The sequence below is a fragment of the Lepisosteus platostomus genome, chromosome 5 (genome assembly GCF_059453375.1).
Source record: "Lepisosteus platostomus isolate fLepPlt1 chromosome 5, fLepPlt1.hap1, whole genome shotgun sequence".
Taxonomy (NCBI): domain Eukaryota; kingdom Metazoa; phylum Chordata; class Actinopteri; order Semionotiformes; family Lepisosteidae; genus Lepisosteus; species Lepisosteus platostomus.
The window spans coordinates 63,548,277-63,670,172 of record NC_142615.1 but is presented as its reverse complement, the minus strand read 5'-3'; the positions used below and the strand labels follow the sequence as shown (position 1 = coordinate 63,670,172).

The 121,896-nt window shown below is 43.2% G+C and overlaps 16 non-coding genes and 12 pseudogenes across 16 annotated transcripts; 17 read left to right on the top strand and 11 right to left on the bottom strand.

Annotated features, from left to right (window-relative positions):
* Positions 1 to 9,136: 9,136 nt before the first annotated feature.
* On the bottom strand, positions 9,137 to 9,208 carry trnat-cgu (transfer RNA threonine (anticodon CGU)). Its single transcript has one exon. It is a non-coding gene; the product is annotated as a tRNA-Thr (tRNA).
* A 2,855-nt stretch (positions 9,209 to 12,063) lies between these two features.
* On the bottom strand, positions 12,064 to 12,135 carry trnaa-ugc (transfer RNA alanine (anticodon UGC)). Its single transcript has one exon. It is a non-coding gene; the product is annotated as a tRNA-Ala (tRNA).
* A 7,976-nt stretch (positions 12,136 to 20,111) lies between these two features.
* On the top strand, positions 20,112 to 20,276 carry LOC148671020 (U1 spliceosomal RNA). The gene has a single exon (XR_015937601.1). It is a non-coding gene; the product is annotated as a U1 spliceosomal RNA (small nuclear RNA).
* A 699-nt stretch (positions 20,277 to 20,975) lies between these two features.
* LOC148671019 (5S ribosomal RNA) lies at positions 20,976 to 21,094 on the top strand (annotated as a pseudogene).
* Positions 21,095 to 21,631: 537 nt separating this feature from the next.
* Positions 21,632 to 21,750, top strand: LOC148671018 (5S ribosomal RNA; annotated as a pseudogene).
* A 537-nt stretch (positions 21,751 to 22,287) lies between these two features.
* On the top strand, positions 22,288 to 22,406 carry LOC148671017 (5S ribosomal RNA; annotated as a pseudogene).
* A 537-nt stretch (positions 22,407 to 22,943) lies between these two features.
* On the top strand, positions 22,944 to 23,062 carry LOC148671016 (5S ribosomal RNA). Its single transcript, XR_015938885.1, has one exon. It is a non-coding gene; the product is annotated as a 5S ribosomal RNA (ribosomal RNA).
* Positions 23,063 to 23,599: 537 nt separating this feature from the next.
* LOC148671015 (5S ribosomal RNA) lies at positions 23,600 to 23,718 on the top strand (annotated as a pseudogene).
* A 537-nt stretch (positions 23,719 to 24,255) lies between these two features.
* LOC148671014 (5S ribosomal RNA) lies at positions 24,256 to 24,374 on the top strand. The gene has a single exon (XR_015937891.1). It is a non-coding gene; the product is annotated as a 5S ribosomal RNA (ribosomal RNA).
* Positions 24,375 to 24,911: 537 nt separating this feature from the next.
* On the top strand, positions 24,912 to 25,030 carry LOC148671013 (5S ribosomal RNA). Its single transcript, XR_015938468.1, has one exon. It is a non-coding gene; the product is annotated as a 5S ribosomal RNA (ribosomal RNA).
* Positions 25,031 to 25,567: 537 nt separating this feature from the next.
* On the top strand, positions 25,568 to 25,686 carry LOC148671012 (5S ribosomal RNA; annotated as a pseudogene).
* Positions 25,687 to 26,223: 537 nt separating this feature from the next.
* LOC148671011 (5S ribosomal RNA) lies at positions 26,224 to 26,342 on the top strand (annotated as a pseudogene).
* A 537-nt stretch (positions 26,343 to 26,879) lies between these two features.
* Positions 26,880 to 26,998, top strand: LOC148671010 (5S ribosomal RNA; annotated as a pseudogene).
* A 519-nt stretch (positions 26,999 to 27,517) lies between these two features.
* Positions 27,518 to 27,636, top strand: LOC148671009 (5S ribosomal RNA). The gene has a single exon (XR_015939137.1). It is a non-coding gene; the product is annotated as a 5S ribosomal RNA (ribosomal RNA).
* A 537-nt stretch (positions 27,637 to 28,173) lies between these two features.
* On the top strand, positions 28,174 to 28,292 carry LOC148671008 (5S ribosomal RNA). Its single transcript, XR_015938823.1, has one exon. It is a non-coding gene; the product is annotated as a 5S ribosomal RNA (ribosomal RNA).
* A 537-nt stretch (positions 28,293 to 28,829) lies between these two features.
* Positions 28,830 to 28,948, top strand: LOC148671007 (5S ribosomal RNA; annotated as a pseudogene).
* A 9,470-nt stretch (positions 28,949 to 38,418) lies between these two features.
* LOC148671006 (5S ribosomal RNA) lies at positions 38,419 to 38,537 on the bottom strand (annotated as a pseudogene).
* A 537-nt stretch (positions 38,538 to 39,074) lies between these two features.
* Positions 39,075 to 39,193, bottom strand: LOC148671005 (5S ribosomal RNA; annotated as a pseudogene).
* A 536-nt stretch (positions 39,194 to 39,729) lies between these two features.
* Positions 39,730 to 39,848, bottom strand: LOC148671004 (5S ribosomal RNA). Its single transcript, XR_015938500.1, has one exon. It is a non-coding gene; the product is annotated as a 5S ribosomal RNA (ribosomal RNA).
* Positions 39,849 to 40,384: 536 nt separating this feature from the next.
* On the bottom strand, positions 40,385 to 40,503 carry LOC148671003 (5S ribosomal RNA). Its single transcript, XR_015937889.1, has one exon. It is a non-coding gene; the product is annotated as a 5S ribosomal RNA (ribosomal RNA).
* A 537-nt stretch (positions 40,504 to 41,040) lies between these two features.
* On the bottom strand, positions 41,041 to 41,159 carry LOC148671002 (5S ribosomal RNA). The gene has a single exon (XR_015937888.1). It is a non-coding gene; the product is annotated as a 5S ribosomal RNA (ribosomal RNA).
* Positions 41,160 to 41,696: 537 nt separating this feature from the next.
* On the bottom strand, positions 41,697 to 41,815 carry LOC148671001 (5S ribosomal RNA; annotated as a pseudogene).
* A 1,507-nt stretch (positions 41,816 to 43,322) lies between these two features.
* On the top strand, positions 43,323 to 43,485 carry LOC148671000 (U1 spliceosomal RNA). Its single transcript, XR_015937556.1, has one exon. It is a non-coding gene; the product is annotated as a U1 spliceosomal RNA (small nuclear RNA).
* Positions 43,486 to 95,014: 51,529 nt separating this feature from the next.
* On the bottom strand, positions 95,015 to 95,086 carry trnaw-cca (transfer RNA tryptophan (anticodon CCA)). Its single transcript has one exon. It is a non-coding gene; the product is annotated as a tRNA-Trp (tRNA).
* A 1,181-nt stretch (positions 95,087 to 96,267) lies between these two features.
* trnay-gua (transfer RNA tyrosine (anticodon GUA)) lies at positions 96,268 to 96,355 on the bottom strand. The gene is given in 2 exon segments: positions 96,268 to 96,303; positions 96,319 to 96,355. It is a non-coding gene; the product is annotated as a tRNA-Tyr (tRNA).
* Positions 96,356 to 108,460: 12,105 nt separating this feature from the next.
* LOC148670997 (5S ribosomal RNA) lies at positions 108,461 to 108,579 on the top strand (annotated as a pseudogene).
* Positions 108,580 to 109,203: 624 nt separating this feature from the next.
* Positions 109,204 to 109,366, bottom strand: LOC148670996 (U1 spliceosomal RNA). The gene has a single exon (XR_015938717.1). It is a non-coding gene; the product is annotated as a U1 spliceosomal RNA (small nuclear RNA).
* Positions 109,367 to 119,391: 10,025 nt separating this feature from the next.
* On the top strand, positions 119,392 to 119,463 carry trnat-cgu (transfer RNA threonine (anticodon CGU)). Its single transcript has one exon. It is a non-coding gene; the product is annotated as a tRNA-Thr (tRNA).
* Positions 119,464 to 121,896: the final 2,433 nt, after the last annotated feature.

Below are 121,896 nucleotides of genomic sequence, written 5' to 3'. Positions count from 1 at the left end.
AGGTTGTGAGTTTAAGCCTCACCTGGAGCAGCCTGGTTTTCTGTCTTGACAGGTAAACAGTGTTTTGTGTTATTTGCTAAATGGAGAGAGGATTCTGTGTTAATTGTGCTCCTCCTGGAAGAGGTCAAGATGAGATGTTCACGAGGCTGGTGGTAAATATCCTATCCAGGAATATTTTTTGTTCTTTATCGGGGAATATCGAATATCGGGGCTGTATAAAGGGGCTGTAGGGGGTCAGATCTATAGATGTAGTAAACACATCAGTGGAGACGGTGTGTCTGCTCTCTGTGAGAGAGACGGGCGGAAAGAATAATCTGTGGTCTGGGAAGAAGAGACCCTCTTTTGAAGAGCGGCGCTCCTCACGGAAGAGAATGAAAAAAATATTTTTCAGGGACGCTGATTTTTCTCTTTGGGGGAATTAATGTGTGACCTCGTGGCGCAATGGTAGCATGTCTAACTTCAGATCAGAAAGTTGTGAGTTCAAGTCATGTTGAGGTCAGCTGATGTGTTTGCAGGTGCTGCTGGTGCCGAACCCGGAAATTACACCACGCGGTTGGGTTTTATCTGTACACCACTTAGGTAATCTGAACAAAATAACAGAGCAGTACAGAACACGCAATAAGGAGCTTATGCAGCGAATAATCTTGAACACGACGAGAGAAAACTGCCCATCTGCGTAACATCATGTCCGACTTTAGAGACAGTAACATCAGAGAATGGAAGTTTCAGACCATGTTTTTGTTACAGGTTCAAGCAAACCTGAAAGTTAGGGAGTGTTTGGTCACTTTTGTATGAAAACGTGTCTGAAGCCTGTAATTATAATTCGCCCTTTTTTAATTGTGGTTGAAATCCACTCCTATGTACCAAGACCTTACAGTATATTCATGTTTACTTAAATGACTAACGCTATTGGACATTAGTTGGTGTCTTTTTTTGTAATGATTTGCTATTTCATGCAGGAAAGAAAGGAACCCAGACCCAACGTTTGCTTTCAGGTGCAGTTCATTTACATACCAGACATCTATTTCTGAGGAGCCTGATTTAAATCACACAACCCCGGAAGAAGTCGAATCGATAATCTTGTAAACCGAAATAAGACGCGTTATCCATTAAACCACTAGCCCGTCACGTAAATGAATTGCACCATGGTGAGTTCAGTGCCGCTACTAGTAATACCCCACCCCCATCTTAAATTTCTAAGTGAGAAACGTGTTTTTTACATTTTTGTCAGTTTTAAAACTAGGAGTATACGGCACTCTGCACAGTGTACGAAGTAAATTATTTTCGCAGTAATTAATTTATTTACACGTGTATACTAAATATAGTAATAAATATAATAAATTAATTAATTACTGCGAAAATAATTTACTTCGTACACTGTGCAGAGTGCCGTATACTCCTAGTTTCGGCACACACGATATATACAGTAAAAAGCCTCAGGCACTGTGTTAATTGTGTTTTCAACATTATATATGCGTTTATTAATGTCGTCGATTTTACAGTTGCAATTCGACATTGATTATACGTCGCGGCGACGTATATGTACGTATAGCCGTATTTCGCCATTAATATACGTATATTCGACGATATATATATGTACGTATATTCGACGAATCACTGCCCACTGGGAATAGGTTTATTCCATGCTGAAAAGAGAAGAGAGAAAACATAGCTGTGAAACCTTCTTCAGGTTTGTTTTCTCTCTTCTCTTTTCAGCGTGGAATAAACCTACAGTATTACTTGTTCCTTTGCAGATACGAATGCTGACGTAGCTACCCACTTGAATATATTAAACGCTTCATCTATATGATTAACATAATCGTTATATTATTAAGTTTGTGCTTTCTGTGTTTTCCATCGTATTGTGAACTACTTTTTTAAAAAAATGCTTACAAAGGCAAACACAGCACACATCTGTTTATACCAGCGGTGAATTGTACATTTTTATTAAGTACAATCTACTGTATTTTTAGAAAAAAATGGCGTACTGTGCACGATATGTTGCAGAAACACAACCTGATATTTTCATAATTATTATTTTAATCATTTGACAAGTATGAGGTCCAGGATCCAAATCTTCAGTTCTGATTTTTTTTAAAGTGATATCTTCTCTTCCTCTCTTGGAAATCACAAGATGTGAGCAAATGTTTTTTGTTCTTTTTTTTTCACGTTGCGATCCAAAGAGCCTCAGACACACAGTCTGACAGAAACCAAACCAGAATGGATTCTGCTGGAGGCCGGACTGAGCTCATTCTCACTCCCTGTGATGAAAACAGAATTATCTCTTCTCCGAACATCGTCTACAGCTGCTAGATATTGCTCTGCGTCCTACTGCTCCAGCAATTCCTTTGACCAAAGACAGATCACTTGTGTGCTTTTAACCTTCTTGTAGCTACAGGCTCTTTGATGGCTCATGCTGATCGTCCTCTGGATCCAAAAGAAAATTTTAAAGCTGATGCATTTTCGATTGTAATTTGCATCTAGCTACAACGTCCCTGGAAAAAATATTTTATTAGTTGTGTGCAATCGGTATCTTTTACTTTACAGATGGTAGTGGAAATAGTTTTTAAAATGTTTTCTAAAGAAGATTGTATTGCCAGGACCTGCCTTTAGCGCTCAGTAGCGATTACACTTTTGATATAGATGGAGAAGAAATGTAAGATGAATTGATGATCTAAGTTAAAATAGCCATATCACGCCTCCTGTAACAGTGTTTGTATTCATAGCAAGTAATATTCTTTTTCAAACCCGAACGTTGCTTTTGCATTAAGTGTTACATAACAATTACCGGTTTCGGTAGCTTCTGAAGAGCGCACTTTTCCAAACTGAAGCCTATAAGAACATTATTCAAGATGCACCATGGCCCAGAATCGTGCATCGGGACAAGGATTAACATCAATTGAAAGAACTCGCAAATAAAAGATTTGACCGAAAAATTAAATGAGTAGGCAAGTATTAAAACAACACCATAACTTCTTGACTTCCAAACTCTTTCCTGGTTCAGGCCATGTAAAATGACATCATCAGTGGAGTCATGCCGAGGTTGTGAGTTTAAGCCTCACCTGGAGCAGCCTGGTTTTCTGTCTTGACAGGTAAACAGTGTTTTGTGTTATTTGCTAAATGGAGAGAGGATTCTGTGTTAATTGTGCTCCTCCTGGAAGAGGTCAAGATGAGATGTTCACGAGGCTGGTGGTAAATATCCTATCCAGGAATATTTTTTGTTCTTTATCGGGGAATATCGAATATCGGGGCTGTATAAAGGGGCTGTAGGGGGTCAGATCTATAGATGTAGTAAACACATCAGTGGAGACGGTGTGTCTGCTCTCTGTGAGAGAGACGGGCGGAAAGAATAATCTGTGGTCTGGGAAGAAGAGACCCTCTTTTGAAGAGCGGCGCTCCTCACGGAAGAGAATGAAAAAAATATTTTTCAGGGACGCTGATTTTTCTCTTTGGGGGAATTAATGTGTGACCTCGTGGCGCAATGGTAGCATGTCTAACTTCAGATCAGAAAGTTGTGAGTTCAAGTCATGTTGAGGTCAGCTGATGTGTTTGCAGGTGCTGCTGGTGCCGAACCCGGAAATTACACCACGCGGTTGGGTTTTATCTGTACACCACTTAGGTAATCTGAACAAAATAACAGAGCAGTACAGAACACGCAATAAGGAGCTTATGCAGCGAATAATCTTGAACACGACGAGAGAAAACTGCCCATCTGCGTAACATCATGTCCGACTTTAGAGACAGTAACATCAGAGAATGGAAGTTTCAGACCATGTTTTTGTTACAGGTTCAAGCAAACCTGAAAGTTAGGGAGTGTTTGGTCACTTTTGTATGAAAACGTGTCTGAAGCCTGTAATTATAATTCGCCCTTTTTTAATTGTGGTTGAAATCCACTCCTATGTACCAAGACCTTACAGTATATTCATGTTTACTTAAATGACTAACGCTATTGGACATTAGTTGGTGTCTTTTTTTGTAATGATTTGCTATTTCATGCAGGAAAGAAAGGAACCCAGACCCAACGTTTGCTTTCAGGTGCAGTTCATTTACATACCAGACATCTATTTCTGAGGAGCCTGATTTAAATCACACAACCCCGGAAGAAGTCGAATCGATAATCTTGTAAACCGAAATAAGACGCGTTATCCATTAAACCACTAGCCCGTCACGTAAATGAATTGCACCATGGTGAGTTCAGTGCCGCTACTAGTAATACCCCACCCCCATCTTAAATTTCTAAGTGAGAAACGTGTTTTTTACATTTTTGTCAGTTTTAAAACTAGGAGTATACGGCACTCTGCACAGTGTACGAAGTAAATTATTTTCGCAGTAATTAATTTATTTACACGTGTATACTAAATATAGTAATAAATATAATAAATTAATTAATTACTGCGAAAATAATTTACTTCGTACACTGTGCAGAGTGCCGTATACTCCTAGTTTCGGCACACACGATATATACAGTAAAAAGCCTCAGGCACTGTGTTAATTGTGTTTTCAACATTATATATGCGTTTATTAATGTCGTCGATTTTACAGTTGCAATTCGACATTGATTATACGTCGCGGCGACGTATATGTACGTATAGCCGTATTTCGCCATTAATATACGTATATTCGACGATATATATATGTACGTATATTCGACGAATCACTGCCCACTGGGAATAGGTTTATTCCATGCTGAAAAGAGAAGAGAGAAAACATAGCTGTGAAACCTTCTTCAGGTTTGTTTTCTCTCTTCTCTTTTCAGCGTGGAATAAACCTACAGTATTACTTGTTCCTTTGCAGATACGAATGCTGACGTAGCTACCCACCTGAATATATTAAACGCTTCATCTATATGATTAACATAATGTTCTCCTGAATAACTACTTGAAAGAAGCCGTAGCTCAGGTGTTAGAGAGATTTGAAATCGGATCGGTGGATTTAGAGTCCAGACTGCGAACCGACAGCTGACACAGGTCTTTTATAGAACCGTTTTGATTTTCTCTACTTTGTCCCCGTGACATCATTGTCCTGCTCGCAGCCGAGCCCGACACACGATACTGTCTGGTTTCTGTCACTGGGCGGGTCTGTGTTGGTTCTAATGCCCCGGTATTATGACGGGGACACTAAACTGTAAACAGGTGCCGTCCTTCGGCTGAGACGTAAAACCGAGGTCCTGACTCTGTGGTCATTAAAAATCCCAGGTCGTCTCTTGAAAGAGTAGGGGTGTAACCCCGGCATCCTGGCCAAATTTCCCATTGACCCTTACCAGTCATGGCCTCCTAATAATCCCCATCTCTGAACTGACTTCATCCCTCTGCTCTCCTCCCCACTAATAGCTGATGTGTGGTGAGCGTTCTGGCGCACTATGGCTGCCGTCGCATCTTCCAGGTGGGGCTACACATTGGTGGTGGTGGAGGGGAGTCCCCATTACCTGTAAAGGGCTTTGAGTGGAGTGTCCAGAAAAGCGCTATATAAGTTTAAACAATAATAATTATAATTATTATTATTATGTAAAATGCAATAAAAATATCATGTTTGAATAATGTAAAAACTGATAAAGCTAATGCTTTTTTCAGGGCTATATCTACTTTTTAAAAAAAAGAGAAGTCTGTCGCGATTGTGAAATTTGGAGAACATGCACCAGCGGGTGCCTTCACATCTCCAGCTTCAGTCTCGCCTGTAGCTGCAAGAAGGTTAAAAGCGCACAAGTGATCTGTCTTTGGTCAAAGGAATTGCTGGAGCAGTAGGACACAGAACAGTATCTAGCAGCTGTAGACGATGTTCGGAGAAGAGATAATTCTGTTTTCAGCACAGGGAGTGAGAATGAGCTCAGTCCGGCTCCCAGCAGAATCCATCCTGGTTTGGTTACTGTTAGACTGTGCATCTGAGGCTCTTTGGATCGCAACGTGAAAAAAAAAACAATTGTTCACATCGTGTGACTTCCACGAGAGGAAGGGAAGATATCATTTTTAAAAATATCAGGACTGAAGATTTGGATCCGGGACCTCATACTTATCAAATTATTAAAATAATAGTTATTAAAATATCAGATTGTGTTTCTGCAACATTTTGTGCACAGTACGCCATCTTTATCTAAAAATAAAACAACAGTCACAACGAAGCCTTTACACGCAGTCTGGGGTATTTTTCCCTTTTATATTTTTGCCACTTTATATCGAACCTGTTATACTCCCAAAAGTGCACAGTAGATTGTACTTAATAAAAATGTACAATTCACCGCTGGTATAAACAGATGTGTGCCGTGTCTGCCTTTGTAAGCATTTGTTTAAAAAAGTAGTTCACAATACGATAAAAACACAGAAAGCACAAACTTAATAATACAACAATACAAAATCAATACCAAATCATAAAGCCAATTAAGTAGCTATCCTTTGAAAACAGAGAACACCTTTATATCTACAAAAAACTTGACATTTGTATGTATTTTTTAATTAAAAAGCAGACAGTGTAGTCCCTTAATTCAAAGATCAGATCTTGACCAAAACAAGACAATCAGACGTGAGGTGAATTCAGAACAGGAGCCTCTGCTTCGTCGTTTATTGAGCTTTTGTTCAACGCATGAATGAAACAGATTCACTATTTTAACTCTTTGATTAAACAAAGTACACAAAAGGTGCCATCCTTTGAGCCGGAATTGAACAAGCAACCTAAGGATTCCCTGCTATTACCCACTACAGTCCTCCACTTTACTAACTGATCTATCAAAGGGATGTCAGGAGCTGCTCTCTGTCACATACTGCCCAATGTAGTGAAATGTTCTGGGTGATTTAAATCCCAGATTGACATAGTTTCCAACTCGTTTCCTTTTTTTTAATTTGAATTTAAGCCGCGAACCAGCATTCTCTGTATAAACTTGCAGGGATATTAAAAAATGTTTGATGGCGTATCAATTATTCGGAAATGGACTCCTTTTTTTTCTTGGGGGATCATATTAAACATTTCATTTGGATCTACAAGAGGATCACCATGAGGAACAAAACTAAGTTTCATTCTGTGTTTATTAGAATCTGTATCACAGCTAATGCATGTAAAGCCTTTAGTATGCGACAGTGAGAGTTCAGTTATGCCGGAGAACTGAAATTTAGTAAATCCATATTTAAATAGATTGCAAATCTTCAAAGTGTTTTGTCACTGCAAATATTATTACAGGGGTTTACCAGCTGCCGCACATGCTTGTTTTGGGATTATTTCCAATAAGTATCCCATTAGTAGTTGTGTGTCCTTACTGGTATCTTTTAAACATTCGATTATATACAAACGGGACAGAGACAAAGTAATAATCCCATTTTAAGGTGTCTTGCATTTTAATTTACTGAACAGATAAATTGAAAGGCTCTGATTCAGAGCCCCTGCAGTTCGTGCTAATTAGAACCACAACAATGCTCCTGAGTCCTGGGCACTACACTGAGCACACGTTCAGCTGGGCTCTGACTTTGTTAAGCACGACTTCTTGTTGCAGTTGAGCTCAGAGCTAGATATGATCTCCATATTCTACCGCAATAAGTAGTCTGAAACTTAGTAAATAGTACACAGTTTTTAACTGAAGTCAGGTTGTTAAAAAATTAAACCAGCACCCTGTCACCAAAACTTACCCCGGTCTTCCGCGCGACAAGCGGGGGTACTCAACACTGTACTAACAAGGAGCGGTTGTCCGCAGTTGAGCGTGAGCTCTGATTACTGTCAGCAGACATTTCTTCATTTCCAATGACGTTTTCTTCTGCTCTCAGCTTTTTACCGGTCATAAATGCTCAAGAAGTAATTCATTTGAGTTTGAAGTCTGTCTCTGTTACCTTCGGTCCTGATAAAGAAAAGCCGTGCGTTGGAGACTCCCTCTCTGAAGAAGTTTGCCGTCACCCTGCAAGAAAAGAGAGCCATCATTCACCGAAACAGCCACTAAGACAAATAACATTAAACACGTGAAATGCGAGATGTTGTGGAAATGTTTTCTACTTAGAGATTCTGTCGTTTCTACTCTAACGAGAGAGGCTCTTTGTCGGAAGTACGATTTGAACAAACGTCTCCAGGGGAAACTGCGACCTCAATGCAACGCCTTAGACCACCAGGCATCCTGTCTGTGGCTCTTATATTGCATTATATGTTTTATTTATTTCTACTTGTTGATAGGAAAAAAAGTGAAATCGTGTAATTTGGGAAATGTATTTTTTTCATGGGGAAAACTAGCCTGAGCAAATGTAAAGTTAAGAGCAGCGCTCAATAAAAACCATCAAAGCCGAAAGCGCTTCTTATGCGGATCAGTATATTCCGATGCCAGTGGTTCTGCAGAAGAAATAAGAAAAGCCGAACTCAAAGCACTGTGTTGCCATTACGGGTACTTTGGCTGCAGCTGCTTTAAGATCTACTCAGCGGGCACAGAAAGTTGTATGAGGTCAGACAGGTTTGCGCTGTCTAAATAACAGTGTGTGAATTTAAACTTATTTAAATAAGATTATTTACAATGTAATACATGCTCCAAAAGCGTTAATACTGCACTGGCTGCTATTTGAAACGCCTTTAGAAATGACGCGTAATAGAGATTGATGCAGCTGGCTTTTATGCTTCACAATACATTGCAATCAGGAAAATAAACCAATTAGAAATATGCAATACAACGTCTTTGAGTTCGGCTATTTTTATTTCTTCTGCAGAACAACTGGTATGGGAATGTACTGATCTGCATAATTCGCGCTTTCGGTTTCTGATCGTTTTTATTGAGCGCTGCTCTGAACTTTACATTTGCTTGTGCTAGTTTTCCACATGAAAAAAAAAGAGATTTCCCTAATTACACGATTTCACTTTTTTTCTTATCAACGAGTAGAAATAAATAAATTACATATAATTCAATATAAAAGCCACAGGCGAGTTGGCTGGGGGTCTAAGGCGTTGCGTTCAGGTCACAGTTTCCCCTCGGGTTTTTTGTTCGAATCCCACTTCTGAAAAAAAGGTTTTCTCGTTTTTCTCTGTGAAAAGACAATCAAGTTCTTAACAAATTTCATATATTAGACTTCCGCAATACGTTCTGGCTTTAACAGGAAACTGTGCGCTTCCACAGAAAGAGTAACAAGAGGAGACGTTTCCATGTTACTTGTAGACTTAGATAAAGGAACGTGGCGGTGAATGAAAGAGGCACAGACGGGATTCGGACCCGCGATCTTCGGTTTACGAGACCGACGCCTTACCACTTGGCCACCGTGCCGTCGCTGGGAGCGGGGTCAGCTTACTATATGTTGAATCAACCCTAGTAATTTTACTGTTGTAATAGAGGAACAAGAGGCGCAGTCGGTAGAGCTTGCGACCCTTAAGTTCAAAATCGTTGATTCATGGGTTGTTTGTGTCCTTTCTGATCCCTCTAATCTTTTAGTAGGACAGTGCAAGCAGGACGTGATAGGGTACAGTGACTCCCAATGTCATATGAGCTTTGTGTAATTTAGCTTTCTTAACGCTATGGGGCTCGATTCAAATATCGCTGTGAAAGGTTTTTTCTAGATTGAGGGTGATCTGCTCCCGAGTAATTATAAACACCTGAGCGTTTACTGTTTACTGTTGTGTTACTGTGATAAAGGAACACCGCACTTTATCAAAATACTGCTGCTTCCTAATTTTACATAATGGTATTTAGACCGGGGAGAGTGACTGCATTCCAAGAGGCTAAAAGTTGATTTCACAAAGCCCCCATTTAATAAAATACATTAGAAACCGCAAGGAAAACAGTATGTTTTAATAAGTCTTCTCCTGGTTTTATATTATTATAGTCTTTCACATTTGAATGCATACCTTACCGAAAATCTTACCTAGATTACGGGCAACACAAACAGTTCTTAATGCACAAAGTCTATTTATAGTTGACTTTCTGCTAATCACATCTAATAGTTCATGAATCTTCCTGCCCATCATGTGTCTGCTAAGCAGTTTCTCCATTTTCCTCCTCCTGTCATTGTCAGCAAGCACATCAAGATGGGAAAATGTAACAGGGAAAAAGAGTAGCTGGTAGGAGTGGGATTTGAACCAAAACCTCGATCTGGAGACAAGAATACCCGTGAGAGCTAGAAAAACACAAGTCTTTGATCATGGTGCTTTGGTGGTGGTGGAGGGGAGTCCCCATTACCTGTAAAGCGCTTTGAATGGTGCTTTAGAACACTCAACCATCCTGACAAGTGATGGATGAATGGAGGTGTATTGAATACACCAGTAGTTCACCAACCTGAGTTGCTTTGCTGGAGAAGTGCCATGTTACATGTTGTAAACGTCAAACGTACAAACGTGTTGTACTTTCCAACCTTTGAGTAATATTTTCCAGAGCTAGGTCGCAGTTGTCTTCACAATCTGGATTATCTCAAAAGCAATGATGTCTGTGTAAAACAGATTTTATTTTCGGGAACCGACGTTGTATTGCATATTTCTAATTGATTTTTTTTCATTATTGTAATGTATAGTGGAGCATAAAAAAACATCTGCAAAAATCTCTATTACGCGTCTTTGGCATTTCAAATAGTAGCGAGAGCGAGGATCAAACCCCCCTCTTGGCGATAGTTGCCTCACGCTCTGAACAACCAAGTCCTGCTTATTCCCGCTGTGGGTCGTGGATGGTGTGTTTTGGTATTTACTCGAAATTACGGAGGATACATGGGACTGCATTTACCTGATAACATACCATGATCTCTAGTACCTAATGAGCTTTGATAATTCAGCTTGCTTATCGCTTTGGGCTCAATTCAAAAGTTGCAGTGAAAGCAGGAGCTGAGCAGGATTCTGTTTAAATGGAGCCAGATCTGTTCACAAGCGGGGAAACACTTCAGCGTTTACTAATTGAAGACCACAATCCGCTAAAACACCCCTGTTTCTTAGACTAAAAGAAGCTAAAAGCATTTTTGAACATGGGTTATATTGTAAATACTGTTATTAAAAAGCTTATTCGCATACTGTCGGTTATTTAGACGGTGCAAAACAGGCTGCCCTTATAAAATTTCTGTGCCCGTTTTGACCAAGGAGAAAGTATTTTCTGATGGAGCGCTATGCGAAAAGATTTAATTAGCTTTACCCCTGCCAATGATTCAGCATGAAGAAGTAAAAGTTTCAAAGGGAAAAGCAGCTCGCTAACACAGCCAATATTAAATGTACTTGCCGGCACACTATCACGTGCATTGGCTCAGAAGTGATCTCGGCAATGTTCCCAAAGTAAAGCTGAAATTGCCAAAGAGCATTTCTGTTGAGAAAACTGCCTTGATGTTAAGCTTAGAAAGCCTGTCTTTTAGATGTTCTATCTCTAAACACCTTGTGCAGCCTCCCAACAGACTAACAAATATTTTTTTTGAGAAATGGGCACACACCCGGAAGACAATAACGTTTATCTACATTCGAGTATGTGAATAACAATTTAACAGAAAAAAGTTTGTAAATGAGATTTTGCAAAAATTCAATAAATCGTCTATAAACAGTAAGAAATTATTAAGAAAGTAAGATATTGTTTTATTTTATAAACTTTAAGACAATGAAGAGAGTTTACAGGTCATCCTTCGCTTTTGCTCTTTCAACTTAAGCGTTCAGGATCCAAGCCCATGTGCGGATGGTTGTATTTCTTAAAGTAACTTGTAATCATCAAAAGTTGTTGTGTAGTCCTTCAGTTCTTTCTCGAGTTGTACCATGGATATTTTATACGATCAATACTTTTCATGATCATTTGCATTTTCCGTTTCAAACGGAAAAAGTTCAAAGTGTCCTTATAACTGTGCTCCACATCTACACGAGAGCGCTTGTAAGAGTACAGGACATGCAATGAGGAGTTTGTGCAGCTTTCAGCTTAGTGCGGAGTCCAGAGGAAGGACTCACTCGCTGAATGATCTCTCAAGAAATTCAAAGGGTGTTTTCTGCAAAAGCCATGACAAGTGTGAAGAACAGAATGAAATGTTTTGGAGTTACATTTAAAACAGGAGAGAACACTGTAGCACTTCGAGTGTGTCTAAATTTAATTGTGTAAACCTAGCTCTCTATAAACACAGACAAGGAGTTCTCACACAACAGAAGATTGATGTGAGCACAGTAATATGAAACACTTGGAGATGCCAGGGATTGAACACAGGACCTCATACATGCAAAGCATGCACTCTACCATTGAGCTACATCCCCAACAGAACAGCTTGTGGAACTGACTTAGAGATGTGCAGATGCTCACTGACCACAATCCACCACTCACGAAGAATGTCTGCAGTTTCCCACTTTCGCGTTTCCTCTAATACAGAGTAAATTCATGGGAATGAAGAAATAAGGAAGGAAAAATAGTCACATCTAAGCTTCCAGAGACCGGTTAAAAATGAATCAGTTATTTTTATATCCAGTCACATGGACGACGGCCCAGTGGGCAAAAGACGTATAATATACGTCTATTAAACGCATACCTTAGACGTCTAAATGTGGTCCGCAATTCGTCTAGAATGAAATTCTAATATATGTCTATTGTTATACGTCTATGATAAGGTGTTCATTATACATAAATGGTTGGAGTTCTATTATACGGATAAATTTAGAGCACTATTATACATATATGATTGGAGTTCAGGATAACTTTAGAGGACTATTATACGTATATGGTTAGAGGTCTATTATACGGATAACTTTAGAGGGCTATTATACGTATATGGTTAGAAGTCTATTATACGGATAATTTTAGAGGACTATTATACGTATATGGGTAGAGGCCTATTATACATTACAATACAGATTTTAAAATGTACAACTTCTATATTTCCAAGAAAAAAAATATTACAATGAAAGTTAAGACGATTTTTGTCCACCATTTGCAAACCCTGTCTAATTGTCCTAACAGTTAGAACCAGAAACCTATTATTTTCAGTGTCCAGATCTCCTGGCCCCCTGCCTTGCATATGCATTCTTCAAGTAACACATTGTGTGTTCCTTTATTTCTTTAAAGGTAGGGTGGGACTTCAGCACCGCAGCTAGAAGAAAATTATATAATATTACTACCCAAATAAATGATGATTAATATCTTCTTTAGTATAATCTCAAAAATGAACCATTAAGGTTAACTAAGCTCAAAGCTATAATAAACGTATAAAATTTGGCTTGCATCATAGCAGTTGAGCAATAAAGTCTGTCCTAATTAAAGAGTACCCAAATTTTGAAAGTACAACATAGAATAAGAATAATTAGAGAAACGGCAAAACGATTTTGTGTCATCTTCCCCTTCACACTATTTTTATGTGCCATTTTTTGCTTATTAACGTACTATTTTAATCAAAATAATATTAAGTAAGATCTGTATGTATTCAGATAGTATTATTATTATTATTTATACTTACTCGTCAAAAGAGGATTGCTGAGATATTTGCGGATTTCTTCTACGATTGAAAAACGTGTCCAAAATGGTGACCAACGAATACTAGCAATGCATTGTGGTATATAACCGGAAAATATACCACAACGTATGCGTTTATTAATGTTGTCGATATTATGGTTGAAATTTAACATTGATAATACATCGCAGTTATGTGCCCCCTACTATGAGCTGATGTGCAATTTTAACGCATGCAGTTAGTAAGGAAACGGTCACTGTTGTAAGGTATTATATATAATGACATTATGGAATAGGATGGGGACAGGCCTGGTGTCACGGGGGGAGGGAGGAGTGTCGCCCCTTCAGTTTTGGGCAAAAGGATTTACTTAACTTGTAATAAAAAAATAGTTGTACTTTGTCAATGGCCAAACATTAATTTATTTACACGTGTAAAATAAATATAGTACATATAGTAATAAATATAGAAAATACAGTAATAAATATAGTAAATTAATTAATTACTACGTAAATAATTTACTTCGTACACTGTGCAGATGGCTGTATACTCCTAGTTGCAGCACCCACGATATATACAGTAAAAAGCCTCAGGCACTGTGTTAGATGTGTTTTCGACGTTATATATGCGTTTATTAATGTATAATGTATAAGATGCAGCCATTCAAAATGGGTGGGGTATTTCGTGGTATACCCCGGTGGGCGTGTCACATTAAAACGCAGTATCATGCAGTATCACGCAGTGTATCGCGTCATTTGAGGTCATGCTGGAACCTCTCATGTACAGCATTTGAGCTTGGACAAAAGTTGGACAAAAGTACACAACCTACCTTTATCAGAAATATTTATGCATCAAAGCCTTTACCGAAGATATTACTAATAGTATTAATAATGAATGACTTTGGACAAGCTGTAAACTCAAAGTATTATGCTGGTCCACATTCTTTCTAACCGTCATTTTAAACGAAAATACTTTTAGTTTTTTCTTTGACAAACACCACAGCATTTCGTGGATAATTTCTTAAGCATATTTGTACAAGCACTTGGAATCTGTCCAAGCCCTACTTTGTCAGGCATTTTCTTTTACTGCAACGGACATAAAAACTCCCTTGCTTTTAACAGAGCGTTTCATAATTTCTAACTACGAAAATTATTTAAACTGCAACACTTATCATTCAACCAGGGCTCAAAATATCACAAGGATCCTCAAGAGCACATCAAAGACTGTATTAAAAGATACTTGTATCAGATACATGAGAATCCAGGCTTTTTTTCTCAACACTTTCTTTTCCGTATACCAGATATTATGGAACTACTTCAGAAGGCTGTCAGCCAGTCAGATTCCAGGAATCAGTACTTTAAAGAAAATTCGATTTCTCCCTAAACATTTTAAGCATCGAAGTCTTTAACTAACATGTGAAATAGTGGCAGTTTTAAGCTTTTCTGCTAATATAATATGGAATTGCGTATCTAAAGAAATTAATAACGATATGATTATATTTGTGTACTGCGACAGGGCTGTGTAGGGCTGTTTCGCCTCACAATCAGACAAATGCAACATAAATTGGGCTGTGTAGTCTTCTAAGTATCTTAATAAACTTTCAGCATAGCTTTCTCCCCGTTTAGATTTATTTTTCTTGGGATCTTGGGATCAAACGTGGAAAGATTAGATTGTTTTTATTTTTTAAATACATTTTAGAAAAGTGTAATCTATACTAAAAAGCTGTACACCACCTGCTATAAAGATACATATTGTAATACTTTCGGTCTCAGATAGGACGGACACAAGAACTCAGACTTGCAGAGTTAAAGCAAGTTAAAGCCTTGATTTTATATATCACCTTTAAAAGTGGCATCACCAAGCAATACAGATTACAAAGTAAATACCCAACACTGATTGCACCCATCTGTCATGTTAATAAAGACCTTTAAATTGAATTTAGTTTTATTACTTGTTTTTCAGGAAGTAAAAAAAAAACACTTGAATTACTTATCCAGTCTCTCGAACTAAAATTATTTTTCAATCAATGCAACTAACATCGGGCAACGTGTTTTTTTTTAATCCAACATTGACAACCACATCTTAAATCTTGTCAGTCAGCTCTTTTTTCTCTATCTGAATTGTGGCGATTCAAACAACCTGGGATAACAAGTGGTCTCAAAGTCACCGAGCTCACAGAGCTTCAACAACAGATGACAATTTCCTTAGTCCTTCCTTAGTCTTCCTGAAATTGTCAGATTATGAGTGAACAAAAGCATTTTATTAAAAACACGTTTGTGTTTGTTTGGGAGCTATATTATGTATTTTTCATATGTAAGAAATAATGATGTGTTCCTGCTTACACATTGCACGACTTTAAAAGCTAGAAAAACAGGTTTCGATTCACATTATCTGGCGAGCCTTGTTTTGTCAAAGGAAAATTCTATTCTACTCTGAGAATGTAGGGGGAGGAAGAATGTCCCTTGTCTTTTTACTTACTCCAATACACCAATGCATTAGCATGTTAAAGCGATTTCATTGAGGAGCCTAGCTTTCTTAACTAGTAAGTACTGTACTTACTGGGTTTTGAAGGGGGGGAGGTGTCTTTTGCTGGAAATCTCGCCCCCTTCTACTTTGAAAATACCTGTGAAACAGGTTTAATTCATCACAGCCAGCACTCCCGCAGAGAGGGGGGTTGTACTTGCAGTGCATCGGTATAGATGGGAAAGCCAGAGCCGAGTCAAGTCTAGCCATGTGTGAGTCTAGTCTCACAGAGCTTCAACAGCAGATGACAACTTGTGAGTTTGATTAAGAATGAATAAAAACATTTCATTAATAACGCGTTTGCGTTTGTCTGGGTGCTGAAAAAGTAAAAAACAATTACTTTTTGACAATGAAGAACTGTGTATGTGTCTCTCTCTCTGCTGGCGTTTGTAATCGTTTTTATTTTTAAATACATTTTAGCAAAGTAATGTACCATAAAAGTATTGTGAGACATATTTGGGTTAACATGTTCAGTGTTCAGTGTGTGGTAATTTGTTTGGTGCAAGTGAAGTTTTATTTAAAATCTGACCCAGGGAAAAGTGTGGTGTGGACGGCTGAGGAGAGAATGCAGGCTCGCGCTGTGTCCGTTATTCTTTTTGTCTTTTTGAGCCAGTGAAAGCTCTGTTGTCCTTCACATGAATGCCTGAATCATTGTACCGAACCCAGGATTTTACAGTATTTTTTTCTTTAAAATACCAATAACAGCAACATACAGTTTACATAATATGTTGATGTTCCAAAATTAATATAGTTTATGACCTTTATGACCTTTGTTATGCTCTTCGTTAATGTCTAAGCCGGAACACATCATTATATCTCATTTTGTATTTCTTTAAAAAAAAAATCGTTTGCCCAGCCTAACAGTAATGTTGTTATTGTTTTTATCCTGTAAAGCGCTTTGAGGAGCCACCTTTAAAGGCGCCATATACAATAAAGTTCATTATTATTACTATTGTTAATTTGCTGGACAGAGAGGTGAACATTATTACGCAGAAGACAAAGATAGCGATTTACGTTGCATTGTGCATTGTGCTGCTATAATACAGTTTTAAATAATTAAAAGTCTAAACACTATCAGCTTTATTTATGGGTTTTAAATAAAGGCGATTTAAACGCGATTTAAATCAATATAAATGTTTATATTGCAATGCATAGGTGACTATTCATTGTTATTAAAATGACTTAAATTCGATCATGTTGTGATATTTAGAAATATAAATTTGTTTGGTGCGAGTGAAGTTTTATTTAATCTCTGACCCAGGGAAATGTTTTATTTTTTCAAAGAAATGTGATATATAGTATATTCGACGAATCACTGCCCACTGGGTGTGCGGACCTTTTCTTATTTACCTTGTGCAATCGTGTTTCATAAAATGTAATTGTATTATAGCATGAACCCCTGGCGATTTTCTTGATACGTTATATGTGCTCTTGTTTGTATTGTATGTATTTTTGTTGTACAAATAAAAAGTAAAAAGCACAATTTTCCGGATGCAGCTGCTGTAAAAAAAATGAGATCAAGGGTGCTGTACGCAGAGGTCTGAAGCCTGCTCCACAGAAAAACTTTATGTTAAAGAAGTCGAGATCTCGCCATGAGAGGGGAAGCATCTCAGAAAAAGCAGGTGCAGTCGGTTCCACAGTCATAACGCCACGAAGTTGGACGAAAAGAGCAAGAGCCACCCGGCTTCCTCCAGGCAAGTAATGAGACAAAGAGACAAGGCACAGCGGGTAGTGTGGCTGAGCAGTCTAAGGTGCTGGCTTAAGGCTCCAGGTTCTTTGGGGGACATTTGTCTTTCATCTTTCGCAAGCTGTATAGATTTCTTTAAAAACAAGTTGTTGCAGAAAGGAAACGAACACTTGCATTCACGTAAATTAAAAGGCATGGGATTTGCCTATAACGATAAACTCTGTACAGTAAGACATGAAGAAAGGCACCGCTGGGAATCGGACCCAGGATCTCCTGTTTACTAGACAGGTGCTTTAGCCAGCTAAGCCAATTAAGCTAAATCTGTTCCACAGATGTGCAGTGTGCCTTTCCTCTTGTCGTATTCAAGAGTACTGACTGCGTGAGCTCCTCACTGTGTGTCCTGTACTCTACTGTGAATTCATTTAGATCATCTACGTGGAGTACAGTGACAAGATCGCCTGGAATATTTTCACTGAGTAAGTCATTGAAGAAAACAGAAGATGTCAGAGTGGCCTCATCAACAATCCACTCAGGCAGCGCTCCTCTGTAAAGTGCCGTTCGTTCACATCGATTGGCTTTTTTTTTGCCTTCATTCGTGCAAGTAGTACAGGCAGACGCCCCTATTCTGCCATGACCCAGATTCGAACCGAGGTTGTTGTGACCACAACGCAAAGTACTGACCACTATACGATCATGGCAAGTTACCAAAACACACGCTGGGGGTGGAAAAGGCTGTGCTTTCTCGTGTGACAGGAGTCACCTGCTCCTGCTTTCCAAAAGATCAGCACCATGTACGAAAGAGCCGCATTAAAACCACTCAAACATGTGCAAAATGTGCGAGAAGAGGGGGCTCTTGTTTCCACCTGAAGACTTCTCGCATGTGAGACGAACTGATCATTGCTGCAGCTCAGAAACCTGCAGGAGGTGGGAGGGGTACTCTCGTAGACAGTGCTGACCTTCGGCAAGAGGATTTATACTCTCCAAGATGATATTTGCACTTTCTGGAGAGGAGATTTTCTCCACTTCAGTAGCCCGATTTTGTCGATTGCGTGGAGAGGGCTGTAGAATGTGGCACCGCCTTTCCTGCTCTGTCCATGAAAAGCGTGCTGGTCTCTGGAGAATGAGCAAGGTCCATCAGCGCACTCCAATAAAGGCACTGGAAGCTGCTGAATCGCATTGGCGAAGCTCAACACTGGGCCACTGGGCACAGCTTCCCACCGTTTCCGTAGTGTTGTGGTTATCACGTTTGCCTCACACGCGACAGGTCCCTGGTTCAAAACCAAGCAGAAACAAACTGGCTCCTTTTGTCGCCATGCATACTGTTTGGGGATTCGCCTAGCGCTGTGATTGAACAGACCCACTCACCTCTTAGTGTGCACAGTGCATGTCGCAGCGCTTCCTGCTTTCACTTCAATGCGCGTCCTGATGTACCCCGGTCTCCCGTGTGACAGGTGGGGATAATCACCACTATACTAACGAGGAAGACATCGCTCTCTCCGACCCCCGGCATCATATCCCGACCCACCATGCTGGAAGCCGACGCGTGCTGTGATTCCTTTATGGAGCAGAAATGAAAACCGAGGAGCCGAGAGATCATTTCAGCATTTCGCATGTGAATGGAAAACACAAACGACCAACTTGGAATGACTTGCTTTTGACGCTTTTCAAAGCATTCTTTGTGCATCAAACAGACCCACTCACCTCTTAATGTGGAGGGATCTGCACAGTGCATGTTTCCTGCTTTCACTTCAATGCGCGTCCTGATATTGATTTTTTTTCGTGTGCCATGCGGAGGCTCTGAAAGCGAGAGCAATGAAAAGGTGCACGGCGCTTTGAAAGAAACGGAGGTAAAGACGTCTCTATACATGGATGACGTCACCCTCCTCCTCTCTGACAATGCCTCAATTAGCAGAGCACTGCAGTGTTGTGATCAGTTCTCTTTGGCTTCCTCTGCAAAAATTAACAAATCTAAGAGTGAGATTTTTTATCAGAACTGGAGGGAGCCAAAAGAAGGACATGATCTCAGGCTGCAAGAGAAGAGAATTAAGGTCCTGGGGGTGTATTTTGGAGAAGAGATAGGAACAGTAAATTGGCAGAACAAATTGCCAATCTTAAACAAAAAACTGATGCAATGGAAGGACCGAGACCTCACCATGACAGGGAAGGTGCTGGTCATCAAAGCCGAGCTCTTGCCTGTCTTGAATTTTCTGGCTTCTACCTTCCCAATCCAACACCGTGTTGCGGCGGCGCTGAGGAGATTGATGTTTCAATTTCTATGGGGTGGGAAGCAGGAAAGACTCAGAAGGGAAATAATGTACAGGCCGCTACCCTCAGGGGGGAAGTCTGTCCCAGATACTGCTACGAAGCTACGAAGCAGAAAATCTGTGGGAAATTGAGAGCATAGGTCAATATCTCAAGAAACTGTGAAAAACATTATCATGTTTAAGTAAAGAATGTGATTTACACCAGAAAAAAAGAAATTGTTGCTATGTAACTGGTACCGTGTCAAAATGTAATGAGATGTGATCATATATACTGTTTTAAGTATGTATATTAATGTAAAGCTTTCTAATTTGTGATGTCCTGTATTTTTTTGTGAAAAGAAAATAAAGTTCTTAAAAAATAGATTCACCCAGGGCGAGGCTCGGCCATTGCACTCCGGCTGTGCTGACCCCTGCGAATTCCCCAAATGTGGGAATCTCGACTGAATTATTTCTGGTAGTGGGGGACTGCGTTCGCGCTCTCCCCTGATGTGCTTGGTCCAATATCGGATACGGAAGAGTTACGACACCACGTGCTGCGATAGGATCCCAGTTCGAAAGGAGTCGATGCCACTGCTGGTTCCCGGTTTCTTTTAGTTAGAGGTCCGGAGAAGCATTTCAAGCTGGTTACACTACTCCTTCCGGACATTCATTCCCTTTTCAAAGTCAGTCGTTTTGCTGTTGTCTGCATTATTTAGGCTGATTATCGAGGTTAGCCTTTATTTGGTCATGGGGACCTCGGTACTGTATGCTAATTCTCAAGACAGTTTCACCCGTTTTCTGATTGCTAGGTTCTGTACCAGTGCAGACATGTCAAACAGTGAATGGCTGTACCTCTATTGTATCCCTGCTCGAAGGCTTGGCTTCGGCTGTGGAGACTTGTTCGGCTGGCGTTCGGAGAGTCGCGTTTTTCAGAATTGTATTGAGATCGTTTTCCACAGAGCTCAGATGTCAAAGCACAGCAGCAGCTCTCCACAGCGATCCTCTATAGCGCCCTTTCTCCCGCTGCTCCGTCCTCACTGGAAGGAAGCAAGAGTGAAAGGCTGAAGTGAAATAGAGCGGGGACGAAGGCAGTGAAGAGAGAGAACGTGGGAAGAAGAGAAAAACGCAAGGGAAAAAAAGCAGCGTCGTAAAAGAGGTGACGGAGCTGTCCTCTCAATAAGAAGGGTGCCAGCGAGCCTTGCTCTCGCTTACGGCCACACCCCTTTGAGCACGCCTGATCTCGTCTGATCTCGGAAGCTAAACTGGGATGGGCCTGGTTAGTACTTGGATGGGAGACCGCCTGGGAATACCAGGTGCTGTAAGCTTTTAAGCGCAGGAGGCGCCCTATCCCCGCTCGCTCGCTCATTCCCCTGTTCACACGTGCAGTGCGGCTAGTCCGTCTGTTTATTTGTCAGCTTTGGCGAGACACGGGTGCTTGTGTATTAGCGCGAGCGTTTTTTATTCTGATCAGGAACAGTTTTAAAAGTCCGCAAAGGATCGAGGAAAGGTTTATCGCCAGCTGAAAAGAGACACAGCGCTTCGGCTGTGGAGACTTGTTCGGCTGGCGTTCGGAGAGTCGCGTTTTTCAGAATTGTATTGAGATCGTTTTCCACAGAGCTCAGATGTCAAAGCACAGCAGCAGCTCTCCACAGCGATCCTCTATAGCGCCCTTTCTCCCGCTGCTCCGTCCTCATTGGAAGGAAGCAAGAGTGAAAGGCTGAAGTGAAATAGAGCGGGGACGAAGGCAGTGAAGAGAGAGAACGTGGGAAGAAGAGAAAAACGCAAGGGAAAAAAAGCAGCGTCGTAAAAGAGGTGACGGAGCTGTCCTCTCAATAAGAAGGGTGCCAGCGAGCCTTGCTCTCGCTTACGGCCACACCCCCTTGAGCACGCCTGATCTCGTCTGATTTCGGAAGCTAAACAGGGATGGGCCTGGTTAGTACTTGGATGGGAGACCGCCTGGGAATACCAGGTGCTGTAAGCTTTTAAGCGCAGGAGGCGCCCTATCCCCGCTCGCTCGCTCATTCCCCTGTTCACACGTGCAGTGCGGCTTGTCCGTCTGTTTATTTGTCAGCTTTGGCGAGACACGGGTGCTTGTGTATTAGCGTGAGCGTTTTTTATTCTGATCAGGAACAGTTTTACAAGTCCGCAAAGGATCGAGGAAAGGTTTATCGCCAGCTGAAAAGAGACACAGCGCTTCGGCTGTGGAGACTTGTTCGGCTGGCGTTCGGAGAGTCGCGTTTTTCAGAATTGTATTGAGATCGTTTTCCACAGAGCTCAGATGTCAAAGCACAGCAGCAGCTCTCCACAGCGATCCTCTATAGCGCCCTTTCTCCCGCTGCTCCGTCCTCACTGGAAGGAAGCAAGAGTGAAAGGCTGAAGTGAAATAGAGCGGGGACGAAGGCAGTGAAGAGAGAGAACGTGGGAAGAAGAGAAAAACGCAAGGGAAAAAAAGCAGCGTCGTAAAAGAGGTGACGGAGCTGTCCTCTCAATAAGAAGGGTGCCAGCGAGCCTTGCTCTCGCTTACGGCCACACCCCTTTGAGCACGCCTGATCTCGTCTGATCTCGGAAGCTAAACTGGGATGGGCCTGGTTAGTACTTGGATGGGAGACCGCCTGGGAATACCAGGTGCTGTAAGCTTTTAAGCGCAGGAGGCGCCCTATCCCCGCTCGCTCGCTCATTCCCCTGTTCACACGTGCAGTGCGGCTAGTCCGTCTGTTTATTTGTCAGCTTTGGCGAGACACGGGTGCTTGTGTATTAGCGCGAGCGTTTTTTATTCTGATCAGGAACAGTTTTAAAAGTCCGCAAAGGATCGAGGAAAGGTTTATCGCCAGCTGAAAAGAGACACAGCGCTTCGGCTGTGGAGACTTGTTCGGCTGGCGTTCGGAGAGTCGCGTTTTTCAGAATTGTATTGAGATCGTTTTCCACAGAGCTCAGATGTCAAAGCACAGCAGCAGCTCTCCACAGCGATCCTCTATAGCGCCCTTTCTCCCGCAGCTCCGTCCTCATTGGAAGGAAGCAAGAGTGAAAGGCTGAAGTGAAATAGAGCGGGGATGAAGGCAGTGAAGAGAGAGAACGTGGGAAGAAGAGAAAAACGCAAGGGAAAAAAAGCAGCGTCGTAAAAGAGGTGACGGAGCTGTCCTCTCAATAAGAAGGGTGCCAGCGAGCCTTGCTCTCGCTTACGGCCACACCCCCTTGAACACGCCTGATCTCGTTTGATCTCGGAAGCTAAACAGGGATGGGCCTGGTTAGTACTTGGATGGGAGACCGCCTGGGAATACCAGGTGCTGTAAGCTTTTAAGCGCAGGAGGCGCCCTATCCCCGCTCGCTCGCTCATTCCCCTGTTCACACGTGCAGTGCGGCTTGTCCGTCTGTTTATTTGTCAGCTTTGGCGAGACACGGGTGCTTGTGTATTAGCGTGAGCGTTTTTTATTCTGATCAGGAACAGTTTTACAAGTCCGAAAAGGATCGAGGAAACGTTTATCGCCAGCTGAAAAGAGACACAGCGCTTCGGCTGTGGAGACTTGTTCGGCTGGCGTTCGGAGAGTCGCGTTTTTCAGAATTGTATTGAGATCGTTTTCCACAGAGCTCAGATGTCAAAGCACAGCAGCAGCTCTCCACAGCGATCCTCTATAGCGCCCTTTCTCCCGCAGCTCCGTCCTCATTGGAAGGAAGCAAGAGTGAAAGGCTGAAGTGAAATAGAGCGGGGACGAAGGCAGTGAAGAGAAAGAACGTGGGAAGAAGAGAAAAACGCAAGGGAAAAAAAGCAGCGTCGTAAAAGAGGTGACGGAGCTGTCCTCTCAATAAGAAGGGTGCCAGCGAACCTTGCTCTCGCTTACGGCCACACCCCCTTGAGCACGCCTGATTTCGTCTGATCTCGGAAGCTAAACAGGGATGGGCCTGGTTAGTACTTGGATGGGAGACCGCCTGGGAATACCAGGTGCTGTAAGCTTTTAAGCGCAGGAGGCGCCCTATCCCCGCTCGCTCGCTCATTCCCCTGTTCACACGTGCAGTGCGGCTTGTCCGTCTGTTTATTTGTCAGCTTTGGCGAGACACGGGTGCTTGTGTATTAGCGTGAGCGTTTTTTATTCTGATCAGGAACAGTTTTACAAGTCCGCAAAGGATCGAGGAAAGGTTTATCGCCAGCTGAAAAGAGACACAGCGCTTCGGCTGTGGAGACTTGTTCGGCTGGCGTTCGGAGAGTCGCGTTTTTCAGAATTGTATTGAGATCGTTTTCCACAGAGCTCAGATGTCAAAGCACAGCAGCAGCTCTCCACAGCGATCCTCTATAGCGCCCTTTCTCCCGCAGCTCCGTCCTCATTGGAAGGAAGCAAGAGTGAAAGGCTGAAGTGAAATAGAGCGGGGACGAAGGCAGTGAAGAGAGAGAACGTGGGAAGAAGAGAAAAACGCAAGGGAAAAAAAGCAGCGTCGTAAAAGAGGTGACGGAGCTGTCCTCTCAATAAGAAGGGTCCCAGCGAGCCTTGCTCTCGCTTACGGCCACACCCCCTTGAGCACGCCTGATCTCGTCTGATCTCGGAAGCTAAACAGGGATGGGCCTGGTTAGTACTTGGATGGGAGACCGCCTGGGAATACCAGGTGCTGTAAGCTTTTAAGCGCAGGAGGCGCCCTATCCCCGCTCGCTCGCTCATTCCCCTGTTCACACGTGCAGTGCGGCTTGTCCGTCTGTTTATTTCTCAGCTTTGGCGAGACATGGGTGCTTGTGTATTAGCGTGAGCGTTTTTTATTCTGATCAGGAACAGTTTAACAAGTCCGCAAAGGATCGAGGAAAGGTTTATCGCCAGCTGAAAAGAGACACAGCGCTTCGGCTGTGGAGACTTGTTCGGCTGGCGTTCGGAGAGTCGCGTTTTTCAGAATTGTATTGAGATCGTTTTCCACAGAGCTCAGATGTCAAAGCACAGCAGCAGCTCTCCACAGCGATCCTCTATAGCGCCCTTTCTCCCGCAGCTCCGTCCTCATTGGAAGGAAGCAAGAGTGAAAGGCTGAAGTGAAATAGAGCGGGGACGAAGGCAGTGAAGAGAGAGAACGTGGGAAGAAGAGAAAAACGCAAGAGAAAAAAAGCAGCGTCGTAAAAGAGGTGACGGAGCTGTCCTCTCAATAAGAAGGGTGCCAGCGAGCTTTGCTCTCGCTTACGGCCACACCCCCTTGAGCACGCCTGATCTCGTCTGATCTCGGAAGCTAAACAGGGATGGGCCTGGTTAGTACTTGGATGGGAGACCGCCTGGGAATGCCAGGTGCTGTAAGCTTTTAAGCGCAGGAGGCGCCCTATCCCCGCTCGCTCGCTCATTCCCCTGTTCATACGTGCAGTGCGGCTTGTCCGTCTGTTTATTTGTCAGCTTTGGCGAGACACGGGTGCTTGTGTATTAGCGTGAGCGTTTTTTATTCTGATCAGGAACAGTTTAACAAGTCTGCAAAGGATCGAGGAAAGGTTTATCGCCAGCTGAAAAGAGACACAGCGCTTCGGCTGTGGAGAATTGTTCGGCTGGCGTTCGGAGAGTCGTGTTTTTCAGAATTGTATTGAGATCGTTTTCCACAGAGCTCAGATGTCAAAGCACAGCAGCAGCTCTCCACAGCGATCCTCTATAGCGCCCTTTCTCCCGCAGCTCCGTCCTCATTGGAAGGAAGCAAGAGTGAAAGGCTGAAGTGAAATAGAGCGGGGACGAAGGCAGTGAAGAGAGAGAACGTGGGAAGAAGAGAAAAACGCAAGGGAAAAAAAGCAGCGTCGTAAAAGAGGTGACGGAGCTGTCCTCTCAATAAGAAGGGTGCCAGCGAGCCTTGCTCTCGCTTACGGCCACACCCCCTTGAGCACGCCTGATCTCGTCTGATCTCGGAAGCTAAACAGGGATGGGCCTGGTTAGTACTTGGATGGGAGACCGCCTGGGAATACCAGGTGCTGTAAACTTTTAAGCGCATGAGGCGCCCTACCCCCGCTCGCTCACTCATTCCCCTGTTCACACGTGCAGTGCGGCTTGTCCGTCTGTTTATTTGTCAGCTTTGGCGAGACACGGGTGCTTGTGTATTAGCGTGAGCGTTTTTTATTCTGATCATGAACAGTTTAACAAGTCCGCAAAGGATCGAGAAAAGGTTTATCGCCAGCTGAAAAGAGACACAGCGCTTCGGCTGTGGAGACTTGTTCGGCTGGCGTTCGGAGAGTCGCGTTTTTCAGAATTGTATTGAGATCGTTTTCCACAGAGCTCAGATGTCAAAGCACAGCAGCAGCTCTCCACAGCGATCCTCTATAGCGCCCTTTCTCCCGCAGCTCCGTCCTCATTGGAAGGAAGCAAGAGTGAAAGGCTGAAGTGAAATAGAGCGGGGACGAAGGCAGTGAAGAGAGAGAACGTGGGAAGAAGAGAAAAACGCAAGGGAAAAAAAGCAGCGTCGTAAAAGAGGTGACGGAGCTGTCCTCTCAATAAGAAGGGTGCCAGCGAGCCTTGCTCTCGCTTACGGCCACACCCCCTTGAGCACGCCTGATCTCGTCTGATCTCGGAAGCTAAACAGGGATGGGCCTGGTTAGTACTTGGATGGGAGACCGCCTGGGAGTACCAGGTGCTGTGAGCTTTTAAGCGCAGGAGGCGCCCTATCCCCGCTCGCTCGCTCATTCCCCTGTTCACACGTGCAGTGCGGCTTGTCCGTCTCTTTATTTGTCAGCTTTGGCGAGACACGGGTGCTTGTGTATTAGCGTGAGCGTTTTTTATTCTGATCATGAACAGTTTAACAAGTCCGCAAAGGATCGAGGAAAGGTTTATCGCCAGCTGAAAAGAGACACAGCGCTTCGGCTGAGGAGACTTGTTCGGCTGGCGTTCGGAGAGTCGCGTTTTTCAGAATTGTATTGAGATCGTTTTCCACAGAGCTCAGATGTCAAAGCACAGCAGCAGCTCTCCACAGCGATCCTCTATAGCGCCCTTTCTCCCGCAGCTCCGTCCTCATTGGAAGGAAGCAAGAGTGAAAGGCTGAAGTGAAATAGAGCGGGGACGAAGGCAGTGAAGAGAGAGAACGTGGGAAGAAGAGAAAAACGCAAGGTAAAAAAAGCAGCGTCGTAAAAGAGGTGACGGAGCTGTCCTCTCAATAAGAAGGGTGCCAGCGAGCCTTGCTCTCGCTTACGGCCACACCCCCTTGAGCACGCCTGATCTCGTCTGATCTAGGAAGCTAAACAGGGATGGGCCTGGTTAGTACTTGGATGGGAGACCGCCTGGGAATACCAGGTGCTGTAAGCTTTTAAGCAAAGGAGGCGCCCTATCCCCGCTAGCTCGCTCATTCCCCTGTTCACACGTGCAGTGCGGCTTGTCCGTCTATTTGTCAGCTTTGGCGAGACACGGGTGCTTGTGTATTAGCGTGAGCGTTTTCTATTCTGATCAAGTCCGCAAAGGATCGAGGAAAGGTTTATCGCCAGCTGAAAAGAGACACAGCGCTTCGGCTGAGGAGACTTGTTCGGCTGGCGTTCGGAGAGTCGCGTTTTTCAGAATTGTATTGAGATCGTTTTCCACAGAGCTCAGATGTCAAAGCACAGCAGCAGCTCTCCACAGCGATCCTCTATAGCGCCCTTTCTCCCGCAGCTCCGTCCTCATTGGAAGGAAGCAAGAGTGAAAGGCTGAAGTGAAATAGAGCGGGGACGAAGGCAGTGAAGAGAGAGAACGTGGGAAGAAGAGAAAAACGCAAGGTAAAAAAAGCAGCGTCGTAAAAGAGGTGACGGAGCTGTCCTCTCAATAAGAAGGGTGCCAGCGAGCCTTGCTCTCGCTTACGGCCACACCCCCTTGAGCACGCCTGATCTCATCTGATCTCGGAAGCTAAACAGGGATGGGCCTGGTTAGTACTTGGATGGGAGACCGCCTGGGAATACCAGGTGCTGTAAGCTTTTAAGCGCAGGAGGCGCCCTATCCCCGCTCGCTGGCTCATTCCCCTGTTCACAAGTGCAGTGCGGCTTGTCCGTCTGTTTATTTGTCAGCTTTGGCGAGACACGGGTGCTTGTGTATTAGCGTGAGCGTTTTTCATTCTGATCATGAACAGTTTAACAAGTCCGCAAAGGATCGAGGAAAGGTTTATCGCCAGCTGAAAAGAGACACAGCGCTTTGGCTGTGGAGACTTGTTCGGCTGGCGTTTGGAGAGTCGCGTTTTTCAGAATTGTATTGAGATCGTTTTCCACAGAGCTCAGATGTCAAAGCACAGCAGCAGCTCTCCACAGCGATCCTCTATAGCCCCCTTTCTCCCGCAGCTCCGTCCTCATTGGAAGGAAGCAAGAGTGAAAGGCTGATGTGAAATAGAGCGGGGACGAAGGCAGTGAAGAGAGAGAACGTGGGAAGAAGAGAAAAACGCAAGGGAAAAAAAGCAGCGTCGTAAAAGAGGTGACGGAGCTGTCCTCTCAATAAGAAGGGTGCCAGCGAGCCTTGCTCTTGCTTACGGCCACACCCCCTTGAGCACGCCTGATCCCGTCTGATCTCGGAAGCTAAACAGGGATGGGCCTGGTTAGTACTTGGATGGGAGACCGCCTGGGAATACCAGGTGCTGTAAGCTTTTAAGCGCAGGAGGCGCCCTATCCCCGCTCGCTCGCTCATTCCCCTGTTCACACGTGCAGTGCGGCTTGTCCGTCTGTTTATTTCTCAGCTTTGGCGAGACACGGGTGCTTGTGTATTAGCGTGAGCGTTTTTTATTCTGATCAGGAACAGTTTTACAAGTACGCAAAGGATCGAGGAAAGGCTTATCGCCAGCTGAAAAGAGACACAGCGCTTCGGCTGTGGAGACTTGTTCGGCTGGCGTTCGGAGAGTCGCATTTTTCAGAATTGTATTGAGATCGTTTTCCACAGAGCTCAGATGTCAAAGCACAGCAGCAGCTCTCCACAGCGATCCTCTATAGCGCCCTTTCTCCCGCAGCTCCGTCCTCATTGGAAGGAAGCAAGAGTGAAAGGCTGAAGTGAAATAGAGCGGGGACGAAGGCAGTGAAGAGAGAGAACGTGGGAAGAAGAGAAAAACGCAAGAGAAAAAAAGCAGCGTCGTAAAAGAGGTGACGGAGCTGTCCTCTCAATAAGAAGGGTGCCAGCGAGCCTTGCTCTCGCTTACGGCCACACCCCCTTGAGCACGCCTGATCTCGTCTCATCTCGGAAGCTAAACAGGGATGGGCCTGGTTAGTACTTGGATGGGAGACCGCCTGGGAATACCAGGTGCTGTAAGCTTTTAAGCGCAGGAGGCGCCCTATCCCCGCGCGCTCGCTCATTCCCCTGTTCACACGTGCAGTGCGGCTTGTCCGTCTGTTTATTTGTCAGCTTTGGCGAGACACGGGTGCTTGTGTATTAGCGTGAGCGTTTTTTATTCTGATCATGAACAGTTTAACAAGTCCGCAAAGGATCGAGGAAAGGTTTATCGCCAGCTGAAAAGAGACACAGCGCTTCGGCTGTGGAGACTTTATTAATAAGGCCCCTCAGTAGTTGAGATCTCTGTTATTCCCATCTAGAAACATGCAATCAGCATGTTATTGCTGAAGCAATAGTCACAACATTATTCCACACCTGGGTGAGATGCGGGTTATGATGACAGTCATGCTTTCTACACCTTATACTGAGCTCAGAAATGGACCAAGCGGACATCTCACGAGCAGATCCCTCCGCGTATAAGAAAGGCAACTTGTCTCAGCAAAAATACAAAAAGGCAAAAACCCCACACTTGGAATGCAAACGTACCCTAAAAAGGAAACACGGTTTTAAAACGAACTTGATTTTCCCCTGGAGAAACCTTTTTATGGACACACATCGCATCTATTACACATGTAGAACTAAATATAAAGATAAAACTTAATATAAGAAGTCATGACATATCACACATGACGAAGTCTAGTCCAGAATAAACAGTTTACACTGACCCACCTTTATTTACCCTGGTCACTCACTTCTATTAACTGTTTAACTGGGTAACAAATTAATATTTGTTTCAATTTGGGATCTACACCTGGGAGCCCTGAAATGTTGGCCAGAGGGGAGAAGCTGATATTCAGACGTGAGAATATATTAAAATAAAGGATCTGATGTTGTTTTTCACCTGTCTAATCAAAGCTTGTTCAAAAATTATCTGATTATAGGACACACGAGTTTATAATCATACTCATTCCACTTTTTAACCCCGTATATATGCACAATATGAAACGTATATACACTAAATCTCACGTGTGACTCCCATAATATACATTTCTTTACGAAAATTAGGAACACTTACTACAATTATCAACCCCCCATGACGAGGCAATATTTCATACCTTTGTTTCTTTGTGGGTTCAAAGTTCTGTCCTGTCGTTTCACACGTAATGTTTTGGTAGTTATCTCAATTTTCCTTTGCAATTATCTCCAAGATCATCATCAACTTTTTGTAAAACGCTATGCACAACTGATATTTAAAGAAAGTCCTGTACCAAAACGTCTTCGTAGGGAAAGACAACTTTTTTTCCTTACGTTAGTCGCTACACGGTTACTCAAAAAATCCATTCACCGCCTTTAAAAAAAAAGTTTCGTTTTTTATTGTGGTTCACTGACATTTCTGTCACAATTCTGAGGGACCCCAAATAAAATTCACTTGCCGGTATAAAGACGCCGGCGAGGATAAGACAGGTATCGAGCCACCTGCGTATCTAGCGGACGTTTAAAATAAAAAAATGGCGTGTAATGTTGCGAAGGGCTACTGTTTTTTTTATAGTTTGTCGATTGTAAGGGACGTGGGCCGCGACAGAAATACTGGACGGGGTGGGAAAAGGTTTATTGATGGTTTATTGTACCGCAACGGTCACAATTGACTCACCAGCAAAGATGGCGCCGAGGCCACATCGGCTCCCTCCCGCCCTGCCTCGCACCGAAGCTCGAGATGCGGAGCGCGACGCCAAACCGCCAGTCCACGGGCGCGGGCGCCGGACATAGACGTCATAAACCCTTCCGAGGCGCAGGAATTATAGATCACTGTAGTTTCTTCTGGACCCGGGTTAGGGACAGTGTGCCCTCCGTGAGAGTCTTCTGAGGAAGCCAGTGTCTCATGGGTGTCCAGGCTTGGTACCATCTGTCCATCACAGGACACACAGACACACACACTCACACACCCTGGACAGGACACCAGTCCATCACAGGACACACACACACTCACTCACACACCCTGGACAGGACACCAGTCCATCACAGGACATACACACACCCTAGATAGGACACCAGTCCATCACAGGACACACACACTCACACACCCTGGACAGGACACCAGTCACTCACAGGATACACACACACACTCACACACCCTGAACAGGACACCAGTCCCTCACAGGACACACACACACAACCTGGATAGGACACCAGTCCCTCACAGGACACTCAGACACACACACTCACACACCCTGGACAGGAACCAGTCCATCACATGACAAACACACATTCACTCACACACCCTGGACAGGACAGCACTCCATCATAGGACACACACACACCAGGGCCAGTTTTCCCAGAAGCCAATTAGCCCAAAAGCCTGTCTTTGGACCCGAAGAACACAGGGAGAACATGCAGACTCCACACAGACAGCCCCCCCCCCCCCCCCGGGTCCAGACCCGAGCCCGGAGCCCCCCCGCGCTGAACCCCTCCGTACAGACGGCCGCACACAGCTCCGTTGTTCCCGATTCCCGAGGTGATCTGTTAAAAGAAGCCGGTGTGTTGCCTCCAGGTGACATTTCCTACTGGAGTCAGGACAGGAGGCTCTTCTGTACACAGAAGGGGATGGGGGTGGGGAACAAGCCGCCCAGCCCTGTGGTTGAAGCCGATACCCCGGCTTCTCTCCAGACACAGCTGGGTGAGCTCCTCCAGTCAGTACAGGGGGCTCTACTGTACACAGAGGGTGGCGGGGGTGTGGAACAACTCCTTTGTTCGGGGCCTTGGGGCATTCTTGTTGTGAAAGGCGCTATATAAAAAAAACTGAATTGAAATTGAATCTTATAGGTTTGGGTTTTTCAGAGATCTTGTCAGAGATCTTGTCTGACGTGCCCGTTTCAAAAACGTAACGACACTCCTCACGTCCGAGCGCCGCCGGTCTGTGACGTAACGTATCCTTACACAACCATGACGGTTTCATCATGGACAGCACGAAAGCCCGAAAAGTGGTTGACGTTTTAATTTGGCAACGCCACGATGGATCCCAGTTTTTTTTTTTTATTTTGGAGGCCAAAAAGGACAAAAAAGGAAACGTCCGGAGTGGATCGATGGTCATCTCTGCGGTTGTTCTGATGTTCTGAAAAAACAAAACAAAAAAAAAAACGGCTCGCTTGCCCGGTCGTGTAGTGTTTCCACACCCCACGCAAATCAACTTCTCTTCGCCCCCGGGGGCTCGTCGCCCGCAGCACCCCTCTCACGTGATAGGGGCTTCCCCCGGCTGTGACGTACTTACCCCACCCCCTTTTCCACCAACGTCATACCGAAGGTTGCGCTTCGGGCCGCGGCGATGTTGACGGACTGTCTTGTAGCGTGAGAAGGGTTTAAATTTCGACTTAAGGAGTTGGCCATCGTTATATTTCGCGAGGTATCATACGGGGGGAAAAAGAACATTTATATTTATCAACCTACTAGTAATACTGGGTGGATGTCACGTTCCCCAAAGTTCAGTGCCTCTCTCTAATAAAGTAGAAACGTGACATTGAACTCCGTTCGAAACAGGAGAAATCACCAGGACACGATACAACTGACGTCCGGAAAAGAAAAAAAGAACTCCTATTCCCATTTGTAATGACCCCGTAGTGTTTTTCCCGGTGTGCGCTCATCTTTCGGAGACCCGTTTCTCTCTGGTGTTTTGCTGTTGGAATAAATGCCGAGGTGACCCTTCTGTGTGGAGTCTGCGTGTTCTCTCCAGCGGGTCGTTTCCTACACCGCAGGGGCTGATCGAACCGGGGTCTCCCAATCGTCACAGAAGTGTGTGTCATTTTGGGTGGTGGTGGGGGGGTGCATCGGGGATACTGCGCCCCGAGGGGATAACCTCTCACCTTACTCCGGACGAAGGGAGAAGACCTGTACCTTCACGAGTCCGGGTTGTGAAAACTTCTTCTGGCAGTTCAAAACGTTTCGAAGAGACTACAGCGCTACCCTGTTTTCCATTTCTATCGTGTATTATTATACAGTCATAAGTATCTGTACTGATCACAGATCCCCCTCTCACTACCAGGACTGAAGCCCAGTGCAGCACGAATAATAATAATAATAATTAATCCGTCTGGACTCTCCACTCAGAGCTCTTCCCAGGTCAGGGGGATCCCCTCCAGCCCCCCCAGTGTGCAGCCCCCACGTGGATGATGCTCCAGTCCGCTCAGCACACAGCAGCTCTCAGTGGGGAGGAGAGCAGAGGGATGGAGCCAGTTCAGAGAGGGGGGGTGATAAGGAGGCCATGATGGGTCAAGACCAGGGGGGGAATCAGGCCAGGACACTGGGGTAACACCCCTACTCCTCTCCAGAAACACCCCGGGATTGTTAATGAGCACAGAGAGTCAGGACCTCGGTTTGACGTCTTATCCGAAGGACGGCGCCTGTTTACAGTCCAGTGTCCCCCGTCACTATACTGGGGCATCAGGACCCACACAGACCGCAGGGTGAAAGCGCCCCCTGCTGGCCCCACTCACACCTCTCCCAGCAGCAACCTCAGTTTTTCCCAGGAGTCTCCCCTCCAGGTACTGACCAGGCTTCTACCTGCTGGGCTCCAGTGGGGAGGGGGCTGCTAGCTGGGAGCTGCAGGGTGAGATGGCTGCTGGGCAAACGATGGCTAAAGAGCTTCCTAGGACACCCTGGAGTTCGTGGTCAACTTCCTTCTCTTCAGACGGAGGTGGCTTGAAATCTGTCTCGTTTCAAGGAGTATTGGACACGATGCCCCCCCTGCTTTAGCCCCGCTAACTGGTGGCACGCCGACAACGAGGGCTCTCGGCCTCAATCCATCAACCACAAACTCTCCGGGATGAAAGAGAAAGACAGACTCTGTTTGTTCGTTTCGGGGGGGGAGGGAAAAAACCAAAAGCTTTTTTTAAAAAACATTTTAATGATGCTTAACAAAAGAACAAAAATTACAATACAGATTAATGTCAAGGGACACACCCCCCCCCCCATCTTACGATCATCACAGGACCTTAAAATAATACTTAATAATACAAGGTCATGCAGACGATCTGAGGACTCAGGTGGAGATAATGTGAAAGTTTTCCACAGTCCAGTCTGGGGTCCCTCAGCTTCAGTCCAGACTGGGGTCTGGGGTCCCTCAGCTTCAGTCCAGACTGGGGTCCCTCAGCTTCAGTCCAGACTGGGATCTGGGGTCCCTCAGCTCCGGTCCAGTCCAGTCTGGGGCCCCTCAGCTCTGGTCCAGTCCAGTATGGGGCCCCTCAGCTCCAGTGCAGTCCAGTCCAGTCTGGTGTCCCTCAGCTCCAGTGCAGCCCAGTCTGGGGTCCCTCAGCTTCGGTCCAGCACAGTCTGGGGTCCCTCAGCTTCGGTCCAGCACAGACTGGGGTCCCTCAGCTTCGGCCCAGCACAGTCTGGGGTCCCTCAGCTTCAGTCCAGACTGGTGTCCCTCAGCTTCGGCCCAGCACAGACTGGGGTCCCTCAGCTTCGGTCCAGACTGGGGTCCCTCAGCTCCAGTGCAGTCCAGACTGGGGTCCCTCAGCTTCGGTCCAGCACAGACTGGGGTCTCTCAGCTTCGGTCCAGACTGGGGTCCCTCAGCTTCAGTCCAGCACAGTCTGGGGTCCCTTAGCTTTGGTCCAGTCCAGTCTGGGGTCCCTCAGCTTCGGTCCAGCACAGCCTGGGGCCCCTCAGCTCCAGTCCAGTCCAGTCTGGGGCCCCTCAGCTTTGGTCCAGCACAGTCTGGAGTCCCTCAGCTTCGGTCCAGCACAGACTGGGGTCCCTCAGCTTTGGCCCAGCACAGACTGGGGTCCCTCAGCTTCGGTCCAGCACAGACTGGGGTCCCTCAGCTCCAGTCCAGTCCAGTCTGGTGTCTCTCAGCTCCGGTCCAGTGCAGTCTGGGGTCCCTCAGCTTCGGTCCAGCACAGTCTGGGGTCCCTTGGCTCCAGTCCAGTCCAGTCTGGTGTCCCTCAGCTCCAGTCCAGTCCAGTCCAGTCCAGTCCTTGGTGGGGAAGGCGACTCCGATCTTAGCTGGCACAGAACCAGGAAAGGAACCTGGAAAGAATATTGTTATTGCAGGTGTGAGGGACACAGACACGGACATCACCATGACATCAAACAGCAAGAGGAGACTCCTTCTTGAATCACAGACACGACCGGGCGGCGTCCCCCTGTCTGCTCACCTGCACCTCCTCTTCTTCTTCTTGTCCTTCCCGGCAGCCTGCTCCTCCTCTCCCTCGCTCTTCCTCTCCTGACACACGGTCTCCGCCGCCTCCATCGGCTCGTCCTTATCATCTGTCTCCACCGACATGCAGCTCAGGGACTTTAAAAAGACGCACCAGCACTTCTGAAGCAGAGACAGGAGAGTCACGTTAAGAGTCGGACTGGACACTCCAGGACATGAACACTGCACTGAGAGAGAGAGGGGTTCATACACACACACTGACTGGACACTCCAGTACATGAACACTGCACTGAGAGAGAGAGGGGTTCATACACACACACTGACTGGACACTGGACAGGAGTAAAGAGAGAATCAGAGCATTACCCACTTTCTTTTTCTTCTGTCTCACAGGAGGTGGTGATTGGACCTCCTCCAGCTGGAGTCCGAGTAGGGAGAGAGGGGGCAGGAGAGGGACAGCACAGGGAGAGAAAGAGAGAGACAGGTGAGTCAAGTGTCCCAAGAGTACAGAGACTCTGCTGAGATCACACTCGCAGTGAGTGAGCCTGGGTGTAGCCCACTAATACTGACCCACTGTACACCATAGGACAGAGAAGAGGAGGAGAGAGACACACTGACTGGACACCACAGCACAGAGAGGAGGAGGAGAGAGACAGTGACAGACAGGGCTGACAAGACAGACAAGATGGCGAAACTCCACCACAGACAGGACAGGAGGTAGGGTGGGACCAGCACTGACCTTCTTCCTCTCTCCTGCCGGAGGAGCTGTCTCCACCTCCTCTTCCTCCTGCAAGTCAAGAGACAGGCTGAGAGAGAGACGGGCTGGTGGGACATCGGCGAACAGAGCTGAAGGCAGAGAGCCCCCTGTACTGACTGGAGGAGCTCACCCAGGCTTTTGGGCTAATTGGCTTCTGGGAAAACTGGCCCTGGTGTGTGTGTGTCCTGTGATGGAGTGCTGTCCTGTCCAGGGTGTGTGAGTGAGTGTGTGTTTGTCATGTGATGGACTGGTTCCTGTCCAGGGTGTGTGAGTGTGTGTCTGAGTGTCCTGTGAGGGACTGGTGTCCTATCCAGGTTGTGTGTGGGTGTCCTGTGAGGGACTGGTGTCCTGTTCAGGGTGTGTGAGTGTGTGTGTGTGAGTGTGTGTGTGTGTGTGTGTGTGTGTGAGTGTGTGTGTGTGTGTGAGTGTGAGTGTGAGTGTGAGTGTGTGTGTGTGTATGTGCGTGTGTGTGTCCTGTGAGTGACTGGTTCCTGTCCAGGGTGTGTGAGTGTGTGTCTGAGTGTCCTGTGAGGGACTGGTGTCCTATCCAGGTTGTGTGTGTGTGTCCTGTGAGGGACTGGTGTCCTGTTCAGGGTGTGTGTGTGTGTGTGTGTGAGTGTGTGTGAGTGTGAGTGTGAGTGTGTGTGTGTGTCCTGTGAGTGACTGGTGTCCTGTCCAGGGTGTGTGAGTGAGTGTGTGTGTGTCCTGTGATGGACAGATGGTACCAAGCCTGGACACCCATGAGACACTGGCTTCCTCAGAAGACTCTCACGGAGGGCACACTGTCCCTAACCCGGGTCCAGAAGAAACTACAGTGATCTATAATTCCTGCGCCTCGGAAGGGTTTATGACGTCTGTGTCCGGCGCCCGCGCCCGTGGACTGGCGGTTTGGCGTCGCGCTCCGCAGCTCGAGCTTCGGTGCGAGGCAGGGCGGGAGGGAGCCGATGTGGCCTCGGTGCCATCTTTGCTGGTGAGTCAATTGTGACCGTTGCGGTACAATAAACCATCAATAAACCTTTTCCCACCCCGTCCAGTATTTCTGTCGCGGCCCACGTCCCTTACAATCGACAAACTATTAAAAAAAAACAGTAGCCCTTCGCAACATTACACGCCATTTTTTTTATTTTAAACGTCCGCTAGATACGCAGGTGGCTCGATACCTGTCTTATCCTCGCCGGCGTCTTTATACCGGCAAGTGAATTTTATATGGGGTCCCTCAGAATTGTGACAGAAATGTCAGTGAACCACAATAAAAAACGAAACTTTTTTTTTAAAGGCGGTGAATGGATTTTCTGAGTAACCGTGTAGCGACTAACGTAAGGAAAAAAAAAGTTGTCTTTCCCTACGAAGACGTTTTGGTACAGGACTTTCTTTAAATATCAGTTGTGCATAGCGTTTTACAAAAAGTTGATGATGATCTTGGAGATAATTGCAAAGGAAAATTGAGATAACTACCAAAACATTACGTGTGAAACGACAGGACAGAACTTTGAACCCACAAAGAAACAAAGGTATGAAATATTGCCTCGTCATGGGGGGTTGATAATTGTAGTAAGTGTTCCTAATTTTCGTAAAGAAATGTATATTATGGGAGTCACACGTGAGATTTAGTGTATATACGTTTCACATTGTGCATATATACGGGGTTAAAAAGTGGAATGAGTATGATTATAAACTCGTGTGTCCTATAATCAGATAATTTTTGAACAAGCTTTGATTAGACAGGTGAAAAACAACATCAGATCCTTTTTTTAATATATTCTCACGTCTGAATATCAGCTTCTCCCCTCTGGCCAACATTTCAGGGCTCCCAGGTGTAGATCCCAAATTGAAACAAATATTAATTTGTTACCCAGTTAAACAGTTAATAGAAGTGAGTGACCAGGGTAAATAAAGGTGGGTCAGTGTAAACTGTTTATTCTGGACCAGACTTCGTCATGTGTGATATGTCATGACTTCTTATATGAAGTTTTATCTTTATATTTAGTTCTACATGTGTAATAGATGCGATGTGTGTCCATAAAAAGGTTTCTCCAGGGGAAAATCAAGTTCGTTTTAAAACCGTGTTTCCTTTTTAGGGTACGTTTGCATTCCAAGTGTGGGGTTTTTGCCTTTTTATCATATTTTGGATGTGAATCCGTGGTATTTTTGCTGAGACAAATTGCCTTTCTTATACGCGGAGGGATCTGCTCGTGAGATGTCCGCTTGGTCCATTTCTGAGCTCAGTATAAGGTGTAGAAAGCATGACTGTCATCATAACCCGCATCTCACCCAGGTGTGGAATAATGTTGTGACTATTGCTTCAGCAATAACATGCTGATTGCATGTTTCTAGATGGGTATAACAGAGATCTCAACTACTGAGGGGCCTTATTAATAAAGTCTCCACAGCCGAAGCGCTGTGTCTCTTTTCAGCTGGCGATAAACCTTTCCTCGATCCTTTGCGGACTTGTAAAACTGTTCCTGATCAGAATAAAAAACGCTCACGCTAATACACAAGCACCCGTGTCTCGCCAAAGCTGACAAATAAACAGACGGACAAGCCGCACTGCACGTGTGAACAGGGGAATGAGCGAGCGAGCGGGGATAGGGGGCCTCCTGCGCTTAAAAGCTTACAGCACCTGGTATTCCCAGGCGGTCTCCCATCCAAGTACTAACCAGGCCCATCCCTGTTTAGCTTCGGAGATCAGACGAGATCAGGCGTGCTCAAGGGGGTGTGGCCGTAACCGAGAGCAAGGCTCGCTGGCACCCTTCTTATTGAGAGGACAGCTCCGTCACCTCTTTTACGACGCTGCTTTTTTTCCCTTGCGTTTTTCTCTTCTTTCCACGTTCTCTCTCTTCACTGCCTTCGTCCCCGCTCTATTTCACTTCAGCCTTTCACTCTTGCTTCCTTCCAATGAGGATGGAGCAGCGGGAGAAAGGGCGCTATAGAGGATCGCTGTGGAGAGCTGCTGCTGTGCTTTGACATCTGAGCTCTGTGGAAAACGATCTCAATACAATTCTGAAAAACGCGACTCTCCGAACGCCAGCCGAACAAGTCTCCGCAGCCGAAGCGCTGTGTCTCTTTTCAGCTGGCGATAAACCTTTCCTCGATCCTTTGCGGACTTGTAAAACTGTTCCTGATCAGAATAAAAAACGCTCACGCTAATACACAAGCACCCGTGTCTCACCAAAGCTGACAAATAAACAGACGGACAAGCCGCACTGCACGTGTGAACAGGGGAATGAGCGAGCGAGCGGGGATAGGGGGCCTCCTGCGCTTAAAAGCTTACAGCACCTGGTATTCCCAGGCGGTCTCCCATCCAAGTACTAACCAGGCCCATCCCTGTTTAGCTTCCAAGATCAGACGAGATAAGGCGTGCTCAAGGGGGTGTGGCCGTAACCGAGACCAAGGCTCGCTGGCACCCTTCTTATTGAGAGGACAGCTCCGTCACCTCTTTTACGACGCTGCTTTTTTTCCCTTGCGTTTTTCTCTTCTTCCCACGTTCTCTCTCTTCACTGCCTTCGTCCCCGCTCTATTTCACTTCAGCCTTTCACTCTTGCTTCCTTCCAATGAGGATGGAGCAGCGGGAGAAAGGGTGCTATAGAGGATCGCTGTGGAGAGCTGCTGCTGTGCTTTGACATCTGAGCTCTGTGGAAAACGATCTCAATACAATTCTGAAAAACGCGACTCTCCGAACGCCAGCCGAACAAGTCTCCGCAGCCGAAGCGCTGTGTCTCTTTTCAGCTGGCGATAACCTTTCCTAGATCCTTTGCGGACTTGTAAAACTGTTCCTGATCAGAATAAAAAACGCTCACGCTAATACACAAGCACCCGTGTCTCGCCAAAGCTGACAAATAAACAGACGGACTAGCCGCACTGCACGTGTGAACAGGGGAATGAGCGAGCGAGCGGGGATAGGGGGCCTCCTGCGCTTAAAAGCTTACAGCACCTGGTATTCCCAGGCGGTCTCCCATCCAAGTACTAACCAGGCCCATCCCTGTTTAGCTTCGGAGATCAGACGAGATCAGGCGTGCTCAAGGGGGTGTGGCCGTAAGCGAGAGCAAGGCTCGCTGGCACCCTTCTTATTGAGAGGACAGCTCCGTCACCTCTTTTACGACGCTGCTTTTTTTCCCTTGCGTTTTTCTCTTCTTTCCACGTTCTCTCTCTTCACTGCCTTCGTCCCGCTCTATTTCACTTCAGCCTTTCACTCTTGCTTCCTTCCAATGAGGACGGAGCTGCGGGAGAAAGGGCGCTATAGAGGATCGCTGTGGAGAGCTGCTGCTGTGCTTTGACATCTGAGCTCTGTGGAAAACGATCTCAATACAATTCTGAAAAACGCGACTCTCCGAACGCCAGCCGAACAAGTCTCCACAGCCGAAGCGCTGTGTCTCTTTTCAGCTGGCGATAAACCTTTCCTCGATCCTTTGCGGACTTGTAAAACTGTTCCTGATCAGAATAAAAAACGCTCACGCTAATACACAAGCACCCGTGTCTCACCAAAGCTGACAAATAAACAGACGGACAAGCCGCACTGCACGTGTGAACAGGGGAATGAGCGAGCGAGCGGGGATAGGGCGCCTCCTGCGCTTAAAAGCTTACAGCACCTGGTATTCCCAGGCGGTCTCCCATCCAAGTACTAACCAGGCCCATCCCTGTTTAGCTTCCGAGATCAGACGAGATCAGGCGTGCTCAAGGGGGTGTGGCCGTAAGCGAGAGCAAGGCTCGCTGGCACACTTCTTATTGAGAGGACAGCTCCGTCACCTCTTTTACGACGCTGCTTTTTTTCCCTTGCGTTTTTCTCTTCTTCCCACGTTCTCTCTCTTCACTGCCTTCGTCCCCGCTCTATTTCACTTCAGCCTTTCACTCTTGCTTCCTTCCAATGAGGACGGAGCTGCGGGAGAAAGGGCGCTATAGAGGATCGCTGTGGAGAGCTGCTGCTGTGCTTTGACATCTGAGCTCTGTGGAAAACGATCTCAATACAATTCTGAAAAACACGACTCTCCGAACGCCAACCGAACAAGTCTCCACAGCCGAAGCGCTGTGTCTCTTTTCAGCTGGCGATAAACCTTTCCTCGATCCTTTGCGGACTTGTAAAACTGTTCCTGATCAGAATAAAAAACGCTCACGCTAATACACAAGCACCCGTGTCTCGCCAAAGCTGACAAATAAACAGACGGACAAGCCGCACTGCACGTGTGAACAGGGTAATGAGCGAGCGAGCGGGGATAGAGCGCCTCCTGCGCTTAAAAGCTTACAGCACCTGGTATTCCCAGGCGGTCTCCCATCCAAGTACTAACCAGGCCCATCCCTGTTTAGCTTCCGAGATCAGACGAGATCAGGCGTGCTCAAGGGGGTGTGGCCGTAAGCGAGAGCAAGGCTCGCTGGCACCCTTCTTATTGAGAGGACAGCTCCGTCACCTCTTTTACGACGCTGCTTTTTTTACCTTGCGTTTTTCTCTTCTTCCCACGTTCTCTCTCTTCACTGCCTTCGTCCCCGCTCTATTTCACTTCAGCCTTTCACTCTTGCTTCCTTCCAATGAGGACGGAGCTGCGGGAGAAAGGGCGCTATAGAGGATCGCTGTGGAGAGCTGCTGCTGTGCTTTGACATCTGAGCTCTGTGGAAAACGATCTCAATACAATTCTGAAAAACGCGACTCTCCGAACGCCAGCCTAACAAGTCTCCGCAGCCGAAGCGCTATGTCTCTTTTCAGCTGGCGATAAACCTTTCCTCGATCCTTTGCGGACTTGTAAAACTGTTCCTGATCAGAATAAAAAACGCTCACGCTAATACACAAGCACCCGTGTCTCGCCAAAGCTGACAAATAAACAGACGGACAAACAGCACTGCACGTGTGAACAGGGGAATGAGCGAGCGAGCGGGGATAGGGCGCCTCCTGCGCTTAAAAGCTTACAGCACCTGGTATTCCCAGGCGGTCTCCCATCCAAGTACTAACCAGGCCCATCTCTGTTTAGCTTCCGAGATCAGACGAGATCAGGCGTGCTCAAGGGGGTGTGGCCATAAGCGAGAGCAAGGCTCCCTGGCACCCTTCTTATTGAGAGGACAGCTCCGTCACCTCTTTTACGACGCTGCTTTTTTTCCCTTGCGTTTTTCTCTTCTTCCCACGTTCTCTCTCTTCACTGCCTTCGTCCCCGCTCTATTTCACTTCAGCCTTTCACTCTTGCTTCCTTCCAATGAGGACGGAGCAGCGGGAGAAAGGGCGCTATAGAGGATCGCTGTGGAGAGCTGCTGCTGTGCTTTGACATCTGAGCTCTGTGGAAAACGATCTCAATACAATTCTGAAAAACGCGACTCTCCGAACGCCAGCCGAACAAGTCTCCACAGCCGAAGCGCTGTGTCTCTTTTCAGCTGGCGATAAACCTTTCCTCGATCCTTTGCGGACTTGTAAAACTGTTCCTGATCAGAATAAAAAACGCTCACGCTAATACACAAGCACCCGTGTCTCGCCAAAGCTGACAAATAAACAGACGGACAAGCCGCACTGCACGTGTGAACAGGGGAATGAGCGAGCGAGCGGGGATAGGGCGCCTCCTGCGCTTAAAAGCTTTCTGAATTCTGAGTACGTACGGGATCCTCGGCCTTGCGCTTATAACAAAGTCCAAGTCCCTTTGCAGACAACAGCAGTTGTCACATGATTGTCTCTGAGGATGTGCGACAATGGCCAAGGAGAGCCCCGATCTGAGCTTGCGCTCACTTTTTGACCAAGACACAGATGTGTGCTGATTGGTTGAGAGTTTGGCAGGCATTGGAGACCCACGTGGTATTACCACGCCCTGCCAGTCCCTGATTGGTTGATCAAGGTGAGATATGAGTCACTTACTCTTGACACTTAGGAATGCAGTCCAGATGTCCATTTGGCACTCCCTAGACAGATAGGCGCCAATGGATGACCATTGATCATGATAGCCAGGCTTAGCTAAGTGCATCCCCATCTGGGAGCTGTCCCTTATCAAAAGAAAACATCTTAAATCAGCCTGCATGAATACTTTCTCTGTGGCTGCACCACAGAGATGGAAGGTGAGATGGGGCCTCATTTAGGACAGCATACCACCACTTAATTCTGTCTTATTAACAAGCATTGCCGCTACAACGGCATCTCTCCTGTCAAACTTCCTCCTGACGTGTTTGACAGGATCTGGGCCGTGGTGAACAGTGGGAAAGACGCTCTGTGGAGAGTGAGGAACATGGGGCTGTTCAAAGGCATCGAGGTCCCAGTCAAGGCAGCAGGTATCCTGGCCCTGTTCATCACCCAAGAGAAATATTACCTCAGAGATCTGTGGAGAGAAGGGAGGGAGGAAGCAGAAAATCTGTGGGAAATAGAGAGCATAGGTCAATATCTCAAGAAACTGTGAAAAACATTATCATGTTTAAGTAAAGAATGTGATTTACACCAGAAAAAAAGAAATTGTTGCTATGTAACTGGTACCGTGTCAAAATGTAATGAGATGTGATCATATATACTGTTTTAAGTATGTATATTAATGTAAAGCTTTCTAATTTGTGATGTCCTGTATTCTTTTGTGAAAAGAAAATAAAGTTCTTAAAAAATCGATTCACCCAGGGCGAGGCTCGGCCATTGCACTCCGGCTGTGCTGACCCCTGCGAATTCCCCAAATGTGGGAATCTCGACTGCATAATTTCTGGTAGTGGGGGACTGCGTTCGCGCTCTCTCCTGATGTGCTTGGTCCAATATCAGATACGGGAGAGTTACGACACCACGAGCTGCGATAGGATCCCAGTTCGAAAGGAGTCGATGCCACTGCTGGTTCCCGGTTTCTTTTAGTTAGAGGTCCGGAGAAGCATTTCAAGCTGGTTAGACTACTCCTTCCGGACATTCATTCCCTTTTCAAAGTCAGTCGTTTTGCTGTAGTCTGCATTATTAAGGCCAATTTATTTGGTCATGGGGGCCTCGGTACTGTATGCTAATTCTGAAGACAGTTTCACCCGTTTTCTGATTGCTAGGTTCTGTACAAGTGCAGACATGTCAAACAGTGAATGGCTGTACCTCTATTGTATCCGTGCTCAATGAATGAAATCAGTAATAAATGAATATATGTATAGTTATACGAAAAACAAGTGGTTTATCGACTCATCTTCATTTGCAGATTAAGAGGCAGCTTCGATATTCGGGGGAGGCATAAAACATGATGCTGATCTTTGGAAAGCAGGAGGCAAAACTGACACGTTCTCATACAAGGAGATGAAACCAGGCCACCTGGGTGAAGATCAGGTATCGTAACCGCTAGACCATATGGGAGCATACAGCCATGTTGTGCGTGCGTCATGTAAGCAAACTGTAATTGCTGCCTTCATGACCTGCTTGATGGAGAAAACACACAAGAGAGTTGGCACTCAGAGTGTCGAAGGGTTGATGTATACTAGGGCTCAGTTGAAATGCAGCGTCAGGACTTTTCCGACTAGTGTCACACAAAGAGAGTACATCCTTTCCTACTGGCTGTGTATGTCTCGGTAACTCGCTGTGATCGTATAGTGCTCAGAATTTTTGTTGTGGCCGCAACAACCCCGGTTCGAATCCGCATACTGGCAGAATAGGAGGAGTACTGCCTGACTGGATCGTTGATGAATGACAGAGGCCACTCCGACCTCTTCTTGGTTTTCTTCAATGACTTACTAAGGATCTTCTTCACATTCGCCCATGCAGGGCAAGCCAGTTACAACAAAGCAAACGCAGGAAAGTGCATTTCAAGCAGAGACCAGGAGGGACTTGTTTACACCGAGAGTGGTCGGAGAATGGAACAATGCGCCCAGCCCTGTTGCTGGAGCTGATTCTTGATGAGATCTTGGGCTCACTAAGAGGCCCCCGCTGGATGCTAATCTTTCTGTTGTTCTTGCAGGTCCTGCGCTGCTTTTGAGCCGACAGAGCTCGTCCTGGTCTGTGGGCACAGCCCAATTGCAAATGATCGGCTCCACGTACAGAAGGAACGTGCGTTTGGTACAAGAGTGTATGAAGGCACCGGAAATACATTGGGAACAAATGACCGGTCGTTCAAGACCTCTGTGAAGTACAGGAGCGTGCAAAACGAGGCTGCTTCCACCCAGTCTCGAACCGGGGACCTTTCGCGTGTTAGGCGAACGTGATAGCCGCTACACTACGGAAACCTGCAGGGACCGCTGCTGGTGTCTCGCTTGCGTTTCGGGCTGAGAAAGGGACGCGTCACTTTAGGCAGGGTGCGCTGGAGAGAGGAACAAAGGGTGCGATGAAACAAAATACCAAAACCCGGGATCAAACCAGGGACCTTTAGATCTTCAGTCTAACGCTCTCCCAACTGAGCTATTTTGGCGGTGCGCAGAGCCCACAGCCACCTGCTCCAGCCTTCCTGTGTTGCGGCATGAGCGCACCAAGAGTAGCGGGAGAGTGTTGCAGGAACGTCACTCTGAAGGAAAGCCACCCAGGTGCGCCCTCTGAGCTCTGTCCAGCGCATCTTCCTCGCATGGACTCCTGCCTGCGACGGGCAGGAAACAATTAGCAAGAACAGAACGACACCCCATGGGTGTCTCATGACCACACCTTAGGTTGTGACACGTGCAGGTGTGAGGGGTTGCCGGGCTACTTTGGAGCAGAGCTTGGGCGGAGGGGGGGCGGGAAAGCAGACAAAGAGGTGACACCTCAAGGTCTGCACGATCACAGCTCTCCGCCGCCCCAGGCTTCCACTCGATAAGCTACTTGACACACCCGCCCCTCCTCACACAGACCGTGGAAAAGCCCCCGAGTGGGAGGGCTCTCTCTTCCTCCCAGGAGCTCTTGGACACGACGCACCGACAGGGCGCGGGGAGCCGCCGCCTGCAAACACGGCTCCAGGCAGGACTCCACTCCGCAGGAGCCGCAGAGCAGAGGAGATGGGGGCAGCTTAGCTCCTGTGCAGAGACCTGAGCTGTTGTTGCTGCGGACGCTGTCTTTTCTGCACTCGGGGTAGGAGTGAATGTTGAGTTGCCCTTAGAAATGAAGCAGAGCACTTCAACGGCACGGGTGTGTGTGTGTGCGTGCGCCCTGGTGATTCTGGGAGACAGATCGAACCTGGGCTAAAAGAGAGGGGGCTTAGCCCTCTTCCATTTGCTAGTTCAAAGTTGTACAACCCATTTGTATCTGCTAGGCGGTGCAGTCGTCGTCCACAAAGAAGGCTTTGAAAAGCGTCAAAGGCAAGTAATTCCGAGTTGGTCGTCTGTGTTTTCCGTTCAGACGCGAAATGCTGAAATTTTCTCTCGGTTCCTCGGTTGTCATTTCTGCTCCGTAAAGGAATCAGAGGACGCATCGGCTTCCAGCACGGTGGGTCGGGACACGATGCCGGGGGTCGGAGAGAGCGATGTCTTCCTCGTTAGTATAGTGGCAAGTATCCCCGCCTGTCACGCGGGAGACCGGGGTTTTCTTTCACCTCCTTAGAGAAAGGACTGCCTTTCACTTCTCTGTTTTCTTTCACAGCGTCGTGCACCTTTTCATTGCTCTCACTTTCAGAGCCTCCGCACGGCACACGACTCGACATCAGGAAGCACATTGAAGTGAAACCAGGAAGCGCTGCGACATGCATTGTGCAGATCCCGCCACACTAAGAGGTGAGTGGGTCTGTTCGATGCACAAAGAACGCTTTGATAAGCGTCAAAGGCAAGTCATTCCGAGTTGGTCGTCTGTGTTTTCCGATCAGACGCGAAATGCTGAAATGATCTCTCGGCTCCTCGGTTGTCATTTCTGCTCCGTAAAGGAATCACAGCACGCGTTGGCTTCCAGCACGGTGGGTCGGGACATGATACCGGGGGTCAGAGAGCGATGTCTTCCTCATTAGTATAGGACCTGTCACCTGTCCCCACCTGTCACGCGGGAGACCGGGGTACATCATGACGCGCATTGAAGTGAAAGCAGGATGCGCTGCGACATGCACTGTGCAGATCCCGCCACACTAAGAGGTGAGTGGGTCTGTTCGATCACAGCGCTAGGCGAATCCCCAATCCCCTTTTGTGCGTGGCGACAAAAGAAGGCTGTTTCCGCCCGGTTTCGAACCGGGAACCTTTCGCGTGTGAGGCAAACGTATACTACGGTAACGGTGATAAGACGTGCCCAGCGGCCCAGCGCTGAGCTTCGCCAATGCGATTCAGCTGCTTCCAGTGCCTTTATTGGAGTGCGCTGATGGACCGTGCTCTCTCTCCAGAGACCAGCACGCCTGTCATGGACGGAGCAGGAAAGGCGGCGCCACATTCTACAGCCCTCTCCACGCAATCGACGAAATCGGGCTACTGAAGTGGAGAAAATCGCCTCTCCAGAAAGTGCAAATATCATCTTGGAGAGTATAAATCCTATTGCCGAAGGTCAGACCTGTCTACCAGAGTAACCCTCCCTCCTCCTGCAGCGATGATCAGCTCGTCTCACATGCGAGAAGTCTTCGGTTGGAAACAAGCTCCCCCTCTTCTCGCGCGTTTTGCACATTCAAGTGGTTTTAATGCGGCTCCTTCGTATGGTGCTGATCTTTTGGAAAGCAGGAGGCAAAACTGACACATTCCCATACCGGTAGTATGGAGTTTTCAACCCGGTCCGCCTGGGTGAAAACCAGGAATCCTAACCGCTAGACCATATGGGAGCACACAACCCTGCTGTTCTGGGCATCATGCAAGCAAACTACATAAATATGAGAAAACACGCAAGAGAGTTGTCACTCAGAGTGTCCAAGGGTCGATGTATACTGGGGCTCAGTTGAAATGCAACATCAGGACTTTTCCGAATTATGTCACACGAAGAGAGCACAGCCTTTTCCGCCCTGTCACGTGTGTATCGGTAACTCGCCGTGATCGTATAGGGGTCAGTACTTTGCGTTGTGGCCGTCCTGATGTACCCCGGTCTCCCACGTGACAGGTGGGGATACTCGCCACTATACTAACGAGGAAGACATCGCTCTCTGCTTAGTGTGCAAAACACTTACTTGCAGCATTGTGGGTGCTGTGGTTTAAATGCTATTGGTTTGTGAACAGAATACCCTTATCCCAGTGCATTGTGCCACATTAAATAAACGCACGAGAAAAAGAGATTCAGAACGCAAAGCTGTGTCAGTGTTCTGTGTAAAAAATTGTTTTGAACATCACGGGAGCTGTTTTTAATAAGCTGCTGAGTAAAGAATATTGTAACATTTACAGGTTCTTTTCAGAACAAAGGACGAGTGGAGACGCGATTAACAAACAAGCGCTTTGTTATTAATACTCACACTTTGTTATGAACACTACCATTAAAACTACCAGTTGTTCTCTCACTAATGTTAAAATGAATACACTAGTAGTAGTATTAGTTGCTGCCCGTGACGTCACATACACTCTCTGTGACGAATGCGAGACACCTAGACACATACAGTGACGTGCCGGCTGTTGCCGTGGTTACCATACTTATGATTTATAAACACTGAAAAAAATGCATTTAAACTGTTACTTACATACATTTATCAACTTGGAATATAATTTTCTAGCTCTAGGATAGAGTTACCTAAATAATAATATGAATAATCATTGTTTAATTTCGGATTGAACATTATTAACACTAAACGCACTATGGTAATTGATCGATACAGTCTTTATTGACTGTTTTCTAGATATTTAAACAGGGTCAAGAAAGGATCAGTACTCAAGAATCAGTGAAGTTAATCGATTATTCTATGGTCCTTCAGTTGAATAAATTGGTTGTCGATACATAAGTGATCAATAATTCTCCTCCGTTCCCTCCGCGCGTCTCCCGCGGTCTCGCTCTCTGATCCCGGCGCTCTGGCTGGTGTCTGTGACGTCACAGCGCTCTTTCTGACAAAGCAGAGCTGGAGGAGACTCCTGTCCGGAGCCCGGGGGGCTTTTCTTACAGATATAAAATCTCCCCCCCCCAAAAAAAACACACCGGACTGTGAAGAGAAGCGAATCATCACAGTTGGAGAAGGAGAGCGACAAACCTTGGAATAAAATTCATTAAACAGAAAAAAAAGTTTACATCGCAGATTATTGTGTTACAAAGCGAACCCGTGTGGAGCAGTAGAGGACAAGCACGAGTCCCTGAAATAAGCGCTTTTAAGAGTTTTACACGAATCTTCAGAGTAAAGAAGCCAGGAGGATCAGACTCCTGATCCTGGAGGTTAAAATGTGTATCCTGGTTTTATTTCCACCCAGCTCTCAGTTCCATTAGTGGTCTGATGATTTAAATTAACTGTAAAACTGTTACCAGACTTAATCTAAATTGTAAATTTATAAGACTGGCTACTAATAATAAATATACTGATCAAAGTGTCAATACTGGTGTTTATAAAGTAATTGCTGTAGCATTTGCAAGTTCTTTTCAGAACAAAGGACGAGTGAAGACGCGATTAACAAACAAGCATTAACACAAAACCAAACACAGGATATACACACACATGAGGAGACTGACGGAACACGTACACATAGTTAGGGTGGTAATTACCTAACAACACACTATACTTTTACAAGACTACACAGGGCTCTAGAACTACTAGGACATTATTTACACAGGTAGGGTCAGCCGCTGGTCATCGTGCTGACCCTCAGACTCTCCCCGGCTACCACTCCCAGCATGCCCAGCGGTACTACGAGCGCCTAGGGGTGCTTTCTCCTCACCACCAGGCGAGGGCGTTACACTGCTCCCACCTGAAGCGTCTGGCGTCTGGCGTCTGGCGTCTGGCGTCTGGCGTCTGGCGTCTCGCCGACGTCGAACACCCCCCTCAGGCTGTACTCGTACTGGGCTAACTGCTGTGGAACCCTGCGCCGCGGTGACGGCTGGCGACCCACGGACGCCCCACTATCGGCCGGCTACAGCCCCGGCTGCTCCTCTAGAGCCTCCCCACACGGCTCCTCCTCCCGGGCCCGGTAGGGGGCCAGGCGGTCTCGGTGCAGGACCACCACTCTCCCCCGTGTTCGCAACCGGACACGGTAGCAGACCTCGCCCACCACCCCGAGTACCTCAGCGGGACCCTCCCACGACGGCGCCAGCTTAGGGCTGAGGCCTTTGCAGCGGCGTGGGTTGTACACCCAAACCCGGGCTGGAAGGCAGGCCCCCTGCAGCGCAGGTCGTAGTACCGCTTCTGCTGGACCCCCGCCTGTGTCAGGTGGGTCCGTGCAAAGCTGTGCACCCGCTGCATCCGCTGCCGCAGGTCCCACTCGTAGTCCGGTCCAGCCGGCGGTGCCGACCCGTCTCCGGGCGGTGGGCCGAAGACCAGGTCCACCGGGGTTCGCGAGGCCCGGGTGCACCCGGTGGATTCCTGGACCGCGGTCCTGTACGCCTAGAGCGCAAGGGGGAGGTGGCGGTCCCAGTCCCGTTGGTGCCGGGACACCAGGGTGGCCAGCTGGGTGGCGAGCGTCCGATTAAACCGCTCCACCAACCCGTCACTCTGGGGATGCAGTGGTGTGGTCCGCGTCTTAGTGATCCCCAGGCGCTGGCACACTCTGGCGAAGACCTCGAAGTTACGCCCCTGGTCACTGTGTAACTCCTCCGGCACCCCCAGCCTGGCAAACATCCCCTCCAGCAGTGCATCAGCCACCGTGGGGCACTCTGGTCCGGGAGGGCGTAGGCCTCTGGCCACTTCGTAAAATAATCCATGGCCACCAAGACGTAGCGGTTCCCGGCCTCAGTGCGCGGAAACGGGCCCAAAACGTCCACCCCCACCCGCTCCATAGGAGCCCCCACCTGGTGTTGTTGGAGGGGGGCCCGGGAGCGCTCGGGGGGACCCTTCTGCGCCACGCACAACGCACACGTTCGGCAGTAACGCTCCACGTCCTGGTGGCAAAGACCCCAATAAAAATGGCCTCGGAGACGCTGCAGGGTTTTTTTACCGCTGAAGTGCCCCACGCCCGGCTGGCCGTGCACCGCTCGGAGCACCGCCCTGCGGAGTGACCGAGGCACCACCAGCTGCCACCGTATCTCGCCACTGGAGGGTACCCGCCACCCCTGGCGCAGCACCCCGTCCTTTACCTTCAAGGCCTCCCACAGGGCGCAGAGGGCCTTGACGGACTTTGGGTGCGGGGCACTAGAACTACTAGGACATTATTTACACAGGTAGGGTCAGCCGCTTTCATCGTGCTGACCCTCAGACTCTCCCCGGCTACCACTCCCAGCATGCCCAGCGGTTTCTACGAGCGCCTAGGGGCGCTTCCTCCTCACCACCAGGTGAGGGCGTTACAATATCATACAAATTGTGCTTTTCTTTTTAAAGCAAATTTTATGCTTTAAATTAAATAAATTTTATTTATTATGAATGTGCCTGAAATTTATCAGTACTTTAGAGGGTTCTACCATTTTAGACGTTATGCTGTTCCTGTCTGATTTATCAAATGTGTCACTTAAATCTCCAGTCATTTCTATATCAGTCTGATGGCCTTGCAGTAAGGATTGCAATTCATCCAAAAATGCCAAGTTTTCCACTGGTGATACATACAAGGAAATGTATGTACATTATCCCCCAAAATCAAAAAAATTAAAATCAAATACCTCCCTCATCTGCAGGTGGAGAGAATAATGTCAGAATAAATACAGGTTTAAAAATCAGGAGCATTGATAGTCCTATTTTAAAATGACACTAAAATGCTCACAATATATTGGAAAAAAGCTCTGTAAAATGCAAAAATAATAAAAAATCCACTTAAAGTATGCTAAAAATGACAAGAATACTTAAAACAGGTGTGTAAAATTAAAATAAATAAAACAAATTAAAAATACATTCTAAATGGGTTTAAAATTCAGGAATGTGATTGGTCAGATGCTTACGATGAGTGCTGTTGGTGTTTCGTGTGATTTACCGAATTGAAAAAAAAATTCAATTTATAAACGGCAAGATCTCGTATGAAAAAAAAGTTCTTAAGTATCTTTGTTGTAACAGCTGCGCCAGAACTATTCAGATACATCAGAAAAGTACCTGAACTTGACTGGTTTATATTCAGTTATGTGCATTGGGAACGAAAGGGAGACTTAGATGGATTTTATTAGGTTTTAGGAATCAGAAAATTTATTTTTACACGTTTATGCCTACGAGCAGAAATAACTTCCTTCCTGTAACCTCGAACAGAGAAACCCAGTACTGACTCACAGAAACACCCCAGAGTTTCTGTGTTTCTGGGATTTAAGAGGGATGTATGCACCGGTGTTAGGAGTCTGGAAGGAGGAGACGCGCATTCCGCAGCTCGCCGAGTCCTGTCCTATATAACCGCAGAGCCCGGACACACACAGCCTCTCCAGCCAGTGTTGGAGATTTACAGGGTTAAAGCTCAGAGGTTGAGAGTAGAGTTTGTGTGCGAGTATAAGATTAAGGTAATAGGGTTTGGTGCACAGAGGAGGTTTAGGTTTGGTTTTTGTTTGCTTTTGACACATTTGTAACGGCCATGGCGGCCTGTAGGGTCGGCATGCGCCGTTATATTTGCGCGCGTTTGGTGTATAAGAGAGGTGAGGGCTCGGCTCACTCGGGTGATATTTCACGGACTTTTCAAGGAAGGTGTTACAGAAAGAGTTAAAGGTTAAGGCATTAGATGTCAATTGTTTAATTACTTTGCCGAAGGGAATTGGTTTTGACATTAGTTTCAAATCGGGAAAGTTATTGGAAGAATTTTGGAGAAAAATAGAAGAGAAAAAAGATGTGGGTCTGATTAGAATGTTTGAATGGCAGAAGCTGACGGATCTTTCTAACAGGACTGTGATTGTTCGTATGTTTAATGAGATGGTGATGATGGAAGATATTGTGACATGGTTGTCTAAGTATTGTTTAGTGAAAGGTGAGCCTCAGAAAGTCTTGGATGATGATGGCATCTGGAATTGTGCATGGAGAGTACCTGTTTCGTTGCATGAAGACAAAAATGGTTATGGTGGATTTAAACACATTCCTTCTTTGATTGGATTAGGTGAAAATAGAGGCCTTGTGTTCTACCAAGGGCAGCCAAAACTGTGCAGGAGGTGTGGGGAGCTGGGTCACTTTGTGGATGCCTGTACAAAGGTGGTGTGTAGTAAGTGCAAGGAAATTGGACATGCATATACTGAATGTACAAGCGTGAGGAAATGTAATCTCTGTGAGTGTGAAGGTCATGTGTTTAAAGACTGTCCAAATTCCTTTGCAAATAGAACAAAACTGGGAAGACCAATGCAAAAACAGGAAGAGTTTGAAGAGGTATTTAGGGCTGGAGCAGTGGTTCTGGATCAGGAACTGGATGTGGTTGACGTTGAAGAAAGTAGTGGAAAAGAGAACGAGGGTTCAGAATGGAGTGAAGGAGATGAGGCTGAGGTAGAAGAGAATGATAATGATGTGGAAAGTGAGGTGGACTCTGAATTGATTGGTAGCATCTCTCCTGAACGTCTGCCACCCGTGGAGACTGAAAGCGCTCAAATGTAATGTACAGAACAGAGGGTGCAGTCTAAAAGGTCCGCTGAGACATCTGATTTAGAAAGTGATCTAACTCCGAGTGGAAAAGTGAGGGAAGATCATTTTCAGAGTCCTCAGATGACAGGTTCTCCCATGGGATTAGTTCTCTCCAATCCTACTGATCCAGCTTTAGAACTAGAGACTCAAGGAGGGCAGGTGGAGAACCATCCTATTGATGGTGGAGGAGGAGGCAAGGAGAGCAAATGGAAAAAGAAAAAGGCCTGTATAGTAGGTGTCACAGACTGAATGATTCTAGCCAGAGCTTTTAGTCTCCCCTGGTCTAACTTTAAGTATGGCTCTGAACATTGTGTCCATAAATGTGAGAAGCATTCGATCCAAGTTAAGGGCAAGGACTATATTATCATTTGTGAGTAAGGTAAATGCTGATATTATGTTGTTACAGGAGTGTGGATTACCTTTTAAAAACAGCTATAAGGATATGGAAGAACTGTGGACATTGGGCCCATCAATTTGGAGTGGGTCCAATGAGAATAAATCTGATGGTATAGCTGTTTTAATTAAAAATAAGATGGTAGAGGTACGTCAGTACCTTGTAGTGAAACCAGGGAGAGCACTGGTGGTGTATCTGGGTTTCATGAATATCAAATTTAAACTTTTAAATGTGTATTGTCCGAGTTGCCCACATGACCGATAATTCCTAATTCAGGAATTGAGAGAATATTTATTGGGATGGGAACCACTGGTTTTAGCTGGGGATTTTAATTGCCTTTTAGAAAGAGAAGGCAGAATGAGGGGTGAGAGACAGGTCCAATTTGATAAGTCATCAATATTATTACAAACGGTATGTAAAGATTTTAAACTGAAAGATGCCCTCAAACTTCATAGTCAGGGGAGGGCAGGCTTCACATGGCACAAGTCTAATGGGACCCAAGTCTCACGTATAGATTTTGTTTTGATACGTGATTTTACTTGCACAACTGCAGGCTTAACCCCTGTTTTTTTCTCTGACCATTGTTTACTATCATGTACACTTGCTATTCCAAAGGCTGTTACTGTGGGGAAGGGTGTGTGGAAGCTGAATATTTCACTTCTGGAGGATGAGGAAGTGAGGAGCAGGTTCAGGGAAAGATATAAGGAATGGCAGTCTTTGTATGACCTGTTTGGCTCAAGAGCACAGTGGTGGGAGGAGGTGAAGGAGCGTACAAAAGCATTCTTCATAGAGATGGGGAGGAGAAAACAGGCTAGGATACGAAGGGTTGAAAACGGATTACAAAAGAGATTGCAGAGGTATGTTAAGTTATTAGAAGAGGGGTGGGACTTCAGTGAGGAAATCAAAGAATTAAAGAATGAGCTTTTAAATCTCTCTAGAGAAAAGATTAAAAAAATCATGTTTCAAAGCAAAGTGAAAGAGCTTGAAGAAGGTGAAAAATGTACAAGATTCTTTTTCAAGAAAAGGGTTGCAGGGAGGGGACTAATGTCAGCATTGAAGGGAAGAGAGGGGGTTTTGCAAACTTGTATGGAAGACATGTTGACTGTAGCTGAGGAGTTCTATGGGGAGTTGTTTGGAAAGAAACAAGTGTCTAAGGATTTGTTAGAAACATTTGTGCAAGTCATTCCAAAGAGTGTAAAAGACGATACCGTTTTATCAAAAGGCCTTTCTGTACAAGAGTTAATAGAAAGTTTGAAGACCTTCAAAATGGGCAAGACTCCAGGGTTGGATGGTCTACCCATTGAGTTTTATAGAGCCTTTTGGGATATTTTAGCATTGGATCTTTTAACCATTTTTAAAGAATTTGAGTTTTTAGAAGAACTGCCGGACAGCTTTAAGACGGGAGTTGTGATCTTACTATTCAAAAAGAATGATCGCACAGACCTGGCAAATTGGCGACCGATAACTTTATTGAATTGTGATCTTAAACTGTTTTCCAAGTGTTTAACGCTTCGATTAAAATCTGTCCTGAGTGAAGTCATTCATCCAGATCAAGCTTGTGGTGTGGCAGGGAGGAGGATCACGGACAGCCTGATACTGATTAGAGATACCATAGGTTATGCGAGAGAGAGGAATATTGGATTATCGGTCTTAAACTTGGATTTTGAGAAAGCTTACGATCGTATCTCTCATGAGTATATGTTTTGAGTACTACAACAGATGGGGCTTTCAACCAGGTTCCTCACTTGGGTAAGGTTATTATATAAGGGTATAGGAAGTAGAATAATGATTAATGGAAGCATGTCAAATGTGGTTAATGTGAATTGCGGTGTTCGCCAAGGCTGTCCGTTATCCCCACTCCTTTTTGTTTGCTGCATAGAACCACTGGCACTAGCCTTAAGAATGGAGAATGGGATTGAAGGCATTAAAATCCCTGGGAGTGGGGCCCAAGAGGTGAGAACTGTACTATACATGGACGATGTAAATGTTTTTTGTACAGATTATAAGGGAGTCAGAAATAGCTTGGAGGTGACAACCCAGTTTTGCGGAGCATCAGGGGCCAAGCTGAATAAAAACAAATGTGTGCTGATGCAATATGGAAACTGGAGTGAAGAGGAAAATGTGGGAATCACAATTCGTAGAGATGAAATAAAGATCTTGGGAATAAACTTTGACAGAAATGGGATGGGGAGTAGGAATTGGGAGAGGGTGGTAGGGAAAGTCAAAAGCAAGATCGGTCTGTGGAGTTTAATGGAATTAACAATGGAAGGCAAGGTTTTAGTTGTCAAGACTGTAATTTTACCATTACTGTTGTTTGTCAGTGCTGTTTTTATGCCATCAAGGTCTGTTTTATTGGTTTTAAAGAGGGCTATTTTTTTTTTCTGGAGGTCGAAATGGGAGAGAGTAAAGAGGGTGGTTGTAGAAAAAAAGGTGGAAATGGGTGGAAAAGGCATGCCTGAATTGTTCACTTTCCTAATATACAAATATGTATCATTACATTTGTCTTTAGCGGTAGGGAACAGGGGGAAAGTATCCTTTATGTCTCGCTTTTTGTGTGGTTTTTATTTAAGGACATTGAAAGTTTTAGAGATCCCTTTAACAGCACCTGTTGCTTTTAACCTCCCATATTCATATTTTATCATAAAGAAATTTTTAAGGGAATGGAATTTGGAAAATGAGGCACTGGATGTGTTGACAAGTGCAAGAAGGTTGGAACTTGTTGTGCGGGGTAGAGGTGCAGTATGTAGTATGTCATATTCGTGGCCTCGTGGCTGGAGATCCCAGCCATGTTTGGAAAAGGTTTGGCCACATGGTTTTGTTGAATAGACACAGAGACATGTGCTGGTTGATTGCACATGAAGTTTTACCAACAAGGGCTGTGATGCATTCGAGAGGCATGGGGAAGACATCAAGGTGTCCAGTGGAAGGATGCGGACAAGAAGAATCCTTCCGGCACGTCCTGTGGGACTGTGGCATCGCAAAAGAGGTGTGGACATTGGCTAACAGCTGGATAAGGTGCTTTCTGGCTTGCGGTATAAGTGACCCCCAGGTAGTGCTCTATGGATATGGACTTGAGAAGCTATCGAAATCAGAAGAAAGCAAAGCCTGGCAGGTCATCTGTTGCCTAAGGGAAGCTTTATGGAAGACTAGATCTACATTGGTATATAGAATGGAAAAAATTCGGCCTCTGTCAGTGATACAGAAGACTGTGTCTTATTTGAGAGACTACATTTTGATCCACCGGAGAAGATTTGGGGAGAAAGAGACTGAGAGGGTCTGAGAGTTGACATTATGGCCCAAGCATGTTGCAATCATGGATCACAAGTCATGTTTCAGCAGGTCATGTTGGAAACTTTTTTTTGTGATACCTCTTCCCTTGCACAAAAACTGTCTAGTGTTTTTATTCTTCGCTTTTGTATCTTATTTAATTTTATGTAGAACTTAATAGTGTAAGTTGTTATTGCTTGTGTATCAATAAAAACTTTAAAATTTAAATTTCCTTTTGAGCTGATGCTGGGTTCTTTCTCTAAAGTTATTGGAGTTGTTGGTTACTGTGCTAGACCGTCGGGAATAGCGCTATTATTTATTTCTTCTGCTCAAACAGGGCCGGGCAAAACTTAAACTATAACCCTGTTTCAGAAAGATTGAGTCTGAGGGGTAATAGGTGGAGGTTAAAACCCCAAATAAGGGGCTGTTGTTGGTGAAAGCAGTAGATTGGGTCTGATTTTGCTCGTTATTGACCTCACTCACGCAAACTCCGTACGCATTAATATAGGCGGGGCTATGTGAGATAAAGATAAGAGTGTCCCTTTGTGGGGAGTCCCTTCCCCTGCCCACTCTCCCACTAGGGTCTGTTGTAACCCAGTGTGAAATTCAGCATATTGCAGTTCACCTTTTGATCGCTCAGCTGAGAAGCCCTGGGAATATAGGGCAAACACAGGAGACACCCACCAGCCTCAAAGGAGAGTTTTTATCCCCAAAGGATGACTTGTTTTACAACAGCAGACAATATCAAGAAACAAAAACCTCTATTCTGCTGCTCCAGGCTGGTTTCACTGGGAACAAGTGGGGCTGTTTGTAGAGGGGTGGAGGAAGTTAGATGTAAAGTGTCCAGTCTTGTCAAGGGTAATAAAGCTCATTAGATCTGATTGACCAGTTAAAATGAAATGGTCTGCTTTCTACACAGAAGCCAGTTGTCTCTTCTCAATGTGGGGATGAGTCAGTCAGTCAGTCAGTCAGTCACATTACAGCGAGGCAGGACTGACAGTCTTGTGTGATCTATTTCATCTCCTTTTACCCCATCTTCCAAAGACAATGGTCCAGTCCAGCCTGGAGTGTCCCAGACTGCTCTGTCTGTGACAGTGGAAGGCTTATCTTTTGTCTCTTGTCCAGCCGGGATGTGACAAATAATGACCCCTCAATGAAGGAAACCTTGGCTTTTGTCGGTGATTACACCCCCTGGCAATGTTACAGGCATTGGGGGAACCTCGGTGATCCCACAGTCCCCCATAGACACTGGCCAGTCTACACAAACCTCATTCATCATTCATCACAGCCCTGACCCCTGTTGTGTCACCCAGGTCTTCTCTGTGAGACAATGATTATTCAGGGAAATTTAAGGAATATATTCCAAAACAGTCAATGGAAGTATGGAATTAAAATTAGTCAAATCTTTATAGATGGAGTATGTCACCTGTTTAATATACTTTTACATTGTGACAAAATTGGACAAATTTTAAGTCCACCATATATACATGCAACGTTTTAAAGACGGGTCTCTGCACTGCACAGGAATCTCGGTTCACTTACAAAAACTTCAGCTTATAACCCATCTGAAGTGTTTTTTTTTTAACTGCTTGTTCTTTAAGGTTAAGATACTAACTCATTGACATTGTTGATTAAAATAAGACTATTGACAAAAAGAAAGTATTCATCACAAAGGTATTATGCCAAATAAACTCTAGTAATCAACAGCAATTAAGAAAAGAAAACAAAGACATCTTCTGAGGATGCCAGATGGAAATCGAACACACACACTCACACTTAGGGCCAATTTTACCAGAAACCAATTAACCCACCAATGATCTTGGACTGATGTCTGAAAACCAGAGCCCGTGAAGGAAACCAAAGCAAACAGTGCAATATAAAAGTTCTTCAGGTATTAGTAGAACAGACCTAGCTTATTAATATAATACAGATGTCTGAACTTCATAGAATGGTGACACTTCAATCTTTCATATTCAATGTTTTGCACAACATCAACAGCTGAGAACAGACTGTCATATACCTTTATCCACTGGTTTTCAGAGCAGAGACATCCATGTGGGCAAGAGTACTTTCCCTGTGGTCCGCCGCACTTCAGCTAGCCACGTTCTGGCAGGGTTGTGTGTACTCCTCTGAACGTGGCCTGTTTTGAATATCGGGCATTTTGTGCAAATGAATAATGTGAGCATATTAGTATGATTTGTGTTGAAGCCAAACAGAAAATCGCTGTAAGAACTTGAATTTAATCTCCAGTGTCACTCCTAAATGCTGACCATCACCCATCTTCTGATTTGTAGATGCATGTGTTAATGGATATTTCTTGTCTTCTTTTTTTCACCCATATGCTCTTCTCTGCATCATTAAGTACTTCTGGGTCATCTCTTGTACCTTGTGGCATCTTGGCTGGTGGTGAATGGCAGGTTGCTGCTATAAAAATAACGTGCCTACTAATATGATTATGTTGAAGACAAAACCAAAACAATACAACTGTTTTGCACTGTACAATTTACACTATCACAAGCTTGTCATATTTACAGTCATCAAATGATTTGGGATGCTGTTCCCGTGAACAATGTTGTTGGTTTAAGAAACAGATTCAATTTCAAATCTTTAGATTTTAAATATAAACCACTGACAATATGGTAATCACTTTTGCAACTTCTTAAAAGTTATAAGATAGCTGTAGAGCCATGTTGTCTTTAACCTATTCAGAAACTACCACTTAAATTGTAAGAAATTGTTCTCTAGACACATCTTGTGGGCTCTGTTCTCGATGAATTGGAAAGGTGTCACTCATGAATTCCAGTACTCTGTCGATCTCTCTCTTATCAAGAGACTACCCATCTAACGCTGCAGGAAACTCCAGTGCCTGGTCTGGGAATGCTGTGCTATTCAGATTCTGTCAATAAATTTCAAGAATGGTTCACTTCTCAAAAGCTTTTTTTTGTTTACACGATGTGGCATTTCTTTGCAGTAACAATTGACTGGGGTAGTTATCTGCCTTCTATGCTCTTCTGAAAATTATGTATCTTTTTGGCAGTCCCATATCCCTTCCTTATATCCTTGCTGGTGAGAATGAGAAATGCCATTTTTAAGACAATAACACAAACATAATTCTAACATTAATTTTAAGGTACAAGAAAATATATATCTTCAAAATATGCACTTTAGTACACTTACTGAGTTTCTGTTTTGGAAATGGTCAGTGATCCAACCACTCCAGAGCTTGTCCTTTTGCCTTGAAATGATTTTCTGGAAATGCTATAATCAAAGAGGAGCTCCTCTCCCTCAACAATGTCATTTTTTTGTCACAGACAGGATTATGACAGGCTGTTCGTTTATATAAATGACCCTCTTACAGCCTTGATGTATTTATTTTCTTTGATGGATTTATCCACCTTCTGATCGTCTCCATATCCGTGAGGCAGGAACAGTGTTCTTCACGAGCATCAATGCACGTTTTTTATGCAGGTCCATCAAAAAAAGAAAAGATGTATCTTCTCTCCCTCTGCCATCTGTGCCGTTAGGGCTTCAGCGGCTGTCTCTGTGATGATCTTGCCATGATAATCACACACCACCTCTCCTTTCTGAAAACCTGGAAGTCGCAACCTTCTTCCCCTTCACAGGATTGTCACTGATGCTCAGGCCTTCCCAGATTTGATGCTTTTCTATCTTTTTAATTTGCTTGTCATTTGGTGGCAGTCCTGTCTTGGGCTTCCACTTCTCAAACACTTCAGATACTGTTGATGCATTGGCTGAGCAGTCCATCTTTTGAATATAGTAGGTTACCTGATAGCATCTAGTGTAAAGGTCTAGAAGGAAAACCACATCATAAATCCTCAGAATATATTCCAAACTTAGTGTTTGTCGGTGAAGATAATTGATTTGTAAATTTGCCATTAACGGTCTGCAGTCTCACTTCCTCTGTTCTGATTTCTACCTGTCATGACTTCTAGTCAGTTTCAGATGCTCCTTTTTTTGTTAAGCTGCCCATATAATAACACTGGAAATACCTTTATCAGCTGCTGAAAGGCTGTAGCATCATCCATCTTCGGACATGTAAATCCTGCAGCTGCTGTTGTGGATCTTGGCCTTGATCCACTGTTGTAAAAATTTTAAATAAAATATCACAGGTCTCTGTAACACAGTCAAAAAATAACTGAAAAGGTGTACTGTATTCAAACTTACTCCACAGCAGGCATGCATTCTTGTCCAGAGTCTGATGATTGATTGCTTGACCTGAAGTTAAAAGAAAGAAATGAATGATTGTTTTGTGAGAGACTTATTTTGAGATTGTGATGATGCTTACTAAACTCCTTGTCCTGCAAAGCCTTCAATTACTTTGATTGCTGAGCAGATGCTGGCTGAGTCGGTATTCTATAATGTTTCTCTGCGGGCAGATTGGGTCATCTCAATTGCCCTCCTGGCTGGTAATGAATGGCCGGAGGTATCTACAAAACAAACAAGCAAGCATTTGTGATTGTTTCCAACCCACAGAAATATAAAGTAATATATTATTCTGTTTACTTCTCATGCAGTCTTCTCAAGTCGTTGGAAGGACTGTGAATTGGCTCTCCCGCAGATGAACTGAAAAACTTTGTCTTCCTTCACAGCTGCTGACCTGGGCATTACAGCTTAGTTTAGTGAAGTAAAGATGAAACAGCTGATAAAACACAAATAAAATGCAATTAAGGTACATTGGAGATTTTCTTAAATACTATACATGATGGGAGCTATGCAAGTGGAGGTCTTTTGTTCTGTATTAACTAGGATTTTAATGGGCTTCTATGAAAATTGGCCATGGTGTGAGTGAGTCCTGTGATGGACTGGTGTCACATTATGGGTGATACAGTACTTTGCATCCACTGCTTGCCAGGATGGTTCCAGTTCTACCACAACCCTGAATTGAGTGGATGGGTATATCAATGTAGCCATCAACTTGCATGTTCCTCTTCTTCACTCAACGCAAAGGAAGCCACCTGTTGTTTGAGGTTTTGTGCTCTTTAACAGGAATTATGACCATTTTTGTGCCCACTTGTTGAAACAACACTTTCTTTGCACCCATTCCTCAACCTGTAATAGCGAGAAAATAAAAATGAATACACCAAACTGTAAAAATCCCATATATGTGTTGTAACAGAAGGAATAAGGTTCTTGATCCCGAGATGAAGTAAAACAGATGAGTTTATTGCATGCAAGGAACAATAAAGCCGAAGTCTTGTTTCCCGCAAGAAACAACAAAACCGAAGTATTGTTCAATGTGCCGGTACAAACTTTTAGGTTATATAGTCCTTGCTTGCTGCTTCAGACGTCATTCGGTGTTATGGTAAGGGGAGGGGGTCATGGTATTTGGCCAGTTAAAAGACCCTGGCCAAATGGTCAGTTTAAGATTACGCCCCCAGGGGGTTCCTAGCTCGCATCTGGAATCCTTATCAGTTAACCCCCTTTCCTGCCATAAACCCCTGTTGCTTAGAAGTCTAATTTTCAGGCAGAACTGACTTAAGTTTTTACATCTTGTCTCTTACTTCACATGGCTAAGCATGGGTTTAAAGTATATTCAACAGTGCAGGTGCATCCAAAGAAATAGATTTCCCAAGCCCTCGGAAAGAATTACCATTTCCAAAGATGTCTAGTTTCAAGCATTAACATTCAAAGTACCTGTCTTAGCTGGGGCAGGAAGTTTGCCAAGCCACCTGAAAGAATTACCATTTCCAAAGATGCCTGTTTAGTTTAACGCTGAGCTTTGAGAGATTTAATACCTATGGTACCCATATTCATCCTTTATTTAAGGGAAGTACACATCCTAGACACACAGGAAACCCTCTTGCCCCAAGGGAAGACCGATACTTTGGATGGTAATGACTGAAACTGGCTTACAACAGACATCTTTGGAAATGGTAATTCTTTCAGATGGCTTGGCAAACTACCTGCCCCAGCTAAAACAGGTACTTTGGATGTTAATGCTTGAAATTAGACATCTTTGGAAATGGTAATTCTTTCCGAGGGCTTGAGAAACTCGATTTCTTTGGATGCACCTGCACTGTTGAATATACTTTAAACCCATGCTTAGCCATGTGTTTAAAATTAAATTATAACAATTTCTGTGTTTGATAATGGCAGTAGAGGCTTCCTCTACCCACTGCTTTGCCAAAGGGGAGTCCTGTTTTCTGGGAGGGGTGGAGTCTTTGCTCGGGGTAACTTTCTGCTGAGTGCAATATACCTTTCACTTTTCACCTGCAATCGAGACAGGAGGTACAGTAACTCTGAGACTGGATATTGAATCACTACTACGATCAAGAGGCAAGACTTTACATTTTTACTTTTAAATGCATTTGCTGATAACCTTTTAAAACTAATATACAGTCAGGCAGATGCATCTTTATTCTTAAGCGTCTCTCAGTGCATTGATATTGTTTTTACTAATCAAATATCAAGAATCTCATCATGTGCATGCTGAGGTGTGGAATATATGTTTGTGTTAAATGTTATTGTTTTGTATATTGTATAATTGAAATACAGCCTCTTTCTGGTTACAAGTATTGGCTTAGAAGACTTCTCCTTGCATTGTATAATCAGGGCCAGTTCAATGGGGCATTTAATTAATTGAGAGCTCTTTCTAGTAGATATGAATGCAGAATGGAGACAGATTAATTGCAATAGTGAAACTGCAAATGAATATAAATGAGAATGTTCACTTTTTTATGAAACCATTATTTATTTTGGAGCAATGAGCAATACAATAAAATCATTATCCTCAAACTATGAGAGAGAAAATTAAGGATAATTTAAGAAATCAGTCTTAGCTTGTTTCTATACACAAATTATATTATTTATTTTCGAAGGAAACCCGTGAGGATTCCCCTGGTGTGCAAGATGTGCCTGAATACTTTTGATCAGCTTCCTGCTCACTTGAAGAGGGCGTGTATGAAGCACGCCTTGGCAGAGGAGATCAGGATGGCCTCTCAACAGGCGAGGAAGGACATGATGAATCACCTGAAGAACATCGTGGATTACAACAGAACAGAGATCGTGTCTGGTGAGGCAAACAGGACAGTGGTTGTAAGACTGCTGGAGTCCTTGGGCCTTTTTGTACGTGGGAAGCCTGAAGACACATTGGCAAGGTGAGATATTTTTAATTTGTAAGGCTTCTGTAGTTTCTTTTTGAAATCATTGTTACAACATATTATGTAAAAGCATGTTGAAAAGAATCTACCTGTATTCCAGTGGCCCTGAGCAAGAGGCCGCTGTCCAGGAGGAAGAGATGCCAGAGGCTGCTCCAGAAACTGAAGCAGAAGCGGAGGAGGAAGGGAAAGATGGGGAACAGTAAGACTCTCTGCTCAATAGGGTTTCTAGTGCTTTATTTTTTATTTGCACGTTGTATGTATAAAAATTGATTTTGTTTCACAGAGGCAAGACAAAATGTAGCCTTAATTGGGATGTCAGTGAATTGGTAGATATACATATTCACACGGGGCCACATCTAAAGCCATTTTCTCCCAGAAGCCAACTAAGAAAATGGAAACACTTATAATACATGTAATTGTCCATGTGTCTTATATCTACAGGGTGTCCGTTAAAGGTAATCTAAAAGCTCTCCGAAAAAGAGTTGCCCTGGCTGGACTTTACAGAAAACACTCTCTTGATTCTCCTCTCCTGGCTGGCTTTAAACAATACCTTATCCAGGGCCTGGGAATGGTAAACTGCTCCAAGGAGGTAGGTATTTGGTACATGGTTTTACTCGCCTTAAATTTCACATACCACGGATGTTGGTCATAAAAATAATGACTTTCTCTATATATGTTTTTCAGGTTGAAAATGTCTCCAGGTTCCTGTTTTTTATGGATCCATCGGAAGTTTCCTTAAGTTTTCTGAAGGACATTTCCAAAATGCAGACATTTGTTTCCCAGTTGAAGATGACTGGGCTGTCTCACCAGACCATTGCAGGTTATATCATTAATATCAGCAGATTCCTGCTCTTCATCCTAAAAAAACACTAGCCTGCAAGTGGAGGATCCCAGTCAAGCTAAGAGTTTAAAAGACTTCAAGAGCAATCTAAAGGATATAAAAAAAGAGAAACAAGAGTGTCAGACAGGAAATAACCAGAAAGAGGTACTTATTAAATGTTGGTTCAACTTGTACTTGCTTTTCTATTCAAACACATGAATGTTGCCTTTTGGAGGCTGATAGTATTGCTCTCTCTCCCCCAGACAAACACAGCTGCAGAGTCCTCCACCTAAACTAAGCGATTGCTTGAAGGTGTTGAGTGTTGCAAAGAAAGATGTGCAGCGGATACTGGGCAAGACACACACCTCTGCAGACATCACCACAAGTGAGCGGATTGTTGTGATGCTTTACCTGCAGGCCATTCTCCAGCTGAAGCACCTTCAGCGCCCAGGGGTCAGCGCCAATATGACAGTAAGCATACAACCGAGAATTTTGATTATAGATGTTCTTTTCGAGAAATTGTATTTAATTAATATTTGTATAAAAAAAATCTTCTGAATTCAGGTCCTGGATTGTTGTGAATAGAAGTGGGCAAAACAGGGTTATAATCTTTGTCAAAGAGCGCATGGCTGCAACTCAGCGACTAGCTTCCTTTGCACTAAATGAAGAAGAGGAAAAGGTGAGTTGAAGGTTTTATTGATATTTCATTGGTAAAAACTGTCTTTAGCTTTCAATGGTATGTGAAGAATACTGCATTTAAACTGCATTTTTATTTTTTTTATTTTCTCTTTTTGTTTTACTGCTACTTTATTAACTTACGCTGTGATGCAAACTGCAGAATGGAAATGGAACATTTTTTTGTGTATGCAAGAGGAGAACCAGTTCACAATCCTACCTATGGTCTGCGAAGACTGCATGAGAAGTAAATTGAATTATATAATTATTTTGATGTATTTTCTTTTTACTTTTCTGTGGCTTGAAAACAACCAATTTATATATGTTTGTTTTGCAGGTGCCACCTACCACTGATTACTTGCTATGTTGCAAGAAGGGCATTTGAAATGGAAATAAAGATGCTACCTATTGATCAGAAAACTGTCCTGAATGATTATTTAGGTGTTTCAAATGGAACTGTTGAAAACCTAGCCAGAAGGCTGACAGATGAGGACATGTGCCCAGCCAGCAAACTAATTCATGACATTGTAGAAGCAGGATCTTTGTAAGTGTCACAGTGATATCAAAATTCAGTATTTGAAAGTCAATATTTAAGATAAACAAATTTCTCATATTTTTTTAAACTTCAGTTCAGGATCAGGAGAGCAATCTTTAGGCTATGGACAAGAACGTACAGCTGCTATACAGTAAGTTTTAATTCAATATCCCTCTTTCAGTTAGTTTTTAGCCACTCTGTCTTAGATCTGAGATATTAAAGTTTTCTTTTTACAAATAGGTCCACTGTGGCAACTGCTGCATATAGATGCCCAAAGATGGTTGATGCTGCAGCCTTCCAGAAGCTGATACAGATGTTTCCCGTGACATTAGATGGCCAGCCTCCCAGAAAGAAAGAGCGCCTGAGAGTGACCGGCGTTCACGATCGCCACTGTTACAATAGATGGAGAGCTGAGCAGAGGAAAAGGAGGCAACAGAACATATTCGGTAAGAACAGGATTTCTTCCCTTTTTAAAGAGTAATATTTCAAGAGTCTATTACTGGATATATTCTTTGGGTGGATTTCTGATTTCTCACTACAGATCAATACAATAGACGGTTACCAACAGAAAGCCAAGTGACCCATTATATAGAAAAAATGGGATGGTCAACCAATACACCAGCTGTGTCCGAGGTACTTCAGAACTGGAAGCCGCATGTAGAAGTCCAACCAAATGGCAAGGACATTGAAAATCTGGTAAAACTCCAAACCTGGAGAGGCCCGCACATCGTTGACGATCCTGTGAAAGGGAAGAAGGTTATAACTTCCAGGCATTTCCAGAAGGGAGAGGTGGTGTGTGATTACCATGGCAAGGTTATCACAAAGACAGCTGGAGAAGCCCTAATGGGACAGATCGCAGAAGGAGACATGGGATATCTATTCTTTTTTGATGGACCTAAACAAAAAATGTGCATTGATTCGCGTGAAGAACACTGCACCTGCTACCCGGATATGGACACAATTGGAAGGCGCATAAATCATTCAAACAAAAAAGCCAGCCTCAGACCAATTAAAGAATCTTTTGTAATTGACGAAAAGACTGACATAACAATTCTGTTCTTGGCAAAAAGAGAGATTACAGTGGGAGAAGAGCTCCTATATGATTATGGTGTCTCCAGGAAGTCGTTTAATGGAGAAGGACAATCTCTGGAGTGGTTGGACGAATGATCATAAAATAAAGCTTTTATTTTTAATAGGTTTGTTGATTTATTGTGACATGGCCAGGGCAATAAGCAGTCTGAGGATTTATTTCCAAACGGCATAGATCAGTGAAGTAGTGCAACACACTGGATCATTATATTATTAGAATCTATTCTACTTAAATTAGGTAGGTTAGGGTTAGGTGCAGGAACACTGTATTTAGGATTTGTTTGCAGTGATTCTGTGTTTCTAGCTTCAACACAGTGATATATATATATAGGCTCAGTGATTTATTGGTACATGCCCAGGGCAATAATCAGAATGAGGATTTATTTCCAGACGGGCTAAAGGTAGTGTTGTGAAATACTTCAATACACTGGATCGCAGATTTAGACCCCCTGCACTCTTACTCCTTAAATAACATTTTAGAATAATACGTTTAGTATATTTAGTCCCTAATGCTGAAAGAAATGATCACTTGTTTAACATGCACAGGTGTGTCTCAAAGGATGCAGTGCTCCTGAAGGGCTCTCAAACCCTGCATTTCAGATTCCTAGTTGTATCCCTCACATGTGGCACCTCAGAATGATTTCTAACCTTATCTGTGGTGTCTTTAATCCCTATTGCTCAATGCATGGTGAACTTACTGCATACATGTGTCTTGAGAATGAGGAATGGGCCCTTGAAACACTCATTTGCCTGTTTCACAAATGATCATATTTTACTAGAGATTCTGTTTGGGATTCAGATGTGCATTCGGACAGCAATCCCTTTAAAAAAAATGATACGTTCTGGATGAGGTCAAAGGTGCAGGAACACTGTATTTAGGATGTGTTTGCAGTGATTCTGTCTCCTGCTTCAATGCAGTGATATATAGATATGCTCCTGTAATTTATTGGTACATGCCCAGGGCAATAAGCAGTCTGAGGATTTATTTATCGACCTTCTACAGCCCCAGTGTGTGCGGGTCTCTTCTTCGTGGAGAAGAAGGATGGGAGACTTTGACCCAGCTCTGACTATCCAGATCTCAATGAAATAACTATTAAAAAAAAAATAATAACATCGATAGCACTTGCCTCAAATAGCAGCAGCTCTCGAGTCAGTGCAGGATGCTAGATCTTTGGGGGAGTACAGTATAATCTTATTCGTATACGAGAAGACAATGAGTGGGAAAACAGCTATTAATGATAACACATGGACATTAGGAATATCTGGTTATGCCTTTTGGCCTAGTTAACGCTCCAGCAGTCGTCCAGGCTTTCATGAAATGGAGTTGATCGCGAAAGATGACAACAGCCAAGTTCAATCAGACTCGGCCGTCAGTAATTAGTCATCACCGCTGACACATCTAACAAAGGCGAGTCGCGATTATGTCTTCCACTGGGAGCACCCCTTGTGTTTCGCCAGTCCTGCTGCATGTACAGTGTAGAAAGCTCCACCTACAATGTAGACACATTTTAAATGCCAGAACTGCTCAGTTCTAGTAGAGTTGGAGGATAGATTTTGCATTTTGGAGGGGCGCATTAGCACACTATTAGATATTAAACATATTGAGCGGAGGATAGATTTAGCTCAGTCGGAGCACTCAGTCAATTCAGAATTGGCTGCAGTCCCTCCCGGCCCAGCTGTCTCTAGCTTGACACTGGCACCAGCAGTGACCACACGTGAGCCCTGGGTCAAGGTCAGATGGGGGTCTAAGAGCTCAAAGACGACCCCCTGCACACCAGTTGCCCATCCGACTCAGCAACAGGTTCTCTGCTTTAGGCAGCGTGTCCGTCGATGGGGATAAGGTGCTCTGAATTGGCAGCTCGATAATCAGGAACGTTAGAACTCCTAACCGTCACAAATCTGAGGTTTCCGTAAAATGCTGACATTGAGGCGAAACTAGACATTTTCCAGCAATGAAGTCTCCACCTTGGTTGTTCATGCTAGAACTAATGAATAAAGTATCAACAATCTGAGATGTTAAAGATTAACTTTGTTTTATTGCATTTTATTGTGTCTGGTCCCTTACAAATCCTTTACAGTAACCTATAGTAGGCTATATTCTTACTAAACCACTGGTTAGAGACTTGGTGTGCATCAAATAGATGAACTTTAATCAATAAGGGAACAGCCTGGGCTTTTTTTAAACAGTCTCCACCCAAACTGGAGAGGATCATTAATTCTAACCAAGTTGCCCGCCTGTTTGCTAAGAGCACATCCCCAGGTCTCAGTACTGACACACAGAAGGACATGATGGAAGGCTTAATACTCCACATATAGTACTTTTTAGAAGTGTATAATGTTAGCATGCCCAGAGGGGTTGGGCAGCCAGTTGATCTCGAACCTCGAGAAATATTTGTTGTCCTCCTTACTAAGGAGTTTTTGGTTCCTCTCCTCCATTTTCTTCTGGTCTTTTCTGATCTGTATTCACATGTATGGTCACTTGCTTCTGGAATGGTCTAAGAACATCGAGGCCATTTACAAGAAGTGTCAGAGCCGGCTTTACTTCTTGAGGAGGCTCAGGTCCTTCAATGTACCTAGTAAGATGCTACATTTGTTCTATCAGTCGGTGGTGGCGAGCGCCATTTTCTACGCAGTGGTATGCTGGGGCTCTGGGATTAGAGCCGTGTATTCTAACAGGCTGAATAAGCTCATCAGGAGAGCAAGCCCTGTCATTTGGTCTGGCCTGGACCCAGTGGAGGTATTGGCTGAGAGGAGAATAATGTCCAAACTAGAGGCCATCACGGACAACATCTCCCGTCCCCTCTATGCCAGGCTTGTAGAAATGAAGAGCACGTTCAGCAGTAGACTGATTTATCCACAGTGCGACAGGGAGCGCTACAGGAGGTCATTCTTGCCTTCTGCCATAAGACTGTACAACACATCCACCTTGCGTCTGGGCAGAGGCAACATTGACAGTGACCTGTTTCTGGACTGAACAGTAAACTGATACATCTGTTCTTTTTCTTTTTCCATTTACAACCATTTTTGTGCAATATATGTCAGGGACCTGTGCAGTATATTTATATTCAAATTGTGCAATACGACTTTTTTGTGTACTGTTCTTTTCTGGTTCGTTCTCTGTGTGTTCCTGACTGTGAGTAACTCTTCTTAGTGCACTTCTCACTGTACTGATTGTATTGTATGTATTGTATTATTATTATTGTATCATTCGTTACACTGTGGCTGTGTTGTCTGTGTTAAGCTGCTGTTTCACTGCAATTTCCCTCATGGAATCAATAAAGTATCCATCTTTCTTTAAGCACCTTGGAGCAACCTTGTTGTGAAAGGCGCTCTATAAAAATAAATTGAACTGAATTAATAAAGTTGATTATGTAGTCAGCGTGTTTGTATTAACCCCTTTCTCTCTCTCAGTGCTGTGTTAATGTACTGTAATGTCCAGTCCTCTTAGCCAGTGCCTCTAGAGCAGGGGGGTCTCAAACAAGCAGCACGAAGCAATTATCTGTGGCCTGCAACGACTCACTTGGACTAACAAAAAGTTACCCATGAAATTCAGTAATTTGATGCATTGTTCTAGAGATTCATTTTCTGTTAAATAATCGCCATGGAGATATTGTAGCTAAGCAGAGGTGCACCGAGCTAATGTAAGTGCCACAGTGCAGGCTAAGAACTATAGCTGGGAGATGGTCTGAGGGTCCGTAGATTGACCACTAGGTCACGCTGCCTATGTAAATAGTGACTATAAAACCTAAGGTAAACAGTATTGTTAAATTAATTGTTTACTCCTGTTTTGTCCCTTGTCTTGTTACCACCCTAAACCCGCGTACGTGTCCTATTCACATCCCCTATGAGTGTGTTAAGTCTCTCTTCCCCAATTGCTGCCTGATGGAGTGCTGTTAATAAAGAACGTAGACAGAAAGATTTGCCAGGTTAGTCTCCACATCTGGTAGAATCATAACAATGTTTGGCAGGATGTACGTCAGTGAACAGTTTCTCTCATCAATGAAGATCAACAAAATCAGTTTATGCTGAAGACTCACTGATGAACGTGAATGAGCAAAATTGTGATATCAGGCCTCATGTTGACGTTCTGGTCTCTGCAAAATGCAGAAGCAACAAAGGAGCCAGAAGGACAAACTTCAGAAATAGCCTCACACGCCAAGTACATTGAGGTAAAGTTAACCAACGTATGAAATAAAAATTTCAATTATTTTTTTTAAATATTTGATGTATTTTGTATGTGTATGAATGCGGCCCCCCAATTCATTTGAGTTTGAGACACCGGCTGTAGATTCTAGATTAAATGTTGGAGATGATGATGCTCTTCAAGCTCTGTACTATACCCTGTGTTTCTTTGTCAGAACAAGATTGTGGGAAGCTGTTTAGAGATTTGTAAAAGAACAAATCTGCTCCGTTTTGCTTGTGTGTTTTGTACTTCTGTGGCAGAAGCCAAAGAAAGTTCCACAGCAGTGGACATTAATGTAGCTCCAGGATCATTAATGACAACTTCCCCCCCATCTTAACAGATGACCCTGACACAGCTATCCTCTTTCCTGACCGTTCCTTCATCTCCTATCGTCGACCAACTAATCCGCGCAACCTCGTTCACAGCTCCCTTGACCTCACTCAGCAATCATCCACACCACGCACTTTCCCCGCAACGGACTTCACAGCATCACCTGTGAATACATATCCAATACCACGCTCTGGACAATTCTGTCACCCAGATGACATCATGCATTTCCGGCGATCTTAGTTACTGGATCTCTTGCAGAAAATGCCCAGCTATTGACATTGGTGAAAACGACGACTCACAGACCATTTCAGGGAACACGTCAGAGCTGCAATTTCTCCACACTGATAGTTCCCTTATTCACCTCTAAAGGCTGCGATCTTCCTTATCTCCCCATCTGCTATTGCAGAAAGACATCCAAAACCATACTTATCCTTAAACTTGGATCACACCACCTCCTTTCTCTCTTTCTAATCCTCTTGCCGAATGTGCTCCAGAACTTGATTATTCATTCACACCTGCTCTATGCCCATTTGCTCCCTACTTCCTGTCTGTTCTTACCTGCTCTGCCTTTTGTTCTCCAATGCCTTCCTCTCTCTCCCTCACACCTGAAGACTCCACAACCGAATTGTGGTATTTCTTTTCAGCATAGAACGAACCTCTACCATGAATACCAGGAAAGCAATTTAATTTTTTGGCTCTCACAGTGCAGAAAGGTTTCCTAAGAAGTGTACAAAGTTGTAAAGAGGGTCATTGGGTAATGCAGAGTGTGACAGAGTGGCTCTTTTTTTCTTTTGATGAATATGAAATACTCCAATATTTGCCTCTAACCTTCTGGTATGTTTGAGTGTGTATGCGATACGAATGAAGTATGAATGATACTAACCTTTTTTATTTCCCTAAAATCACTGCAGTGTTTCCTCAGTGGAGTGTTGTTTCATGCTCGTCAAGATGACCACCAGTCACTTTTTCCGCTTGAAGTATCCCACAATGCTCCCACAAATGGTCTTAAAGGGAAAGGTTACTGGTGAGCCATCTAGAAATAACAGATTTAAGATTTGTTTTGTTTAATTGGACATAACTTTGTCAGAGTTGCATGACTGTTGAAACCTATACGTTTTTTGTGGATGCTTAAATACTTTATTTGTATCAAATTGCCAATCTCTGTTAAAAAACATGAGCGAGTCCCTTCAAGAGATCTTAATCCCTCCACTGGGGCCCTCTTTTCTGACCGCCCCATCATCTCATATCGCCGACCACCTAATCTGCGTAACCTTCTTGTTCACAGCTCCCTTGACCGTCCTCAGAAACCATCCACACCAGGCACTTTCCCTTGCAACAGAGGTTGCTGTATTACCTGCAAGTACATATCTAAAACCACACTCATTCAAGGCCCCTCAGGACAATTCCAGATCACCCAGATGGCATCTTGTACATCCAGCAACCTTATTTACTGTATCTCTTGCAGTAAATGCCCAGCCATCTACATTGGAGAAACAGGAAGGAGACTCGGAGACCGCTTCAGAGAACGTGTCAGGGCTGTGAAGATTAAAGATCTCTCCAAGCTCATTGTTTCTCATTTCACCTCCGACGGCCACGACCACTCTAATCTCTCCATCTGTGTTCTCAAAGACGGCTTTCCAAACTTGTCCATCAGAAAGACTACCGAAACCAAAATTATCCTGCAGCTAGGATCACACCTTCCCCCTTCTCTTAACGACAGGCTGCTCTTCTTCTAAATTTTCTCCATTCATTGGAAGTTTCATTTTACTCTTCTTTACACCTATTCTGACTTCACACGTCTTGATTGGCCTCTCTTTCTGTCCCCTGCTCCCGTCTCTCACTCCTCCTCCCTCCCAGCCTTTGTTCTCCTGCTACATTACCTTTGCTTACTGCCCTATCTTTCTCACACCTGAAGAAGGCTCCACAGCCAACACATAGCATTTTCTTTCTTCTCTTTTCAGCGTGGAATAAACCTATTACTTGTTCATTTAAAATGTGTTTTGTATTGTTGTAGTCCAGTAGTATTTACTGTATATTTTGTATTAAAAGTTGGAATGTAAAGGAACAGTTCTGTTTTGCACATAACTCATTTGGCTTGTATCATTTAATAAAGTGATGTATTCAAGTACTACATCCCAGTTCACTAGGGTTAGAGTACACACTTTCTTCCAATGGGGTTGAGTTAACCAAGACCCACCCTTCAATGAGAAACTCACTGCCCATTGGAAAACATGTTGGTTTTGCATTGCTGTACTGTATGCATTTTAATAAAGTTATGATAGAGCATGAAAGGTCATAAAAGGGTTAAAGTAACGGATATGTTATGGTCTCATATGATAATGTGTGGTCCCAAAAGCACTGAAGTGCCAAATCCAGTATTCACATACTTAATGTGACGTTCAAAGTCAGAATGTCTTCACTTATGCGACAAAAATGCAAATGACATTTAATAAAAAAGACAAAATGATTTAATTTCTGCTTCAGATGTGCTTGATGTGTGGATAAATGTCAAGTTATCAGACAAGCTGTAGAAGTGTATCCCATCTCTCTATGGTAGGACTTCACATATTGTTTTTGTTTTTTTAGAAGTATTTTACTCTCCAGTTAAAGAAACATGCTATAAGTACTTGAATCTTCCTACAAAACATCTCATTGAAATGAAATAGCTTTACTTCTTATTTTCTACATGCAGCCTGACCGTTCTAAAATGATTTGTACATCTCATCAGAAGAAAAATGAAGAGGGCTAGACTTTTAGTTGCAAAAAATGAAAAGGAAACCCCTAAACGTTTGATATGCAGTTTATTTTTTTATTTACTTGCACAACCATTAAGATCTGTTCAATTTCAGGTTACTGTTCCGTAATATTGAAACAAAGGCAGGGGAAAATGTCAGTGATGATTACCCTCAAAAAGTTTTAATAAGTGAAAATAAAGAAATGAATAGGTTATGTTCTCACATGAGAGCATGTGGTCCAAAAAGCACTACAGTGCCAAATCTAATATTCACATATGTAACGGGCTCTGTCCACTTTTAAAGCCAGAAAATCTTCACACGCTACAGGAACATTGATGACATTAAATCGTTGTCATGTTTATTCAAGTTACTCTACAGATGTGCTTAATGTATGGAGTGGTACGTCAGTGGACTGGACAAATATAGAAGTGTATCCCATCATACTATGTGTACGACTTCACACAGTTTTTGTTCTGCTTATTAGAACTAATTGACTCTCCCGTTAAAGAAACATACGCTACAAGTACTTGAATCTTCCTAGAACACAACTCATTGAAATATCATTACTTATTTTGCTTTGTCTAGTTTCAATATATGGAACAAGCTAACCAGCCATGTTGTTGAAACCGATACCCTGGTTTCTTTCAAGAAACAGCAGGATGAGATCGTTGGATTAGTAAATCAACTACCAAATGACATAGGAGGCCTTTTGCCCATTTACTTTTTTTGGAACCTCTTATGTTTTTGCATTCTAGGCACCACTAATAAGTGAACAGCCACCCTACACTGCAAAGCATTGTATATGTGCAATATTCCTTATCTCTTTCTACAGGATTACTCTGAAACACAGCTAACTACTGGTTTCAATATGCCCAACATGGAGGGAACTGTCCTTTTGATAAGTGTTGACTTACAGAACGGATGGAGTCGCAGATCTTTTATAAAAATACAAATCGTATACAACACTAGAGTTAAACACTGAAGATCATTTCAAAACTTGGTCAATTGTTTCCGTGATTTAGTCAGAAATCACAGGTCATGTACTGCTTTCCCCAAGTTTGCAAGCACAAGATCTCCAATATGGACACACGGCATCTTGCACCCGGATCTGAACTGGAAAGGGAGGTTGATTCCATTTGGTCAGAGCTTGTTCAGATATTTTTGTTTCCAGGTTATTGATGCGGGACTCACAATACAAGTAGAGCAGCACAACAGGAAAGTGCTGAAAAAAAAAGACTTGTCACTGACCAATCTGGGATGGTAACCAATGTTGAATGGAAAAAAAATTGTCAACTTGTTTAAAAAGTCTCGGGATTTTGGATATGAAGTTTTACTTTATAGATCGATATAAGCCATTTTAAATACTCGTTGTGTAAATGAGACTCATTGTACAGATTCCTAAAAAATACCAAGATACAGACATTCTCATTCTAAATGCAACAAAAACACCACAAGAAATTGTTTTTTTTTATCCCAGAGTTGGTGATCACTCACAGGTAGTAATCTACAACAAATTTATCACTCAGGTTGATTCATATAAGTACTTAGGTGTACACATAGACAGTAACCTCAACACAGACAGTGAACTTGACCAGTTCCTTACTTCAGAGAAGGAAAAAAAAACTCAATCATCTTCTACAGAAAAAGCCCAATAACACCCCTACCAGCTCAACCAATCCCAACCTTGTCATTACTATGCCCTCTGACCTTTTCCTTTCACAGGATGAGCGATCTCTTCTTAGCAAAGGCCTCAGTTTTGTTCTAGTCCCCAAGAAGCTGGACACCCTGCAAACCCAAGTCGACCTCAACTGTTTTTACCACGGGATTCAGCTCAAAGCTCATTTTGCTGACGGCTCCTCCTCTCCAGTAGACAATAACCCAGTAACTGATGCCATTAACAATATCAATCCTAAACAGAGCTCTTGGACTCCAACTGGCCTCTCTGTCTCTCTACTGCTCCTGCCTCCTCCTCTCTCCCAGCTTTTGTTCTTCCGTGCTAGAGTTGACAACCCACGCTACTGTATGGTCACCCTGCATACTGTCGGCCACAAACCAAACATGTCAAACAGACAGGATACCTTCCAACAAGGAACCAGGATCATCTACAAAATGATCCAAACAGTTCACCATTTACAAAACAGCATTTTTTTGGGACGGGAGAACAGAACACCCACCAGCCTATGACGGAAGACCGAGGAACTTAAGCACCTCATAAAACCTGCCAAGCCAGCCAAACTCACATATTTGAAGCTGGTAAGCAATGCCAAAAATTGGCTTCATACCACACTGCAGATCTTCGAAGAGCACTACGAGGAAAATCTGTCATTACAACTAAAGGATCTTGAGCATCCCCACTGGGAGGAAGCTTTCACGCTTGCTTCCAACTGATCAAAGAAACATTATGGGAGGAAATTACATAAGGACACGTTGGCCCATACACAAGCTATCAATACTGGGTTAGGGAAGGACACTGGGGCAGATCAAATTATCACAGCAGTTCTTAAAGTCTACAATGGCTTCTACTGAAAAGACTGCAACCAAGACTAAGTTTAGAGTTTAGTTGTTTTATAAAGTCATTATTTTAGAGCAAGGTATAATTCTGATAAAAAAATACAATAAACAATATGGTGAAGCTATTGAAGAGAAAATTAAGCCTCAGTTAAGAAACTGAAACAGTCTTAATTTGTTTCTTTACACAAAAGTTATTTATTTTCAAAGGAGACCCATGAGGATACCTCTGGTGTGCAAGACCTGACTGAAGACATTTGACCAGTTTCCTCTTCTCCTAAAGATGGTGTGCATGAAATGAGCCTCAGCAGAGGAGATCAGTGAGGTCTCACTCCATGCCAGGAAGGACTTGTTGAATCACCTGAGGAATGGGCAAATTGGGGATTAATTAATAATAATTGCTTACACTTATATAGCACTTTTCTGGACACTCCACTCAAAGTGCTTTACAGGTAATTCAGACTCCCCTCCACCACCAATGTGCAGCATCCACCTGGATGATGCGACGACAGCCATAGTGCGCCAGAACGCTCACCACACATCAGCTATCAGTGGGGAGGAGAGCAGAGCCAATTCATAGATGGGGATTATTAGGAGACCATGATTGGTAAGGGCCAATTGGAAATTTGGCCAGGACGCCGGGGTTACACCAATACTCTTTTCGAGAAACACCCTGGGATTGTTAATGACCACAGAGAGTCAGGACCTCGGTTTTACGTCTCATCCGAAGGACGGGGATTGCAAGAGCATAGAGCTCATGTCTGGTGAGGATGTGAGACTGGCAGAGTCAGGGCTGTTTTACGGGCTGTTTTATGTGGAATCCTGAAGACAAATCATCAAGGTGAGATATTTATAATTTATAAGGGTTCTTCTGTTTCTTTTTTAAATTTACCATTATGTAAAGGTATGTTAAAATAATAAACCTGTGTTCCAGATGCCCTAAGTAAGAGGCTGCTGTCCAGAATACTTCTATTCTAGTTTGTCTTACAGGTATATAATGTTTAAATGTGTATCTTATATTCCTACTGGCCCCCAGTAGTTAAAAGTCATCAGCAGGCTCTCAGGAAGACAGTGGCCCAGGCTGGTCTGGATAGATAGCACTTCCTGGATGCTCCTCTCCTGGCTGCGTTTAAATAGGACCTTACTAAGGATCTGCGAGTGGCAGATTGCTCTCAGGAGGTATTTGTTTTTTTAAAGGCATTTACAATTGATCAGTGGTATTTCCATAGCACATGTTTTTACCCCTTAGCTTAAAATTCACCCATGTGAAATGTCAGCCATAAACATTATGACTCTTTATGGATCGATCTGAATAATCCTTAAACTTTGTAAAGGGCATAACCAAAACACAATTATTGTAACCAAATGAAGACCACTGGACTGTCTCACCAAACCATTGCTAATTATATCAAGAACATAAACTGTTTTCCGTGCTACATCCTGGATGCAATCAATGTAAAAGTAGATGATCCCAGATTGGCTAACTTCATCATCAACTTCAAAAGTATCCTAAAGGATATCCAGAAGAAAAACAGTAAGAATGTCGCCAAGAGATTACCAGAAAGAGGTACTTTTCATTTTTAAAATTATTCAACTATACTTTTAATTTGAATACAAAAAAAAGAGGTTGATAGCATTACTTTCTCCCACAGATATAAGCAGATGCAGAGTCCAGAACCAGAGTTTTTATTTTCTTGCTATTACAGGTTGAGGAATGGATGCAAAGAAAGTGTTGTTTCAACAAGTGGGCAAAAAAATGGTAATAACTGCTGTTAACCAGCACAATACCTCATCACAGCAGCTGACTTCCTTTGCATTGAGTGAAGAGGAACATTAATATACGCCTCCACCTGATTCAGGGTTGTAGTGGAACTGGAACCATCCTGGAAAGCAGTGGGTGCAAAGTACAGTATCCCCCATAATGTGACACCAGTCCATCACAGAACTTGCAACCTCACACCACGGCCAATGTCCATAAAAGCCAATTAAAATCCATGTTAATACAGAACAAAAGACCTCCACCTGCATAGTTCCCCATCATGTACAGTATTTAAGAAAATCTGGAATGCACCTTAATTGCATTTTATTTGTGTTTTATCAGATGTTTCACCTTTACTTCACTAAACTACGCTGTAATGCCCAAGTCAGCAGCTGTGAAAGGAGACAGAAGTTTTTCAGTTAATCTGCGGGAGAGACAATTCACAGTCCTTCCAATGATTTGAGAAGACTGCATGAAAAGTAAGCATAATAATATTACTTTAATTTCTCTGGGCTGGAAACATTCACACATGCTTGCTTGTTTGTTTTGTAGATGCCACCTGCCATTCATTACGAGCCAGGAGGGCAATTGAGATGGCAGCAAAAAATGTAACCGATGCACAGAAGAGCATTTGTGGCGGATTACTTAGCCCATTCCAATGTGCCTGCAGAGAAACATTATAGAATATTGACTCATGCCAACATCTGTTCAGCAATCAAATTAATTGAAGGCTTTGCAGGAGAAGGAGTTAAGTAAGCATCATCGCAATCTTAAAATAAGTATCTCACAAAACAACGATTATTCTTTTTTTTTTTGAATGTCAGGTCAAGCAATCAATCATCAGACTCTGGACAAGAATGCACACCTGCTGTGGAGTAAGTTTGAATACAGTAAACCTCTTCAGTTATTTTTTGACATTGTGTTACAAAGACCTGTGATATTTTATTTAAAATTTTTATAACATTGGATCAAGGCCAAGGTCCACTACAGCAGCTGCATGATTCACACATCCGAAGACAGATGATGCTATAGGCTTCCAGCAGCTGATACAGGCATTTCCAGCATCGTTAGACAGGCAGCTTCCCAAAAAGAAGGAGCATCTAAGACTGACTGGAAGTCACAGGCAACACTGTTATGACAGGTCGAGATCAGAACAGAGGACGTGAGACTGCAGACCATTAATGGTCAGTTTACAAATCAATTATTTTCAACAACAAACACTAAGTTTGGAATATATTCTGAGGATTTATATTGTGGTTTTCCTTCCAGACCATCATATTATCAGGTTACCAAAGAAGGCCAGGTAACCCGCTTTGTTCAAAAGATAGGCTGGTCAGCCAATGCATCAACAGTGTCTGAAGTGCTTGAGAAGTGGAAGCCCAACACAGAACTGCCACTAAATGACAAGCAAATTACAAAGATGGTAAAGCGTCAAACCAAGAGAGGCCTGAGCATCACTGACAATCCTGTGAAGGGGAAGAAGGTTGTGACTTCCAGGCGTTTCCAGAAGGGAGAGGTGGTGTGTGATTAGCATGACGAGGTCACAAAGACAACTGCTGAAGCCCTAATGGCAAAGATGACAGAAGGAGAGATGAGATGTCTTATTTTCAGATGAACGCGCACAAAAACCGTGAATTGATGCTCATGAAGAACACTGTGCCTGCCTCCCTGATAAGGAGGCAATCTGAAGATGGAGAAAGAGAAAAGACAAGGGCTGTAAGAGAGTCATTCATAATCAATGAACAGCCTGTCATAATTCTGTCTCTGACAAAAAGGGACATTGTTGAGGGAGAAGAGCTCCTCTTTGATTAAAGCTTTTCCAGGAAATAATTTCAAGGAAAAGGACAAGCTCTGGAGTGGTTGGTTCACTGACCATTTCCAAAAAAGAAACTTAGTAAGTATATTAAAGTGCATATTTTGAAGATATTCATTTTCTTGTACCTTGGAATTAATGTAAAAATGATATTCATGTTAATGTCTTGAAAATAGCATTTCTCATTCTCATCAGCAAGGATATAAAGAAGGGATATGGGACTGCCCAAAAGATACATGATTTTCAGAAGAGTATAGAAGGCAGATAACTATCCCACTCAATTGTTACCGCAAAGAAATGCCACAGTGTAAACAAAAAGGTGAACCATTCTTGAAATTTATTGACAGAATCTGAATAGCACAGCATTCCCAGACCAGGCACTGGAGTTTCCCGTAACGTTAGATGGGTAGTCTCTTGGTAAGAGAGAGATCGACAGAGTACTGGACTTCATGAACGACACTTTTCCAATTCATCGAGAACAGAGCCCACAAGATCTAGAGTCTAGAGAACAATTTCTTACAATATTAGTGGTAGTTTCTGAATAGGTTAAGGACAACATAGTTGTAGAGCTATCTTGCAACTTCTTAAAAGTTGTAAAAGTGATTACCATATTGCCAGTGGTTTATATTTAAAACCTAAAGATTTTAAATTGAATCTTTCTTAAACAAAGGACATTTTTCACAGGAACAGCAGCCTAAATCAGTTGATGACTGTAAATATGACAAGCTTCTGATAAATTGTAAAGTACAAAAGTTGTTTTGCTCTGGTTTTGTCTTCAACATAATCATATTGGTAGGCATGTTATTTTTATAGCAGCCGCCTGCCATTCACCACCAGCCAGGATGCCACGAGGTACATGAGATGACCCAGAAGTACTTAATGATGCAGAGAAGAGCATATGGGGGAAAAAAAAGATGACAAGAAATATCCATTAACGTGCATCTAGAAGCCAGAAGATGGGTGGTCAGCAGAGTGGACAATGGAGGTTGAATTCAAGTTTTAACAGTGGTTCTCTATGTTTGGCTTCAACACAAATCATATTAAGGAACAAGTAATAGGTTTATTCCATGCTGAAAAAAAGAAGAGAACACAACGTTTCTGCCGTGGAGCCTTCTTCAGGTGTGCCCAAACCTGAAGAAGGCTCCATGGCCAAAACGTTGTGTTCTCTTTCTTCTTTTTTTTCAGCATGGAATAAACCTATTACATGTTCCTTTGCAGCCTACGCATGCTGACGCAGCTACCCACCTGAACTACAAATCATATTAATATGCTCACATTATTTATTTGTACAACGTGCCCAATATTCAATACAGGCCACGCTCCCAGGAGTACACACCACACATTTAGAACGCAGGTAGCTGAAGTGTGGCGGACCACAGGGAAAGAACTCTTGCCCACACGGATGTCTCTGCTCTGAAAACCACTGGATAAAGGTATCTGACGGTCTGTTCTCAGCTGTTGATTTTGTGAAAAATATTGACTATAAAAGATTGAAGTGTCACCATTCAATGAAGTTCAGACATAAGTATTATGTTGAGAAGCTAGATCTGTTCTACTAATAGCTGTAGTACCTTAATATTGTACTGTTTGCTCTGGTTTTCAGACATCAGTCCAAGATCATTGGTGGGTTAATTGATTTCTGATAAAATTGGCCCCAAGTGTGAGTGTGTGTTTACATTTCTATCTGGCATCCTCAAAAGATGGTTTTGTTTCCTTTTCTTAAATGCTCTTGAATACTAGAGTTTATTTGGCATGATACAATTGTGATAAATGCTTTTTCTTTGTGAATAGTCTTATTTTAATCTACATAATGTCAATGAGTTAGTACCTTAAAGAACAAGCAGTAAAAAAAAAATGACATTTCAGGTTTATTAGCTAAAGTTTTTATAAGTGAACTGAGATCCCTTTACAGTGCAGAGACCCATCTTTAATATGCTGCGTGTGCTCATAATGGACTTGAAATTCATTTTTGTCACAATGTAAAGGTGTAATAAATAGATAATATACTCTATTTATTAAGACGTGACTTTTAATTCCATACTTCCATTGACTGCTTTGGAATACATTCCTTACAATTTTCCTAAATTATCATTGTCCCACAGTGAAGACCTGGGTGACATAACAGGGGTCAGGGCTGTGTTGACTGGAGGTTTGTGTAGACTGGCCATTGTCTATGTGAGATTGTGGGATCACTGGGGGTCCCCCCCTCCCAACACCTGTAACATTGTCAAGTGGAGTAATTACCTACAAAAGCTCAAGTTTCCTCCATTGGGGTCACTATTTGTCACATTCTGGCTGAACAAGAGACAAGATAAACCTCTCACTGTCATTGACAGAGCAGTCTAGGAGAGATGAAATAGATCACACAAGAATGGCAGTTCTGCCTAGCTGTTGTGTCACTGACCGACTCACCCACACATTGAGAAGAGACCACTGGCTTCTGTGCAGAAAGCAGAACAATTCATTTTAACTGGTCAATCAGATCTAATGAGTTTTATTGTCCTTGACAAGACTGGACATTTTACATCTAACTTCCTCCAGCCCCCCTTGTGGAAATCACAGCCAGTTACTGTTCATGAGCTCCTGACCGCACTTGTTCCCAGTGGAACAAGCCTGGAGCAGCAGAATGTTACCTGCTGTTGTAAAACAAGGCATCCCTTGGGAATAAAAACTGTCCCTCTAGTCTGGTTGGGATCTTCTGTATTTTCCCCATAATTCCAGGGCTTCTCAGCTGAGTGATCAGAAGCTGAACTCCAAAATACTGAATTTCAAATTGGGGTACAACAGACCCTGGTGGGAGAATAGGCAGGAGAGGGACGGTTGTGCTCCTGAACTAGTCCCCTCCTCTCCTACTCTCATATTTGCATCACAGTCTATAAACTCCAGCCCTATTGCTTTTCTTCCAGTTCATTTTTTTTTAAAAACAGCTCATGAATTATATATACTCTTCTGAAGTATCAAGAAAGCACTCTTATCTTTATTTCACATACAGTATACAGCAGACTGCTTGACAAAAAAAATAAAATAATAGCGCTATTCCCGACGGTCTAGCACAGTAACCACAACTCCAATAACTTTAACTAGAGGAAGAAAACCCAGCTTCTGCTCAAAAGGAAATTAAATTTTAAGGTTTTTATTCATACACAAGCAATACCAATTTACACTATTAAGTTCTACATAAAATTAAATAAGATACAAAAGCAAAGAATAAAAACACTAGACAGTTTTTGTGCAAGGTAAGAAGCATCACAAAAAAAAGTTTCCAACATGATCTGCTGAAACATGACTTGTGATCCATCACCATTTGATTGCAACATGCTTGGGCCATAATGTCAACTTCCAGACCCTCTCAGTCTCTTTCTCCCCAAATCTTCTCCGGTGGATCAAAATGTAGTCTCTCAAATAAGACACAGCCTTCTGTATCACTGACAGAGGCAGAGTTTTTTTCATTCTATATACCAATGTAGATCTAGTCTTCCATAAAGCTTCCCTTAGGCAACAGATGACCTGCCAGGCTTTGCTTTCTTCCAATTTCGATAGCTTCTCAAGTCCATATCCATAGAGCACTACCTGGGGGTCACTTATACCGCAAGCCAGAAAGCACCTTATCCAGCTGTTGGTAAAACTTCATGTGCAATCTTGTTGGTAAAACTTCATGTGCAATCAACCAGCACATGTCTCTGTGTCTGTTCAACAAAACCGTGTGGCCAACCCTTTTCCAAACATGGCTGGGATCCCCAGCCACGAGGCCACGAATTTGACATACTGCACCTCTACCCTGCACAACAAGTTCCAACCTTCTTGCACTTGTCAACACATCCAGTGCCTCATTTTCCAAATTCCATTCCCTTAAATTTCTTTATGATAAAATATGAATATGGGAGGTTAATAGCAACAGGTGCTGTTAAAGGGATCTCTAAAACTTTCAGTGTCCTTAAATAAAAACCACACAAAAAGCGAGACATAAAGGATACTTTCCCCCTGTTCCCTACCGCTAAAGACAAATGTAATGATACATATTTGTATATTAGGAAAGTGAACAATTCAGGCATGCCTTTTCCACCCATTTCCACCTTTTTTTTCTACAACCACCCTCTTTACTCTCTCCCATTTCGACCTCCAGAAAAAATAAAAAATAGCCCTCTTCAAAACCAATAAAACAGACCTTGATGGCATAAAAACAGCACTGACAAACAACAGTAATGGTAAAATTACAGTCTTGACAACTAAAACCTTGCCTTCCATTGTTAATTCCCCATAAACTCCACAGACCGATCTTGCTTTTGACTTTCCCTACCACCCTCTCCCAATTCCTACTCCCCATCCCATTTCTGTCAAAGTTTATTCCCAAGATCTTTATTTCATCTCCACGAATTGTGATTCCCACATTTTCCTCTTCACTCCAGTTTCCATATTGCATCAGCACACATTTGTTTTTATTCAGCTTGGCCCCTGATGCTCCGCAAAACTGGGTTGTCACCTCCAAGCTATTTCTGACTCCCTTATAATCTGTACAAAAAACATTTACATCGTCCATGTATAGTACAGTTCTCACCTCTTGGGCCCCACTCCCAGGGATTTTAATGCCTTCAATCCCATTCTCCATTCTTAAGGCTTGTGCCAGTGGTTCTATGCAGCAAACAAAAAGGAGTGGGGATAACGGACAGCCTTGGCGAACACCGCAACTCACATTAACCACATTCGACATGCTTCCATTAATCATTATTCTACTTCCTATACCCTTATATAATAACCTTACCCAAGTGAGGAACCTGGTTGAAAGCCCCATCTTTTGTAGTACTCTAAACATATACTCATGAGAGACACGATCGTAAGCGTTCTCAAAATCCAAGTTTAAGACCGCTAATCCAATATTCCTCTCTCTCGCATAACCTATGGTACGCTAATCAGTATCAGGCTGTCCGTGATCCTCTTCCCTGCCACACCACAAGCTTGATCTGGATGAATGACTTCACTCAGGACAGAGTTTAATCGAAGCGTTAAACACTTGGAAAGCAGTTTAAGATCACAATTCAATAAAGTTATCGGTCGCCAATTTGCCAGGTCTGTGCGATCATTCTTTTTGAATAGTAAGATCAGAACTTCTGTCTTAAAGCTGTCCAGCAGTTTCCAGCAGCACCAAAACTCAAATTCTTTAAAAATGGTTAAGAGATCCAATGCTAAAATATCCCAAAAGGCCCTGTAAAACTCAATGGGTAGACCATCCAACCCTGGAGTTTTACCCATTTTGAAGGTCTTCAAACTTTCCATTAACTCTTCTACAGAAAGGCCTTTTGATAAAACGGTATCATCTTTTACACTCTTTGGAATGACTTGCACAAATTTTTCTAACAAATCCTTAGACACTTGTTTCTTTCCAAACAACTCCCCATAGAAATCCTCAGCTACAGTCAACATGTCTTCCATACAAGTTTACAAAACCCCCTCTCTTCCCTTCAATGCTGACATTAGTCCCCTCCCTGCAACCCTTTTCTTGAAAAGAAATCTTGTACATTTTTCACCTTCTTCAAGCTCTTTCACTTTGAAACATGATTTTTTTTATCTTTTCTCTAGAGAGATTTTAAAGCTCATTCTTTAATTCTTTGATTTCCTCACTGAAGTCCCACCCCTCTTCTAATAACTTAACATACCTCTGCAATCTCTTTTGTAATCCATTTTCAACCCTTCGTATCCTAGCCTGTTTTCTCCTCCCCATCTCTATGAAGAATGCTTTTGTATGCTCCTTCACCTCCTCCCACCACTGTGCTCTTGTACCAAACAGGTCATACATAGACTGCCATTCCTTATATCTTTCCCTGAACCTGCTACTCACTTCCTCATCCTCCAGAAGTGAAATATTCAGCTTCCACACACCCTTCCCCACAGTAACAACCGTTGGAATAGCAAGTGTGCATGACAGTAAACAATGGTCAGAGAAAAAAACAGGGGTTAAGCCTGCAGTTGTGCAAGTAAAATCACGTATCAAAACAAAATCTATGCGTGAGGCTTGGGTCCCATTAGACTTGTGCCATGTGAAACCTGCCCTCCCCTGACTATGAAGTTTGAGGGCATCTTTCAGTTTAAAATCTTTACATACCATTTGTAATAATATTGATGATTTATCAAATTGGACCTGTCTCTCACCCCTCATTCTGCCTTCTCTTTCTAAAAGGCAATTAAAATCCCCAGCTAAAACCAGTGGTTCCCATCCCAATAAATACTCTCAATTCCTGAATTAGGACATATCTGTCACGTGGGCAACTCGGACAATACACATTTAAAATTCTAAATTTGACATTCATGAAACCCAGATACACCACCAGTGCTCTCCCTGGTTTCACTATAAGGCACCGACGTACCTCTACCATCTTATTTTTAATTAAAACCGCTATACCATCAGATTTATTCTCATTGGACCCACTCCAAATTGATGGGCCCAATGTCCACAGTTCTTCCATATCCTTATAGCTGTTTTTAAAAGGTAATCCACACTCCTGTAACAACATAATATCAGCATTTACCTTACTCACAAATGATAGTATAGTCCTTGCCCTTAACTTGGACCGAATGCTTCTCACATTTATGGACACAATGTTCAGAGCCATACTTAAAGTTAGAACAGGGAAGACTAAAAGCTCTGGCTAGAATCATTCAGTCTGTGACACCTACTATACAGGCCTTTTTCCTTTTTCCATTTGCTCTCCTTGCCTCCTCCTCCACCACCCCCACCATCAATAGGATGGTTCTCCACCTGCCCTCCTTGAGTCTCTAGTTCTAAAGCTGGATCAGTAGGATTGGAGAGAACTAATCCCATGGGAGAACCTGCCATCTGAGGACTCTGAAAATGATCTTCCCTCACTTTTCCCCGCTCAGAGTTAGATCACTTCCTAAATCAGATATCTCAGCAGACCTTTTAGACTGCACCCTCTGTTCTGTACATTCCATTTGAGCGCTTTTTAGTCTCCACGGGTGGCAGACGATCAGGAGAGATGCTACCAATCAATTCAGAGTCCACCTCACTTTCCACATTATTATCATTCTCTTCTACTTCAGCCTTATCTCCTTCACTCCATTCTGAATCCTCGCTCTCTTTTCCACTACTTTCTTCAACATCAACCACATCCAGTTCCTGATCCAGAACCACTGCTCCAGCCCTAAATACCTCTTCAAACTCTTCCTGTTTTTGCATCGGTCTTCCCAGTTTTGTTCTATTTGCAAAGGAATTTGGACAGTCTTTAAACACATGACCTTCACACTCACAGAGATTGCATTTCCTCACGCTTGTACATTCAGTATATGCATGTCCAATTTCCTTGCACTTACCACACACCACCTTTGTACAGGCATCCACAAAGTGACCCAGCTCCCCACACCTCCTGCACAGTTTTGGCTGCCCTTGGTAGAACACAAGGCCTCTATTTTCACCTAATCCAATCAAAGAAGGAATGTGTTTAAATCCACCATAACCATTTTTTGTCTTCATGCAACAAAATAGGTACTCTCCATGCACAGTTCCAGACCCCATCATCATCCAAGACTTTCTGAGGCTCACCTTTCACTAAACAATACTTAGACAACCATGTCACAATATCTTCCATCATCACCATCTCATTTAACATACGAACAATCAAACATTCTAATCAGACCCACATCTTTTTCTCTTTTATTTTTCTCCAAAATTCTTCCAATAACTTTGCCGATTTGAAACTAAAGTCATAACCAATTCCCTTCGGCAAAGTAATTAAGCAATTGACATCTAATGCCTTAACCTTTAACTCTTTCTTTAACACCTTCCTTGAAAAGTCCAACCGTGAGATATCACCCGAGTGAGCCGAGCCCTCACCACTCTTATACACCAAACGCGTGCAAAAGTAACAGCGCATGCCGACCCTACAGGCCGCCATGGCCGTTACAAATGTATCAGAAGCAAACAAAAACCAAACCTAAACCTCTTCTATACACCAAACCCCATTCCCTTAATCTTATACTCGTACACAAACTCTACTCTCAACTTCTGGGCTTTAACCCTATAATTCTCCAACACTGGCTGGAGACTCTGTGTATCCGGGCTCAGCGGTTATATAGGACAGGACTCGGCGAGCTGCAGGTGAAACTCATTGCTCTGCGCTCCCCGTGCGGAATGCGCGTCTCCTCCCTCCTGACTCGTCACACCGCCTTCATACTCTATAGCGGGGAAAAAAAACTCCCCTCTACTGTCTTCATACACCCCTCTTAAATCACAGAAACACTGAAACTCCGAGGCGTTTCTGTGAGTCAGTACCGGGTTTTTCTGTTCGAGGTTACAAGCAGAAACAATAAAAGCGTTGAAAGCAGGAAGTTATTTCTGCTCGTAGGCAATAACGTATAAAAATACATTTTCTGATTCCTAAAACCTAATAAAATCCATGTAAGTCTCCCTTTCGTTCCCAATGCACATTAATGAACATAAACCAGTCAAGTTCAGGTACTTTTCTGATGTATATGAATACACTAGTTCTGGCGCAGCTGTTACAACAAAGGTACTTACGAACTATTTTTTTTTTCATACGAGCTCTCGCCGTTTTTAAATTGAATATTTTTTCAATTCGCTAAGTCACAAGAAACACCAACAACACTCATCGTGAGCATCTGACCAATCACATTCCTGAATTTTAAAAGTATTTAGTATTTATTTTTAACTTGTTTTATTTTTAAAAAATTGTATACACCTGTTTTACATATTCTTGCCATTTTTGGCATATTGTAAGTGGATTGTAACTTCAAATTGATAATTCCTGATCTTTATAACTGTGTATCATTTCTTTTTACCTTGTTTTAATATGTTTTAATTATTTTTAATATATTGAGCATTTTAGCATAATTTTAAAATAGGACTATCAATGCTCCTGACTTCTAAAACCTGTATTTATTCTGACATTTTTCTCTCCAACTGCAGATGAGGAGGGATGCATTTGATTTTAAATTGGTTGATTTTAGGGGAAAATGTACATTAATTTCTTTGTACGTATCATCAGTGGGAAACTTGGCATTTTGGGATGAATTGCAATCTTTACTGCAAGACTGATATAGAAATGACGGGAGATTTAAATGACACATTTGATAAATCAGACAGGCACAGTACAACATCTAAAATGGCAGAACCCTCTAAAGTGCTGAAATATTTTAGGCACATTCATAATCTACGAGATGTTTGGTGGTTACTGTGTCCTGCTACCCTTTCATATTTTTTAGTGTGCATGAATCTGTCCCACTTCTTTTACTAGTTTTTAAGGAAGATTCTGAAATATCTGATTATGAGATCAAGAGAAGAAAAATGATGACAATCAGTAGGAAGAAAAATACAATGTATTGACAATGTAATATGCTTTAAAGGATTAAAAGGAAAATAAATACTTTATCTACGTAAACTAATTCAACTGAGCTCCTCTAAACACTATGGCCTGAAGAATTGCCAAAGCACAATGTATCACTTTGGGTGACACCAAGGGAAGAGGAACACAACACTCAACACAACACAACCACAAACCACTTATTTTCAACAGCAAAAATATGCTTGAAAATATTTGACAAAAAAAAGAAACCTTACACGCATGGAAACCAATATTTATCTGCTAGGGTAGAATGCAGCAGAGAACAGTAGGGCAGAAGGTTAGTGTAACTCTATAGTGCATCACAGAGGCCAGTCTCTTCCCCTCATTATGCAGGCTGACTTGTTCACAGTGAATTGCCCTCCAGCGATAGTCAGCTGCAAAAACTGACATCAGACATGATGTTAATACTCTGACAGCACTTTGGCTGATTTGGTTAATGTGTTTTCCTATGAAACAGGAGATCTTGAGTTCAAATCCCAGTCGTGCCTTTCTTCCTGTCTTGTCTTATAGAATGTATCACTATGGATGATCACGTGTGGCTTGATTTTGTTAAATGCAAGTTTTCATTTTCTTTGTAGAACAACTTGCTTTTCATGAAATTCATACAGCTTGCGAAAGATGAAACACAGATCTTGCTTATCAGTGCAAAACAAATATCACAGGCTGGCAAGAATAAAGTCTTTTTTTTTGCCAAAAGCTTGCAAATGGAGAAAAGGGATGCACGTGAGTCTCTGGGAGCTGTTAATTGAAAGGTTAGTGGTTCGAGCCCATTTCTCATTATTCTACTTGCAGTTGTTTTGTGTGTCGAACTACAACAAGTAAACAATTGAGTACATTAGTCATTATCACTGGGAATGACCAGTCATGGCCAACATTCAGGGGAATCGTATTCAGCCATGGATTTTGTCCTTCAAATGGCTGGCGGGAGAATTCATTTATACTCTCGTTGCACCCTTAGTTAAAATATTTAAAATTACAACACAGATTTGTTCGAGAACTTGAAAAGCAAAAAAGACAGTTGGACAGCATGATTATGTTAGGACTGTACACTTGTATTTTAATACTTTTGTATATTTATCTTAATTTTAATATACATGTAACCATAAATGCTGTTCTATATATATATAAAGATTGTTGTATTTTATAATATTTTAGCGGAGGGCACAAGGGGGTCTATTATACCTTGCGAAACATCCAAGACAACTATAATAGAGGCTCATATTTTAATAAAATTTGCTTTAAAAGAAAACCAAAATTTGTATGATATCATCCCTCAATATTGACGTTCAGTTGAAGGATTTGAAGAAGCAACACCGATAGGTGAGTACATTGATTTTGGACCCATGTTTGCATCTGAATAATCTTTTCTCCTGGAAAGAATTAAAAACAGGTCTGTTTTGAGTCTCATGATGATGCTCTTCTGGATCTGAAAAAAACACGCAAATTTGTTTCCGATGTATTTTTCAATTTTATCAGATTTTTTCAGGTGAATGCAGTCGATACATACAAGTTTTTATATTATGACAGGACCTACACTTAGGGCTCAGTACCGATAACACTGCTGATATTGATGGAGTAGAAATAAGTGATGTATTGGCAGCTTTATCTGAGGCGAGAAGTCCTAGAACACCTACAAAAATGTTAGGATTCAGAGGAAGAAATATTTTTCTACCTCACCCAATCCTATTGCATTAACGAGGCTGAAGTTGGCTGCTTATTCGCCAGCTTCTTCTTCGCGTTTTTTGTTCCACCTTAAGTGCTGCTGCTGTGATGTTATGCTGCCTTTCGCCTGTAGATGCCTCTCTTTAGTCATTTTTAAAAATACTAATCCGAGTGGATTACTGCACATATCCTCAGTAAAGGGGAATATGTAAGTAATGATTATCCAAATTGCATTTTTGTATGAAACATATTTCAGAAAATCGAAAACCAATTTTCAAAACTCACAATAACACAAACTGGCATGTTAGACAACAAGTAAATAAGACAAAGGCAAAACGTGAATTCTCAAAGTCTCAAAATCTTGCATTTTGCAAGAAATATTATTATAGCAGTTTACAATGGGACATTTAGAACATGGCATATGAGAATATATGGTTAACAGAGGATGAGCAAAGGGTGATGACACTTTCTGCTTATTGCTATGACCCTCCCTCCTGATTATAAAATCGTCTCACAATTCTGCCAATGAGGTCTTAGACACAGTGTAACAGACTCTCAAAATCCTGAACTTCAGGAAATGTTGCCGTACTATTTTTAAAATATGACCCTCTGAATATGGCATGAGAGAATTCATAGGGAAAAGCTAATTGCTCTTTCTGTTGTATTGCTATGGCCCCCGTTTAGAAAAAAAACATCTCAGAATTCTGACACAAAGGTGTGAGACACAATGTAACAAATTATGAAAATCATGAAGTATAAGAAAATTTACTGTACCATTTTTTTAATATGACCCTCTGAACATGGCATGTGAGGATTTATAGTCAACAAAATAGCACCCCTTCTGCTGAATTACTTATTCCCTCCTTCCTTGTTACCAGAACATCTTAGTATTCCGACACTAAGGTAAGAGAGACAAAATCACTCATCACGAACATTTGTAATTACAAAACTTCACTGTTGCATTTCTGTGTTGTGACATTCTGAACATGGCATGTTAAAGTATATAGAAAACCTAGATCAGAACAGGTTAAATGTAATTCATAGTGATTTATATTTTTTTAATTCTTTCTAAATGAAAAAATATGTTTTTCAGTGATTATGACACTTCGGTATTACATAAAATATGCTTCAATGCCAAAATAAATAATAATGGAAAAAATACCCACAGTGGACATTCATAGTTGCGATTATAGGAATGTTATATATCAGGTGAGTAGCTGTGTCAGCATGCGTAGGCTGCAAAGGAACAAGTAAAGGATTATTCCATGCTGAAAAGAGAAGAAAGGAAACATAACGTGTTGGCCGTAGAGCCTTCTTCAGGTGTGAGAAAGACAGGGCAGTAAGCAAAGATAATTTTCTTTATATTTGCTTACTGCAATTTATCTTTGATGACAACATCAAAGACGTTAGGACGTTTTACGGCTAACAGCTCCACATCAACTTCCTTTTATAACTAACCTCATCAGATCCCTCAACTCCCAACTCTTCCAATTTCTCACTTCAGAGAAGGATAAAAACCTCAATCATCCTCTACAGAGAAAAACCATCAACACCCCTACCACCTCCACTAATCCTAACCTCGTTTTTACTATACCCTCTGACCTTTCCCTTTCACCCCTTTGCATCCTCAGCTAACATATTTTAAAATTACAATAGACTGTATAGTATTTATGTTTAAAATTAAGGTAAATATGTCAAAATATCAAAATCCAACTGCACAGTGCCATCTTAACAATGCTTGTCAAGTTCTCAAACAAACCTGCATTGTATTTTTAAAATATTTCAGCAGAGGATTCAACTGGAGTATAAATGAAGATTCAACGATAATATTTTTGGGGTGAATGTGGTTTTCTGGGGAATTGCAATGTTGGGCATTATTGGACATTTCCCGGTGACCCTGACACGTGTTAAACACTCGCATTTCCTGCAAATATTAAAATGGTTATGGTTTCGCTGAGAAATCCAATCGACTGACGACAACGTTTACATCGCAAAAGAACCCCGTCCCTGGGTGGACTCGAACCACCAACCTTTCAATTAACAGCCGAACGCGCTAACCGATTAATGTTTATTTTGCCAGACGGTAATATTTCTTCTGCACTGATAACCAAGAATTGAATTTCATTTTTCGGAAGCTGTGTGAATTTAATCAAAAACAAGTTTTCCAGAAAGGAAATGAACACATGCATTTAACGAAATCAAGCCCTTTGTGATTGCCCGAAATGATACGTTCTGTACTACAGGATAGGAAGAAAGACACGGCTGGGATTTGAATCTCGGTTCTTTTGTTTGATAGAAAAGCGCTTTAACCAACTAGGCTACGGTGACTGGACAGCCATCACCGTTTACAGCCACTTGGACACACCACTCTGAGACATCTGCGTTCAGTAAGCGCTGAACCTGCTCTCAGAGCAAATTGCCTCTTTTACATAGCAGCCCCGACACTGAGAAACGAAGAGAACTGGCTTTTATCTGGCATTTTCATGTCCAATGCGTATGACATCTCCCAAGGGCGACAGAGTTATTTTGCGACACTATTTCTTCTTTTTTATTTCTGTACGCTTTGATAAAAAAACGAGAAATCGTGCAAGGGAAAAATTTCTTTTTTTTCATAGAGAAAACGTGCACCAGGAAATGTTGTGTTGAGAAGAAATGATTTAACATGATACGTGACCTAATTTATCGAAGCAATTGCTCAACCAGCAAGGTCTGGAGAGGTTGGAGAGTCTGGTGGATGTGATAATTATACGGTGTTGTGGAAGAAAACAGTCTTTCTTTGAATTCTCAGTCAATCGGAATTTCAGTGCGAAACACCCCTTGTATGATTTAAAGAGATTATATTTTAAAACTCATAAAAAATCAGAAAACACATGTTTCTCACTTTGAAATTTTAGACGGAGCTGTGCATTATTAGTAACGGCGCTGAGCACACTATGGGGGAATTCAGGTTATGTGAAATGCCAGCTGTTTAATAAACAACGCGTCTGATTTCGGATCATAAGATTGTAGCTTCGACTTCTACCTGGCTCGTGTAAATTTTATTCAAGCTCCTCAGTAATAATGTATATTATGTAATGAACTGCACCTGAAAGCAAACGTTGGGTCTGTTTCCTTTGTTTTCCAGCATGAAATAGCAAATCGTTACAAAAAGCACCTGCTAATGTCCAATAGCGGTTTTTTTTTTCAAATTACATTTTCAGGCTTCAGACACTTTTTAATAAAACAAAAGTGTCCGGAAACTCATTAACTTTCAGGTTTGCTTGAACCTGTATTAAAAAAAAGTTATCTGAAACTTCCGTGATTCCATTATCTGATGTAGCTGTCTCTAAAGTTGGACGTGATGTTAAGCAGATGTGAACTGTGCCTTTTCTCTTAAAAAAAAACAAGTTATTTTTTTCCTCTTCACTACAATACTGGAGACTGTAAGCCTGTGTGAGCTTCACACTGCGTGTCCTGTACTGCTCGATTTTGTTCAGATTATCTATGTGGTGTACAGATAGAACTCAACTGCATGGTGTGAATTCCGTGTTCAGGACCAGCAGAACCTGAAAAAGTAACAGCTGACCTCGACGTGATTTGAACACGCAGCCTTTTGATCTGGAATCAGACGCGCTACCGTTGCGCCACGAAGTCTCGGCTGTCCGTGCCTTTGAATTCCCCAAAGGAGACAAATCAGCTTCACAAAAAAAAAAATCTCCTGTGAAGAGCGCAGCTCTTCCGAAGAGAGTCTCTTCTTACCAGACCACATTTTATTCTTCCTGCGCAGCTCTTGTGCAGGTGTTGTTCTCAATTACAGATCCAGGAACACTGATTGTTTTTTCTATTTTTTTTTTTAAATTGAGTACCCCATGGTGCAACGGTAGCACGTCTGACTCTAAATCCCGAAGTTTATTTTCAAAGTATATCGGAGTCAACTGATACTGATCAGGTTTTGCTGCTACTGAACCCGCAGTCTTCACCTTAAAGTTCAATTCCCCAAGCCTTTTGACCTTATATGTCCATCCCGTCTCGTCAAAACTTGTATTTTCACAGGGTACCCTTCAGAAATCGCAGTATAGAATGAAAAAACTCCAGTAGATCTCGGCCGCTGTTGGTGATTTTCCTTTTAAAATAAATGAATCTCTGGAAATTTTACGGAGTGTATCACTTTCACTGAGACCGAGAAGTGTTAAGCTGTACATGCGTCTTTGTGGTTCGGTTGTTAACCAAAAGGGTGGTGGTTTGAGCCCTTCCAGGGACGCTATGAGCCTTTTAATGTACACACCCTCCTCACTTCATTTCTCCACAGCCGGTCTTGTATCGCTAACAAATACAGAGCCCGTAGGAGGCAGTAAGCTCGCATATATGGCTCACTGTTTATATAATGAAGAAGCAGAGGTTAGTTTCTCATCTGCGCGTTACAGAGCCTTACGCAACTCGTAGTGTACCAACAGCTAGGGTTTGATCCCTGCACGTGCTATTAGTTGAAAGGCCACTGTAAATAACGTATAAGAGATTTATAGATAGATACTTCATTGATCCCGTGATGGAAATTAATAAAGCTTATCCAGCTGGCTTTTATGTTTCACACTAAATTGCGATCTTGAAACCAAAATGAAATTGACATTTGTACTGTATGTTTTTTTTTTAATTACAAAGCAAACAGAGTATTCCCTTAATTCAAAGATCAGATATTGGCCAAAACAAGACAATCAGACGTGGGCAGACTTTGGAACAGGAGCCTCTGCTTCGTCGTTTATTGAGCTTTTGATCATTGTCTGAGTGAAAAAGATTCGCTATTTTAACTCTTTGATTAAAGTACACAAAAAGCACCTTCCTTCGAGCCGGAATCGAACCAGCAACCTAAGGATTCCCTACTGACTCCACTACAGTCCTCCGCTCTACCAACTGAGCTATCGAAGGGATGTCAAGCAATGCTCCCTAGCACATACTGCCCAATGTAGTGAAATGTTCCGGGTGATTTAAATCCCAGTTCGACATCAAGTTTCCAACTCGTTTCCTTAGTCTTGTTTACCTTGAATTTAAGCCACGAACCAGGATTCTACTGTATAAACTTCCGGGGATATTACAAAATGTTTGATGGGGCATCAATCATTCCAGGCGGAAATTGACTCCTTTTTGTTTCTCGAGGGATCATATTAAACATTTCATTAGTATCGAGAGGAGGATCACCATGAAACACAAAACAAACAGTTTCATTCTGTCTTTTTTAGAAAGTAGCGTTTGTGCTACATTAATTATATTTTGGTGGAAATATAGAAGTTGTAAATGTTAAAATTTATATTTGAATCGAAATGTGGTTTTGAGTTAAATATTAGCGGGATCATGTAATTAGTTTGTTTGTCATTACTATATATATTGCCATGTTACTAGAATTTGTAACTGAAGTTTACTAGTTGTGTTTTTATGATGATTAGCCATTTGTTGATTACAATATTGTATATAATGTATAATTTGAACTACATATTTTTCTAAAACAAATCATTGGCTTTATTTACTAGTTTATACACCTATAAAATATGTATTTGATGTATAATAGACCTTTAACTATATATGTATATTAGTCCTCTAAATGTATCCGTATAATAGAACTCCAACCATTTATGTATAATAAACATATAATCATAGATGTCTAATTGACGTATAACGATATACGTATATTAGAATTTCATTCTAGACCAGTTACGGAGCACATTTATACGTCTAAAGTATGCGTTTAATAGTCGTATATTCTACATCTTTTGTCCACTGGGATGTGCCGATTTTAATTGAACAAAGCTAGATACACATTTTCTAATGCAGCCTTCATTACAAGACAGTTTGTTTCTCGAAAGCGTGTTATGTAAAAAAGAGAAAAACGAAAATATATAGATGACAATCTTTCAAAGCTGAAGATTTTACTTTTGAAAAATTGACATTTTATGTATGCAGATGCATTCACTGGTTTTAGAACTTTGCTGTGCTTCCTGAATCATTTTCAGCGTTATAAACTGGGTGTAGAGGGAGCGATCTCTGTGTATAGCAGTTGACAGGCTGGAGATGTTCAGACTACTCTCGTTATTTCTCAAATGCTTACATCATTTTTCTTTCACACTAGGACGCGAGTGTGTACATGGGCTTGGTTTTCGTTTCACTGATTCTCATTGAAGATTTGGGAATTAACGACAAAAGATTCAGTTTGGCAGAAGGTTTGGTTCACAACGATCTTGAAGACACGCCCATGTAGAGCAGCGTGTGATGATTTGTACTATAAAAGACCAAGAGCTCAAAGTGACGTCTGCGTTTAGCGTTTAGACTTTTCCATCTTGGGCACACTTTTAGAAAGCAAAGATAGAGTAGTTGTGTTGAATCACACAAAGAGATCTGTTAGCAGAGTGGCGCAGCGGAACCGTGCTGGGCCTGTAACACAGAGATCGACTGATTGAAACCATCCTTAGCTATGTACATTTTATGCACGATTGATAAGCACACCATCAGTTTAATGAAGTACATTAAAACTGATTTTTCTCTCGTGTGTGTGCAAGCTTCACACTTACAGTACTCTTTAATCTTTACCAATAGCAGATGCCCAAATGTATCTTTGGTTGTTCAGAGATCCTTGATAGTTCCCTTAACCCCAACTGCTCCAGGGGCTCCGTACAATGGCAGACCCTGCGCTCTGACCCCAAACATTAACATTAACATTAACAAATCCTTCAAATGAACATCCATATCAAAGCAATTATGTTTAATTTTATTACAATTAAGGTACATATACAAAATATCAACGCACATTTGTATAATGCTCATTTAATAATGATTGTCAAGGATTGTCAAGTTCTCCAACAAATCTGTGTTCTAATTTTAAAATATTTTTGCTAAGGATACAACGGGTGTATAAATGAATTCTCCTGACAGCCAGTTGAAGATAAAATTCCACACGTGAAAATGGTTTTCTTGGACATTGACAGGTACTTAATTGTTTACTTGTAGTTCCACATGAGTAAAATACATATTTCCTGCAAATTTCAAGAGGGCTTGCGAAGAAATCCCATCAAGTTTTAGCAGAGATTATGGTTACAGCGGAACAGTCTGAAGCTCGTCCCTTAGTGGGTTTGAACCACCAGCCCTTCATTTACCAGCTCCACAGAGACACACTCCCGTTGCTTTTTGCCATTCACACGTTTGTAGTTAAAGAATTATAAAATACTGACATTTTCCTGCCAGCCGGCAGTATTTCTTCTGCACTGACCATGAATAACCAATAACTTTATTTCATCTTTCGCAGTCTGTAAGCCACAGAAAAGGAAGTGAATACTTGTATTAAGCTAAATTAAGATGACGGAGATGCACTGCCGTTGTTTTTCTCCACTTTTCGTTAAAAGGAGAAAAATCACTGACATTTTCTTGCGGTATTTCTTCTGTCCTGATTAGCAAGACTTATATTTTATCTTTCAGAAGTTGTATGAATTTCTTGAAGTTCAGAAACAACTTGTTCCACAAAGGAAATGAACACTTGTTTCAAAGTAAATCAAGACGTATGTCTCCCTCGCTGTGTGTGCTCTTATCTGTCCATCTCTCTACTTTTCTCTCACTCTGACAGTCTGTGCAGAGTTTCTGAAGGGGATGTAACACCACTTGGCAAAGAGAAAAATTATCAGAGGCAGAATAAAAAATCATTATTCTCTTCTTAGTCAGATTCACAGCTCAGAGACAATCGGACAGAAGCTCCATACTTCTTTTTATCCGTCAATCCAGAACCAGAGGACATTCAGACAATCAGTGCTGCTACATGAATAATATCAGACAGAACAGCCTGGATTCAGGTCACATCTCCCCATTTTCTCCTTCCTCACAGCCACTTAGAGACAGAGAAGAGCTCCTGGTTCTCCTCTCTGTGAACTGGGCTCAAGACTCACTGATCTGTTAGCTGTGGACTCTGTTCCAGGTCAGAAGCAAGAAGCTTCTATTAACTCTTTCCAGGACCTCAAGCCCTTCAGTATTACTTTCTTTACTGTATGTCAATCTCCAAACATGTTTTATAAATGTTTTCTAACACACGTGAGTGTGGAATTATCTTTTAATGTAATAAACACAAGTAGTGACACTCTGGTCAGTACACTGTATATTGATTATTAGTAGCCGATGGGCCAATGGCCGTGTCTACAGTAGTGACCAGTTGACCAGTCTGTAGCTCTCAGCAGTGGGACTAAGATCACACAGAAGAAGACCTGTCTGTGTGTGATTCCACACCAGCCCAGGGAATCACCAGCTCTCATATGTCTCTCACAGGTGTCTCACAGTCTTATAAATTTTACAATTAGATGAATTATTGTAACAGTTATACATTTAATTTAAATAATCAGACTACCTATGGAACTAAGAGCAGGCTGGAAATAAAACCAGGATACACATTTTAACCTCCAGGATCAGGTTCCTGATCCTCCTGGCTTCTATACTCTGATGATTCGTTTAAAACATTTAAAAGCACTTATTACAGGGACTTGTGCTCGTTCTCTACTGCTCCACACGGGTACGCCTTGTAACACATTAATCTGCGAAGTAAACTATTTTTTTTCCTGTTTAATGAATTTCATTCCTTGGTTTGTCGCTCTCCTTTTACAACTGTTATGATTCGCTTCTCTTCACAGCCTGGTGTGTTCTTTTTTGGGGGGGATGTTATATCTGTAAGAAAAGAACTCCCGGGCTCCGGACAGGAGTCTCCTCCAGCGGAGACTCGCTCTGCTCTGTTAGAAAGAGCGCTGTGATGTCACAGACACCAGCCTGAGCACCTGGATCAGAGAGCAAGACCGCGGGAGGCGCAGGGCGCGCACGGAGGAGAGTTATTGATCACTTATCTATCTAGAACCAATTAATTCAATTGAAAAACCGTAGAATAACTTGAACTTGAACTTGAACTTGAACTTGAACTTTATTGCCATATGTAACCGGTACTGGTACAATGGAATTCTTACTTACAGAAAGTCTCTCGATTATAAAACAAGTGTAAAAAACAAAACAAAGTGCAAACAGTGCATCAAGACAATGTACAAACAAACAATAGACAATGTGCAAGTAAACATGCAGACAGTTTGACTGTAAACAATACAGACGTGTAAACAATGACTGGAGACGTACAATTAATAAATTACAATGAGGTAGATGGTGATGGTGTAGGTGTGGTCCGAGGGGGATGGCTAAATGTGTTCGCCAGTCTCACTGCTTGTGGATAGAAGCTATTGAAGAATCTAGTGGTAAGTGTCCGTATGCTCTTATATCTCTTGCCTGAGGGCAGTGGGGTGAAGAGCTCATGCCCGGGGTGGTGACTGTCCTCTGTGATGGCCAGAATTCTACCACGGCAGCGGTCCTCATAGAGCTGTTTAATCTCGGTGAGACCGCAGCCGATGATCTTCTGGGCCATATTGACCATTCTCTGCAGTGCCTTTCTTTCTCGCGAAGAGGTGTTGCCATACCACACGGTGATCCCGTTGGTGAGGACGCTCTCGATAGTGCAGCGGTAGAAGTTCACCAACACATGTGTTGGCATCCCCCATCGCTTGAGGCACCTCAAGAAATAAAGGCGCTGCTGAGCCTTCTTCATGATAGAGTCAGTGTTCACAGTCCAGGTTAGATCTTTAGAGATGTGAATTCCCAAAAACCTAAAGCTGGTGACTGTTTCCACTTCCGTTCCATCAATACTGAGTGGGCTGTGAGTGTGTGGCCTGTGTCTCCGAAAGTCCACTATTAGCTCTTTCGTTTTCTTTATGTTCAAGTCCAGGTTATTGCTATGACACCACCTAAGCAGCTGTACAACTTCATCCCTGTAAGTGGACTCGTCATCATCACTGATCAGTCCTATTATAGTGGTGTCATCGGCAAACTTAATGATGCGGTTATTGCTGTGTCTTGCTGTGCAGTCGTGAGTAAATAGGGAGTACAACCTTGGACTCAGACAGCAGCCTTGTGGGGTTCCAGTGCTCAGGGTGAGTGGTGTTGATGTTTTATTGCCTATCCGCACCACCTGTGGTCTCTCGATAAGAAAGTCCAGCAGCCAGTTGCAGACAGAGTTGCACAGACCTAATCCCCTGAGCTTTGTCACCAGTTGACAGGGTATGATGGAATTAAATGCTGAACTGTAGTCCACAAACAGCACTCTCACATACGAGTTCTTAGTGTCCAGGTGTTCCAAGGCTGTATGCAGAGCCAGGGAGACAGCATCATCCACTGATCTGTTGTTCTGGTAGGCGAACTGCAGGGGGTCCAGGGACTCTGTGATGGAGGAGTTGATGTGTGACAACACCAGCTTCTCCAGGCATTTCATCACCACAGATGTTAATGCTACTGGGCGGTAATCATTCAGGCATGTCACTTTTGTCACAAACGATTAACTTCACCGATTGGTGAGTACTGGTTCTTTTTCTGTTTTTGATCCTGTTTTAAATATCTAGAAAACAGTCAATAAAGACTGTATCGATCAATTACCACAGTGCGTTTAGTGTAAAAAATGTTCAAACTGAAATTAAACAATGATTATTCTTATTATTATTTAGGTAACTGTATCCTAGAGCTAAAAAAATATATTCCAAGTTGATAAATGTATGTAAGTAACAGTTTACATGTATTTTTTCCCGTGTTTATAAATCATAAGTATGGTTACACGGGGACAGGCGCCACGTCACTGTGTGCGTCTAGGTGTATCGTGTTCATCACAAAGAGCGATGTAACGTCATGGGTAGCAACAAATACTAATACTAGTGTATTCATATTAATATTAATGAGAGTACAACTGGTTGTTTTAATGCTAGTGTTCATATGAGTATTAATGATGATAGCGCTACTGATAGTTTTAGTTTTAATGTTCATATTCATGTAAATATTATTTATAATTATAGTGTTACTGTTAGAGAATTAACAGTAGTAGTATTAGTTTTAATACTAGTTATTCTAGCATTACTGTTATTCTCTTTGGGGGAATTAAAAGGACTTGTCATGAGTGACCTACCGTTGTCATGGTGCAACGGTAGCGCGTCTGACTACAGATCAGAAGGTTGCGTGTTCAAATCACATTGAGGGCAGCTGGTGTGTTTGCAGGTGCCTGAAAATCTGAAAATTTGAAAATTACACCACATAGCTAATCTGAATGAAATAACAGTGCAGTATAGAACACCCAGATAGGAGCTTATGCAGCAGATCATCTTGAACACGACAAGAGAAAAGGCACACTGCACATCTGTGAAACATCATGTCTGGCTTTAGAGACAGTGACAACAGAGAATGGAAGTTTCAGACTGCTTCTTTGTTACAGGTTCAAGCAAACCTGAAAGTTAGGGAGTGTTTGGTCACTTTTGTATGACAAAGTGTCTGAAGCCTGTAATTATAATTTGCCCTTTTTTAATTGTGGTTGAAATCCACTCCCATGTACCAAGACCTTACAGTATATTCATGTTTACTTAAATGACTAACTATTGGACTATTGGACATTAGTTGGTGTTTTTTTTTTTTTGTAACGATTTGCTATTTCATGCAGGAAAGAAAGGAACCCAGACCCAACGTTTGCTTTCAGGTGCGGTTCATTTACATAACGGACATCTATTTCTGAGGAGCCTGATTTAAATCACACAACCCCGATAGAAGTCGAATCGACAATCTTATAAACCGAAATCAGATGCGTTATCCATTAAACAACTAACCCGTCACGTAAATGAATTGCACCATGGTGAGTTCAGCGCCGCTACTAGTAATACCCCACCCCCATCTAAAATTTCTAAGTGAGAAATGTGTTTTCTACATTTTTATCAGTTTTAAAAAATCATCACTTTTTGATTGATTTAGAATTCCAAGAAAAAAGCGTTTTGTTCCACAACGGCATGAAATGATCACGTCTTTCACTCTACTTCTCTCTTGTAGTAAAGGAGATCTTGCTAGGTGAGCATTTGCTCCGGTAAATTAGGTCACTTTTCATGTTAACTCACTTCTTCTAAACACAACATTTCCTGGTGCATGTTTTCTCCATGAAAAAAGACATTTTCCCTTACATGATTTCTCGTTTTGTTTCATCAAAGAGTACAGAAAAAAGAAAGAAAGGAAAAGTGTCGTAAATGAACTCTGTCGCCCTTGGGAGATGTCAAGCGCATTGGACATGAAAAGTGCCCAATAAAAGCCATTTCTCTTCATTTCTCTTACGGTCAGGGCTCCTGTTCCGTGTAAAGGAGGCAGCTTGCTCAGCCGGCAGACTCAGGGCTTCGAGAACGCAGATGGCTCAGAGCGGTGTGTCCAAGCAGCTATAAAAGAGGAGAATTCTGCCGGCACCGTAGCTGAGTCGGTTTAAGTACCTGTCTCATTAACTGGAGATCCTGGCTCCACATCCGAGCTGTGCCTTTCTTCCTGTCTTTTTGTGCAGAAACTACCATCTTGGACAACCGCATAGGGCTTGATTTAGTTTAAAGCATGAATGCATTTCCTTTCTGCAACAACTTGTTTTTCAAGAAATTCATACAGCTTGTGAAAAATGAAATGTAATTCTTGGCTATCAGAGCAGAAGGAATATTGCCGACTGGCAAGAAAATGCAAGCAATGTTTATTTTTTGACCGGGAAGGTGCGAATGGAGAAAAGCCTTTCGCATCAGTCTCTGTGGCGCAATCAGCGAGCGCGTTCGACTGTTAACTGAAAGATTGGTGTTTCAAGCCCACCCAGGGACGATCTTCTTCTTATTATTGTCAATGTAAACACTGCCTCCGCTAAAGCCGAAACCTTAACCCTCTTTATATTTGCTGAAAATGCGAGTCTTTTGCCCGTGTCCAACAACAACACTTGAGACCGGGGAAGTCCAATAGTGATCAACACCGCAACTCCCCAGACAACCATATTCACCCATGGAAAAGTATCTTTGAAGGGCTGGCGGGAGATATCATTTACAGATGCAGCCATTCAAAATGCACGGGCGATACCGCATTATTTTGTGGTGCCCTTTACGCAGTCTACCGCGAGTTACCGGTAAATACCGCGAGTTACCGTAAATTCCCCTATAATACCGCAAGCAAAATAATAGTATCCGGAATTTCCCCAAGGTGGAACTAATAAAGCTCAACCTCTCATGTTTGAGCTGTAGCCATTAAAGTCTTTAACGAAGTTATTACTAATAGTATTAATAATGAATGACCTTGGACAAGCTGTAAACTCAAAGTATTACCCTGGTCCTTATTATTGTTTTCATTGACCGTGTTTGTAAAAGTAACATTTCGCAATCACGCATTTGTTTCCAATCCAAAGTACAGTAATTTTTGAGAATCGATTCACCATGCCTTTCACATGCTCATAAAAGAGATTGATTTAGGAACATGAACATATTACCGTATGCTAACTGTACTGTATACAGTATGTATATGTATATTTAATGTCTTAAATGTGCCCGTTTAAGTATTGAATATTTATATGGAATTTTACCACTGAAGGGAAATCTTAGTAGCTGAGCATAAAAATAATAGGAGCATACTGTAACGGGTGTGAAGGGCATAAACGATATTAATTTTGGAACACAAACATACAGTATATGGATGGTCTTGGTACTTTAAAGAAAAAATACACACCAGTATTCCATTTCTCCCTAAACATTTTAAGCATCGAAGTCTTTAACGAGATACCGGAGTCAACAAGCATACTTTTAGAATTTGATTAAAAGGGAATATAATATGGAATCGCGTATCTAAAGAAATTAATAACGATATAATTATATTCATGTACCGCAACACAAGAATAGTACACGCTGTACATTGTTTGTTGATAATGTTTCTGTAGTGCTTTTTCAGCACCCTGCATGTGACCTTGCTGGTGGCGCAGGGGGCTAGGTTCCTAACTCCCATGTCACACGGTCTGTGATCGAACCCCATTGGAACTATGACTGTTTCTTTTAACAAAGATTTCTTTGAAAAAATGAAACGTTTCCCTTGGTCAGAGATTAAATATAACCTCACTCGCACCAAACAAATTTATATTTCTAAATATCACAACATGATCGAATTTAAGTCTTTTTAATAACAATGAATAGCCACCTATGCGTTACAAAATAAACATTTATATTGATTTGAATCGTGTTTTGATTTAAATCGTAAACGCGTGTTTAAATATATCTGTTTAAAGGTGATATATAAAAGCGCTGATTCTTATGGAATGTGTTCCGCCGGGGATTCAAAAAAATATTTTTTTTAATCGCGTATCTAATGAAAATAGCAGTATAACTTTGTTCATGCACAAACAGTGGCATGTTACATTATTAATTTGGGTGTCTCCTCTTGCCAGAAAGCTCTAAATTGCATTTTGAGTGCGGTTTTTGACTTTTTCTAAATTGCAACTCATAAATAAAGCTGATACAGTTTAGACTTACTGTATTTTAAACTGTATTACAGCAGCACATTGGACAATTTAAAAGTGGAATCGCAAAGCAAAGTAAATACCCAACACTGATTGTACCCATCTGTCATGCTAATAAAACACCTTGAATTGAATTGAATTGAATTGAGGGGGGGGGGGGAGGGCGAGCGAGATCACCAGGACGTAAGGCAAATAAGATACACTCCACAGACATTCACAACAGCGATATATCATAAAACGTTTTCACATGTAGTTAAGTTATTACTTGGTTTTCAAAGTGCAATGAAATACAATATTGTTGTTGTTGCTGTTCTTGTTGTTTTTATCCCGTAAAGCGTTTTGAGAAGCCACCTTTAAAGGTGAAATATACTATAAAAGCGCTGATTCTTACGGAATGTGTTCCGCCGGGGATTGAAAATTTTTTTCAGCTAACAAGGCTCGCCAGCTATTGTGAATTGAAACCTGTTTTTCTAGCTTTTAAAGTCGTGCGATGTGTAAGCCACAATTCAAATAGAGAAAAAAGAGCTGACTGACAAGATTTAAGATGTGGCTGTCAATGTTGGATTAAAAAAAACACATTGCCTGAGGTTTGTTGCATTGCTTGAAAAATAACTTTATTTCAAGAGACTGGATAAGTAATTCAAGTGTTTTTTTTAACTTCCTGTAAAAACAACTAATAATTTAACTATATGTGCAAACGTTTTATGATAAGTCGCCGTTGTGAATGTCTGTGGACATGTGCTGGCTGGACAGGAGGCTCCACTGTACACAGAGATGGGCGGGTGGAGGGGACAAGCCTCTTAGTGAGCCGAAAATCTCATCAAGAATCAGTTTCAGCAACAGGGCTGGGCGCATTGTTCCATTCTCCGACCACTCTCGGTGTAAACAAGTCCCTCCTGGTCTCTGCTTGAAATGCACTTTCCTGCGTTTGCTTTGGTGTAACTGGCTTCCCCTGCATGGGCGAATTTGAAGAAGATCCTTAGTAAGTCATTGAAGAAAACCGAGAAGAGGTCGGAGTGGCCTCTGTCGTTCATCAACCATCCAGGCAGGCAGTACTCCTCCTATTCTGCCAGGACCCGGAATCGAACCGGGGTTGTTGCGGCCACAACACAAAATACTGACCACTATGCGATCACAGCGAGTTACTGAGACAGACGCAGAGGGGTGGGAAGGATGTACTCTCTTCGTGTGACACTAGTCGGAAAAGTCCTGACGTTTTATTTCAACTGAGCCCTAGTATACATCGACCCTTCGACACTCTGAGTGCCAACTCTCTTGTGTGTTTTCTCCACCAAGCAGCTGGAGTGCAATGGCCGAGCCTCACCCTGGGTGAACCTCCTTCTTGATCAAGGTATCTCCCCTGCCAGGTAAGTATGAGTTGTACAAGCCCCTGCAAGCGGCCCGCACCCAAAGCACAAAGCGCGCAGCCTAGGCCAGCACCTTGTCCCGCACGCCGCCGCCTCCGTCTCTTACCCGCTCTCCAGAACCTGCTGCCTTCTGTGCTCTCTCGGCACCGCTGCAGCGCACACAACTCCCGTCTCGTCTCGTCTCGTCTCGGGGGCCGGCTTCAAAGACAATACAGCAAACACAGCGGGACGGGGGAAGAAGAGGACACGACACATGCAGGTACATTCAGCTCCGGTGGGAACGAGTCATTTGTCGGTCTTTTCAAGTGCTGGGAGCCGAGTAATCCTTCGCTTGTATCGTTTCTCCCCGGTGACTAGATCTCACCCTGCGACTCTTGACTCGGCTCACCCACGGCAGCCCAGCAGGTGTGAGCCTAGCCGGCACCTGGATGGGAGATTCCCCCCGGAAAAGCTCAGGTTGCTGCTGCTTCTCCAAGAGGTGTGACTGGGACCAGTAGGGAGCTCACTGTGGCTTTCTTATGCCCCAGCATCCTGATGGCGACACTCTGCTGCACAAACAGGCGCCGTCCTTCGGGGAAGGCGTAAAACCGAGGTCCCAACCCTCCTTGGCCATGAAGAAATCCCAGGGCGTCTCTCAAAAAGAGACGCCGGGGGTGTCACTCTGGTGTTAGTGTTCCCCTTTACCAATCAGTCGGAGTCTCCTCCTAATCCCCGTCTCATATGTAACAATCAATGACAAGGCCCCCCTTTCCCGCGATATTGTACTTGTCTCCTGGCCGCTGGCTGGCGCCGTGAGATTTAGTACTCGCGCAAGAGACCGGGGGCAGAGCGCGAACGCGGTCCCCCGCCCCCCACAAAGTGTGCGCTCCAGGTTCCCTCTCGGGGCTCTGCAACACAGCGGAAAGGCAGCGAGAAGGAGCCTCTTGCTCTGACGCCGCAAGGCCACAAGAGGGCGGAGGCGCCGCGCGCCCGGCCGACGTGTTGGACTGGTGTGCTTTATGTGCTGAAATAAACACGCGACAGCCCAGAAAGGTTTTCAGAGTGCTGTGCACTGGCGGTTTTTGTCTTGTGAAGACTTGCCTTGTGCTCCTCCATGCAGTTTGTTTGTTCTCCTCCAGTGCGGGACAAGCCAACACAAGGGAGCACATTCGCCAACATCCAGGTACGCAATGCGATTTGGAAAGAAGCTCCTTTCCAAAGAGTTGCACACGAACGATCCTTCAGTCCCGCTCAGGAGGCACGGAGCCCCAGCCACACACAGCTTCAAGTAGCGAGTCAGGCACCTCTGCTTTCACTTGTGGCCTCACCACCCTGAACGCGCCTGATTTGGTCTGGTTTTGGAAGCTAAGCAGGGTTGGGCCTGAATAGTACTTGGATGGGAGACTTCCTGGGAATACCAGGTGCTGCAAGCTTTTGCTCTCTCGGCCAGCAGGGGTCGCCGTTGGTGCCGTAGGATTTGGGAAGAAAACCTGGAGGATGGAAAGATGATCTATAGCCTCATCTCTAGAGATGTTTTGTTGCTATGGCATGTGTGTGACCCATATAAAAAAAAAACCCGTTTGTAAAACGAATATCGAAGCTGCCTCTAAATCTGCAAATAAAGATGAGTCGATAAACCACTTGTTTTTCGTATAACTATACATATATTCATTTATTACTGATTTCATTCATTGAGCACGGATACAATAGAGGTTCAGCCATTCACTGTTTGACATATCTGCACTGGTACAGAACCTAGCAATCAGAAAATGGGTGAAACTGTCTTTAGAATTAGCATACAGCACTGAGGCCCCCATGACCAAATAAAGGCTAACCTCGATAATCAGCCTAAATAATGCAGACTACAGCAAAACGACTGACTTTGAAAAGGGAATGAATGTCCGGAAGGAGTAGTGTAACCAGCTTGAAATGCTTCTCCGGACCTCTAACTAAAAGAAACCGGGAACCAGCAGTGGCATCGACTCCTTTCGAACTGGGATCCTATCGCAGCTCGTGGTGTCCTAACTCTCCCGTATCTGATATTGGACCAAGCACATCAGGGGAGAGCCCTAACGCAGTCCCCCACTACCAGAAATTATGCAGTCGAGATTCCCACATTTGGGGAATTCGCAGGGGTCAGCACAGCCGGGTGCAATGGCTGAGACTCGCTCTGGGTGAACCTCCTTCTTGATCAAGGTATCTCCCCTGCCAGGTAAGTATGTGTTGTACAAGCCCCTGCAAGCGGCCCACACCCTCAGCACTAATCGCGCAGCCTAGGCTAGCTCCTCGCCTGGCTGGCTCCGTGAGATTTAGTACTCGCGCAAGAGACTGGGGGCAGAGCGCGAAGGCAGCCCCCCGCCCCCCTCTAAATGTGCGCTCCTGGTTCCCTCTCAGGGCTCTGCAACATAGCGTCCCGGCGCTTCCTCCTCGCCGCCCGGAGGCGATGTGCGTCTGGCCGATTTGTTCAATTGGTGCTGTTTCTGTTTTGAAATAAAACGCGCCAGCCAAGAATTGTTTTCAGAGTGCTGTGCACTGGAGGTTTTTGTCTTGTGAAGACTTGCCTTGTGCTCCTCCAGTGCGGGACAAGCCAACACAAGGGAGCACGTTCGCGAACATCCAGGCACGCATTGATTTCGAAAGAAGCTCCTTTCCAAAGAATTGCAAATAAACGATCCTCCAGTTCTGCTCAGGGGACACGGAGCCCCCGCCACACAATGCAACGGGAGTATAAATGATGTCTCCCGCCAGCCATTCGACAATCATTTTTCATGGGTGAATATGGTTTTCTGGGGGGTTGCAATGTTCGTCATTATTGGACATTCCTGGTGATTCTGACACGTGTTAAACACTCGCATTTCCTGCAATTATAAAAAGGGTTAAGTTTCAGTTTCGCTGACAAATCGAATCAACCTTCACGGAGAGAAGAAAGGAAACACAATGTTTCGGCTGTGGAGCTCAGTACCGATAACACTGCTGATCATGATGGAGTAGAAACAAGTGATGTATTGGCAGCTTTATCTGGGGCGAGAAGTCCTGGAACAACTACAAAAATGTTAGGATGCAGAGGAAGAAATATTTTTCCACCTCACCTCACCCAATCCTGCTGCATTAACGAAGCTGAAGTTGGCTTCTTATTCGCGTTTTTCGTTCCACCTTATTAGGTGCTGTGATGTTATGCCGCCTTTCGCCTGTAGATGGCTCTCTATAGTTATTTTTAAAAATACTAATCCGAGTGGATGACTGGACATAGCCTCAGTAAAGGGGAATATGTACATAATGATTATCCAAATTGCATTTTTGTATGAAACACATTTAAGAAAATCGAAAACCAATTTTCAAAACTCACAATAACACAAACTGGCATGTTAGACGACAAGTAAATAAGACAAAAGCAAACCATTCATTCACTGGCATTTTCTGCATATTTACCACGACCTTGCCTTCTGATTGTTAAAAGTCTCAAAATCTTGCATTTTGCAAGAAATGTTAATATAGCAGTCTACAATGGGACATTTAGAACATGGCATGTGAGAATATGGTTAACCGAAGATGAGCAAAGGGTGATGGCACTTTCTGCTTATTGCTATGACCCTCCCTCCTGATTATAAAATAGTCTCACAATTCTGCCACTGAGGTAATGTGACAAATTATGAAAATCATTAAGTATAAGAAAATGTACTGTACCATTTTTTCAATATGACCTTCTGAACATGTAAGGATTAACAGTTAACAAAATAGCACCCCTTCTGCTGATTTACTTTTTCCCTCCTTCCTTGTCACCAGAACATCTTAATATTCCGACACTAAGGTAGGAGAGACAAAATCACTTATCATGTACATTTGTAATTACGACACGTCACTGTTGCATTTCTGCGTTGTGACATGCAATACCCACAGTGGAAATTCATAGTTGTGATTATAGGAATGTTACATATCAGGTGGGTAGCTGCGTCAGCATGCGTAGGCTGTAAAGGAACAAGTAAAGGATTATTCCATGTTGAAAAGAGAAGAAAGGAAACACACCGTTTCGGCTGTGGAGCCTTCTTCAGGTGTGAGAAAGACAGGGCAGTATGCAAAGATTATTATCCTTTTATCTTTGCTGATTGCAGTTTATCTTTGATGACAGCATCAAAGATGTTAAGGAATTTTTACACCTAATAAACAGACACTTTTTTTGAACACCCTTATTTACTGTTAACAAAAGAGCTGACACGTATTATGTGTGAAAAAAAGCTGCTAAACAGCTCGACCTGCTGCCCCCTCTGAAAGACACAGTCACTCAGAATTATTGAAATGGCGGATGGTTTCAAAAGTACACTGGTAGAGCGCGTTAAGATGAGCAGATGCTTTTCATTGCAATTAGGTGAGTCTGTAATCGATTTGGCCAATTCACTCGTTTATGTTAGATATGAGTTTGAGGGTATGTCCCATGAGGACTTTCTGTTCTGTAAACCGCTACCATCAGGAACAGGAAAGCAAGAGCAATGAAAAGCTGCACAGCGCTGTGAAAGAAAATACAGAGAAGTGAAAGGCAGTCCTTTCTCTAAGGAGGTAGAAGAAGAGCGATTCCCCGTCGGGGAATTAAACCCCGGTCTCCCACATGACAGGCAGGGATACTCACCACTATACTAACAAGGAAGACATCGCTTGCTCTGACCCCAGGCATCGTGTCTTGACCCACCGTGCTGGAAGCCGACGCGTACTGTGATTCCTTTACGGAGCAGAAATGACAACCGAGGAGCCGAGAGATCATTTCAGCATTTCGCGTATGAACGGAAAACACAACCGACCAACTCGGAATGACTTGCTTTTGACAATTTTCACAGCGTTCTTTGTGCACAACGACTGCGCTGCCTAGCAGATACAAATGGGTTGTACAACTTTGAACTAGCAAATGCAAGAGGGCTAAGCCCCCTCTCTTTTAGCCCAGGTTCGATCTGTCTCCCAGAATCACCAGGGCGCACGCACACACACACCCGTGCCGTTGAAGTGCTCTGCTTCATTTCTAAGGGCAACTCAACATTCACTCCTACCCCGTGAAAAGAAAAAAAACAGCGTCCGCAGCAACAACAGCTCAGGTCTCTGCACAGGAGATAAGCTGCTCCCATCTCCTCTGCGGCTCCTGCGGAGTGGAGTCCTGCCTGGAGCCGTGTTTGCAGGCGGCGGCTCCCCGCGCCTTGTCTGTGCGTCGTGTCCAAGAGCTCCTGGGAGGAAGAGAGAGCCCTCCCACTCGGGGGCTTTTCCACGGTCTGTGTGAGGAGGGGCGGGTGTGTCCAGTAGCTTATCTCGTTCTGTTGTCTCGCGATGTCTATTCACTATACTACATCCCTTCCTTTGTTATTTTTAAAGTCTATAACTTTATCATACAATTGTAACAATTTTATATCAACACACAGTAAACGGTTATTAACTATTACAACAAAATGTATATAAACCCTTTCATTTCTATTCAATACATTCATCTTTTTTACAACAATTTCTATACGTACCAACTCAAATTTTAGTTCAATTTCTACTTAAGTCACTTCTAAATATCACCTCATTTCTAGCAGTCTAAGCAACATCTACATAGATAACACAAACAAAATAGGGCAATTTAACATTTGGAGAGCTATGCAAGTCCTGTATTTTTAAATGTCTCTGTAATGAGCCAGTTTCCTGATAACCCTGCCACTAATGGTTGTTACTTTACTACTGGGTAAAGTTACTGGCTTTCCTACGGATGTACTCTCCACTGTCTGAGGACTCGGCACTTCCTGCACGTCAGAAAGTCCTGTATTCTCAGCATTTTGTGTTTCTGCAGATTCAAAATCAAGATCCAATGGAGGAGTGTTCAAAGATGTTTTACATTTCTCATTATTTTTGAGCCATCTTCCACATTCACTAACTCAAAGGAGTTACAAGAGGTGTTTCTCAATAACACATAGCGAGTGTCTTTGAACTTGGCATCCAATTTACCGGTGTCTAGGCCAGCCACAAACACTACGTCACCGACCTTGAAGTTATGATCCGTGTCTGGTCTGCATATAATTTCATTTTGTGTGCATACTCCTCATGATGTCTATGGATATCTTTTGTCTTTTGAATGTCCCTTGGCTCTTCTTCTTTCTTTTCCACGTTTGGTAGTTTAGTCCGGATATCACGCCCAAAGATAAGATTAGCTGGGGTTTCTCCAGATGCCCTGTGTGGTGTTGATCTTTAAGTCAGCAGAATCTTAGGGAGTTCCTCTCTCTCTTTTTTCCTTCCGTCACAGCTGCTCTTAAAGCTTTTTTCAGGTATCTTTGAAATCTTTCAATTTTGCCATTACATCTCGGATAGTAAGGTGATGCACGGATGTGTTTAATTCCACGATTAATTCCACAAGTTTAATTCCACAATAGTCAGAAATGATTCAAACAACTGTCCTATGAATTGCCTGCCATTATAATAATAATAATTGCTTACACTTATATAGCGCTTTTCTGGACACTCCACTCAAAGCGCTTTACAGGTAATGGGGACTCCCCTCCACCACCACCAATGTGCAGCATCCACCTGGATGATGCGACGGCAGCCATAGTGCGCCAGAACGCTCACCACACATCAGCTATCAGTGGGGAGGAGAGCAGAGTAATGAAGCCAATTCATAGAGGGGGATTATTAGGAGGCCATGATTAGTAAGGGCCAATTGGAAATTTGGCCAGGACACTGGGGTACACCCCTACTCTTTTCGAGAGACGCCCTGGGATTTTTAATGACCACAGAGAGTCAGGACCTCGGTTTTACGTCTCATCCGAAGGACGGCGCCTGTTTACAGTATAGTGTCCCCATCACTATACTGGGGCATTAGGACCCACATGGACCACAGGGTGAGCGCCCCCTGCTGGCCCCACTAACACCCCTTCCAGCAGCAACCTTAGTTTTTTTTCCCAGGAGGTCTCCCATCCAGGTACTGACCAGGCTCACACCTGCTTAGCTTCAGTGGGTTGCCAGTTGTGAGTTGCAGGGTGATATGGCTGCTGGCTATTATCTGTTACTACCTCTAGTGGATAACCAAATCGTGCAAAGATGTTCATCAGCTCTCTAATAACTGTGGCTGAAGATATGTCTGATACAACAACCGCCTCAGGTTTAGAAGTATAATAGTCTATGACAGTCAATATGTATTCATTCTGAATGGGACCTACCAGGGCAATGCCCAATTTTGTCCAAGGCCTTGGTGGTAATTCAAGTGGTTGGAGAGGTTGATCCTCCTGCAATGGCTGATTCAACACACAAGTGGAACAATTCCTGATTAGTCTTTCAACATCACTGTTCATGTTGGGCCAGTAAAAGTTGCTTCTCAGGTACTGTTTTGTACGAGCTACACTGTGATGAGTCTCATGTGCTATTTTCAGTGCTTGTCTGATTTTTGTTTTCGGTAACACAATCCTCTGTCTTCTTAAAAGCAGTCCATCATATGTAGATAACTCCAACCTACACCTGTGGTATGGCTGCAGTTCGTCTGGAATTGGATAAGGCCATTGTCCTTTTTCCACTATGGACATCAACAATTTCAATGTGTCATCTTCGTTTGTTGCTTGTTTAAGTTCCTCAAGTGTCAGTGCATGCAGTTCATAAGTGCTGATTGAAAGCACTCTATCAACATAGGTGTCTTCATAACCAGTGTCTTCTGTGTCTGGTAAAGGAAGACGTGACAATGAGTCTGCGACATTGGTTTTCCCTACTATGTGTTCAATTTTGTAATCATAAGGCCATAATCTCAATCCAAGTCTTTGTATCCTGGGTGGTAACAATGTTGCCTTTTTGGGATTGAACATATAAATGAGGGGTTTATGATCCATTTGAAGTGTGAACTTGCCTCCCCATAAATATGTCCTAAAATGTTCCACTGCCCAAACACAACCCAAGGCTTCACGGTCTATTTGTGAGTAATGCCTTTCTGTTGGGGTAAGTGAGCGACTTGCATATGCCACTGGTTTGTTTTGTCTATTTTCTTGTCTTTGTAGCAATACTGCTCCAAGTCCTAAAGGATTCGCGTCACTGATCACTACTGGTGGTGCATCTAGTTTGGAGTATGCCAGACATGGTTCAGTTACAAGTGCTCTTTTCAACTCGGCAATGGCTTTCTCAGTTTCCAATGTCCATTCCCACTTCTGTCTTTTCCTCGTTAGTTTTCTAAGAGGTTCTGATATGTCTGCATAATTAGGAATAAATTTCATCAAAAATCCACAAGTTCCTAAGAATGAGCGCAAAAGTGCAACATTCTCAGGTCTCGGCGCACTGCAAACATGCATAGTTGAATCAAGAGCACTTAAAAGATGCAAAAAGTTTCAAATAAAACAGAATTGAAAGACAGTCGAGTAAGGAGGTAGAAAAAAAGCACTTCCCCGTCTGGGAATTAACCACCGTTGCACGTGTGACTGGATACAAAAATAATAGATTAATTTGTGCCCAGTCTCTTGAAGCTTCAATGCGATTATTTTTCCTTCCTTATTTCTTCATTCCCATGCATTTACTCTATAGTAGAGGAAACGCGAAAGTGGGAAACTGCAGGCATTCTTCGTGAGTGGTGGATTGTGATCAGTGAGCATCTGGACAAGTCTGTTCCATTACCTTTTCCATTGGGGATGTAGCACAGCGGTAGAGCGCATGCTTTGCATGGATGAGGTCCCTGGTTCAATCCCTGGCATCTCCAGGTGCTTTATATTCACATCGCAATCTTCTGTTGAGTGAGAACTCTTTGCTTGTGTTCAGAGAGAGCCAGGTTTACACAATTAAATGCAGGCACACTCGATGTGCTGCAGAGTTGCGCTGCTGTTTTAAATGTACCTCATTTAGTTCTGTTAAATCTTAAATTATTTGAACTAATAATTTAGTTCAAATTCAGGAAATCCAGAGATTGCTTCACACTTGTGGCTGTTGCAGAAAACACCTGTTGAATCTCACCCGGGATTTCCTGAGAGATCATTCAGCGAGCGAATCCTCCTTCTGAACTCCGCACTAAACTGAAAGCTTCACGAATTCCTCACTGCGTGTCCTGTACTGTTACAAGTGCTTTCGTGTAGATGTGAAACACTCCATAAACACACTTTGAACTTTTTCCATTTGTTAAGGAAAATGCAAAAGAGCATGACAAGTATTGATCGTATAAAATATCCATGGCACAACTCGAGAAAGTACTGAAGGACTACACATCGACTTTTGATGATTAAAAGAGATTCAAGAAACACAATCGTCCGCAGCTGGGTTTGGATCCTGAACTCTAGAGTTAAAAGAACATAAGCAAAGGATATGACCAATAAACTCTCTGAATTGCCTTATAGTTTATGAAATAAAACAATTTCTTAATAAATTCTAACTGTTGATAGACGATTTATTGAATTTTAACAAAATCACAATTACAAACTTTTTCGGTTAAACTTTTATTCACATACTCTAACATAAATAAACGTTAGTGTCTTCCGGTGTGTGAGCCAATTTCTCCAACAAATATTTGTTAGTCTGTCGGGCTGTGCAAGGTGTTAAGAAATAGAATTTCGAAAAGACAGGCTCCCTAAGCTTAACATCAAGGCTGTTTTCTCTACAGAAATGCTCTTTAAATTTCAGCACTGTTGCAACTCCCTTTATAAAGGGTGTGCACACGTATACAACCAAGTCATTGAAATATTTTTTTAATTATTGTTCCAAAAAACGTTCCATTTGTTTTCTTTTTAATGTTGTTGATTAAAAGATTTTATTAAATGAGAAAAAAATCTGAATGTGAAAAAAGGTCAAAATGCTATTGAAAAAAATCAGTAATGTGAGGAAAGATGGATTTTAGGAGCCCCTTACCTCCCCATGTCATGCTGTATTTCTCACTCATTCTACTGGGCGTGGTGCCGTCGCTTCATGATAAAGTCTGTCAGTGGTCATTCCAGATGGGTCAGGTATGACTGCTCTTCGGAACAAGAGACAGGTGACTTGCGAGGATCCCGACAGTGTCGACCTTCTTTCAGAGCCTGGATAGCTCAGTCGGTAGAACATCAGACTTTTAATCTGAGGGCCCAGAGTTCAAGTCCCTGTTTGGACAGTTGTGCCGTTCTTAAGTCTATTGTGAATGTCATTCTAAATAGTCTTTTATCTTTCACTCTTCTAGCTGTACTGTGGTTATTTTAAATGTCCATTACTTGTATTTACAGTAGTGTATTTAGTGTTTCATTTCACAAACCGAAAATGTTCAAGTAGATCTTGTCACTCTACTCACGTAATCATCTAAATTAAATCACAGTAGAGTACAGAACACGCAGTGAGGAGCTCACACAGTGAGTACTCTTGAATACGACAAGAGGAAAGGCACACTGCACATCTGCAGAACATCACGTCCGAGTTTACAGTGACAGCAGAGGTTGGAAGCGACGTAGTTTTTTAATACTCGCTCGCTGAACGATCTCTCAAGAAACCTCGGTGGAGATTTAACGGGTGTCTAATAATCACGTTCAAAAAGATGACGATAAGTTTTTTTTAACTAGGTAGCCTTAATGGCAACACGGTGTGAGTAGATCTTAAAGCAGCTGCAGAGTACCCGTAATGGCAACACAGTGCTTTGAGTTCGGCTTTTCTTATTTCTTCTGCACAACCAGTGGAATCGGAATATACTGATCCGCATAAGAAGAGCTTTCGGTTTTTGATCATTTTTATTGAGCGCTGCTCTAAGTACCACAGGCAAGATGACTGGTGGTCTAAGGCGTTGCGTTCAGGTCGCAGTTAATCCTGGAGACGTTTGTTAAAATCTCACTTCTAATAAAGAGGTCTTTCTCGTTAGAGTAGAAACGATAGAAGCCTTAAGCGGGAAACAAATCACAACATCTCGCATTTCACGTGTTTAATGTTAACTGTCTCAGTGGTTGCCTCGGTGATTGATGGCTCTTCTCCCTCGCAAGGTGACGGCAAACTTCTTCAGAGAGGGAGTCTCCCACGCACGGCTTTTCTTTATCAAGAGCTGAGACAACAGAAACAGACTTCCAACTGACATGAATTACTTCTTGAGCGTTTATGACTGTCTTTAAAAGCTGAGAGCAGGTGAAAAAGTCTTTGGAAATGAGGCAATGACTGCTGACAGTAAACAGAGCTGACGCTCAGCTGCAGACAAGCGCTCCTCGTTAGTACAGTGCTGAGTACCCCCTCTTGTTGCGCTGGAGACTGGGGTACGTTTCTGTGACAGGGCGCTGGTTTAATTTTTTAACAACCTGAGTTCACTTAAAAAAGTATGTACTGTGTACTACGTTTCGGACTAGATAGTGCGGTAGAATATGGAGATCATCTCCAGCTTTGAGCTCAACTGCAACAAGAAGTCATGCTAAATGTAGTATAGTGAGTAGACATCGCCAGACAACAGAACGAGAGAGTAGAAGGCGGGAATATATGGTGTAAGGGCGTGATCTGTGTAGTTAATAAAATAGTTAAAATAATATAAAAACGTCTCTAAATTTAGATACACAACATTTATGGCGACGAGAGATGAGTGCTTGACGGACTCAAAGCGAGCAGAACACTGCAGATTTTAGTATCGGGGCTCCCGTGCAGCGGATTTTCGCCAACCTCCCTGGAGAAAAAGGTACACATTAACAGACTGTAGCTGCCTTAGACGCTTACTTTACACCGCGGAGAAAAATGGTTTTGGAACGGCATAAATTTAGGCAGAGAACTTAGTCTCAGGACGAATCTGTTGATGCTTTTGTGACTGCACTAAGAGAACTGGCTAAATCTTGTGACTTTGGAGTATTGGAAACTGACATGTTAAGAGATCAACTTGTGGAAAAATGTGCACCTAAGAGACTATAAATTGCTGCAGGAGGAAGGGCTGACTTTAGAAAGAGCTCTTACAGTCGCTAGAATTCATGAAGCAGCTCAAGAAGAATCAAGAATGCTTTCTGACCACAGTGACAAAGTGACACTGAACGGGGCGCTCGCTCAAAATTTACAAACAAAAGCCGAGCAGCAGGACGCAGTCATGCTAGAGAAATAGAAGAACAGGGGACGGCTGGCATTACATGTTACAGGTGCGGACTAACAACGCACAAAGCAGATGAATGCGGAGCGTGAACAGCAAAATGTCTACACTGCAAGAAAACAGGACATTGTGCACAAGTCTGCAGAACATCACGTCCGAGTTTAAGGACAAGTATCCCTTTTATTGTTGTTGCTGCCTCCAGTTTACATTTGGCGATGTAAACCAGATTCAGAAAAAAATAATTTGAACAACCTTATTCCCATGCTTCCTCGAAGGCGCGGTGGCCAAGTGGTAAGGCGTCGGTCTCGTAAACCGAAGAGCGTGGGTTCAAGCCCCACCCGTGCCTGTTTCATTTGTCACCGCTTTCATTCAGTTTCAAAGTCTTAAAAAAACTCGCAATGTAGGGATCTCAATAGTAAGAGAACATAACTGTCGCCAGTGATTAGTGTTCTTGCATATCCTGCCTTGTTTTTTAGTCGACAAAGCTTATCTCTCTTCACACCCATCTTCCGAATGATCGCCTCAGCATTGGGAAGGAACGTGCGCTTGGTACAGCCCCCGACTCCACGGTCTGATCACAAACAGATCGGGTGAGCTGTCAGTCCAGGTTGGAAGTTACGTTCGTAAGCACTTAAAATCTGATTTAGGAACGAGAAGACCATGCTTTTTTATACGAGTAAACGATAAAATAATATACTGCCTGCAAGACTATGTCAAGTTCAAGTTCAAGTCCAAGTTTATTGTCATTATACTCATACACAGGTATATGGTATAACGAAATGCTATTTAGCTAGCTCTCGGACATAAGTAGTACAAAGAAAAAAACACAGCAACAATACAATTATATAACAGAAGAAAGACAACAGCCGATGTGCATAAAACAACAACAGGCAGTATGCAAAACAACAAAAAGGTAACAGGTTATGTGCAAAAACATGCATCAAAAGAATGAAATAAAGGGATAGAAATGATGGGGAGTGAGCTTTTGACATGTATGGTAGAGGTAGATTTTCAATGTGTGTTTGAGTTTTTGGTAAGAAAGAAGGCACTGTGAGTTTCAGATCATAGGTGAGAGGTGAGGAGAGAGTGAGAGAGGCTGGGAGTTTAATAGTTTGATAGTGCGGGGGTAAAAACTGTTTCTGAGTCTGGTAGTCCGGACCCGAATGCTCCGCTACCGTTTTCCATGTCATGCTAAACGCCACAAATTGTGTTCGTCCAGTCGTATCAATCGTCCTAAAGTTACGGAAAATCGGATGCGACTGGTGCAATCAGCACACATTTTTTCAGGATAGTCGAGCGGTTTAAAACAGCAAATTCACAGCTTCGTGTCTTTTAAGCTTTGTGTTTCACTCTCCAAACAGAGGCACGGGTTCAAATCCCACTTCCGACAGTCAGGCGTTTTACCCTGTCTTTTTTTACCTGCCTTTACACTGTTTCAGTCTTATTGTGCTCACTGACAATCACAGTACGAGGAAAACGGAGAAACTGCTTAGCAAAAACAGGGACAGAAAAAAGCTTCGTAAACACGTGAATGTGGTTAGCAGCAGTAAGGTATGCATTCAAACGTTTAAGGCAGATTTATAACAGCAGCAGAAGAAAGGTGCAGCCTTTGTGAGAATTCGCAGGTTTTTATGCTGCTTGGACTTCTTTCAAGCCTATGAAGTGACCCCCGTTTTATTTTCACTTTCAAACTTCAGAACCGAATAACAAAAAGGTTTCATGTGTGACAGCATTCCGTTGCAAATACCGGTTCCACGATGTATTCAGCGACGGGAATTAAATATTTTAGTGCTGGCTCAAATGCGAGGAATTTCAGAAAAACCCGGAAAAGCAACGCTTGCAGTAAATGACAAATTTAAAGCGTGTAGTCAGCATGAACAGAACAATGCAATGCTCTGTAAAAACGATCTGGAGCCGCAATTACTCTTTTATCTCGGGCAGTTCATTCCGATAAGATGTTTCCGCAGAATAAATGAAATGCCGAACTCCAAACATGTTGTTGCCATTATTGTTACTCCTGCTGCTGTAGTTTTAAGCTTTAATCAGTGGGTATGTAATGTTGTAAAGGGGCTGGACTACTTTGTTCAGTCCAAATTCCATTATGTGAATTTATGCTTTTTTAATATAAGCATTAACAATACAATGCGTGCTCAAAAACCGTTACTTATTAGCTTAAGAAGCGGCAGTGTTTTGACAAAGTGTGGTATTCGAACAGAAAATGCTGAAGTGTTTAATACTTGCTTGTGAGCAGATCTCCCTCGATTTAGACAAACTCTTGTTCGGCCGATGATTTCATATCAAAATCTGAATCAAGTGGAAAGAAAGCTGAATTACGCTGGGTACTGGGTATCACTGTTACGCCATCAGGTCATGCTAGGAGGATTGGGGGATCAAATTGACACAGAGGGACCCAATGTGGGGGCTGAACCCACAGTTCTGAGATTAAGAGATCTTGCTCTATGGACTGCGCCTATATAACTCTTGTGCTCCAGCAGTAATGTTTCTGGGTGTGGATGAACATGATATAATAGACTGACAGCAAGACACGTGGCCCACAGGCAGTGACAGTATCGCTATATTTGGTTGCAGTATATTGTGTTGAGAGCAGCAATAACTTTCCTGCAGAGATGGGAGTGCCTTTAATAAAGCTCTTTCAATCAGACAGAATAACAGGAACTGACCTAAAGTTTCGTCTGTGGATCCATCTCCACATGGGGGAAAGAGACAGTAAAATAGCAATGAAGAAACAGAAAGAATTGTGCTCGCTGCAAAGTAGGAA